The sequence below is a fragment of the Mobula birostris genome, chromosome 5 (assembly GCF_030028105.1).
Source record: "Mobula birostris isolate sMobBir1 chromosome 5, sMobBir1.hap1, whole genome shotgun sequence".
Classification (NCBI taxonomy): Eukaryota; Metazoa; Chordata; class Chondrichthyes; order Myliobatiformes; family Myliobatidae; genus Mobula; species Mobula birostris.
The window spans coordinates 60,973,754-61,117,932 of record NC_092374.1 but is presented as its reverse complement, the minus strand read 5'-3'; the positions used below and the strand labels follow the sequence as shown (position 1 = coordinate 61,117,932).

Below are 144,179 nucleotides of genomic sequence, written 5' to 3'. Positions count from 1 at the left end.
CCCACCATTTCTGTCTCTGACTCGGATGTGTGGTTACCTCTGAAGTTACTCTGCAAAAAATAAACAATTAAGAATGGAGAGTAATTACCTCTGTGTGAGCATCCTGTGATTGAAGGAAACATGTCCTATACTTGTCCCTATACTTCCATAGCTCTTTGTTTAACGATTCCTGTAAGTTGCCCAGGCACGTTAATTCTCAAACTCTGTTACGACCGTTTGATTGTCCTTTCAGATGTCATGGCGACCCCCGTATTACAGCTCCAAGTTTCGCCACGTGTACGGGAAGCCGGCCAGTAAGGACAATTGCTATGATGGGGTTGCCATCACCAGGAGCGTCCAAGACAACTACTTCTGTTCTGTAAACCCAAAGTTCATCGCCGTTGTGACCGAGTGTGCAGGAGGTGGAGCTTTCTATGTCATTCCCATCAATCAGGTATGAACTGAAACCTTTTTGGCATGAGGTGTAAGGATGTGTTAATGACTGATTTATGACAGAGAGCATGCTGATTTGTTCACTGCTCACTCACTTTCTATTCCCTCTCCACCTACTCCCAACCCCGATCTGATCTTGATTCCCCTTACGTACATCGCTGCCTTTTGTATCCACCACTTTCACGGTGAGCACACTCCATATTCTGCCCACTCCTTGCTTGGACCTACCAACTACTCCTGAGTTCTCTTTCAAATTTTTCAGTGATAAGTTATTTATCGCCCCCAAATTCTGTCTCCTCCACATAATTTCTGTTCACATCAGCCCTGTTGTTACCGTAGAGACATATTTCACATCTTCTTTGACTTCTGCTTTGTGATCTCAATTGTTCGAAATGTAATGAAATGAATCATCATTTTGATGACAACTAATGCTGATGCAGGCTAACCTGGATCCTCGTTTCACAGTCTGAAGTTCATTGCAGCAGTAGATATTTTTGATTGGCAACCTAATGCCTTTTAGTACGCTGTAGAAGGTGACAGTATTCTCTGATTAAGGCTTGAATTGGGCTAATAACCTGTTAGTCACCTGCTTTGCTGGTGTCTGGCCACCTTTCATCATTCAGTGGGAGGCCAGAAGACGTTCTTACATCTGATTTCCAGTGACTGCTTCGTGCGTGTCCCAGTCCTCCCAGGCACAAAATTAATATTTGATTGGATTCCAATCCCAACCCAGCCCTGGCCCAAGGAGGTAATTTTTTATTTACTGATACCTAATTCATCCCTGACACAGATAGTCAGGCCCCTGTGGCTGTGCTCTGTCTCTGAGCAGCAAAATTGGTAACCATGGTATTAGCTGAGGTGAAGCCTGATGTGTGTCTTCAGAAGAAGGCAGAGGAGGGATACATTTATAGGATAAGTGATGGGGTTCCAGTAAAGTATATAATGAAGGACTATTTATACAGAATGGCCTATTTTCTGTGTAAGTTCTAGATTCAGATTTTCTGCATCAATCAGTGTGGTTTGGTATAATATGCAGCAAAAGAGAGTTAATGTTTGCTTAATACTATCGAAGTATTTATTTCAATGTGTATGGAGAGTGGACAATGCTGTCAAGGCCAGCCTTGGTTGCCCTCCTCTCAATTTCCCCTTGAACTGAGTGGCTTGCTAGTCCCTTTCAGAAACTAGTTGTGAGTTAACCAATTGTAATGAGTTGGGACTTGCATACAGCCAGTGAGTTAACACCAGTGTCTAAAGATCCTTAATGACTAGATGCACTTTTATAATACTCTGATAGTTTCACAAGTAGCAGATTACATTTGTGCTACAGAAATGCCAGGCATCAGCATCTGTGTTGGGTGGAGGGAGTCTAATCATCCATTCTTCGTGTTTTCACATTAATATTGCTGGGTTCCACACCACCAACAGCTTGGCTTTCATTAAAGACCCTCACCATTTGGACGTGCCCTCTTCCATTACTACCATCAGGGATGAGGTGCCGGAGTTTAAGGACCTACACTTAACATTTTAGGAACAGCTTCTTGATTTATGAATGGTCCATGAACACTGCCTCACTATTCCCCTTTTGCTCAATCTATCTGTCATAAATTATAGTAATTTGAAGTTTTGCACTATACTACTGCCTCAATGCAACAAATTTCACGACAAACTGAATGTCAGTGATAATAAGCCCGATTCCAATTCTGATCTCTTGTTTTGAGAGCTATGACTCCACCCACTAGGTTGTTTTTCCATGGCCCATCAGCTTCAGTTTTACTAGGGCTCCTTGAAGCCATACTCAGCTGCTGCCTCAGTGTCCCAGACAGTCACTCTCACCTCACCTTGTTATTTAACTCTTTGGACCTTTGTTTGCCCAAATCTGTGGTGAGGTTGGGAGTTGAGTGGCGCTGCCAAAACCAAAACTGTGTATCAGTGAACAGGTTAGTGAAAAGTAAGGGGAGCTCAATGGTGTTGTTGAGAGGACACTGGCTGGCTGGTAATTAGCTAAACTGGAATGTTCCTGCTTTTTAAGAACAAGACATTCCTAGCTAAATTTTCACATTGTCCAGTAAATTGCCAATATCTTGGCTAAGGACTCAGTTAGTTTTGGAATGCAGGTCTTTGGGCCCATAATCATGATGTTGTCCAGTCCTGTAGCTTTTGCTGTGTCCAGTTCTCTCAGCCATTTCTTGATATCATTTGGACGGGGACTGGCTTCTCTAATGGTGGGATCTGAAGAGGAAACTGAGGTGAACCATGCATTCAGCAAATTGGCTGGGAATTGGTTTGCTGTTGTTGAGTGTGACGTTGTTCTTGGAGCTGCTTCCTGTTCAATTGTTCACCATCATTGACATGAGTGGACTGAGATCTGTTGCTTGTGCGATTGCTTTGCTCTATCTGCTGCAAACTTTTCAAGTAACATGCTTTAGCCTGAGGTTGCTGCTTCTCATCTCATCATAGACTGGTACTTCATCACCTTGAAGTACATCTGGGGGTGCTGCTGGCAGATCCACCATGTGGCTTGTGACTCAAGTCGAAACCAAACCTATGCAGATTTGCCAGAGTGATTAGGGCATTCCGTGCTGTGAGTGGACATGATGTTCACTCCTGGGTTAGCAATGTTTTTGTAGACTGTACCCCAATATGGAATTTCCAATCTTGCCTTGTATCCTTAGAACTTCACCTACAGTACTGATTCCCCAGTTCCCTGTCATCTCACCCCAACTTAGAACCTCAACACCTGCCATCTCTTCTATCCGAATCTCTGGAGATACTAGATGCCACATTGTCTTTGTGTGCTGCAGGAGTGGAAGATTAATGTTGGTTCAGCAGTGCTGTAGAAATTTGTAGTATTGCGAGGGTGCTCAGTGATCAGCTTTTAAACTAAAACCTACAGGTTAGATACAAGTAGGGATCTCACAGCGCATTTTCAAAGAAAAAGGGTGTTCTCCCCAGTGTATTGTCCATGTGCTACCCTGGCATAAACAAATGATGAAGTCGTTACCTCATTACTGTTTATAGAAGCTAATGAGCTGCATTTCCCATCTTCCCACAGTGAGTTCACTGAAAGGCGTATATTATTGGCTATGAAATGATTTGAAATCAGAAAGGTGCTCTTTTTTTGTTAGTCTGGAGCTTGTTTACACTGTAGCTTGGCCTATTTTTTCCCCTCAGGTCTCTGTGGAGCTCCACACCCTAATGTAAATGCTAAAATAGATTTAAGTTGTCCATCATAAACACGATTGTCAATACAAATTTGGCATCTGCAGAAATAGATCTTAGTCATAATCTGCATTAAAGGGTGCTTAATGAGCCTGTGATAGATCCTGCAAAAGCATTCTAAACTATCGTGAGTAAGCGTTGTGGTCAAGTCAGTGCAAACTGACACTACTGTTGTTCTGACCTTTCTTTTGTTGGATCCTGGTGATCTTGTAATCCCAATGTTCTTTGGAAGTCAAGAATGAGCATAAAACTTGTTGGATACGGGAGTTTATTAAATGTTGCAAGAACAAAGATCAAGACAAAGAGCAAAGAAAGTGTGTTGTCTTAGACTAAAAACTAGCTCAGACTAGATGTACTAGTGAAAGCTATAACCTATAAAATAGCCAGATTCAGTGATGTGACACCTATTGCAAAGAAATTTCTAGAAAAATACAGAATCTAGTATACTACAATTACTCCAAATTCACATGTATGTCAGTAATTATATAAAAATGCAAGCAAGGATAGGAAAAAATCTGTGAGAAAAATAACAATTTGACAGTCTAATTGAAAACTTTTAACACATAACCTCTACTGTTGGCTGGCCATTTGGTGATCACATAAGGTGAACATGAGCAGATGAGTCTTTATTTCAACTCTGTACTTCACCATGAGTTTGTTGAGCAAGGGATGCTAACTTGAATGTCGTTCTGTTGATAGACAGGAAAGATCGATCCACATCAGCCGAAGGTCTGTGGTCACAAAGGGAATGTATTGGACATCAAATGGAATCCATTTGATGACTGCGTCATTGCTTCCAGTTCAGAAGATAGCACGGTGAGCTTTTGGGTTCTGTTATCTCCGTCCATTTCTGTCCAGCAGGGAAAAAAGGGGAGAACTTTGATGGCATCATTTTATGATTTAATTTGGTCTGGAAGGCTTTTTGACAACATTTCACATGAAAACTCCACTTCAGTAGGATTCTGCGGGATGGTTGGGTGTCCATGGGAAATGGTGTAGAGAAGAACAAGAATGATGTAAAATACAAACAAAATTAGCTGGAATAATATAAATAATTAAGTTACTTAATTTGTAACTTGATAGCGGTGATAATGTTGGTCTTAACAGTTAAAGTGCATTCATTGTCATAGAGAGATATAGCACTGAAGCTGATCCTTCAGCCCATTGAGTGTGTGCCAGCCCTCAGGCACCATTTAAAGTAACTTGGACTAATCCTATGTTAAAATTATTTTTATTCTTTTCTTACTTCCATCAACTCCACGAAGTTTCTACATCTCAGCTACACAATAAGGGCAAGTTACCTACTAAATGGTACATCTTTGGAACGTGGAGAAAATCAGGCACTCGGGTGGGAGGGAGAATATACAAACTCCACATAGGTCAGAATCAAAACCAGGATACTGTCCTGGGGATGAGGCAGCAGTGCCACCTGCTGTACCAGTGTGCCAGTTCATCACCTTGCATGTTTATTTCACTGAAGGAGCTATGTACATGGCAATTGTTGTGGGGTTGTCTAAAGGATGAGTGAGTGAGCTGAACCCAGGGTATAGTTCTGAGCTATTATTCTGACCAATTGTAATTTCCTTCGACAAATCTCTGATGAGTGATTGAGGGCAATTTTTTTGCCAGCCAGTCTTTTCCTGATGCAGTCTTATAATTTTGTTTTGTTTTGATGGACAGATTAAGATCTGGGAAATTCCTAAACACGGCATCACCAAAAACATAACTACTTCAAAGCAAGACCTCCTGTCGCACTCACGAAGAGTAGGAATCATAGAATGGCACCCAACAGCCAGAGATATTTTGTTCAGTGCTGGATACGATTACCGGGTAAGGAAGGAGCATTCAGAGAGACCTTTGTAGCTCTCTAAAGTGCAATGTGCTTGTAAAGTTAGAAGTGGATAACTAATCAATTTTTCCAATTTACACTTTGTTTCCAGGTAGCTCATTGAGTTACACAGTAGCAGTCCTGTTTCAGGGGTAGGTCATTTTTTTGCCCTTGAATTCTGTCTCTCGCAGAGCTGAGGCTGGGAGTTGGACACTGGAAAAGGCAAAATCAGAACTAATGACCCCTGCCAAATGTTGCTACACACCTTCACAGTGCCCTTCTCGATGGGCAGCCCCTCTACCAGGCAGATGGTGCTACCATGCTCTGCTGAGTACATAACCAGTGTCTGTCAAAGAGATGGTACTGCTATGCCTGGCTGAATGGCCAGTTCATGGTCTGAGCTAGGGATGGCTTTAGACTTATAGTTCAATTTAGAAGTGGTCTGAAATTCAGCCAGTGGGTGGGGATTATTACAGGTGTTTAACAAAGACAACTAGAGCATGGTCTGAATGCCAGAGGTTAGTTGTGCCTTCACTTATGAATGTTTAATTTTTCATTCTTTCAAGAAAATATTCTTCTACACACTATCTTGAATTGGATGCACATGCAGTGGCAATCCGAGCAGGAATGGTTTATATATCTGTGTTTGGTCTGACTGAGATTTTACTCTTTTTTGCTTTGAAATTCAGCTCAGTCTGTCCTTGAATATTTACAAATAGCAACTCCCTTCACTTTGCCTCTCTGTATGCTTGTGTATACATCTCGTTCTGTTTGCCTGATTGTGTGAGTGTGTTTGCATTTGCAAATGTGTTTGTATTTGAATGTCTTTCTCTTTCTTTCTCTGTGGGTTGTGTGTGTCTGTAAGAGGGAGAGGGAGAGGGAGAAGGAGAGACAAAAAAGGTGGTGGTGGGGGAGGGCCCGTCTTCCTGCCGTTATCTACCCTCCTCTACAGTGAGTGGTGCCTGGCTCTATGCAGACATCCAACCTCTCCCGGAAGTACCGGGAGTCTCCCGCATATTAATAGTGGCTCCCTGATGCCTGCAAATTATATATAATGTCCCGGAGAGCAAGCGTGAGAGAATGCGCGAGAGAGTGAGTGCAAGAGCAAGAAAGCAAGCGCGAGACAGCGAGGGCGAGTGACAGCGACCACGAGAGAGAGAGAGAGAGCGAGAAAGCAAGCGCAAGAGTGCAAGTGCGAGTGAGAGTGACCATGAGAGAGAGCGCGAGAGTGAGAGCGAGAAAGCAAGCATGCGCGCGAGAGAGAGCGACCATGAGCGAGAGAGCGCGCGCGCGAGAGAGAAAGAGAGAGAGAGCGAGAGCAAGAGCAAGAGCGAGAGAGTTCCAAAAAAAGTCAGAGTGGCAGAATGTCCCAAAAAAAGAAAATATAAAATGTACATCACCCCAGACTACACTAAAGTGTTCCCCTGCCTAATAGGGGTCAAAAATAATGAGTGTTGCTCGCTGCACTGTTTGCAACAGTGACTTTTCTATTGCCCATTGATGGGTTAAGACTGTACAAGACACGTTGAGGTGAGTTTAACAGGTGTCATTCGTTCATTAGCATAGCTAACGTTATTTAAGCTAGCTGGCTAGCTGCTAAGGAGCCACTCTATTACAGACATCCCACCTCTCCTGGAAGTTCTGGGAGTCGCCCACAAATTGATGGTGCTACCTCCCTGAAATGAGTTTTTGCAGGGTGGGATGTCTGCTCTATGTCCCGGTCTCTCCCTTGACTATCTCAACCTCTCTCAGCAATGATCATTATTTGCATTACTGTAATTTGTTCTTCTGCTGGCCCATATTTAGCCTCTGTTTTCTACATAGTAAAGAAAGTAGTAACCAGGTTTTCTGATCTGATTGCCTTAATTTCTCAGGATCTAAGGGGTAAATGCAAATGAGTGTCTAAAGGGCTGTATTTTTCTGTGCCTAATTTAACTTATCAGAGGGACTGAGCAAAACCATTCAGCCATCAGATGAAATTATGACTTATTTTTGATCTATCCATGTACCTTTATTTTAAACATATTCCTTAATCTCATTAGTATAGGTCTTCTATATATCAGATTTAATGTTCACACTTGGCTTTGCATGAGCCTCTGTTTGTGGAGAGGAGTTGCAAATTTTTACTATACGTACCGTAGTGTAGAAGTGTTCCCTAACTTTACTTCTGGAAGGTTTGGCTTTTGATTATACTCTGTTCAATAGTTCTAGACTTCCTAAACAGCCAAACTAGTTTATTTCTGTCTGTTTTATCAACGTTCAAGCTGCAAAATACTGCAGATACTGGAAATATGAAACAAATCAGAGAGTGCCAGAAAAACTCAGCAGGTCAGATAGCATCTGAGGAGAAAGAAAGTTGGAGTTAAAGTTTGAGGTCAGTGACTTTCAATCAGAACTGGAAATATTGATAAAGCAGACATGTTTTAAGTTGCAGAGAATGGGGAAGGAATGAGAGGAATGTTTGTGATAGATGAAGACTAAGAAAAGATGAATGGCGCAAAAGTGAATTTAATTTCTGGAGTTCCAGTATCTTTCTGCTGACTCCAGGGTGGGCTCCCTGGTAGTCAATGCGAAGTTAGTCATGGTCAGTTAAATCCTTGCTCACCTAACTCTACTTTGTCTCCTTTTCTGCAGATTATGATCTGGAACTTGAATTCAGGAGAGTCACTAATTAGAAACCCTGTGAAAATTCTGGATTGCCACAGAGATGTTATTCTCTCCATGTCCTTCAACACCAGTGGCAGCCAATTTGTGACTTCTTGCAGGGATAAGAAGATTCGAGTGATTGACAGTCACACAGGAAAGGTTTTACAGGTAGAATTGAAAGATTGCTCTTATTGCAACAGATAAAGGGAGCTCGTGTTTTCCGTGATTTCTAGATCATGGAGAAATGGAGAAATTTGTATTTGTACAGTGCCTTGAATTATGTTACCTCTGAACTTTATTATTCTAACACATTCTTGTCCAGCTTCCTGTCTTCTACCTCTAAGAGGTGTAAGTTAACTAGAGAGTAAATGATAGAGCCATGGGGGCCCTGGGGAGTCTTATCTAACAGAGAGACCTCGGGCGACAGGTGAATCAACACAGGTAGGTAGGCAGAGTGGTGAAGAAGGCACTTGACACACGTCACCATCGGTCAGGGTTGCATCGTCAGAGCTGTGCACTGTATTCTAAGTGTGGTCTCACTAACAACTGTACAAACTGTTGGTATGATCACACTTGGAGTATTGTGTACAGTTCTGATCAGCCGGTGATAAGAAGGATATCATTAAACTGGAGGTGATGCAGAGAAGATTCATGAGAATGCGACTGGAACTAGAGGCTGGATAGGCTGGGACTTTTTTTACCTAAAGCTTTCAAGGCTGATCTTATTGAGGTAGATAAAATCATGAGGGGCAAAAATAAGGTGGGTGGTAAAGTCCTTTATCCAGGGTAGGGGAGCCTAATATGATGACAGGTACTTAATGTGAGAGGGGAAGGATTTAAAGAGGCAACGTAGAAAGTGCTGGAGAAACTCAGTGGGTTGGGCAGCTTCTGTGGACAGAGATGGACAGTGGACATTTTAAGTCAAGACCCTTGAATCGTGACAGTCTATTTCCCTCTGTAGATGCTACCTGTCCTGGTGAGTTATACAAGCAGACATTTGGGAGACTGGCGGGATGAATGGGAATGGATCTGTGGATTGCATGGGTGGGAGCAGGGCGTACCCTCATTCCTTCTTTCCCCACTTCACCCCTCCTCTGAGCTACAACTACAACACTTAGGGACTGGGTGGAATTGAGCCAAGCTAGTGAGGCTGGGAGTGCTAATCGGACTCACTCATTCACTCACTGAGTCAGCGAAGCCAGCTGATGCCACTCTTCCTGTGCCTGCTGGCTCTCCCGTCACCACTGTTTCTGTGATCATACTCGTTCATTTCCGACTTACGAACACTTGTCAGGAATGGAACTGTGTTGTGATCTGGGGGACAGCCTTTAAAATGCAGGATAGCTTTGGAGGTTTTACACAGTGGTGTGTTCTGTAGGTGCTGATGGTCACTTCCACCCAACCTCCTGCCCACCCACTTCTTCCTTTGGTTACAAGCCTTCTTCTGATCATTTTCAGGAAACGGGTTGCATATCCCACAGAGCTATCAAGGTTTTGTATCTGGGCAACTTAAAAATGATACTGTCAGCGGGCTATTCCAAGTGGAACAACCGACAAGTCGTTCTCTGGGATCAGGTAAGCAGACGTGTGGGATGTCTGATGGGGTCAGGGCCTGGTGCCGGGGTCTGGGAGGTGGGATGAGGCCCAGCAGTGGTACATTCTGTGGATCAAGAGAGCAGCCTGGTGCTGTGGGGTTAGGTTAAGTTGGGGGGGGGCGGTGGTGGTGGAGATCTAATGTTCTTCTCTCTGCCTTAGTGATGGATGATCAGCCTGAGGATGGGCTTGTTGATGTAGGGCGGGATCCCACATTCTCCACCATATCGACCAGCAGTCCTACTCTGCCATGTGGTTCCCCCGTCTGCCTTGCCTTCAGACTGGTCTGATTATTTATCAATCCACTGTCCTTCCTCTTCCCCATAAACCTCTACTTCCAACAGAACAAAAAATTGTTTTAGATTCATAGGTGCACAGAAACAAGATCTTCATCCCACCATATCCATGCCAGCCTTTCTTGATAATCCCATTTGCCCACATTAGGACTGTAATTCTCTGCCTGTTCAAGTGTTTGTTTAAAACCCTAAAGTTCAAAGTCTGAAGTAAACTTATTATCAAATTACGTATGTTACCATATACAACACTGAGACTTATTTTCTTGTGGGCGTACTCAGTAAATCCAGTAACCATAATAGAATCAATGGAAGGCCATGACCAACAGAGCAGACAACCAGTGTGCAAAAGACAACAAACGAAAGGAAAGAAATAATAAATCAATAAGCAGTAAATATTGAGAACATGAGATGAAAGGGACTTCATAGATTGTGGGAACAGTTCAGTGGTGGGGCAAGTGAAGTTGAGTGAAGTTATCTCCTCTGGTTCAATCGCCTGATGGCTGAGGGGTGGTAACTGTTTCAGAATCTGATAGGGTGAGTCCTGAGGCTCCTGTACCTTCTTCCTGATGGCAGCAGTGAGAGAGAGCATGGCCTGCTTGGTGAAGGTCCTTGATGATGGATTCTGCTTTCCTGTGACGGCAGTCCATGTAGATGTGCTTGCTGGAGGGGAGGACTGGGCCTTATCCACTACTTTTTTTTCAAGGAGTTGGTGTTTCCACACCGGGCTGTGATGCAAACAGTCAATATACTCTCCACAACACATCTATAGAAGTTTGTCAAAGTTTTAGACGTCACGCTGAATCGTCGCAGACTCCTGAGGAAGTAGAGGCACTGCTATACTTCCTTCGTAATTGCACTTACGTTCTGGGCCAAGGACGGGTCCTCCGAAATGATAACACCATGGAATTTAAAGTTGCTGACCCTCTCCACCTCTGATCCTCAATGAGGACTGGCTCATAGACATCCGGTTTCCTTTTCCTGAAGACAATCCAATAATCAGTTAACACACATCAAAGTTGTTGGTGAACGCAGCAGGCCAGGCAGCATCTCTAGGAAGAAGTACAGTCGACGTTTCAGGCCGAGATCTCTTACTAACTCTTCCTTCAGTTAGTCCTGACGAAGGGTCTCGGCCTGAAATGTCGACTGTACCTCTTCCTAGAGATGCTGCCTGGCCTGCTGTGTTCACCAGCAACTTTGATGTGTGTTGCTTGAATTTCCAGCATCTGCAGTATTCCTGTTGTTTGCCAATAATCAGTTTCTTGGTCCTGCTGACATTGAGTGAGAGGTTGTACTTGTATCTGACTCCACCACCTTCTCTGGAAATGTTGCAGATATCAACCATCCTCTGTGTGGATAAAAAAGCTTTCCCCTCAAAAACCACTTTAAAGCTTCCCTTTTCACCTTAAACCCAAGCCCTCTTTTTTCCTGATACCCCTACCATGGGAAAAAGATTCTTGACCGTCATGTTCTGAAAATGAATATCTTACCAATGGCAAAGTTTTCGTTTATAGTTCTTCCCTCCTTGTCCCCTGATCTGTATCAACAAAAAGAACAAGTGAAGTAAGACAAGGTCCTGTTACTGTATTGTGTACAAGTCTGTGTATGCACAGGTGCAGTGAGAAATGCAGCAGCAACACAGGCACAGAGAATCATATAATGACCATTCTCAAGAAAAGCAGATCAGAACAAAAACCTCCTACCTTCAACCTTCAGCCAACTGGTGGTGCGAGTTGATTCAAGAACCAGTTGGCTGAAGGTTGAAGGTAGAGAGACACTAGCATGCTCTCCTTATGCTTGCAGGTACGTGCTGGGTCTAGGCATGGTCGTGTGATATGTTAATGCACAGGAATTTAAAGCCGCTGACTCTCTCCATCACTGATCCCTCAATATCGACTGTTCACCTTCCTTTCTCCTCCTGAAGGCAGCAGTCAGCTCTTGGCTTTGCTGGAGTTGAGCGAGGTGTATATTCCGGAGTTGAGCGAGGGGTACTTGTTGTGGTAACCCTCTACCAACTGTCCCATCTCACTCCGAAAGCTGATTCATTCCCACTTGTGATTCCTACAACAGTAGTGTTGTCAGGGAATTTCAGGATAGCGTTGGAGCTGTGCTCAGCCACGTAATTATGTGTACAGAGAGCAAAGCGGGGGGCATGCAAGCACTCTGTGTTGATGCTCAGCGAGGGGGAGATGTTATAAGGATTAGCCTTACATGTTACCTGTACATCGAAACATACACTGAAATACGTTGTTGGCATTGATGGAGATAGCCTGCGTCTGGCGCCATTCTTCCAGCAGCAACATAGCATGTCTACAGCTTACTAACACTGTGCAGCTTTGGACAGTGGGAGGAAACCAGGGCACACAGAGGAAACACACGCAGTCATGTGGGGAATATACAGGCTCATTGTAGACAGCGGTGGGAATGGAACCCCAATCGTAGGTGCTGTAAAACGTTATGCAACTGTTACTCTTCCATATCACCCGATGTTGGTACCAATTCTCACTGACTGAGTTCTGCCAGTGAGGAAGTTGAGTATCCAGTTGCAGAGGGGGGCACAGAGGCTCAGGTGTTGAAGCTTGACAATGAATTTGACTGGCTGAATGTGAACTCTAAGCTGTAGTCGAATACGTATTCAAATCTAGTGCGTGCAAAGGCTAATTAAAGATTCCCCACCAAGCTGCATACTTTCCTGACTTGGAAGTAAATCACCTGCACAATGCACACAAAATGCCAGAGGAACTCAGCAGGTCAGGCAGCATCTATGGAAGAGAAGGAGCAGGCCGAGACTCTTCAACAGGACAATGCCACCTGACCTGCTGATTTCCTCCAGCTTTTTGTTTGGGTGTTGCTAAGGATTCCCAGCATCTGCAATCTCTCGTGTTTAAACTAAATCACCTGTTCTTTTTCATTACTAGCTTTAAATCCTTGAACTTCCCCTCCTAAAGCACTGTGGACTATAGTGGCTCACCATACCTACTCGAGGACAGGTATGGATGGGCAATAAATGCAGGCATTATTAATGACACCCAAATCCTGAAAATATATGAGAATAAAGTGTAGGTGAGCTGTCTTTACAAATCACAGTGAAGGTGCTCACAGTGTTGTTCAGTGGTGAATTATAGGATATTTGATTAGTGATGAAGGAGTACTAGTGGCTTTTGTGTGTGTATGTGTCTAGACAGACTCGTGACCATTTTGTCAGAGCTCAAGCCCACACAAGCAGTATGTGAAAGTCATAAAGAAATCCATTACAAGTTGCCGTAAGACCTGCATTCTGGAAATAAGAGTATTACAAAAATTAATCTTATCTCAAACATTCAAGTGCTGGCACTTTTTGTATTGTTAGTGTTTTTGGATTTTAGCTCTGAGAGTTCAGCAGATTATTTGTGCCTGTGACGGAGTATGAACAATATTGTTCGTAAATTTATTATCAGGATAAGGAAACTGTACCGAGGAATATAAATTCTGGGAACTGGCTTATTGCATTGCTGATTGCTTGAAATCCGATTGGCATTAATATCAAAATAGCTTTCGGCAATGGCTTTGTGTTCTGGATCTAATTGGGTTACTCTTCTAATTGGTTAGAGCCCAGGATTAAATTCAGTGATCTGGATTATATGCTGAACCCTTTCTTTGTCACTTTAATCCAATTTTCAGTTCAGAAAATGCATACAGAGCTGGACGTCTCTATGTTAAAGGGAAAAAATAAGTTCAACTTGAACTTGTGACATTAGAGGATTGGATGTTAGAGGGCAAGTTTTTGCCGTTAGGGTTTGGACTGATTTTTTCACTGATGGATTGTTACTGCCATTCGTTGTTGGATTACTGATTGTCAGTGTCTTTGATTGGTCAGTGGAGCACCAGTGCCACCTACAGATCATGGTCTGAAACCAGAACCATTTACTCCAAGCAACTGTTCTGTGTGCCAGTGAGTGCTTCCATGGGTGACCATCTATGCTCTTTTTCATAACTAAATCTTGATTAATAGCCCTAGAGAAACACATTGGCAGTGCTTAATCGTACAACACCTAATAATCTATCAGGAAAAGTCGTCGAGAGATAAATGATAAATATGGCTCAGAAAGCCAGGGAGAACTCCCTGATCACCTTTGTTAGTGCCATTTTGTATCCATATGATAGACCTTGGTGTAATATCCTCTTGGAAAATCTCCTTTTGCAGCTGGAGACATAAAACAGGACAGTACAGTGCAGGAACAGGCCCTTCAGCCCATCCTGTCTGTGTTGAATATGATGCCAAATTAAAGTACATCTCTCTGCCTGCACATGATCCTGACATTTCCTGCATATCCACGTGTCTGTCTAAAATCCACTTAACACCTCTGTTATATCAGCTTCCACCACTCCCCTCAACAGTCCATACCAGTACCCACCACACTCTATGAATGAAATAAAACTTGCTCCGCTCATTTCTTTTAAACTTTCCCCCTCTCACCTTAAATGCATGTCCTCTGGTATTTGTACCAGAACCCATGGATAAAAAAAACACAATTTTGATTGTGCAAGACTTCGGCTATACTGCATTGGGAGTGTTGGCTCCGAATTATGATCCCAAGTATCTGAAGTAGGACTTCATTACCAACCTTTCTAGAGCTGAGAGTATAACCCATGAAAATTTATGCAGTAAAATCATGGGAACCTTAGCTTGCACTCAGACCGTGGTTCCTGTGCTAATGTTCCGGAAGTCCCTGTCTGGCACCATCAGCACACAGGAAGTGGTCAAAGTGGAATGGCCACAGGAATTAGTTCAAACGACCAATGGATGGGCGTTAGAAATGCAACTTACGGATCCCCCAGGTTACAGACATCTGACATATGGTCACTCTGTACATATAACTGAGTTTTTGGAAGCCGGTAAGATAGACTTACTAGCCGCTGTGTGGCTGCAGGCCTCTTCTGCTGAGTGAGAACAGGGCATCTCTGTGTTCCTTCTCTCCACCCCACTGAGCCACAACTGAGAGAAGGCATATTGAGACTTTCTCATCTAGCTGCTTTTGAATACTGTTGGGGGGATGACCTACCAGGGAGAAGCTGCAGCAACTGGGTCTCCAGCACTGACTCTGGCTCTCTGGCTCAGAAGGCAAAGAGGGAGAAGAGTTGTCCAGGGGATTCCAAAATTAGAGGAGCAGACAGGAGATCCTATGAACATGAACGAGACACGCAGATGATATGTTGCCTCCCGGTGCCAGGGTCAAGGTTGTCTCTGATTGGGCCCACAGCATTCTAAAGGGGGAGGGAACAGCTGGAAATCAAGGTACATATTGGTACCAACAACTAAGGTAGGAAAAAGGATCAAGTCATGAAAAGAGAATATAGGGAGTTATAGAGGAAGCTGAAAAGCAGGACCTCAAGGATAGTAATCTCTGGATAGCTGCCAGTGAGGGTAAGAATAGGAAAGTACCATACCTTCCACATTCAGTATTCTCCTTACATAGGAAGAGACTAACACAGAATGATGGACCATTTAATTTTTAATAGTTCAGAAAGGTAGCACCCCACAGTGTATCAATACCTCTACAGCACTTGATGGACTTACAAGTACTGCCTGGACTTGTATCTTCCAGTCTCTGGGATGGACACTTGAACCCACAATAAATAACACTCCTGATGGGCCACAGCTGATGTGGAACCAATCAATCGGGTGCAATGCTTTGCATAATATCCAATGTGCTTCTTCAATACGTTGTGTATGAGAGCGAGGTACATGGTTGAGTGGTGTCGCAGCAACAACATTGGACTCAGTGCTAGTAAGATAAACAGAACTGATTGTGGATTCAGAAAGTGTAAGACGTGGGAACACAGTCCAGTCCTCACAGAGGGATCAGAAGTGGAAAACGTGAACAATTTCAAGTTCAGGTGCCCAACGTGTTGATGCAGCTACAAAGGAGGCACAGCAGTGACTATATTTCATTAGGAGTTTGAGGAGATTTGCTATGTTACCAACGACACTTGCAAATTTCTACAGATGTAACATGGAGAGCATTCTAACCGGCTGCAACACTGTCTGGTATGGGGGGGGGGGGCGCGGCAGCGTGGGAGTGGGGAGGGGCTACTGCACAGGATCGAAGTAAGCTGCAGGGAGTTGTAAACTTAGTCAGCTCCACCATGGGCACTAGCCTCTGTAATATCCAGGACATCTTCAAGAAGCCATGCCTCAAAAAGGCGGCACCCGTCATTAAGGATCCCCATCACCCAGGACGTTGTTACTATCAGGGAGGAGGTACAGGAGCCTGAAGCACACGCTCAGTGATTCAGGAACTGCTTCTTCCCCTCTGCCATCTGATTTCTGAATGGGCATTGAACCCATGAACACTACCTCACTGTCTTTTTTTGTACTTCTACTACGTTTGTGTATGTATGTATGTATGTATATATATATATATATATGTAAAATATGTGTGAGGAATGTGAAGGCTAGTAAATGTGACAATCCCTTTTCAGAATCTGCTTTAATGTCACTGGCATATGTCGTGAAATTTGTTGTCTTTGTGGCAGCAGTACAATGTAGACAACAAAGTTCACAACATGTGCCAGTGACATTAAAGCAGATTCCGATTCTGAAAAGGGATTGTCACATTCTTGTAATCGTTGCTGTAGTCCTTGATGCAGTGATGGGAGACTTGATTCACACAAATGGTCCAATCCATTAACAATCACCTGTTTTTCTGAATAATAATAGGACGACCTGTCTGTGCCTTTAAGGGAGGAGGATTTGGATGGGTCTTTGGGAGTGCTTTTTCCATTCTATGATCCAGACACGCACATGCTTTACTTGGCAGGAAAGGTAAGGCCATGACTTGCGTTTGTTGGTTACTTCGTGTTGGTGTCACAGGTACAGGGGAGATACAGAAAGCTCCAGTGATGATAGTTGCTGGGATCGAATTCCCCTTGATATCTTAAAAACATCGGTGACATCACCTCTATGATGATCTTAGTTTTGTAAAGGGCTCATGGAGTGTGGGGAGGGAGTTCAGGGTGGGGGGGGGGCAGTAAGGGAGTGGAGGCTTCATAAGATGTGGGAAAAAACCAGTGTTCCCAAGCAAAGAAGGTGATCATTTTGCTAGCTGTACTTCATGCAAACATGATATCTATCAGACTCTTGCAGTCAATTTGCTACGACATTCTCAACAAACCATTCTGCATAGTTGATTTTCCTATCATTTATTGAGAGAGAGGTAGCTACATGTATATATCAAGAGATTGCAGATGCAGGAGAACCAGTCCCAAGGAAGGGTCTTGGGCTTCAAGGATTAACTTGAACTTAATTTAAGGATTAACACTTTCTCTTTCCACAGACTCTGCTGGACATGTTGAGTGTTTTTAGCATTTTCTGTTTACAACTCAAGTCTGGTATTAGATGTGGGTAGATGTAGTAGCTGGGGCAAGGCAGGGTTTTATGTACAGGTCAGCCATCTTCATAATGGAACAGGTTTCATGGACTACGTGGTTTCCTATGTCTCTCCCTATTAATGCTATATTGATTCACCTTCTCCAGGGTGAAGCATCTACAATCTACTCTGAAAGCAGCTTTCCAGTTCTGCCACCTCTACTTCAAGTGCATGGAATACCACCAGCTGCCGGCCCCCTTCCAAGTTCTGCACTATCCTGATTGAAATGACATTGTCAATCATTCAGCATCACTCAACACCTAAAGAATGAATAAACCTTGCATTATCTCCTTCATCAGAATGAAAGGTCTTGGCCTGAAATGTTGACTGTTTATTCCCATTCATAGATGCTGCTTGACCTGCCGAGCTTCTCCAGCACATTGTGTGTCTCGCTTTAGATTTCCAGCATCTGTAGTACATCTTGTGTCTTGCATTACTTCCTGTGATCTAAATGATCCCCTTTTGTACTTCCAACAGAGACTATTTCCAGTTTACACTTTTTCTTGACATATTTTCTCCTAGAGCCATGGACCATGACAGCTCAGAAACAGGCCCTTCTGCCCATCTAGTCCAAGCTGGCCTGGCCTTCTGCCTGGTCCCATCAACCTCCAGTACATCCAGACCATACCCCACCATAACTCTCTCATCAATCATCTACCTTTCTAAACTTTTCTTAAATGTTACAATTGAACCACAATTATCTGATTTTATTGAGCCTTATGTCCAGTGCTGAATGGTCTACATCTGTTTCTGAGGAACTGAGAAATTGTTTGTTAAAGTTAACACCTCCCCCCTGCTGTCGAGTGAGAAATAAATTAAACACGGCAGCCCCCAGAATCAGTGTGTGGTTGCACTTCTCAAGTTCAGACTCATAATCCCAGAGATGGAAAGGTTCCCAGAATGACTTTGATGCTGCAGAATTATGTGGTTCCTCTCCTCTCCAAACAGCCTGTCCCCACAGTCCTCAACACTTGGAAGTTCCATCAAATAATTATAGGACTCTAGCGTGGAAAAGAATGATCAAACTTGATTGGGAGTTATAATGTAAACCACATGAGACTCTTGGTTGAACTGTATTTTGATCATTGAGATCTAATTGCCCTGACAAGGCTGTTTGGCCCATTGTATGTGCATGGTATCCTCCGTTGGGAAAAATCCCACATCCCTGAGACTATCGCATGAGAGTAATTCAAAGCCTAAACCTCCATCCATTGTAATTCCTTCTGAAAATGCATGGTACCTTTATACCTCTTCTAAGATTGGTTAGTTGTTGCTTTCCAGTATCTAAACTTGCATCATTTGTACCACTGTTGTTGTTCACAGGGTGAAGGTAATATACGATACTATGAACTAAGCTCTGAGAAGCCTTATCTTCACTTCTTGATGGATTTTCGCTCTTTACTTCCTCAGAAAGGAATGGGTATGTCTTATCTGGTTTAAGATCCACAGTGGGGTGAAATCTGCCTTTTGGTCACTGGCTGAGTGATGGCTGCCCGTATCCCTTTAGGTTGGTGTTAAGCAGAAGAGGGGAGGGAATTCCAGAGATTTAAATCCCAATCAGAAGAAGGCACAATTGTCAGTTACAGAGCTATTAAGTTTGCAAGCGCACACGGGATCAGAATTGAAAAAGAGAGTATTAGAACTCTGTAGGTCCTTTTGCAAATGATAATTGATGTTGGGACAATTCTTAACAAAATCTGGGTTGACTGATTTTTGTTAACCTCGGCTATTAATGCGAGTGTATTTAATTGGTAGGTGGTGTTAGAACATTGATTATACAAGATCTTTAATATTAAAGGGCAGATTAGGCTTGAGGGTATGTCTGTATCAGGATGCAGGGGGATGTTTTGGATATGCTGGTGCCAGTCAGTCCAGGAGAAAATTCTGGAGTTGATTAGCAATGGACATAAGTTTTAGGATCAGGTGATTTGAGGCTGAGCTAATGCTGTAGTGACACAGGCTGGATCTGTGTACCTTGGAGGGAAAATGCAAATTCACTGGTTGTTGGCTCGAAGAGAGAAATGGAGGCTAAAAGCTAGAATTGCATTAGATTAGTTTAGTTAACTGTTATATGCACCGTGGAGCAACAAGATTGCTTACTTGCATGAAACTCACAGAGTGAACAGTATGCATGGTAATAATGAAAACAATTACAAAGCAGCAGAATTTTGCAAAGATTGTAGTGCAGTCTGAAATCATGCAAAAGAACTGCAGAGTGAAAATAAGGGATTATTGAAGAGGGGTAGAGTTAAGAGTCCAACAGTCCACACCACTGGGAGAGGGACGTGAAGGAGGAGGTTGTTTCACGAGTATGATGGCAGTGGGGAAGAAAATGTGTTTAAGTCTGGAAAAGTCAATTAGTCTCCAGGTCTTAAACAAGTTTTGTTTTCTTTATTACAAGGTATCATGCCAAAGAGAGGCCTGGATGTCAGTGCCTGCGAAGTCTTCAGGTTCTACAAGTTAGTGACAGTCAAAGGCCTTATCGAGCCCGTCTCCATGATTGTCCCTCGGCGGGTAAGGGAATAAACATAAAGTGTAACACACGGGGTGGGCCATTCAGCCCAGCTGACTGACCTCTGCATTTATGATCCAAGCCTTCTTCATCTCAGACACAACTCAGAATGCTGGAAGAACTCAGCAGGTCAGGCAGCATCTAAAGAAAGGAATAAACTGTCAACGTTTTGGGACGAGCCTCTTCTTCAAGACTGGAAAGGAAGGAGGAAGATGCTAGAATAAGAAGGTTGGAGGAGGGGAAGGAGGCCAGCTGGAAAGTGATAGGGGTGGGTGGGAAAGATAAAGGGCTGGAGAAGGAGGAATCTGATTGGAGAGGAGAGGAAGAAAGGGAAGGAGGAGGGGACCCAGGGGGAGATGATAGGCCAGTGAGAGGAAGAGGCAAGAGGCCAGAGTGGGGAATTGAAGAGAAAAGGGGGAGGTAATAAAAATTATTTTACTGGAAGGAGAAATCAATGTTTATACCATCAAGTTGAGGCTACCTAGACAGAACATGAGGTGTTGTTCCTCCATCCTGAGAGTGGCCTCATCATGGCAAAAGAAGAGGCTATGGACCCATATATCAGAATGGGAATAGGAATATAAATGGTTGGGTGCTGGGAAATTCCACTTTTGGAAGATGGAGTGGAGATGGCTCGGCGGTATGATCCCCAAATTTACTCCGGGTCTCTCACCAATGTAGCAGAGGAAGCATTAGGTGAACTGGATACGATGGAGCCCAGCAAAATTGCAGGTGAAGTGTTGCATCACTTGAAAGGACGGTGTGGGGTCCTGAATGGAGGTAAGGGAAGAGATAAATGGGCAAGTGTAGCATATCTGTCGTTTGCAGCAATATGTGCCACGAGGGAGATTAGTGGGGAGTGAGCAATCCCTCTAGAAAGTGGGGATTTGGTGGGCGGGGGGGTAAAGATGTGCTTAGTGGTAGGATCCCATTGAAGATGGCAGAAGGTACAGAGAATGATGTGTTGGATGCGGAGGCTCACAGGGTTGTAGGTGAGGAGAACAGGAACTTTATCCCTTTTACGGCAGTGGAAAGATGGAGTGAGCGTGGATGCCTGGGAAATGGAGGAGATGTGGATGAAGGCAGCATCAATGGTGGAGCAAGGGAAACTCTGTTCTTTGAAGAAGGAGGACATCTCTTGATGTCCTGGAAAGGAAAGCCTCATCCTGGAAACAGATGTAGTGAAGACAAAGGGACTGAGAAAAGGGAATGGCATTTTTACAGGAATCAGGGTGGGAAGAGGTATGGTCAAGATAACCGTGGGAATTGGCAGGTTTATAAAAGATTCAGTAGACAGTTTGTCTCCAGAGGTGGACATAGAGGGATTGAGAAAGGGTAGGGAGGTGTTAGATATGGACCAAGTGAATTTAAAGGCAGGGTGGAAGTTGGAGGGAAAGTTGATGAAATTAACAAGCTCAGCATGGGTGCATGATACAGCAACAGTGCAGTTGTCAATGTAGCACAGAAAGAGTTGGGGAACATTACTGGGGAGGGCTTGGAACATGGACTTTTCTATGTAGCCGACAAAAAGGTAGGCATAGCTGGGGCCCATGCAGGTGCACGTGGCTATACCCTGAGTCTGGAGAAAGTGGGAGAAGCCGAAGGAGAAATTATTCAGGGTGAGGGCCAGTTCTACCAGACGGAGGCAAGTGAGAGTGTGGAACAAGCTGCCAATGCTAGTGGTGCATGTGAGCTTGATTTCAATGGTTAAGAGAAGTTTGGGTAGATAGATGGATGGTAGCGGTATGGAAGTATATGGTCCTAGTGCAGGTCAGTGAGAGTAGGCAGCTTCAAGGGCTCAGCATGGACCAGATAGGACAAAGGGCCTGTTTTGGTGCTGTATTTTCTATGACTCCATGAATCTGTGCCCCAACATTGTTTCCACTTCTTGACTCAATTCAGAAGAATCTTTGGTTCTACAGAAGTTTCCCCTCATGTTCACATTAAACTTTTCACCTTTCATCCTTAAATCATGACCTCTAGTTGTAGTTCTACCCAACCTCAGTGAAAAAAGTCTGCCTATGCCCCTCATAATTTTGAATACCCCTATCAAACCTCCCCTCAATCTTTTATGTTCCAAGATATAAAGTCCTAACCCATTCAATCTTTCCTTATAATTTAGGTCCTCCAGACCTGGTTGAATCCTTGTAAATTTTGTCTGTATTCTTTCAATCTTATTTACATCTTTCCTGTAGGTCGGTGACCAAAACTGCACACAATACTCAAAATTAGGCCTCACCAATGTCTTATACAACTTCAACATAACATCCCATCTCCTGTACTCAGTACTTGGATCTATGAAGGCCAATGTACCAAAAGCTTTCTGTACGACCCCATCAACCTGTGGCACCACTTTCAATGAATTGTAGACCTGTATTCCCTTTGTCTACTGTATTCCTCAGCGCCCTACCGTTCACTGTATAAGACCCACTCTGGTTGTTCCTACCAAAGTACAAGACATCGCACTTGTCTGCATTAAATTCCAGCTGCCATTTTTCAGCCCATCTTTCCAGCTGTTCCAGATTCCTTTAAGAAAATCATACTGATTCAGAACAATGTGATTGAGTTAACTTGTAAATTATTTGAGGAGATGGATCATTTTTATTTTCTAAAAGAGGTACATAAATGTATAACATATATAAATATGTGCAGTGTCCTAGTTGCATAAATTCTAGCAACTCTCCATACTTCAGTATTGCTGGGATATGAAGCAAGAAACGTGCAAGCACGCAGAAATTGGGTACAGTTTAGAAATTGTTGGGCAGGTAAAAGGTGATGATGATCACTGTGCTAATGGGATTACTCTGTGTCCAATGCATCTTGCAGTCAGATTCATACCAGGATGACATCTACCCGCTGACAGCAGGGGCACAGCCAGCAATGACTGCACAGGAGTGGCTAAACGGATTCAATAAAGGTCAGTCTTGATACTTGTTGTGCTTGTGTAAACTCCGCTCCTCTTTCACAACTTCTCTCTGCGATTTTCCACATTAGGTGTCAGTTTCCCCTACAACCATCTGTAGTGAACGCCCCGCTCCTGCCTCCCATTGGACTGGGCAAGGGGGAGATTAAAGCAGCTCCATCTGTACTGCTTCACCGTAACATACGAGCGATACCCGCCACACCCACCACCCGACCTCACCAACGTGGCTGCTGTGGTCCTTGGGCATACACCCTTCAAGTTGCTTCAGTCCTCGGCCTGATCCTTCCCCTCTTCCTCCCTCACAGTAATTTAACTCCCATGTTGCTCCCAGCAGTTTCCAGGAGGTTTTATTTGATACTAGAAATAAAACCACCTCCTGCCCTTTCCAGACCACCTCACCAAGGATGCAGGAGATAACTCTGATGCTCATCTTGAAAGCAGAAGCATCAGATCTTTTCAGGCCACCTGAGACAACAGCTGCCAGGGGCCTTGGCTTAACTCCTCATCTCAAAGACAGTGTCTCCAACAGTGGTATTGCCTCATATTGCATTGGAACATCAGCCCGAAATGTTATGTTCTCATGCCAGGAGTGGGAATTGAAACCCTAACTTTCCACTGGTCAAAGCTCAGAACAGAAAAGAATTTGCTTTAGCTGAAGCATTTGGCTGCTCACTTAACATTGTTTTAATCACATTTTTCACTCTCTTGGCTTCAGATCCAATACTCATATCCTTAAAGCCTGGTTCTAATAACCAGCCGTGCATTCTGGAGAATAAAAGCACTGAGCTGAGCAACATCCCTGATTTAATGAGAAGAGAACATGTGAACGCAACACCGCAAAAACAGGAGCAACGAAATACAGAGAAAGTCCAAGAGCAGAAAAAGAATTTTATATCAAATGGGTACGACCTGTCGCAATGTCCACCCCCAAAAACGGAAAATGAGGTAAACAATAACATTTGTTTCTGAACTTAACACCAAACTCATGATTCTTACACTTAACACAGCCATAGTCACGCACGAAAGCAACCTTCCTATTAACTCAGCCGGCATGAAACATTCTCAATCTCTTAATACATCTGTGTCAGGTCCAGAGTATCGACTCGGCTTCTCTCTGACCAAGTGACCCAGCAACATTTTCTCTCTATCTTCCAGCCCCCTACTTCTCCAACTGCAAACCACTCCTAAGGTCACCTGCCATCCATCTGAGGAGACAGCAAACCAGAATTTTTTTTTCATGCAATGACATTTGTCTTGTTTGGGCCATTATGCCTGAGAAGACTCTACTCTTTTCCTCAGCCCTCCAAATTTCCACTCATTGTTTATCCTATTTTTTTTTCAAGTTTCCATTGAATACACTCATGCAACTAGACTTGCGATAGTAAGAAAAAAATTCTCAGCTTACCAGTTTCTTTTACCAACTACCTTTAATGTGGCCTCTGGTTCTGACTCTGTTGCTATGCAAGATTTTTGCTATACTTAGTGTTTAAAAAATCTTTCAATCTGAATATGATATTGAATACCCCTTTAAACTTTTCTGCTTCAAATAAAGAACTCCATTTTCCCCAACTGAAGTCACTCAACCCAGGGGCACTTGCTTCCAACACTGTGCCATTCTTTCTGATATGTGGAGCCCAGAATATGACATTATGCCCAGGATTTAAAAGTTCTGGCCCTAATACGACTCTGTGAACCCAACCTCACTTGTCTGTTTGTAATTGACAACATTCAGTCCGTTTTGATGCTGTTAGCTGCAGACAAGCTGTCCGGTAAACTTACACTTAGCGGCTTTCAGTCCACAGCCTTGCCAGTTATGGTGCATCAAGTATGGGATGGCACAGTAGCGTAGTGGTTAGCAGAATGCTTTACAGTACAAATGACCCAGATTCAATTCCTGCCACCGCTTGTAAGGAGCTTGCACATTCTCCCCGTGACGGCATGGGTTTCCTCCAGGTGCTCTGGTTTCCTCCCACAGTCCAAAGACGTACTGGTGGATAGGTTAATTGGTCATGATAAATTGTCCCATGATTAGGCTGGGATTAAATGGGGGGATTGCTGGGCAGCACGGCTCGAAGGGCCTGAGGGGCCAACTCTGCACTGTATTGCAAATAAATAAAAAGATTAAAAAAGTACTTTACAATATACCAAAGGTTTTTGTTTCCACCACCCTTTTGTGTAATGTTTCAGAATTCAACAACTCCCATCTCTGCTTCCTTAGTTAATGATGAGACAAAATCTCTCTTCAGTCTCCTTCATTCCAAGGAAAACCGTCCCTGTCACAGCAATGTTTCTCCATAAATAAAAATTACCTCATATCCTCATAAATGTTCCCTTTCTCATGCCCTTACCCCATGGAGACATAGTACTCAAGCTGTGGCCTGACTGGTTTTAGTGTGAGCCCCTGCTCTTGCATGCTGTGCTTCAACTAATAAACACAAATATCCTACATTCATTAAAACTTTATTAATCTGTTCTGCTGCTTTCAAGGATGTGCACTCCCACAGATCTCACTACCCTATTTTCCTGCTGTCTTCACTTGTTACCTAACTCAGATACGTGACATTTAATATGTAAAACAACTGTTCACCACCTCTGGCTGATTTTTGTCCTGTGGTTATTTCACATCCACATAGCCTCTTAAGCCCAAACTTTTTGTTTCATAACTAATTGTGATCCTAGGTAGGTTCAAGCAGTCTGGGCATTTTTGTAGGTAACATCTCAAATAGTTGATTTAATAAAAAAAAAGTTAATTCTGTTCTTTCTCTCCAATCAGCTTCTGCAGATGTTTTACCGGCAGCAGGAGGAGGTTCGGAGACTACGGGAGCAGCTGGCACAAAAGGAAATCCGAATTAAACAGCTGGAACTGGAGATAAAAAATGTTCGATTCAGTTCCATTAGTTACTGATGAAGCAACAAGGAGGGGTGGGGAAGAAACTATGGCAAAACAACTCGCCCTTAAAATGGGCTCCTCAAGGGACAGCAGTCTACTTGAATATAGTTATATTTTTTATTGAGGGAAAAAAGATGTTTAATTTGTAAAACTTAACTTACTGTACAGGATGTACACTTTTTTTTGTTTCTTATTTATCTTTTATATGATAGTGTAAATTGATTTTTTAACCCTGCTACTGGCTTTAATATGATCTGCAGTTCAGAGCTTTACAATCACATTGAATCTCAATTACTCTGGTGGCTACTGTAGTTTTTATGGTGCAAAAATATAAATACATCTTTTAATGCTTAAAATCCAGTGGCTAATTTACACACGTTAACCAGGGCTCTTACAACGGTGGTAAGGAATGAGCTAAATGTTATACCCAAAAGTTTGAATTGGGTGAAGCAAATTATCTGCAAGGATATTGGCTGGTCTTTTTAAAAAATATCTTATGTGTGTTATGATATTTCTTCTTTATTAAATTAATAGTTATGGTGATCTGGAAGATTAACTCATCAGCTTTTAGCCTAAAATATTGTGCACATCTGATTGGTTTTCTTCAATAGTTTCAGCAACTTCTGTTCACCACTACCTGCTTGGATCACAAGGGTTCTGCAGCATCAGATTTCCAGAACCTGCCCTTTTGCACTATGCGTAGGCTGCACTGTTGACTTGGGCAGGTGCCTCGTTGAAACGGGTAGCCTTCATTTCAAGAAAAGGCTTTGAAAACAATGAGAATTGTCTTAGTTACCTCAGCCTTCCTTTGAGTTCAAGACTACTTTTGTTTTAATGGAAGAAATTTTTTTAAGAAAACAGAAAGGAAAACATTTTTAAAACAATTATGATTCTTAAAAGATTTTAGGGAAAAAAAACTACTAATCATTCCTTTGATCAGTCAGATATTAAAGATGGAAAGAGACACTATACTGGCTCTTGCAATATAGAACAGCTGACACCCACAGCTAATTTTATTCAGCCCAAAAAATGTTCAGTGTGACATATCGTACAAGCCACATGCAAATAGGTTTTCCCTTTGTCCCATTGCATTGCAAGATAATGTAACGCAGTTTATTCATGATACTGCCAATGTGAATTTGGGAATAACACCAGACAATGGACCAGTGTCCTGTTGCAGTTCCATCTTCACAGCCATACTGTTGTTTTCAATATATTAAAAGCTGAAACTGGTAGAAATACTCAAGATCGCTTTGGAGAGAGAAAACAAGTTAGACTTTTTAAGTGGTTTCTGAGCAAATGCCATTGACATAAGTAGTTTCTCTCTCTGTGGAACTACATACCTGCCGGCCATTTCTTTTCTCAATTCGTTCCTTTATTCTTTCCAGAATACATGCATGAATGCATTTTATATAGAACTGTACTGTGGATTTTATATTCCCATTATTCACATTAATAGGATTTGATAGAGATATTCTTTTACTCTGAACATCTTTTCATAGCAAACTGATTCTACACTGGATATGATTGATCTTAACATACTGGGAGAAATTGTTTATGTTCTCTCTTATCTCCCCACTGATTTTGTCTTGCTGTAAGTTTGAGATTTTCAGGTTTGATGAATGATTAAAAGATTTTTAAAAAATTCGCCTACATTGGCTTACCAAGTAGTTTTTGAGATTCATGGATCTAAATGGTACTGGTAGAGTTTTTTCCATACAGCATATTTTGATGATTCATGAATGGTCTAACTTTGCTGATCTGTTCGTACCTTCGGGTAAAGAGATTAGGCAGCACGTGATTGTCATCTCATTTGTCACTTATGATTGTGATTAATTTAGGATTTGCAAGACTGTAATGACTTTTAATGACCTCAGAACATCCCAAAGTGCTTTCTAGCCAATGGAATACTGTTTTGACATGTAACCACTTGCAGTGTGTAAAAATATACAGTAAGCAATTTGCCCTTAATGAGCTCCCACTAGCAGATATAAAAGCAAATTGATTCAAAACCACTTCATGTTTAAATGCCTTAATATTATCCATTGCCACAAAAGTGGCCTCTGATTTATGCTTTTGCAATATTTTGTGATCAAAGTAAGTTCAGAATAATACAGGACTTCTAAATGACTATCAATGACGTCTGTCTACTAGTTCATTCCTGGGGAATGTTCATTTCAAACAGTTTGAAAGGATACCAACTTCATGATAAAGAGCTGATCGGTGTTTTTTTTGGTTTAGTCGTGCACAGGCAAATGTGCAGAACTGGAATGTGTGGTTATCGGGTGTGAAATCACTTCACAGAGTACCTTTCTGGGTCAGGTCCTGTGCCTTCACTTTTTAAATGAGAGGCTGCCACAAAGCCAGGGTTTAGCAATGGAAAGTGCAGCACAAGTGAAGCCATTTGGCCAGATCAGTCTCTGCAAGTGTTTTTGCTCCACTGGGGCATTTACCCTTGTGTTTTAAGAGCTTCCCTTAAAGACATCATGTGCTATTTTCCTCAGTCAGGTTGGCAGCACCTCTTTCAATGCACCAAGCTGGTTGCCTGCCATTGATTTGTAACACACTGTTAGCCCTCAAGATTGCTGATATAAACATTGGCTCACTGTTCCTGCAATGGCAAAATTTTATGTATACGCAACGTGCTGTTATCGTCATTAATGGCTTTGTATTTTCCTGCCGTTCTAATCAAAATCCCACTACTGCTGCTCATGGCAATTAACTGGAAGCAATGTAGCCAATGACTATCTGTCCAGCGAAGGGCAAAGGCACAGAAACCTTTCAGCAGTCCCCCCACAGGGGTTTCCTAGTTAATGAAAAGTACTTGATTGAAAAGGAGGCTTTCTATGTAACAACTTGAACTGACACATTCTGTATTGAACTGTAATCTGTCAGGAATTTAATAAAAGTTTCCTGTTTAAAACGTGCAGTGTAATGCCATTTAAATGAATTTTTTTTTGCTATTTATGCATTGTTCAGACATATGAGAAGCATCAGGCATTTTTATGACCAAATTGATAGCAAGTGAAGTATAGTAATATTGTTAAATGTAATTGCCAAATCACAGATCTCTTTTTTTCTCTAAAAGAGATCAAGATAACGTGGGTAATAATTGTTTTCATTAGTAATTATACTTCCTGATCAGAACTTACTATATAAAACTCTAAAGAGCAGAGATGGTTCAGGGCAGATTGAACGGGTAATGAAAAATGAATGAAGTTTTGCACTCAGGGGATTTTGGTAATCTGATGATGTGAATCTGAGTTAATTGACAAAAACAGCAGAGGAATGTCCATAAGGTAGAGCAGCAGAACTACACCTTTTGACCTATCAAGTCTGCTCGACCATGGCTAATACATTTTCCTTCTCAGCCCCACTCTCTCGCCTTCTCTCTGCCCTGACTAATCAAGAATCTATCAACGTCTGCCTCAAATACAGTTCAATGGTACTGTGCTCAATTCTGGTCGCCTCACTACAGGAAGGATGTGGAAACCATAGAAAGGGTGCAAGGAGATTGCCTGGATTGGGGAGCATGAGAATAGGTTGAGTGAACTCGGCCTTTTCTCCATGGAGTGGCGGAGGATGAGAGGTGTAAAAGATCATGAGAGGTATTGATCTTGTGGATAGTCAGGCTTTTTCCCAGGGCTGAAATGGCTAGCCCGAGAGGGCATAGTTTTAAGGTGTTTGGAAGTAGGTACAGAGTAGATGTCAGGGGTAAGTTCTTTACGCAGAGAGCGGTGAGTGCGTGGAATGGGCTGCTGGCGGTGGTAGTGGAGGTGGAAACGATAGGATCTTTTAAGAGACTCCTGGAAGGATACATAGAGCTTAGAAAAATCGAGGGCTTTGGGTAAGCCTACGTAGTTCTAAGCTGAGGACATGTTCAGCACAGCTTTGTGGGCCGAAGGGCCTGTATTGTGCTGTGGGTTTTCTATGTTTTTAGTTCCATTCAATACCAGTGAATGTATGCAGTATACAACCTGAGATTCCTGTTCTTCGTAGACATCCAGAAAAACAGAAGAGAACCTCAAAGAATGAGTGACAGTAAAAATTTTAGAACCCCAAAGCCCCTCCCAAGCACATCAGCAAAGCAATGACACTCTCCCTCCCCCACTTCCTTCAGCACCCTCAACCCACCAAACAACCAATAACAAAGCCCCCAAGAAAGACCATGATCTGCAGTACAACAAAAACTAATTGTTCAGACCAACAATTTCACATACCACAGGCTCCCTCTCTCTCTCTCCCTAATAAAGGGGCAGAGAAGTGTCACCCTTTTACAGCGAGAGGGGAGACATAAACAACACATCTCGCTGATTTACAGTCCCGAGTCACTTTTTTCCCCCCACAAATTCTCTGACTCGAGAACTGGCAGCTAACTCTCTGCCCTACCAATGAGAGAAAGAGAGACAGCATGCGATTTGCAAGGTACAGAGCCTCCGACAGCTGATCTGCTATGCCTGATGTTCTGTTTTCTTCCGCGACGCTTCAGTCAGCGGTACCGGCTTAAGGCCGATTTATACTTCTGCGTACGGGCTACGCCGTAGGGAGCATGTGTTGGTGTGTCTGCGTCACTCTGCAATTCACCGCCAAAACGCTAGTTGGCGGTGGGGTTTCTATGCCACTGTGTTGAGTTTCTTCGTGAGAGATATGGACGAGGAAATGCATTTCAAATATTTTCAGATGTTGGCAGGTAGATTTGACAATTTGATTCATGGTCTCCAACCATTTATTTCACATCGGTGTACGCACAGTATGCCTACAGACATGGCGGAGAAGAAGCAACCAGAAATGCATAGGAAATGCGATGCTATCAAGCGGACCAATCACAATTGTTGCAGTCTGCGTCGCTAAGACGCATGAGTTAATTTTTTGGGGAGGTGCGCGTCACCCTACTGCCTAGGGTACGTGGTACCTGCGGTGTAGATTTGACGCAGAAGTATAAACCAGGCTTTAGAATCAGCACATCCCCAGGGCTGCAAAGCCTCGGAACTCCGAAGACACACACGCCTTCTGGGCCGTGTCCTTGGGGTATGAAAAAATGATCGCAAAGAACCAAAGTTCAAGTGTAGCTCTAGGCCAGGGTCTTCAACAGAACCCCATCCACCTTGAAAAGGAAAAGGAAAGAGGTTAAAGGTAGAAATGAAGCTGATTCCGCAGATGATCTCAAAGAAGTCGCTGCCAAGCTCCGTCGTAGCTCTGCCCAATACACCCAATGCCTTGGCCTCTGCACCCACCTGCGGCAATGAATTCCACAGAGTTATCAATCTCTGGTGAAAGAAATTCCTCCTCATCAGCGTTCTAAAAGAACATATCTCTATTCGGAGGCTGCGTCCTCTGGCCTTAGACTCTCCCACCATAGGAAACATTCTCTTCGCATCCACTCTATCAAGGCCTTTCAACATCTGATAGGTTTCACTGAGGTCACCCCTCATTCTTTTGAATTCCAGTGAGTACAGTCCCAGAGCCAGCAAACGCTCCTCATACGACAAGTATTTCAATCCTGGAATAATCTTCGTGAACCTCCTTTGAATCCTCTCCAATGCCAGAACATCCTTCCTAAAGTAAGGGACCAAAAACTGCTCACGATACTACAAGTGAGGCCTCATCAGTGCTTTATAAAGCATCAATGTTACATTCTTACTTTTATATCCTAGTCCCCTTGAAATGAATGCCAACATTACATCTGCCTTCCTCACTACCGATTCAACCTGAAAATTAACCTTTAAGAAATCTTGTACGAGGACTCCCAAATCCCTTTGCACCTCAGATTTTGTATTTTCTCTCCATTTAGAAAAATAGTTTACCCTTTTATTTCTTCTACCAAAGTGCATGACCATATACTGTATTCCATCTGCCACTTCTTTGCCCATTCTCCTAATCTGTTATATGTCCTTCTGTAGCCTCTCTACTTCCTCAAAACCATCTGCCCCTCCACCTATCTCCATATCATCTGCAAACTTGGCAACAAAGCCATCAATTCCATAAACCAAGTCTTTGACATATAACACAGACCCCTGTGGAAACACCACTAGTCACTGGCAGCCAACCAGAAAAGGCTCCCTTTATTCCCAATCTTTGCCTCATGTCAATCAGCCAATACTTTATCCATGCTAGTATCCTTACTCTAATACCATGGGCTCTTGGCTTGTTAAGCAGCCTTATGTGTGGCACCTTGTCAAGGGCCTTCTGACAATCCAAGTACACAATGTCCACCAATTCTCCTTTGTCTATCCTACTTGTTAATTCCTCAAGGAATTCCAACAGATTTTTCAGGCAAGATTTTCCCTTAAGAAAACTATGCTGACTATGGCCTGTTTTATCAAGTGTCTCCAAGTACCCCAAAACCACATTCTTAACAATTCACTACAACATCTTCCCAACTACTAAGGTCAGACTAAATGGCCTATAATTTCCTTTCTTCTGCCTCTCTCCATTCTTGGAGTGACATTTGCAATTTTCCATTCCTCTGGAACCATGCCAGAATCAACTGGTTCTTGAAAGATCATTACTAATGCCTCCACAATCTCTTCAGCTACCTCTACCAGAACAGAGGTGTACATCATCTAGTCTAGGTGACTTATCTACCTTCAGACCTTTCAGTTTTCCAAGAACCTTCTCCTAGTAATGGCAACTTCACAGATTTCTGCCCCTTGACATTCTTGAACTTTCAGCATACTCCTATTGTCTTCCACAGTGAAGACTGATGCAAAATACTTAGTTCATCCATCATTTCCTTGTCCCCCATTACTACCTCTCCACTATCATTTTCCAGCAGTCTGATATCTACTCTCACCTCTCTTCTTATACTTTATGTATCAGAAGAAACTTTTGGTATCCTCTTTAATACTATTGGCCAGCTTACCTTCATATTTCATTTTTTCCTTCTTTATGAGCTTCCTAGTTTTCTTTCTTAAAAGCTTCCCAATCCTCTAACTTCCCACTATTTTTTGCTCTATTATATGCCCTCCTTTGGCTTTTATGTTGACTTTGACCTCTTGTCGGCCATGGTTGTGTCATCCTGCCTTTAGAATATTTCTTCCTCTTTGGGATGTATATATCCTACGTCTTCCAGATTGCTCCCAGAAATTCCAGCCATTGCAGGTCTGCTGTCATCCCTGCTAGTGTTCCCTTCCAATTAACTTTGGCTAGCTTCTTTCTCATGTCTCTGTAATTCCTTTTACTGCACTGTATTACTGATACATCTGACTTTAGCTTCTTTTTCTCAAATTGCAGGGTGAATTCTATCATATGAACTCTGTCCCCTGAGGGTTCCTTTACCTTAAGCTCCCTAATCAATTCCAGTTCATAGTACAACACTCAATCCAGAATAGCTGATCCCCTAGTGGGCTCAAGCATGAGCTACTTTAAAAAGCCATCTCATAGGCATTCTAAAAAATCCCTCTCTTGGGATCCAGCACCAACCTGATTTTCCCAATCTGTCTGCATATTGAAACCCTCCATGATTATCGTGACATTGCCCTTATGGCATGCATTCACTGTTTCCCATTGTAATTTGTACATCTTTACTACTGTTTGGAGTTCCGTACATAACTCCCATCAGAGTTTTTTTACCCTTGCATTTCCTTAGCTCTACCCACAATGATTCAACCCTATGCCACTTTTTTGAAATGATTTGATTTTATTTTTACCAACAGAGCAACGCCACCCCCTCTGTCTACCTGTCTGTCCTTTCCATACAATGTATATACTTGGACGTTAAGCTCCCAGCTATAATCTTCTTTCAGCCACGATTCAGTGATGTACACAACATCATACATGCCAATCTGTAACTGTGCTACAAGTTCATTTACCTTAATCCATATACTATGTGCATTCAAATCTAACACCTTCAGTCCTGTACTCACTCTTTTTGATTTTGTCTGCCTCTTACATTGCAACTCACCCAGCTGACTGCAATTTTGCTCCCCTCATCAGCCTCTCCTTGCTAGAAGCCTTACTACACACTGCCTCTGTTTGTAAATCAACTGCCTCATCTTCAGCAGAATCACACAGGTTTCCTTCCCCCTGCCAAATGGGGTGAATTTCTTTATTCAGTCAGTCATGTTGATCTGGAGAGTACTGCCCGAGAGGTTGAAAAGGAACTTTCAGCAGAGAATAGAAACATAAAGCATTGACACATTCAAAGGTCATGCAGCATCTATGGAAAGAGAAAAAGGTTCAGCTTGAATATCTTTTGTCTAGAGTCAGTAAGAGAAAGCAAGCGGTTCTAATTTGAAGAGAAGGCGGGGGTGAGGGATAGAAAAGACGAAGGTAATAATACTGATGGGGCAAGGCTGTGACTCTGTTTATATTTCAGAAATGTGGAATCTGCAGTAGTTTTTGATTGTCCATTTCATTAAGGAATTGGACCAATGATTGAAAGAGTAGCACGGTAGTGTAGTGGTTAGCACAGGGCCTGTTCTGTGATGTATCTCAATAAGCAAACAAATAAATGAGTAAAATGAATATTTGCAGGATTTTGTGTGAAGATTGAAGATTGAGGCAAGCAAGCACCCCCCCCCCCACCATCACAATTACATTTTATAGGAGCATCATTGAGAGCGCCCTGACAATTTGCATCCCCATTGCATCCCCAAGTTGTCTACAAGAAGGGTCAGAGCCGTCTCTATTTCCTGAGGAGACTGAGGTCCTTTAACATCTGCCGGATGATGCTGAGGATGTTCTACGAGTCTGTGGTGGCCAGTGTGATCATGTTTGCTGTTGTGTGCTGGGGCAGCAGACACCAACAGAATCAACAAACTCATTTGTAAGGCCAGTGATGTTATGGGGATGGAACTGGACTCTCTCACGGTGGTGTCTGAAAAGAGGATGCTGTCTAAGTTGCATGCCATCCTGGTCAATGCCTCCCATCCACTATATAATGTACTAGTTGGGCACAGGAGTACATTCAGCCAGAGACTCATTCCTCCGAGATGCAGCACTGAGCGTCATAGGAAGTCATTCCTGCCTGTGGCCATCAAACTTTACAACTCCTCCCTTGGAGGGTCAGACACCCTGAGCCAATAGGCTATTCCTGGACTTATTTCCACCTGGCATAATTTACATATTATTATTAATTATTTATCATTTTATATTGCTATATTTATACTCTATTCTTGGTTGGTGCAACTGTAACGAAACCCAATTTCCCTTGGGATCAATAAAGTATGACTATGACTATGAATGGGAGCAGTCAAGCATCGGACCAGAAGTCCCTACAAAGGACTGTGAGAACTGCTGAGAGGATCATAGGGTTCTCTCTACTATCCATCAGGTACATTTATCAGGAGCGCTGTGTATGCAGGGCCCCATCTATTATTAAGGATCCCACCGATCCATCCAGCATCCTCATTGTCTTTCTACCATCAGAAGAAACAAGAATAGTCAGGATAAGAAACATTTTCTTCCCCCAGGTCATTCAGCTTCCCTGCTGCATTGTCCTTGAAGTGTCAGTGGTTAATCTGTTCCAGTACAATATTTAATATTAATGCACTTTAGTTTGTTATTCATGTGTGATTCATCTGTAGATTTTATCCTTACCTTCATAAGTTATAGTGTGTTATGTGTACTTCAGTGCTTTACACCCTGGTGAAACACAAAATAATCTGCAGACGCTGGGGTCAAAGCAACACTCACAATACGCTGGAGGAACTCAGCAGGTCGGGCAGCATCCGTGGAAAAGATCAGTCGATGTTTCGGGCCGGAACCCTTTGTCGGGACTGTAGAGCGAAGGGGCAGAGGCCCTATAAAGAAGGTGGGAGGAGGATGGTAGGTTCCAGGTGAAAAACCAGTAAGGGGAAAGATATACCATGAGGGAGGTGATAGGCAGCTGCGGGAGGGGACAGAGTGACATAGGGATAGGGGAAGGGAGGGGGAAGGAATTACCGGAAGTTGGAGAATTCTATGTTCATACCAAGGGGCTGGAGACTACCTAGACGGTATATGAGGTGTTGCTCCTCCAATCTGAGTTTAGCCTCATCATGGCAGTAGAGGAGGCCATGTATGGACATATCTGAATGGGAGTGGGAAGCGGAGTTGAAGTGGGTGGCTACTGGGAGATCCTGTCTGTTTTGGCGGACGGAGCGGAGGTGCTCGACGAAGCGGTCCCCCAATCTGTGTCGGGTTTCACCGATGTAGGGGAGGCCGCACCGGGAGCACCGGATGTAATAGGTGACCCCAACAGACTCACAAGTGAAGTGTTGCCTCACTTGGAAGTACTGTTTGGGGCCCTGAATGGTTGCAAGAGAGGAGGTGTAGGGACAGGTGTAGCACTTGCGCTTACAGGGATAAGTGCCAGGTGGGAGATCCGTGGGGAGGGACGTGTGGACCAGTGAGTCGCGGAGGGACCGACCCCTGCGGAAAGTGGAGAGGGGTGGAGAGGGAAAGATGTGCTTAGTGGTGTGGTCCTGTTGAAGGTGGCGGAAGTTGTGGAGGATAATGTGCTGGATCCGGAGGCTGGTGGAGTGGTAGGTGAGGACAAGGGGAACTCTGTCCCTGTTGTGGTGGTGGGAGGATGGGGTGAGGGTCGAAGTGCAGGAAATGGAGGAGATGCGGGTGAGGGCATCATTGATGACAGCAGAAGGGAAACCACGATCCTTAAAGAAAGAGGACATTTGAGATGTCCTGGAACGGAAAACCTCATCCTCGGAGCAGATGCGGTGGAGACGGAGGAACTGGGAATAGGGAATGGCACTTCTGCACGTGACGGGGTGGGAGGAGGTATAGTTGAGGTAGTTATGAGAGTCAGTGGGCTTGTAGAAGATGTCAGTGGACAGTCTGTCTCCAGAGATGGAGACCGAGAGATCGAGAAAGGGGAGAGAAGTATCCGAGATGGACCAAGTGAATTTGAGGGCTGGGTGGAAGTTAGAAGTAAAGTCGATGAAATTGATGAGCTCAGCATGGGTACAGGAAGCAGCACCAATGTAGTCGTCAATGTACCGAAGGAAAAGTTGGGGAGCAGTACCAGAATAGGTTTGGAGCACAGACTGTTCCACATAACCAACGAAGAGGCAGGCATAGCTAGGGCCCATGCGAGTGCCCATAGCTACACCCTTGGTCTGAAGCAAGTGGGAAGAGCCAAAAGAGAAGTTATTGAGTGTGAGAACCAATTCCGCCAACCGGAGGAGGGTAGTGGTGGTGGGGAACTGGTGAGGTCTATCATCCAGAAAGTAGCGGAGGGCTTTGAGTCCTTCTTGATGGGGAATGGAGGTGCATAAGGATTGGACATCCATAGTAAAAATGAAGCGGTCGGGACCGGGGAACTGGAAGTTATTGAAGCGGTGGAGGGCATGGGATGTATCCCAGATGTAGGTGGGGAGGGACTGAACTATGGGTGACAAAATGGAGTCCAGGTAGGCAGATACAAGTTCGGTGGGACAGGAGCAGGCAGAAGCTATGGGTCTACTGGGACAGTCAGGCTTGTGGATCTTGGGGAGGAGGTAAAACCGAGCGGCACGGGGCGTGGGGAATTATGAGTTTAGTGGCTGAGGATGGAAGGTCTCTGAAGTTGATAAGGGCGGTGATGTGCGGGAGACAATGGTTTGATGTTTTTTGGTGGGGTCCTGTTCCAGGGGTAAGTAAGAGGAGGTGTCAGAGAGCTGCTGTTTGGCCTCAGTGAGGTGGAGGTCCGTCCGCCAGACTACTACAGCACCACTTTTGTCTGAGGGTTTGATGGTGAGGTTGGGATTATTGCGGAGAGAGTGGAGGGCAGTGCGTTCAGAGGGAATGAGGTCAGAACAGGAGAGAGGAGTGGTGAAGTTGAGATGGTTGATGTCTCAGCGACAGTTGGAGACGAAAAGGTCGAGTGCAGGTAGAAGGCCCGGGTGGCGTGTCCAGGAGGAGGAGGAGGGTTGAAGATGGGAGAAGGGGTCCTCAGTAGGAGGAGGGGAATCCTTGCCAAAGAAGTAGGCTCGGAGACATAATCAGCGGAAGAAGAGTTCAGCATCATGGCGGGCACGGAACTCACTGAGGTGTGGACAGAGGGGGACAAAAGTGAGGCCCTTGCTAAGACAGAACGTTCTGCCTCAGAAAGGGGAAGGTCAGAGGGGATGGTGAAGACACGGCAAGGGTTGGGTCTGGGGTCGGAGGAGGGTGAAGGGTGGGAGGTCTCAGGAGCGAGGGGTGGGGTTGGGATATTCCGGGAGAGTGGGGTTAGGGGAGGATGAGGGATCAGAGGAATGGAGGGGCAATGAGGGGTAGAGGGAAGGTTGGGAGTCGCGGGGAGGAAAGGGGGTAGTGGGGGAATAAGACGGGCGGTAGGACCCAGCGGCAGTAAGAGCGGTCCCAGTCTGGAGAACAAAAGTGAGGCCCTTGCTAAGGACAGAATGTTCTGCCTCAGAATGGGGAGAGGGGAACCCTGGTGAAACGTTGTCTCATTTCTATACACATTATATGGTTATATCTGTTATATACGCATATATAGTTAACTGACAATAAACTTGACTTCACTTGACTTGAAAAGTAGTTATAAGTGATAGCATGAATTGGAGAGCTCTTTCAAAGGGCGCATAACTATAAAGAGATGAATGGCCTTTTCCACTGCTGTTTGGTGGGAAACCCTCTAGCATAATTTTTCACCTGACTTTGGAACTGGTGTGCAGCAGTTCTGGAAATCTCAATGTTAATGTTAACAGATGTAAAAAAATCCAATTGCGTCATTGATGTCAGTGATTAGAACCAGTGCCAATCATTGTTCAACGAGCAGATGGATTTTTATGTATTTCCAATAATTTCATGAACACTATAGCTAGATTTGCTCTCTTACTTGTATCTAAAATTGTGAACCGCTTTGGTGAACAGTAAGCCTTGACAGGGTTTTCCAGTCAATTGGAACATAGACTTGAAATGTCCACCATACCTTTGCCTCGACAGATGCTGCTTGACCTGGTGAACTTTATCAGCAGTTTACTTACTGCGTAGTTACGTCACACCCAATGACATGCAACTGGTTTATTGTTACCACGGATTCCCTCCAGTCTTGTAACTGTCTTGTAACAAAATATCTTGAGCAACTTCTCTCACTCAGTTTGAGTTCAACTCAATTGAGTTTCTCTGTTGTTTTCTTAACCACTATAAATGTCATCAGTGTCCTGTAAAAGTTCAGTTGCTGGTTAGAGCTGAAGGTTAATTAAAGGCAACTTGTGACAAAACTTAACAGAACAGTAACCATTTAACGCTTCAAGTGGCTGGATATACCTCTTGTCCCACCACACCCAGTTTTCTGACAACAAGATCCCTATGTCCAGCCCCATCCTGGGGTTAGCTGCACTTAATGTTTAACACATTAACCTTTGCGTATTCTAATTATATTTCACTACTATGTATTATTAGCCAGCCAGTGGTGTAGTGACATCCAGATCAGACTTCGAGGCCTGGGGGTTCAAATCTGGGGGTCGGCCCTTTCATGCTGTGTTAAGGGTTGAGTTAGCAACTTGGTCTCATAAAAAACTGAAAAATACAAAAGAAACGCTAGAGTTGCCACCTGATGTGTCACAAGGCATGGAAAGGAAAAACTATTACAGTATACAGAATATTAAATACAACATAGATCTATATTGTCATATCATCTGAGAAGTTGTTAATAAAAGTCATTTATTTCTTCCTGATGATATTTTCTTGCATCACACAAAGCTGGAAGAACTCAACAAGTCAAGCAGCATCTATGGAGGGAAATAAACAGTGAAATTTCAGGTTGAGACTCTTCATCAGTACTGAAAGAAAGAAGGGGAGGTAGTTAGTATAAAAAGGTGGGGAAGGGGTGGAGCCAGAGCTGACAAGTGATAGGTGGATCCAGGTGAGGACATAGGATGATGGGGGCGGGGGGGGGAGAATCGGAAAGATGTCAGAAGCTGAATGGTGATAGGTGGAAATGACAAAGCACTGAAGGTGATGGAATTTGATAGGATAGGAAGATGGAGCCTGGAACATGGGGGTAGGGAGGGGAATTGGTGAGCAGATGGAGAGATGGAGAGGGTAGGTGACGGGAAAGTGATAGAGGGTGATAGGGCTAGATGGATCAGGAGGCAAGAGAAAAAGGAAAATGGAACAGAGGAAGAACAGAAACTGGAAGGTTTGTAAATTAGATGTTTTCACTGCCAGGTTGGATCAGCCCAGGAGGAATATGAGGTGCTGTTCCTCTCCTTCCGTAGATGCAGCTTGATCCACAGAATTCCCTCAGTGCTCAGTGAGTTGCTCCATATTCCAGCATCTACAATCTCTTGTCTCTCCACCTTGCATTTTGCAATCTGGTTTCAGGAGGAGTAATATATGGTAATTTGGTAATTACTTTCCTGAAGGAAAAGAAGAAAAACTCAGTTGCAATGCTGTTAAACTTCATCACAAGTTGCCTTTAATTCACCTCAGTTCTCACTAATGTCTGAATTAGAATTCCTGATGCAGGATTCCACACAAAACATGAAAGAATGCCTTTCAGCCAACGATGCTGCATGATACTCTCAGTTCCTCCAGCAGATTCATTGCTGCTACATGAGGAACTCAACGGATTCCTATCACTGCATATACAGAGCCTCTCTCAAAAAGTACTTCTTGGCAAAAAACAAAAAGTTACTGTTACATGATGTTTGATGTTTCCGATGGGTTGTGAACAGTTGAAGTGTACTGCGTCATTGAGTACAGGTGAGGTACATCAGGCAGGTGATGCATGTCGGGTACATCAGGCAGGTGATGCAGTTGAGGTATATCAGATAGGGGATGCAGGTGAGGTACATCAGGCAGGGAATGCAGGTGAGGTACATCAGGCAGGTGATATAGGTGAGGTATATCAGGCAAGTGATGAAGATCAGGTACATCAGGCAGGTGATATAGGTGAGGTACATCAGGCAGGTGATGCAGGTGAGGTATATCAAGCAGGTGATACAGGTCGGGTACATCAGGCAGGTGATGCAGGTGAGGTACATCAGGCAGGTGATACAGGTTGGGTACATCAGGCAGGTGATACAGGTGAGGTATATCAGGTAGGTGATGCAGGTTGGGTACATCAGGCAGGTGATACAGGTTGGGTACATCAGGCAGGTGATACAGGTGAGGTACATCAGGTAGGTGATACAGGTTGGGTACATCAGGCAGGTGATACAGGTGAGGTATATCAGGTAGGTGATGCAGGTTGGGTACATCAGACAGGTGATACAGGTCGGGTACATCAGGCAGGTGATGCAGGTCGGGTGAATCTGGCAGGTGATACAGGTGAGGTACATCAGGCAGGTGATGCAGGTCGGGTACATCAGGCAGGTGATACAGGTGAGGTACATTAGGCAGATGATGCAAGTGAGGTACATCAGGCAGGCGATACAGGTCGGGTACATCAAGCAGGTAATACAGGTCGGGTACATCAGGCAGGTGATGCAGGTCGGGTACATCAGTCAGGTGATGCAAGTGAGGTACATCAGGTAGATGATACAGGTGAGGTACATCAGGCAGGTGATACAGGTGAGGTACATCAGGTAGATGATACAGGTCGGGTACATCAGGCAGGGGATACAAGTTGGGTATATCAAGCAGACAATACAGGTGAGGTACATCAGGCGGGTGATGCGGGTCGGGTATATCAGGCAGGTGATGCAGTTCGGGTACGTCAGGCAGGTGGTGCAGGTTGGGTACAGCAGGTAGATGATGCAGGTGTTGTATATCAGGCAGGTGATACAGGGGAGGTACATCAGTCAGACGATGCAGGTGAGGTACATCAGGTAGGTGATGCAGGTGAGGTACATCAGGCAGGTGATACAGGTGAGGTACATCAGGCAGGTGATGCAGGTCGGGTACATCAGGCAGGTGATACAGGTGAGGTACATCAGGCAGGTGATACAGGTGAGGTACATCAGGCAGGTGATACAGGTGAGGTACATCAGGCAGGTGATGCAGGTTGGGTACATCAGGCAGGTGATACAGGTTGAGTCGGTGGTGAGGAAGGCAAATGCCATGTTAACATTCCTTTTAAGAGGTCTAGAATATAAGAGCAACAATGTGATACTGAGGCTTTATAAGGCACTGGTGAGGCCTTACCTGGAGTATTGTGAACAGTTTTGGGCCCCTCATCTTAGAAAAGATGTACTGGCATTGGAGAGGGTCCAGAGAAGATTCACAAGGATGATTCCAGAAATGAAAGGGTTATTATGCGAGGAGCGTTTGATGGTCTGGGCCTGTACTCACTGGAATTCAGAAGGATGAGGGGGGATCTCATTGAAACCTTTCGAATGTTGAAAGGCCTAGACAGAGTAGAAGTGTAAAGGATGTTTCCCATGGTGGGAGAGTCTAGGACAAGAGAGTACAGCCTCAGGATAGAGGGTTGCCCTTTCAAAACAGAGATGTAGAGAAATTTCTTTAGCCATAGGGTGGTGAATTTTTGGAGTTTGTTACCACATGCAGCTGTGGAGGCCAGGTCACTGGGTGTACTTAAGGCTGAGAATGATAGGTTCTTGATAGGACATGGCATCAAAGATTACGGGGAGAAGGCTGGGAACTGGGGTTGAGGAGGTGAGGAAAAAAAGGATCAGCCATGTTTGAATGGTGGAGCAGACTCAATGGGCCAGATGGCCTAATTCTGCTCCTATATCTTATGGTCTTATGCAGGGAGAAATCCTACAGGAACCAGCAGTGAGAGACTGAGAAGTTAATAAAGAGGGAGAAAACTGGCAGATGATAGCAAAACAATCAACGAGGGGTTTCATGAATATAGAAAAAGCAAGAGGTAGCTGATGTAAATGTGGGACCTCTAGAGAGAGAGAGAGATTGGGGAATTAACATGGACATGGTAGATAACGTAAATCAGTACTTTGCATCAGACTTCTGTTGGATGACAAGGATGTCGGATGAACTGAACCCAATGGTAGAAATGACTGCAGTGATAGTGGAAATATTGGTTGAACTTTATTTTTAAATCTCTGAGTTCTGGGAAGAAACCAATGGATTGTAAAACTGTGTGTGTCTAAGGTAAGAGGGAGATAAAAAGCAGGAAGCTACAGGCCTGTTAGTTTAACATCTGTTGTTGTCAAGATGCTGAAGTATTATCAAAGAAGAAGTGCCCATTTATTTAGAGAGGCCTGATGTCATCAAGCCAAGTCAATATGTTTTTTTGAAAGGTAAATCATATTTGACAAATTTGCCAGAGTCCTTCAGGGATGTAATAAAAACAGTACACAAATTTGGATTTTCAGAAGGCACTTGATAAGGTTGGTGCACATGGCATTAGGGGGAGCACACTGGTGTGGACTGAAGATTGTTTATCACACAGAAGACAGAGAGTTGAAGTTACCAAGACTCCTTTATTTCAGACTGAAAGGGTATAACTAGTGGGAGTGCCCTAAGGATCAATGCTCGTCCTATAATTATCTATGATTAAACCAGAGGAGGAGGAGGAAGTAAAGTCCATAGTACACAGGCTTGCCAATAAGTTTGGTGATAAGCATGGTTTGGTGATATTAGGACTTTGTGACGCTCATATAAATAGACTGTGTGAGTGGAAAAAAAACTTGGCAAATGTCATTAGACGTGGGGGAATTGTGAGGCTATCCATTTCACTAATGGGAGTATAAAAGTGAAATATTATCTAAATAGAGAATGAACAAAATACTGAACTATAAGACCATAAGACATTAGAGCAGATTTACACCATTTGGCCAAGGTAATCTGCTCTGCCATTTCATCATTGCTGAACCAATTTTCCTCTCAGTCTCTCCCCTTAACCCTTCATACCCTGACCAATCAAGAATCTGTCAACCTCTGCCTTAAATATACATAAACACTTGGCTTCCACAAAGAATTCCACAGATTCACCACTGTCTGGCTAAAGAAATTCCTCCTCATCCCCGTTGTTAAAGGATGCCCCTCTATTCTGAGGTATCTGGGTGTTCTTATGCTCAAAGCTCAAAAATTTAGCAGGCAGGTGCAGCAAGTAGTTTGGAAGGCAAATGCCATATTGATGTTTATTGCAAGAGGGTTAACATTTAGAAATAAGAAAGTACTGATAAAGCCAAGCCTGGAGGATTATGTACAACTTTAATCCCTTTGCTAAGGAATGGACATAAAGGTAGTCCAAAAGTCCAAAAGATATTCACTAGGCTAATTACTGGGATGATAGTGTTGTCTTATCATTCAGTGACTAAAGAAAATATAGTTTGAAGTTGAGAAAAAAAGAGGAGTGATTTCATTAAAACATCATGAAAGGACAGGATGGGGTAAATACTAAAATGTTTTCACTTGGGAGAATATTGAATGCAACCCACAGTTATAAGACTAGGGGCGGTGAGTTAAATCTGAGATGCATAGGAACAACTTCTTGCAGTGGGTATTAGGTCTCAGTAATTCTCTACCTGAAGGGTTACGGAGACTATGCCATCAGTGCGATTTAAGAAGTAGTGGGCAAATGTACGAAAGATGTATGAAAGACTGGGGAAGTGAAACTGGCAGAAAAAGTGAGTTGATCTCATCTGCCCAGTCCGCCGGAGCTAACTTTGCATGTCCCTATCTCAGCAGAGTATGAGGCTGCCGGCTACCCTCACTTGGTTTAGCCTGCCTGTTGAAGAGATGTACTGGGGTCTGGCTGCCATCACATGGAAACAGCTACTTGCAGCTATAGGTGAGAATTGAGCATCCAGTGGGAGCCAAAGGTGAATGAGCTGCCCCAGAATGGACGCTACAAGCTCCTTCAGTGGTTCTGCCCCTCACTGGACACCCCACATACCCCAAACTATTTACATTAATCCTGTATTAATGCAATTAATTCTCTCATCACTTCATCCAGATTCCCCCACCTGAGGACAGGTTATGGTGGCTAGTTCATCAACCAACTTGCCTGTCTTTGAGATGAAGAAGGAAACCAAAGCACATGTGGATACGATCACAGGGCGAATGTCTGAGTTCCCCACCGTTAGTTACAAGGTCAGGATCTGGTGTTCTGATGCAGTAACTGTGCCAGCTGTGTCACTCTTCCCCCTCTTGTTATGTCACTATTCGCGCTGCCTCCAATTCCATCCTTGCTGACATAAGACCAAACTTCATAGGTACAAACTACAGCTTTTGTTGAAAAGTCAAGAAGAATCAAAAAGGGCATCATCTTGAAATTCCCACTTTGTCCATATTGTGATGGATAGTTCCAAAATCTGCCCAGACCCATGCAAGGCTGATCCAAGTTATTTTATCAGTCACTCTTCCTGTTCTTTCATTGTTTGCAGCCTTCTAATTCCATACATCTCATTGCATCATACTGCAAACTCCTCTTCACTAATTGTCCCACACCTCACTGAGCTGTAGGCACCCACGTTGTCAATGTTGCCCCTCAGACAAATTCCATCTATGTCTCAGCCTGCCCAGTCTCTCACTGGTCACCTGCGCTCAGGATGATATACAGTAACCAATTAACCACCAACCATCTTCTGGATTGCCAGCACAAGCTGGATTACCCAAGCAGGAAACTCCTCCAGTCATGCAAACACTACAGTCACTGAAGCTACAAGGAAGCGGGAGACAAAAGAGAGTGCAGCGGCTGGATTCTGAAGCAACGATCAATCTGCTGGAGGATCTGTGGAGGGAGATGGGTAGTCAATGTTTCTCCACGGATGCTGCTTGACCCGTTGAGTTTTTTCCATCAGATTGATTCTTGCAAGGAAGCACCTCTATTCTCAGCACTACACTACTTTGCTAGTGCTCAGAATACATCTATCTGTCCCGTTTCCCCACTTCCCTCCGTGGAACATATTTTCTCTTTCAGATGCCCATTAATTTCCCCCAGCTCTTCTGCAACCCATTCCTGTGAAACCTCCGCTACCACACACTACCATCAATTGCATCATCACAAAACAGGAATACTATGCTTGATTCTTTCCCTCCAACCTGAACAACATCAGTGACTTCAAGGTCTGGGGACCCTTCGCAGCCTGGGCTTCTGATTACGAGATGTTCAGAAGATCTGGTGACACTACTATTACCAACATCAGTTCCAAACAACCCAAGTGGACCCTGGATTCCATCGCCATCAATGCCGGTTCCTACGACTCCGGACACTGTCAGACTGCAAAATTCATGGCCCCTAGTTCCAGCTCCAGTCTGAATCTTGATTGTCAGCACCTCCTAGCTGAGACCTTACTTGCTGCTGCTAGATGCCCAGTCCCCCCTTCCCCAACCACCACTCTGCAACCCCATGTCTCTCAGGCTGTACCATCAGCTCTTGGGTTCTCAGAGACTCCGTCTTCCTCTTGCCCCACCTCCTCTGAACATCCCAACCTTCCTTTCAACTTTGATACCACCAGCTCTAATCCTAGTCGTGTCTTCATCATTCCCTCCAGCCTTCCTTCTCTGAGACAGTACTACATGTGAGTAAGGGCCTCACATTTGTCCCCCTTTGCCTGCACCCCAGTGAGTTCCACACCCGCCACGACTCAGAGCTTCTCTTCCACTGCCTCTGTCTCCGAGCCCACTTTGGCAGGGATTCCACTCGCCGCGCTGATGGCCCCTTCTCCCAACCTCAACCCTTTTTCTCTTCATGGACCCCTGCTCTGGTTCTTTACCTGCTCTGGATCTCTCATCTCGACTTGCAGATGAGTTATCAACCATTTTGACATGAGCATTCCTCTCTCCTCCTCGAAACTTCCCCCCTCTGAATGCACTGCCCCCCACTCTCTCGGCACCAATTCCAACCTTACTATCAAACCTACAGACAAAGTGGGTGCTGTTGTACAGAGACACACTGACCTCTACCTTGCTGAGGCCAGGCAACAACTCGCAGACACCTCCTCATACCTACCTCTCAAAGAGGACTTCCACTCCAGACTATCAGAAAACTGTCGCCAACACCATCACTGATTTCATCCACTCTGGAGAACTCCCAGTCACTGCCACCACTTCCCTTATCCTGCACTGCTTGCTTCTGCCTCCTACCCAAGATCCACACATCTGACTGCCTAGCTAAGCCCACTGTCTCCGCCTGCTCCTGTCCCACTGAACTCATTTTCTCCTATCTCGATTCCATTCTATTCCCCCTTGGTTCCAACCAACATCCCCTCCTACCAACATTCACAACTCTTCTCATCTCTCGATCTCTTCAGTAACTTTCAATTCTCTGGCCCTGACCACCTCATTTTCACTGTGGATCTTCTTCCCCTTACCCCACCTTTTTATTTTGGTATCTTCTCAGTCTTGAAGAAGGGTCTCGGCCTGAAATGTCAACTGACCATTCATTTCCATAGATGCTGCCTGACCTGCCAAGTTTCTCCAGCATTTTGTGTGTGTTGCTTTGGATCTCTACAATATGACACAATTTCTATCTCTCCCAAACACACCCTCCTCCAAAACTCACCCAATCATGGACTCCAGTCCAAATCTTCCATTATTCCACTCACCCAACCACTCTATTTAACCCTGACTCCAGTCCTCCTTATAAACTCCCTTCCTGACACTGAACATTATTAAATGCTCTATCTACCCCTCTCACTCAACCACTCTCCCTTCTTGCCAACCCAGCCCAGAGCCCAGGTCCCCCAGCCTATGAGTTGTTTGGCCCTCTCTGCCTCTGCACCCGCCATTTTCCTATGTGCAGTGTCAGCACTGGCTCTGATCCCAGGTAGAACATTTCATCACATGGTTTTAATCATAGTCATAGTCATAGTCATACTTTATTGATCCCGGGGAAAACTGGTTTTTGTTACAGTTGCATCATAAATAATTAAATAGTGATATGTAAACTATGCCAGGAAATATGCTGGGATTATCTTTTAAAAGTTTCCTGCCAAACAACATTGTAAAAATGTATCTTTGTTGGCAGAAATGAAACCCATAAAAGAAGATATGAATGCACCTGTGTCAATTTGGTTCAAACTTTGTGTTTGTCACTCTATAATGAAAATGAACTGCAGATGAAGATGGCTCCCTGAAGTGGAGGACAATGATAAGTGGTGTGTCTCAGAAGTCACCGGTAATGAATCTGAGAGACCTCGTGCACTGTTCATTGAAGATCACATCACAGGATAGAGAGGGTGATGAAGAACAGGCATTTAACATGCTGACATTCATCAGCCGATGCATTGAGCATAGGAGTTAGGACATTATACTGCAGTTCTATAAGTTGTTAGTGAGGCTGTGCTTGGAGTACTGTGTACAGTTTTGGTCTCCAGTTATAGCAAAGACAACGCTAAAGCGGAAAGAGTGAAGAAAAAAATGATGAAGATGTTGCCAGGTTGAGAGAGCCAGAGTTACAGGGGCAAGTTGGCAAGTCTATGTCTTTATTCTTTGAAACATGGAGAAATGAGTGTTTGAGGCAGGTACAATAGTATCATTAAGAAGTACTTGAACAGGTAGATGGAGGGTTTGAGCCAATTGAAAGAAATCTTGACTATCTGTTGGACAACATAGTTGGCATAGGTTGATTGGACCAAAGGGCCTGTACTTGTGCCGTGTTGCTCTGTGACTCTATGACATGGCCTGGTTAATAAGTTAATAAGTTGGTTGAGTCTGGGGAAGCATAATGAACAGATCACAGAAAAAGCAGGATTTCCCGGTGGCCAGCCATTTCAATTCTACCTCCCATTGCCATTCCGACATGTCAGTCCATGGTCTCTTCCACTGTCACAATGAGGCAACACCTTATATTTCATCTGGGTAGCCTCTAACCTGAATCCATGAATATCGATTTCTCCTAGTAATCAAATTCCCCACCCCCTTATACCCCACTCTTTCTTACATCTTCCGACCTATCATCTCCCCCCGGATCCACTCCTCCTTCCCCTTCTCCTTTGGTCCACTCTCCTCTCCTATCAGACTCCTTCTTCTCCAGCCCTTGAACTTCACTGATCATCTTCTAGCCAGCTTCCTTGCCCTCACTCTCACCTTTTTATTTTGGTACCTTTCCCCTTCCTTCTCAGTCTTGAAGAAGGGTCTCAGCCCGAAATGCCAACTGTCTACTCATTTCCGTAGATACTGCCTGACCTGCCGAGTTCCTCCAGCATTTTGTGTGTGTTGCTTTGGATCTCTAGAAGATGTTGCAATTTCTATCTCTCCCAAACACACTCTCCTCCAAAACTCACCCAATCATGGACTCCAGTCCAAATCTTCTATTATTCCACTCACTCAACCACTCTATTTAACCCTGACTCCAGTCCTCCTTATAAACTCCCTTCCTGACACTGAACATTATTAAATGCCCTATCTATCCCTCTCACTCGGCCATTCTCCCCTCTTGTCAACCCAATTCAGAGCCCAGTCCCTCAACCTATGAGTTGCTTGGCATCCTCTCCCTCTGCACCCCCTACTTTCCTATGTGCCAGTGTCAGCACTAGATCTGATCCCAGGTGCAACATATCACCACATGGTTTTATGCTGTGTTTATCCTTTAAGTTTCCTGCCAAGAATCATTGCAAGAATGGGTAATAAATACCTTTGTTGGTAGAAATTAATCCCGTAAATGATAAAAATGCATGTGTGTCAGTTTGGTTCAAACCTTGTGTTAGTCAATCTATATCGAAAGTGAACTGGAGATAAAGTTGAAACCAATGACAATATACCACAACTCTTTCTCTAATCTCTGCTTTCTTCAACATCAGATTTTTGTGTTTTCCCTTTCACTTCTGTGCTTTCCCATTAAATCCTGTGTCTTCTGGCTTTCTTGGCTTGGTTCATTACCAAAACGGCTGCACTTCAGTTGATCAACATGAACTTGTGAAAGTCATACGGAAGAATTTTGCAGGAATATATCCACAAGTGTTATTTCTGTGCAATTCCATAAGGCTGTTTATAATGTCCACCTCAAAAGGCTGCCAAGTTGAAACTTTGTGGAACTGAAGTTTTTATTTCAGAAGGGTTACAAGAACAGGCCAGGGGACTACAGACAGGTCAGACTGACATCAATAGTTGGGAAGTTAGAACTTAGAACATAGAACATAGAAACTTACAGCACATTGCAGACCATTCGGCCCACAATGTTGTGCCAACCATGTAACCTACTCTAGAGACTGCTTAGAATTTCCCTAGGGCATAGCCCTCTATTTTCCTAAGTTCCATGTATCTATCTAAGAGGCTGTTATAAGACCCTATTGTATCCGCTTCCACCATTGCTGCCGGCAATGCATTCCACGCACCCACCACTCTCTGTTTGAAAAACTTACCCCTGACATCTCCTCAGTGCCTATTTCCAAGCATCTTAAAACTACGCCCCCTTGTGTTAGCCATTTCAACTCTGGGAAAAAGCCTCTGGCTATCCACACGATCAAAGCCCCTCATCATCTTATACACCTGTGTCAGGTCACCTTTCATCCTCTGTTGCTCCAATGAGAAAAGGCCAAGTACACTCAACCTATTCCCATAAGGTATGTCCTCGAATCCAGGCAACATCCTTGTAAATCTCCTCTGCACTCTCTCTATAGTGTTCACATCCTTCCTGTAGTGCGGTGACCAGAACTGAACACAGTACTCCAACTAGGGACTGACCAAGGTCTTACATAGCTGTAACATTACCTCACGGCTCTTGAACTCAATCCCATGGTTGATGAATACCAACACACCATACGCCTTCTTAACAGCGCTGTCAACCTGCGCAGCAGCTTTGAGTGTCTTATCAACACTGACTCTAAGATCTCGCAGATCCTCCACACTGCCAGGAGTCTTACCATTTATATTATATTCTGTTTTCAAATTGGACCTACCAAAATGAACCATTTCACATTTATCTCGGTTGAAGCCCATCTGCCACTTCTCAGTCCAGTTCTGCATCTTATTGATTTCCTGCTGTAGCCTCTGACAACCCTCCAGACTATCCACAAACACCACCAACCTTTGTGTCATCAGCAAACTTACTAACACACTCTTCTACTTCTTCATCCAGGTCATTTATAAAAATCACAAAGAGAAGGGGTCCTAGAACAGATCTCTGCAGAACACGACTGGTCACCGACCTTCATGCAGAATACGAACCATCTACAACCACCCTTTGCCAATCTTTGCAAAGTTAATGGTGGAAATTCTGGAAGATATAATCTACAGATATTTGCAGGGACAAAGTTTGCTTTGGAGGAGACAGCATGACTTTATGCATAGAAGATCATGTTTGATGGATTATTTAAGGTTCTTATTTTGAAGGGGTAAACAGAAGGGTAGATGAGGGTTGACCATAAGATATTGGAACAGAATTTGGCCATTCAGCCCATTGAATCTGCTCCAGTAGGGCAGAGTATATTGGGTATTTGGATTTTGGAAGACTTTTGTCAAGGTCCCGCATGGCAAGCTGATCTGGAAGGTGAAGTTCCTTGGAATCTAGGAAGAGCTAATTAGGTGATTCAACATTTTCTCAGTGGTGGTCGAAGATGGTTTCCCACAATGGAGGACAATGATAAGTGGTGTGCCTCTGGAGTCAGTTATTGGGATCCGTGTTATTATGTTAGTGGTTTTGGATGCAATTGATTGCACGAGGCTCAAATAGTGAGTTTTCAGATGGAATGAAATTAGAAGGTGTTGTTGAGAATGAAGAAGATTATCATAGATGATGGGGGGTCTTTATCAGTCAACAAGTTGAGCCGAAAAGTGGTAAATGAATTGCAATACAGGTAAGTGTGACGTGATGCATTTGGGAAAGCCAACCCAGCATAGAACATTTACTATGAATGGTAGGACACGACAGAGCGTCATGAAACGGAGCCACCGAGGAATACAAGTGCACCGTTCATTGCAAATAGGGTTGCCAACTTTCTCACTCCCAAATAAGGGACAAAAGTAGCAGTCAAATCCTGACGAAGGGTCCCGGCCCGAAACATCGACTGTGCCTCTTCCTATAGATGCTACCTGGCCTGCTGCGTTCACCAGCATTTTTTGTGTGTGTTGATGGGACACTTGTGTTTACCCCGAGAAAGACTACCATAACCATGAAGCCTTGCGTGGGCACCTGTGTGCGCATACATGACGTGTGCATGCGTGTACGTGCCGATTTTTTTCTACAAATCGGTTTTGGCTTAATCTTTCCGATTCTGTTAAGTGAAACTACACTGTACATACATTATTTCTACTTTATATAGGCTGTGTATTTATCATATCATTCCTGCTTTTACTATATGTTAGTGTTATTTGATATGATTTGGAAGGTTATTTTTTGGGTCTGGGAACGCTCAAAAATTTTTCCCATATCAATTAATGGTAATTGCTTCTTCACTTTACGCCATTTCGGCTTACGAACCGTTTCATAGGAACGCTCTACCTTAGTGGGGGAAATACGGGATAAGGAAGGTTCCATATGGGACAAACCAATTTATCCCAATATACAGGGTGTCCCAGCTAATACAGGACAGTTGGCAACCCTAATTGAAAACCACATCACAGGGTAGAGAGGGTGATTAAGAACAGGCATTTAACACTCTGGCATTCATCAGTCAATGCACTTGGCATAGGAATTAGGACATTATATTGCAGTTTTAATAAGTTGCTAATGAGGCCATGCCTGGAGTACTGTGTACTAGTTACACGAAAGACATTGCTAAATTGGAAAGTGTGAGGAAAAAAATTATGAAGATGCTGCCAGATCAAAAGAGCCAGAGTTACAGGGGCAAGTTGGCAAGTTCTCTATTCTTTGGAACATGGGGGAAAGAGTGGTGACTTCGAGAAATGTTTAAAATTATGAGAGACACAGGCAAGATGGATGATAACAGCCTTGTCCCCGGTGTAGGGAAGTGTAAAACTAGGAGGCATAAATTTAGGGGATGGTTTAAAAGCAACCTGAGGGGCAACATTTTCATGCAGAATGCAGAGAGTCCATGGAACGAGCTGTCAGAGGAAGTGGTTGAGGCAGGTACAATAGTATCATTTAAGAAGCACTTGAACAGGTATGTGGAGGGGATGAGCTTGGAGGGATGTGGGCCAAATGCAAGAAATTTTGACTATCTGCTGGACAACATAGTTGGTTTGGGTTGATTGGACCGAAGTATGTGTATTTGTGCTGTGTTACTCCATGATATGGCCTAGTTAATAAGTTAATAAGTTGGTTGAGTTTGGGGAAGGATAATGAACAGATTTCCAGAAAAAGCAGGATTTTCCGGTGGCCACCCATATTAATTCTACTTCCCATTCCCATTCCAACATATCTGTCCATGGCATCCTCTACGGTCGCGATGACATCACTCCCAGGTTGGAGAAGCAAGATCTTGTATTCCGTCTGGATAGCCTCCAACCTGATGGCATGAACATCGATTTCTCGATTTTCCAGTAATTGTCCCCCCTTCACCATTCTTCCATTCCTATTTCCATCTCTCTCATCTTATCTCCTTAACTGCCCATCACCTCCCTCTGGTGCTGCTTCCCCTTCCCTTTCTTCCATGGTCTTCTACCCTCTCCTAACAGAGACCTCCCATCTCCAGCCCTTTGTATCTTTCAGCAATCAACTTCTCAGCTCTTCACTTCACCCCTCCCCCTCTCCCAGTTTCATCTATCACCTACAACCTTGTACTTCTTCCTCCTCTCTGCCCACCTTCTTGCTCTAACTTCACAACTTTTTGTCCAGTCCAAATGAAGGGTCTTAGCCCAAAATGTTGCCTGTTTATTCTTCTCCATACTCACAACACGCTGGAGGAACTCAGCAGGTCAGGCAGCATCCATGGAAAAGATCGGTCGACATTTCGGGCCGGAACCCTTTGTCAGGACTGTAGGGGGAAGGGGCAGAGGCCCTATAAAGAAGGTGGGGGGAGGGTGGGAAGGAGAAGGCTGGTAGGTTCCAGGTGAAAAACCAGTAAGGGGAAAGATAAAGGGGTGGGGAAGGGAGGCAGGGAGGTGATAGGCAGGAAAAGTGAAGAAAGAATAGGAGAAAACATAGTAGAAGGAGGCGGAACCAAGAGGGAGGAGGTGGGCAGCTGGGGGAGGGGGCAGAGTGACATAGGGATAGGGGAAGGGAGGGGAAGGGAGGGGGAGGGAATTACCGGAAGTTGGAGAATTCTATGTTCATACCAAGGGACTGGAGACTACCTAGACGGTATATGAGGTGCTGCTCCTCCAATCTGAGTTTAGCCTCATCATGGCAGTAGAGGGGGCCATGTATGGACATATCTGAATGGGAGTGGGAAGCAGAGTTGAAGTGGGTGACTACTGGGAGATCCTGTCTATTTTGGTGGACAGAGCAGAGGTGCTCGACGAAGCAGTCCCCCAATCTGGGCCGGGTTTCACCGATGTAGAGGAGGCCGCACCGGGAGCACCGGATGCAATAGATGACCTCAACAGACTCACAAGTGAAGTGTTGCCTCACTTGGAAGTACTGTTTGGGGCCCTGAATGGTGGCAAGAGAGGAGGTGTAGGGACAGGTGTAGCACTTGTGCTTACAGGGTTAAGAGCCAGTTGGGAGATCAGTGGGGAGGGACGTGTGGACCAGTGAGTCACGGAGGGACCGATCCCTGCGGAAGGCGGAGAGGGGTGGAGAGGGGAAGATGTGCTTAGTGGTGGGGTCCTGTTGAAGGTGGCGGAGTTGTGGAGGATAATGTGCTGGATCCGGAGGTTGGTCGGGTGGTAGGTAAGGACAAGGGGAACTCTGTCCCTGTTGTGGTTGTGGGAGGATGGGGTGAGAGCCGAAGTGCTGGAAATGGAGGAGATGCGGGTGAGGGCATCATTGATGACAGCAGAAGGGAAACCACGATCCTTAAAGAAAGAGGACATTTGAGATGTCCTGGAACTGAAAACCTCATCCTCGGAGCAGATGCGGTGGAGATGGAGGAACTGGGAATAGGGAATGGCATTTTTGCATGTGGTGGTTGGGAAGAGGTATAGTTGAGGGAGTTATGAGAGTCAGTGGGCTTGTAGAAGATGTCAGTGGACAGTCTGTCTCCAGAGATGGAGACCGAGAGATTGAGAAAGGGGAGAGAAGTGTCAGAGATGGAACAAGTGAATTTGAGGGCTGGGTGGAAGTTTGAAGTAAAGTGGATGAAATTGACGAGCTCAGCGTGGGTGCAGGAAGCAGCACCAATGTAGTCGTCAATGTACCGGAGGAAAAGTTGGGGAGCAGTACCAGAATAGGTTTGGAGCACAGACTGTTCCACATAACCAACAAAGAGGCAGGCATAGCTGGGGCCCATGCGAGTTCCCATAGCTACACCCTTGGTCTGAAGAAAGTGGGAAGAGCCAAAAGAGAAGTTACTGAGTGTGAGAACCAGTTCCGCCAACCGGAGGAGGGTAGTGGTGGTGGGGAGCTGGTGAGGTCTATTATCCAGAAAGTAGCGGAGGGCTTTGAGGCCTTCTTCATGGGGAATGGAGGTGTATAGGGATTGGACATCCATAGTGAAAATGAAGCTGTTGGGACTGGGGAACTGGAAGTTATTGAAGAGATGGAGGGCATGGGATGTATCCTGGATGTAGGTGGGGAGAGACTGAACTATGGGTGACAAAATGGAGTCCAGGTAGGCAGATACAAGTTCGGTGGGACAGGAGCGGGCAGAAACTACGGGTCTGCCGGGACAGTCAGGCTTGTGGATCTTGGGGAGGAGGTAAAACCGAGCGGTACGGGGTGTGGGAATTATGAGTTTAGTGGCTGAGGATGGAAGGTCTCCAGAGTTGATAAGGGCGGTGATGGTACGGGAGACAATGGTTTGATGTTTTTTGGTGGGGTCCTGTTCCAGGGATAAATAAGAGGAGGTGTCAGAGAGCCGCCGTTTGGCCTCAGTGAGGTAGAGGTCCGTCTGCCAGACTACTACAGCACCACCTTTGTCAGCACCCTCCCCCAGCTACCTCTTGGTTCCGCCTCCTTCTACTACCCATTGTGTTTTCCCCTATTCTTTCTTCACCTTTCCTGCCTATCACCTCCCTGCCTCCCTTTCCCCACCCCTTTATCTTTCCCCTTACTGGTTCTTCACCTGGAACCTACCAGCCTTCTCCTTCCCACCCTCCCCCCAACTTCTTTATAGGGCCCCTGCCCCTTACCCCTACAGTCCTGACGAAGGGTTCTGGCCCGAAACGTCAACCGATCTTTTCCACGGATGCTGCCTGACCTGCTGAGTTCCTCCAGCGTGTTGTGAGTGTTGCTTTGACCCCAGCATCTGCAGATTATTTTGTGTTTTTTATTCTTCTCCATAGATGCTGCCTGACCTGCTGAGTTCCTCCATCATTTTGAGAGTGGTGTCAGGCTCTTATTACTGATGCCCATAATGATCTGTGACGGGTCCACAGTTAGTTCCTATCTTGATTCAGATGATGTGATTGAGCCTGAAGTTAGTTTGATTCAAGTTAAGGTTGCACATTTGCTCTTGGATGATGCGAGCATTTAGTTTTGTACTTCACTGCAATACTGACACAACAGACATATTTCAATAGCATTTCAAGCTCTTAAATTTCTGTAACAACAGTTTTTATTTGACATAAAAGACAGAGCATTTTAATGATCAATGAAAATAGCATGCTTGCTTAAACAATACAGATATGCCACTTTGCAAAGTTTTTAATAGGTACATGCCAGTGTATAAACCAGTTGTGTCTTGATTGACAACATGAATTTGCAATGGAAACAAACAAAGACGTAGCTTTAAAAACATAAACCTTTTCCCTCTATATTCCACATTTGTGCTTGAATCCAAGTTCTTCTCATGTTTCCTTTCCTACCATTAGATAGTTACACAGCTGCCCACATTCTTCATTGCAGTGTTACAACCTGGCATGTGGCTTAGTACAAAGGGAGACCTCAATATCTTAACGTGAAAAGAGCAAGGCAATGTAAGTACTATTCTGTTTTTATGTAATTGAAGGGTAAATTTGTTTATGGGGTTTCAAATTCATTTAAATAATTTGCTTTTGGTTTGCATAGCTTGGAACCAAATCACATTGTTCAAATTTGTTGCCGTCAATTGAGCTGAATGTTTGATCCATATTTGCACTATCATGTCACACCTTAGTTATCTGCTTCAGCTCCTGCCTCAGTACATCCATAGACTTATTGCCATTAGTATGACTGTTCAAACACTGTACAATTCAGTCACCATAACTTTGATTCTGGAAAATTCAAGTCATTCAAAAATTCTGTTGCTTGCATTGCAGTTCATGCCAATTACTTACAGGCTTAAGCTAGACCCCAGTTCCTGCCCTTACCCTACTATATCTCTGTCATTTACTTCAGCAGTATAAAATAATTTATTTTATTAGATAATTAATGGCTTATTTGTTCTAGCCACAGCATTTCCAAACTAATTCAATCCACCTTTGTTGCCCATGCCTTCAACTAGCAAGACTCAAAGTTCTGATACTCTCTCTCTAAACCTATCTCCTTGACCAAGTCTTCCGCCATGTTATAACTTTTGCAGTTCAGTATCATTGCTTTTGGATGGGTTAAGAGAGTTGTTATAATTGGATGCTATTGTTGTTATTGCTGTTGGACTACATGCTCCTCCACCCCCAGTACACCCACTTCCTCAAACCAATCAGGAAATCTTCAACAGTTACACAAGTTTTCATTCACTGAGACACCAGCTGTAGAATTGCAGAATGCATTTAAACCTTTATACACAATTACACATGATTTGACTGTCTGATTCCAAGCACTTTGCCTTAAGAGGAATATTAAAGTTTTGACCAGGATACAGGGCAGATCAAGCGGGATGGTCCCAGGGATGAGAGACTTTGGTTACCCAGGGAGCCTGGAGAAATGGAGTTGTACATTTCTCGGCAGAGGAGGTTAATTGGGGGATTACCAGAAGAGTTAGAAACCAAAGGATGTAGCTGGCAATTGTGAATGCAGCCCAGTCCATCATGCAAACCAGCCTCCCCTCGACTGACTCTGTCTATACTTCTTGCTGTCTTGGAAAAGCAGGACCCCTCCTATACCCCAGTCATTCTCATTCTCTCATCCACCCCCCCCCCTCCTCCACTGGGCAGAAGATACAAACGCTTGAGAACATGTACCACCAGGCTTAAGGACAGTTTCCATCCTACTGTTAGCCCCACTTATATGCTAAAGATGATCTGCCTATCTACCTAGTCATGGCAAATCAAGAGCTAGATGGCATAGGTTTAAGATAATGGGGGAAAGATTTAATAGGAATTTCAGGGGCAACTTTTTCATTCATGTAGAATGAACTGCCAGAGGAAATGGTTGAGGCAGGTACATTAACAATATTTAAAGTGTATTCGGATAGGTACATTGATGGGGGAAGTTTAGAGCAGGGGTTTCCAACCTTTTTTGATAACATGGATGCCAATGATTAACCGAGGGGTTCGTGGACTCCCGGTTGGGAACCCCTGGTTTAGAGGGATACGAGCCAAATGTGGGCAAATGGACATCCTGGGTAGCATGGACAAAATATTTCCCCTCAGGTCGCTAATAAATCTCTCCACTCTTGTCTTAAATCCCTTTGTCTACCCCTGCACTTTCTCTGTAACCACAATACTACCTTCTGCATCCTGATTGTTTTCCCTTTTGCACAATCTCGATACATGGAATGATCTGAAGGATGGCAAGCAAAAACCTTCACTCTGTCTCAATACATGTATCAATATGAAACAATTAACAACGGTTCAGTTTGAGTGCTCTATTCCTGTATGACTCTATAATCCAACTGAAAGTGGGAGCAGATTCCAAGGGCTTTATTGTTTCCATCTACTCCTATTTCTCACATTCTTAATTATTTAAAAAGAAAAAGAAACTATTTTCACTCTCTGTGCTCTATCACACTCCCTGTCTCTGCAAATGCTTGTGTTACATCTTTCAGTCCTACGTCAGCTTTCCTTTCCTAAGGCAGTCCTCAGGAAGTGTGACTGAGCTCAGCATCCTGGAATTAGATAATACCAAGATCACAATCCTAGGATTTGGGAAGACTGAGCTCACAGTCCTGAATTAGGAAATGCCAGACCTGTCCTGCTCCCAGTTTCCAAGGGATGATGTGAACCCCTGTCAGTGAGGTTCACATCAATGGGAAAGCCAATGGAAGGAGCAAAATAATCCAAAAAAGCCAAGGGGAAATGTTACAGCTGAAACTCTGCAGAGCGCCAAACCTAAGGTGCAAATGTGAATTAGTCTGGCTGAAAGAAATTGTCATTTAAAGCCTTAGATATTTTTTTTAAATGTCAGCTCAGTAAGCAAGCAAGTGTGTATAGCAGGACAAAGATGCCTCTTATATATCAGAGGCTCCCTGTGATTGGACAGATTATCTATCAATGCCTGTGTTCTGTGATTCTTAAACTAGGCTCTGGAAAAAGGAAACACTTGCTTGCCAGCCACATAGACCTCCGACATGTTCCGGTCGTCTCCTGTAACAACACAAATATCAAAGGAATGAAGCACATTTTCATTCTGGAATGGTTAACTGTAAAAGGAAATGGTCTTTCTATACTAAGCAAAATGCTGTTGACTCTTCAGTCTGCTTCCACTGCAATGGTCTGCAATGCAATGATGTTCTCACATGAAAAAACCTTCTAGTTTCTTGAAGTAAATACAGGATTTGGGAATGCTGAGCTTGTGATTCTGGATTAAGGAAAATTGAGCTCATGGATTTCATTCCTCCTTAAACCTGAGCTGATCCACACTTTGCTACCCGTATCCTAACTTTAGAATCAGATTTATTGTCACTGACATATGACGTGAAATTCATTGCTTTGTTGCAGCAGTACAATGCAAAAACATAAAAATCTATAAATTACAGAAAATAAATAAACAGTGCATATAAAAAGGAATAATGAGGTAGTGCTATTGGGTTCATGAACCATCCAGAAATATAATGGTGGAGGAGAAGAAGCTGGTCCTAAGTCACCGTGGGTGTCTTTGGGATCCTGTACCTCCACCCTGACATTAGTAACAATAACCATGACCAGGATAATGAGGCTTCTTAATGATGGATGCCACCTTCCTGAGGCACTCCGTCTTGAAGATGAACTCAGTGATGAGAAGCCTTGTACCATGGTGGAGCCAGCTGAGGCCTCAAGCCTCTGCAGCTTCTTGCGATCCTGTGTTTTGGCGTCTCCATATCAGGCTGTGATGCAGCACTCAGAGTGCTCTCCTTTGTACATGTACAATCGGTCTCCATGCTACAGGACTGCTTTGACGACGTCAACTGGAATGTCTTTCATAATGAGGACGTCTTGGAGTTCACGGATGGGGTCATGAGCTTCATCTGGAAGTGCATCGAGGATGTTGTCCCCCAGAGGTCAGTCAGGAACGTGTCTGAATGACTGACGTCCTGTCACACTCACCTCAATAATAAGCAAATGTTTTGAGAGGCTGGTCAAGGACTTCATCTGCAGCATGCTACCACCCACACTGGACCCCCTACAATTTGCCTACCAACACAACTGATCGACAGATGCCGCAATAGCCACAGCTCTGCACACCATCCTTACACATCTGGAGAAGGACAATGCTTATTTGAGAATGCTGTTCTTCGACTACAGTTCAGCATTCAACACCATAATTCCCTCCAGGCTTGACAAGAAGCTCAAAGACCTCAGCTTTCACCCTACCTTGTGCAGCTGGAACCTGGACTTCCTGTCAGATCGCCAGCAGGTGGTAAGAGTGGGCTCCCTCACCTCTGCCCCTCTGACCCTCAACACAGGAACCCCTCAGAGCTGTGTACTAAGCCCCCTCCTTTACTGTCTGTATACCCATGACTGTGCTGCCACCCACAGCTCCAATCTGCTAATTAAATTTACTGATGATACTACATCGATTGGCCTAATCTCAAATAATTATGAGGCAGCTTACAGAGAAAAAGTCATCATCTTGATACAGTGGTAATAAGAAAACAACCTCTCCCTCAATGTTGCAAAAACAAAGGAGCTGGCTGTGGAATACAGGAGGAATGGAGAAAGGTTAACCCCTATTGACAGCAGTGGATCCGGAGTTGAGAGGGTGAACAGCTTTAAGTTCCTCGGCATACACATCACTAAGGATCTCACATGGTCTGTATATATTGGCTGTGTGGTGATAGAAGCACAACAGCACCTCTTTCACCTCAGACGGTAGTTGGTATGGGCCTCCAGATCCTAAGAACTTTCTACAGGGGCACAATTGGGAGCATCCTGACTGGCTGTATCACTGCCTGGTATGGGAACTGTACCTCCCCCAATCGCAGGACTCTGCAGAGAGTGGTGCGGACAGCCCAGCACATCTGTGGATGTGAACTTCCCACTAGTCAGGATATTTAGAGTGACAGGTGTGTAAAAAGGGCATGAAGGATCATTGGGGACCTGAGTCACCCCAACCACAAACTGTTCCAGCTGCAATCACCCAGGAAGCGGTACCGCAGCATAAAAGCCAGGACCAACAGGCTCCGGAACAGCTTCTTCCACCAGGCCATCAGACTGATTAACTCATGCTGATACAATTGTATTTCTATGTTATATTGACTGTCCTGTTGTACATACTATTTATTACAAATTACTATAAATTGCACATTTAGATGGAGACGTAACGTAAAGATTTTCACTCCTCATGAATGTGCAGGATGTAAGTAATAAAGTCAATTCAGTACAGAATTTTGCAGGAGTCTGGTGATGTTCTAATTCTCCTGAAACACTTACTGAGTAGAGCTGCTGGCGTGCCGTCATCATGATTGCGTCAATGAGTTGGTCCCCGATAGATCTTCTGAGATGGTGACTCCCAGGAACTTGAAGTTGCCCACCCTTTCCACTGCTGATCCCTCAGTAAGAGGCCCTCAGCTGCACCAAGCCCTTTTCACATATCAGCTCCTGTTGACCGACCCTGGCTCCCGGTCTGGTAACAGCTGATTTATAAAAATCCTTCATGGTCTTAGTGTCCTGATAATCCCTGCAGCCTTCTCTGGTTCTGTGATCAGACAGCACGGCAGCACAGTTAGTATAGCTACTGCCTCACGGCTCCACTGTCCCTGGCTCAAAGCTGAACTCAGCTAGTGTCTGTCTGGAGTCTGCGCTTCCTCCCTTGAGTCAGGAGTTCCTTCTGGGAGCTCCAGCTTCTTTCCCTGTCCTAAAGGCATGCAGTTAATTGATGACTGTAAATTGTCCCTAGTATCTAGTTTGAATCCAAGAGGAAGATACTGACACGATGAAGGGAGCCCTGAACACTACCAGAGATGGAGGACCTCCATTGCTGCCCTAAACACCAGTGGCGTAATGGGCAGTAAAATGTATAGTTTGAATTGGGGGTGGGGAGTTGATGGGAATGTGGAAAGTATAAAATGGGATTAGTGTAAGTGGGTGCTTGGTGGTCAGCACCAACTTGATGGGCCGAACAACTTCATTCCATGCTGTAAGAACAGAGATTTCTTCAGCGAGACAGTAGTGAATCTGTGGAATTCGTTGTTACAGAGGGATCGATATGCCCAGTCATTGATGCATTTAGGTATTGATACATTCTTGATTAGTGTGTGTGTGTGTGTGTGTGTGTGTGTGTGTGTGTGTGTGTGGGGGGGGGGGCGGTTAAGGGTTACAGAGAGAACGCAGGAGAATGGGGTTGAAAAAGAGCAGTCAAGATTGAATGATGGAGAAGATTAGATGAGGCTGAATGACCTAATTTTGCTTCTATATTTTATGGTCTTAGGTGCCTATGATTCAAAACTCTGTGATCTTTGTAGACTTGTATGTATGCTTTAGTTAATGGAGATGGGGGTCAAGCTGCTCTGTAATTCTGTCACTACACCTCTCTTTAAGTACCTTAATCCATCAGACCATTGTCTCCTGCACCATCACCAACCCCGTCAATTCTGGAAATCTCCCATCCAATGCCACCGGACTTGTAGTTCCCTTACCCTGCACTGCTCATTTCAACCTCCTACCCAAGATCCACAAACCTGATTGTCCAGGTACACCCATTGTTTCTGCTTACTCTTGCCCCACTGAGCCTGCGTCCGCAAAGCTCAATTCCATTTTACCCCCTTGGTTCTGTCCTTTCCCACCTACATCTGCAACACTTCACATGCTCTCGATCTCAACAATTTTCAATTCCCTGGACATGACTGCCCCTTTTTCACCATGGATGTCCAGTCCCTATGCACTTCTATCCCCCATCCAGTAGACCTTAAAGCTCTCTACTTCTTTCCCAACAACAGACCTAACCATCTCCACCACCACCCTCCTCTGACCGATGGAACTGTCCTCACCCTCAACAATTTTTCTTTTGGCTCCTCCCACTTTCTACAAACTCAGGGTGTAGCCATGGGCTTCTGGATGGGCCCTAGCTCTGCCTGCCGTTTTATCAACTACGTGGGACAGTCCATGTTCCAAGCCTTCCCTGGCAATACACCCCAGTTCTTTCTACATTGATGATACATTGATTACTGCATTGGTGCTGATTCATGCACCCATGTTGAGCTCATCTATTAAATCAACTTCCATCCTACCCTTAAATTCACTTGGTCCATTTCTAACATCTCTCTCCCCTTTCTTGTTCTCTTTGGAGACAAATTGTCCATCGATACCTTTTATAAACCTATTGATTCCATGGTTACTTTGACTGTACCTCTTCCCAACATGTAAAAATAGCACGTCCTTTTCTCAATTCTTTTGCCTCGACTACACCTGTTCCTAGGATGAGGCTTTCCTTTCCAGAACATCAGATATGTCTCATTCAACAAGCGGGGTTCCCTTCCTCTGCCATTGATGCTGCCCTTACCCACGTTTCCTCCACTTCCCAGACATATACACTTACCCTCACCTTCCTGCCACCTTAACAGGGATACAGTTCTCTTGTCCTCACTTACATTACCATCCCATGAGCCTCCACATCCAACACATCATTCACAGCATCCTCCACCATCTGGTATTAAACATTTCAACCCTAGGAAACAGATACTCTCTGTCCACTCAATCTATGCATCTCATAGTCTTGTAAGCCTATCCCCTCAGCCTCCAGAGCTCCAGCGAAAACAACCCAAATTTATCCAACCTCTTGTGATAGCACATGCCTGCTAAACTAGGCAGCATCCCAGTCAACCTCTTCTGCACTCTCTCCAAAGCCTCAACATACTTCCTATGGTGGGGCAACCAGAACTGTAGGTATTACTCCAGATGTGGCCGAACCAGAGTTTTATAAAGTTGCAACATAATATCCTGACTTTTGAACTCAATGCCTTGACTAATAAAAGCAAGCAACCAGAAAGACATCCCAAGCTATTTGACCAGTGCAGAACAGCCAATCATGGAAGTACAGAAATTTACAGTATTTAGTCTATGAGCAGCTGATAACGTCATTCAGATCAATCTGTCTGCAGCTTTCAATCCATGACTCTGTCTCTGAACCAACATATGACCTGTGGAACTAGAGGAGCCAACACACTTGACCAATGTTATACAACCATCAAGAACGCTTGGCTGGCTGTACAACTACTTCTGGCTTATAGGCAGAGACTGAAGACGGCAGTACCAGTGGTGAGGACCAAGAAAATGTGGTCAAGGGAGGTGGAGGAGTGCTTGGAGGATTGTTTTGAGTCCGTGGACTGGACAATATTCAGGGATTCATCTTCGAATCTGAATGAATATGCCACAGTTGTCACCAACTTCATCAAGACTTCATGAAGACCTGTGTAGATAAATCTGTCTTTGAGAACATATCAAACATACCTAAACCAAAAAGCTGTGGATGAGCCAGGAGATTCATAATCTGGTGACGACTAGATCTGCAGTATTCAAGACCAGTGATCCAGAACTATACAAGTCCAGGTGCGACCTACAGAAGGCTATTTTAGCAGTGTGAAATAAATATTCATTTAATTGCCCTATTTGGTTCTTTTTCACATTTATAATAATTTTTATGTATTTACATCGTACTGCTACCGCAAAACACCAAATTTGACACCATTGATTTATCAGTGATAATAAATCTGATTCTGCTAAATCTGAAATTAAATTTGTCTTGACTAATCTTTCCTGTTTTGTTCCCTGGCAATGTCCTTGTTAATTATTTCTATACCATCTTCAGTGCTGTCACAAAGCTTCTGAAGTTAAAAAATAAAATTTGACATCAAGCTGTAAGGAAATATTAGGAAATTAGCTACAAGCTAAGGAAAGAATGAGGTTTTAAACAGTATTTTAAAAAAGGCAAACTTTGACTTGCTAAGCTCCTCCAGCATGTAGTGTGTGTTGTTTAAAAGTGAGTCAACTAATGCTTATAGTTTAATGAAATTGAAGTGGCATTTGTAATTAAATTGTTTCACAACTCACCTAAGAATAGAAACTTCTGAAAGATATCCTGTAAAATCAGCAAAGAGAAATTCAGTGACATGTGAAAACACAAACGCTGAAATGCTTTCCAACTTTGCTTAGGAATGGGTTCACAGAATCCTTACCATCAGGGTGTCCTCAGGAGATATTTCAAACGGAGAGCTTGGGATGCCAGTGTTGATCAGAATAGCATCAAAGTCCTTTCCCACCTCAAAGTTTCCCGTCAGCTTATCGAGGCCCAAAGCTGTAAAAAGCAAAATTATCCTCCATAAAGAACGTGTATAATTTATAAAAGGGAACACAGTTACATGAAGGGCCGGAGCCTCGGTAGCATAGCAGTTAGTGCGACACTATAACAGCTCAAAGTTCAAATCCGGTGTCCTCTGTAAGGTGTCTGTACGGCATCCCTGTGGAATGCGTAGTTTTTTCCCGGGTGCTCTGGTTTGTCCCTCAGTTCAAAGATATACCATGTAGGTTAATTGGTCATTGTAAATTGTCCCATGGTTAGGTTAGGGCTAAATCAACTTGTCATATGTATGGAAATATTGAATAAAGGACTCCCGAGTTTCCTCAAATTTGATCAAGGAATTAACTGTGCTACTCCTCATTTTTTTTCTAGGTTTAAACAAGCTATAGTTTGAGAAAACCATTGAAATGTAGTAGGGGGATCAAAATCTTTCCATTTAAATAAAATGGATCTTCTGGCCATCAGCGTAACAAATGCTATCAAACGGCAGGCTGAAGATGATAAATAATTAGAATCAATCATTGGTAATCTAAAAATTGCAGTAATAGGATGGAGTTGTAAATCAATATATAAAACTGCTGAAACAATACCAAAGATATCTTTCCAGTATTTTTTCAAAAGAGGGCAGGACCAAAACATATGGGTTAAAGAAGCAACCTCAGAATTACATCTGTCACACATAGGGTTTATATGGGAATAAAAATGGGCTAATTTATCTTTTGACATATATATAACTTAAGTTGATTTTCTTTTTGAATCCTTTTTCCTAATATCTAATTGTTTATGGAAGGAGCAACGGAGTCAAGGACAGAATAATTAATTATAATTGACAAATTATGGCAGCCCAGTTTTTTTTTTCTGTTTTGTTTTCTGCTTAGCTTAGGGGTTTTTTCTTTTTGTTTTTTTTTTCTTGAACAATTCTTTTGAACTTTTTTTTCGGTTTCAATTATCGAGAGATCGGGAGGACCTGTCTGGATATGATATTTGAAACTTACGTTTGTATATATGATTGCTATTATTGTAATCCTGTTCTCTTGGTATTGTTATTATTGATATGTTCATTTAACTGATTAGAATGCAATAAAACGATTTGAAAAGGAAGGTTAAGGCTAAATCGGGGTTGTTGGGGATTGCCGGGATGGCAGAGCTCGAAGGGCCGGAAGAACCTACTCTGCGCTGTCTCACTAAATGAAAAATTAAACGAATAGACAGGATTGTTACCTTGAAGCGGAATGCTTAATAGATACTAGAGAGGTTGTTTAACCTCTTGCTTCTCTGATACCCACCAGCTTTAAGCAGGTTCTATTATACCAGTGCCCAAGGAGAATATGGCAACCTGACTCAATTACAATGATCCAGTTGCACTTACATTCATTGTGATGAAGTGCTTGGAGATGCTGGTGATGAAACTTATCAACTCTTGCCTCAGAAGTGACTTGGATCCTCTCCAATTTGCCTACCATTACAACAGGTCAACAGCAGCTGCCATTTCACTGGCTTTTCACTCAACCTGAAACACCTAGCCTTTGAAGATGCATATATCAGGATGCTCCTCACTGATTGCAGCTCTGCATTCAACACTATCAACCCCTCAAAACTAATCAGTAAATCCAAACCCAGGGCTCCACACATCCTTGTACAGCTGAGTCCTCGATGTCTTCTCTCGCAGTTCAGATCGGCAACATGTCCTCCACAATCTCCATCAGCGCAGGTGCACCACAAAGCTGTGAGATTAGCCCCCTGCTCTATTTGCATTAAGCTTATGACTGTGAGACTAAGTATAGCTGCAACGCTATATTTAAGTTTTCTGATAACACTGCTGTTAGGCTGAATCATCAGGGGATCAGAGGTGGTGAGGTTCAGCAACTTTAAATTCCTCGTTGTTATCATTTCAGAGGACCTGCCCTGGTTCCAGCATGCAACTCCCATTACAAAGAAGGTGTAGCAGCAACTCCATTTTCTTAGAAGTTTGCAAAGATTCGGCATGTTATCTAAAACTCTGAAAAGCTTCTATAGAGGTGCGGTGAAAGGTATACTGACTGGTTGCATCATGCTCTGGTATGGAAACACCAATGCTCTCAAATGGAAAAGCCTACCAAAAGTAATGGATGCAACCCAGCCCATTTTGGTTAAAACCCTCCCCACCATTGAGCACATCTCCAAGAAGCATTGTCACAAGAAAGCAGCATCCGTCATCAAGGTGGGAGGAGAAGATGGCAGCGCGCGCAGCTCTCTGGTGAAATGATATCGTATTGGTAAGTAGGATGCCGTGCACAATTCTGATTTCATGGAGACAGACGTGAGAAGGCACAGAGGAACATATGGAGAAATTCCTGAAATGCCCGGTTCGCTGCCACTGCTACTGTGCGATTGAGAATCTCTGGAGGGAAGGCCTCAAAATTTCCGGCTTTGCCTGCTGCTGGCGACCAAGGCTGGGGTCGAAGTGTTCGGCAGAGATGGTGCTCGGTACTCGGTGTCGGAGGGCTGGTTGGAGCTCGAAGTTTTCGGACGACTCAGAGTTGGACCATGGTCGGGCATGGCAGGGAAAGTTTTCTTCCTTCTCCCGTCTGCGCGAGATGTGGGACTTTCGAGAGACTTTGAACTTTTTTACTGTGCTCATGGCCTGTTCTCCATCAAGTTATGGTATTGTTGCATTGTTGTAACTATATGTTATAATTATGTGGTTTTTGTTAGTTTTTTCAGTCTTGGTCTGTCCTGTGTTTCTGTGATATCACACCGGAGGAATATTGTATCATTTCTTAATGCACGCATTACTAAGTGACAATAAAAGAGGACTGCGTGTCCTCATAATCTAATCTAATCTAAGTACCCCCACCATCCGGGTCATGCTTTCTTCTCACTACTGCCATTGAGGAAGTGGTGCAGGAGCTTCAGGACTTACACCATCAGGTTCAGGAAAAAAAACTGATTTCCCCTCAAACATCAGGCTCTTGAACCAGAGGGGAAACTTTACGAAACTTCACTCACCCTAACACTGAACTGGTTCCACAACCTATGGACTAACTTTTAAGGACTCTACAACTCATGTTCCTGATATTGAGTGCTTACTCATTTACCATCATCATGGGCACTAGCTTCCCCAGCATCCATTAAATCTCAGAGGCAATGCGTCAGCATCTGTCATTGAGGACTCCCATCATCAGACAATGAACTCATGTCCACTACTCCACTACAGTGGCTTCTGGTTATTTGGCTATTGGTTAATCGAGACAGCTGTTAATTTAGAACAACACTTAGAAACAAAAACTAATCAAGAAAATCGCAGTGATTCCCTTTGTTTATTTAGGATACTATGCTGCTTAACTGAGACAGGAAGCTATTGCAGAACAGGTTTGAACCAGCTTCAGTTGTGTGCACTTGCATGGCAGTTAGACACTACACAGCACTTCAAGTGAACAGTTTTTAAATAGCATCAGTTGCATGTGTTTTTGTTCAAAAAGCAGTGTTTCTTGTCACTGACAGATGGTGAGAAATAAGGAGAAAGACAATTCAGAACTGTTTTACTCACTACGGTTTTAAGCAATCGGGCTTGGAGCTGCCAGAAACAGCTGTGAGTGAAAATGAAATGATTTCACTACTTCAACAATTTAGGCACTACGAAGAATTTGAAGGTATCGACAAACACCCTGAATGTTCCAACAAAAAATGAAGATTCGGAAGACGCAACCATCGAAAGCATTGTACGAAGGCAGTCTATTATCTGCACTGGGTGTCTGCTCTGATTTTGTTCATTTACAGTCAATCAAAAGAAAACAGCAGAGCACACTGGATGAATTCCTCCGCTGATAACTATTAGGAACCAATAAACAATTTTATAGAACTAGTGTTCGAATTTGTTCTGTCCTTCATTTAAGTACATAATTTGTTATTAGTTAAATGGTGGTTTGTCTTTTTTATACCTTTTGCACTATTTACATGAAACCGGCTAGTTGGGAGGCCACTTAATTGGGCCAAAATTTGTCCCAATTAGAGAAATCCACTGTATCTTTTTTTTTGCTCTCATTTTCTAATACTTATTTAATTTTTAAAAATATGTGTATTTCTTATTGTAGTTTATGGTTTGTATTTATTATTATGATTGCAATGTACTGTTGCCTCAAACAAAACAAAAATCATGCCATAAGCCAGTGATATTAAATCTGATTCTGATTCAGATCTTTCTGTTTTTGGATTTGCACAGTCTGTTGTCTTTTGCACACTGGTTGTCTGTCCGTCTTTGTTGTGAGTGGTTTTTCATCGATTCCATTGTGTTTCTTTGCGTTTACTGTGAATGCCCACAAGAAAATGAATCTCAGGATTGTATATGGTGAAATACAGTATATGTAATTTGAAAATAAATCTACTTTTACATTTGAAGGATAAAGTAAATAAGAAAAAGAACATTCACCCAGAGAATGGTGGTTTCTGGAAATCATTGTCTGAAAGGACGGTGCGGGCTAAGCCTCCCCCCAGCATTGATAAAGTAACTGGATCATCACAGTATCATGGAAATTTAGAGCAGAGGAGGAAGTCATTCAATCAATCATATGTACTTCAGCCCAAAAACCTATTTAGGTATTCAAGCTGGAGGTCTGTAATTAGTGGAGTTCTTCTCTGCTGGGACCCCTGCTGCTTGTGATGTATATACATGACCTGGATAAAGATGTAGATGGGTGGGCTAGTAAATTTGCAGATGATACCAGAATTGGCGGAGTTGTAGATAGTGTAGAGGACTGACAAAGAATGCAGCACAAGTTGCAGATATGGGCTGAGAAATGGCTGATGGAGCTTAACTGAGAGAAACGTGAGGTGTTGCACCTCGGTAGGGCAAAGGCAAGGAGAGAGTACAATGTAAAGGGCAAGGTCCGTAACAGAGTTGCTGAGCAGAGAGAACTGGGATCCAAGTTGTAGCTGCTGAAAGTGGCTACACAGGGTGATAGGGCAGTTAAGAAGGCTTATGGGACGCTTGCTTTTATTAGTCGAGGCACTGAGTTCCAAAGTTAGAAGGGTATGTTGCGACTATATAAAACTCTGGTTACGCCACATCTGGAGTATTGCATGCAGCTCTGGTCTCCCCATTATAGGAAGGTTTTTGGGACTTTGAAGAGAGTGCAGAAGAGGTTCTTCAGGATGCTGCCTGGTTTAAAGGGCATGTGCTGTTACAAAAGGCTGGATAAATTTGGCGTAGGTAGGAAGGTTTGGTTGTTTTTGATTTGCTTTTTAGCTGGTTCAGCACAACACTGTGGGCCAAATGGCCTGTTCCCTAGCTGTACTGTTCTATGTTCTACGTTAATCCTACTCCCAGCTCTTAATCCAGAGTCCTGTAGATTATGGTTCATCACACAGCCGTCCAGCTACTCTTTCAGTCTCATTTCGATTTCTGCCTCCACTAACTCTCAGCACTGATAAAACGACGTGAAGCAGTACTTGAAGACCCACTACCTCCAAGGCTGTGGACTGGGTGGCCACCCTGGGGAAAATGGATGAAAGGACTTTTTTCTCTCACTGTTTCCCTGATGGGATGACATGGGATGACAGTAAGCATGGGAATGCAGCTTTCAGATGGAATTCCTAAAGGGCTTAGTTCTTGCTGTGGAGGAAAATGCAATATAGCAGGAGGAGGCAGCAGTTACATGCAAGAACACAAAGGATGCTGAGGTACTGCAAGGTCTTGGAGTACATGATGCGTACTACACTTGCAGGGCTGGTTTTGCTCAGTCATGTTGACCAGCCACATCCTCCACCACCAGAGTTTGTTTAGCCCCAGTGGTCAAAATCAATGAATGGTAAACATTGGTTATCAAAGGAACACAGTGTTTCATCACTCTTCACCTTCTGTATAAATCAATACTTTCCCAGAAAGCAGAAGGCTGATTGTTGAACCAATAAATGGCTATAAAATAATGAAAGGCTTTGAGAATTATAACATCTAGAAACCCATAAGACCATAAGACACAGGAGCAGAATTAGGCCATTCAGCCCATTGAGTCTACACTGCCATTCCTTCATGGCTGATCCTGGATCCCACTCAACCCCATACACCTGCCTTCTCACCATATCCCTTGATGCCTTGACCAATCAGGAAATAGCCAACTTTCACCTTCAATATACTCACAGACTTGCCCTCTTTACCACAAACTCAACCTGTAAATTAACCTTCCAGGGGTCTTGCACGAGGACTCCTAAGTCCCTCTGCACCTCTGATGTTTGTACATTTCCCAACACTGTATTCCATCTGCCACTTTTTTGCCCATTCTTCTAATTTGTCGAAGTTCTGCTACAATCACATTGTTTCCTCAGTACTGCCTACCCACCCACCCTCAAAGCTATCAGTTCCATTATCCAAATCACTGACAGTGTGAAAAGTAGCAGTCTCAATACTGACCCTTGAAGAACACCACTAGTTACAGGTAGCCTATTAGAAAAGGCCCCTTTTATTCCCACTTGCTGCCATCTGCCTGTCAGTCATTCCTCTATCCATGCCAATATCTTTCCTGTAATGCCATAGGATTTTATCTTGTGTATGGCACCTTATCAAATGCCTCTGAAAACCCAAGTAAGTGGCATCCACTGCCTCTCCTTTGTCCACCCTGCTTGCCACTTCCTCGAAGAACTCTAACAAATGTGTAGGGCAAGATTTCCCTTGACAGAAACCATGCTGACTTTGACTTATTTTATCATTAGTCGCCAAGTAGCCCGAAAACTCATCCTTACTAATAGACTCCAACACTTTCCCAACCATTGAGGTTAGGCTAACTGGCCTATAATTTTCTTTCTTTTGCCTCCCTCCCTTCTTAAAGAGTGGAGTGAAATTTGCAAACTTCCAGTCTTCTGGGACCATGCCAGAATCAAGTGATTCTTGAAAGATCATGACCAATGCATCTATTATCTCTTCAGCAACCTCTCTCAGGACGCAGGGATGTAGTCCATCTGGTCCAGATGACTTATACACCCTAAGACTTTGAGTTTGACTAGCGCTTTTTCCTTTGTGATAGCAATGGCACTCACTCCTTCTCCCTGACACTCATGGACCTCTGACACACTGCTACTGTCTTCCACAGTGAATACAATGCAAAGTACCACTAAGTTCATCTACTCTTTCTTTGTCCCCCCATTACTACCTCACCAGCATCATTTTCCAATGGTCCAATATCAACTCTCACCTCCGTTCTACTCTTTATTTAACTAAAAAAACGTTTGGTATCTTTCTTTATATTATTGGCTCGTTTGTCCTCATACTTCATCTTTTCCCTTCTTATAGCTTTTTAGTTGCCTTTTGTTGGATTTTAAAAGCTTCCCAATCCTCTAACTTCCTGCTCACTTTTGCTACCTCATATGCCTTTTCCTTGGCTTTTATGCAGTCCTTAACTTCCCTTGTCAGCCACGGTTGACTACGCCTGCCATTTGAGAACTTCTTCTGTGGGACAAATCTATCCTGTGCCTTGTGAACTATTCCCAGAAATTTCAGAAATCTCTGCTGTGCCGTCATCCCCACCAGTATCCTCCTCCAGTCCACCTGGGCAAGCTCCTCTCTCATGCCTCTGTAATTTGCTTTATTCCATTGAGATACTGATTCATGTGACTTAAGCTTCTCCCTTTCAAATTGCAGTATGGATTCAAAGGTTACAAGCAGAAGGAATTCAACAAATTCTCTCTCTCGCAATCCGACACCAACCTGATTTTCCAATCCCCTATGTCACCTCTTTATAAAGACATAATTCCATCTCTTACTAACAGAACAACACCACCTATGCCTTCCTGCCTGTCCTTTCGATACAAAGTATATACTTTGATGTTAAGCTCCCAACTATAGCCTTCTTTCAGCCACGACTCAGTGATGCCCACAACGTCACACCAACCAATCTCTAATTGCACCACGGGTTTGTCCACCTTATTCAAAATGCTACGCGTATTTAAATACAGCACCTTCATTCCTGCATTCTTTGCCTTTTTGAATTTTGACTCTGTGGTACAATTTAACTCTTTGCTCTGTCTGCATTTGTACCCAATCATTGGCTTATCCTTCTTACATTCACGTTACACCCATCATAGAACATAGAACATAGAATAGTACAGCACGTTACAGGCCCATCGGCCCACAATGTTGTGCCGACCCTCAAACTGTGCCTCCCATATAACCCCCCCACCTTAAATTCCTCCATATACCTGTCTAGTAGTCTCTTAAACTTCACTAGTGTATCTGCCTCCACCACTGACTCAGACAGTGCATTCCACGCACCAACCACTCTCTGAGTAAAAAACCCTCCTCTAATATCCCCCTTGAACTTCCCACCCCTTACCTTAAAGCCATATCCTCTTGTACTGAGCAGTGGTGCCCTGGGGAAGAGGCGCTGGCTATCCACTCTATCTATTCCTCTTATTATCTTGTACACCTCTATCATGTCTCCTCTCATCCTCCTTCTCTCCAAAGAGTAAAGCCCTAGCTCCCTTAATCTCTGATCATAATGCATACTCTCTAAACCAGGCAGCATCCTGGTAAATCTCCTCTGTACCCTTTCCAATACTTCCACATCCTTACTATAGTGAGGCGACCAGAACTGGACACAGTACTTCAAGTGTGGCCTAACCAGAGTTTTATAGAGCTGCATCATTACATTGCAACTCTTAAACTCTATCCCTCGACTTATGAAAGCAAACACCCCATAAGCCTTCTTAACTACCCTACCTACCTGTGAGGCAACTTACAAGGATCTGTGGACATGTATCCCAGATCCCTCTGCTCCTCCACACTACCAAGTATCCTGCCATTTACTTTGTACTCTGCCTTGGAGTTTGTCCTTCCAAAGTGTACCACCTCACACTTCTCAAGGTTGAACTCCATCTGCCACTTCTCAGCCCACTTCTGCATCTTATCAATGTCTCTCTGCAATCTTCGACAATCCTCTGCACTATCAACCTTTGTGTCGTCTGCAAACTTGCCAACCCACCCCTCTACCCCCACATCCAGGTCTTTAATAAAAATCACGAAAAGTAGAGGTCCCAGAACAGATCCTTATGGGACACCACTAGTCACAATCCTCCAATCTCTCCACCACAACCCTCTGCCTTCTGCAGGCAAGCCAATTCTGAACCTACCTAGCCAAACTTCCCTGGATCCCATGCCTTCTGACTTTCTGAGTAAGCCTACTGTGTGGAACCTTGTCAAATGCCTTACTAAAATCCATATAGATCACATCCATTGCACTACGCTCATCTATATGCCTGATCACCTCCTCAAAGAACTCTATCAGGCTTGTTAGACACGATCTGCACTTCACAAAGCCATGCTGACTGTCCCTGATCAGACCATGATTCTCTAAATGTCCATAGATCCTATCTCTAAGAATCTTTTCCAACAGTTTTCCCACCACAGACGTAAGGCTCACTAGTCTATAATTACCCAGACTATCCCTACTACCTTTTTTGAACAAGGGGACAACATTTGCCTCCCTCCAATCCTCCAGTACCATTACCATGGACAATGAGGACATAAAGATCCTAGCCAGAGGTTCAGCAATCTCTTCCCTCACCTCGTGGAGCAGCCTGGGGAATATTCCATCAGGCCCCGGGGACTTATCTGTCCTAATGTATTTTAACAACTCCAACACCTCCTCTCCCTTAATATCAACATGCTCCAGAACATCAACCTCATTCATATTGTCCTCACCATCATCAAGTTCCCTCTCATTGGTGAATACCGAAGAGAAGTATGTCTTGGGGTTTTCCTTTACCCTACTCGCCAAGGCCTTCTCATGCCCCCTTCTTGCTCTTCTCAGCCCCTTCTTAAGCTCCTTTCTTGATTCCCTATATTCCTCAATAGACCCATCTGATCCTTGCTTCCTAAACCTCATATATGCTGCCTTCTTCCACCTGACTAGATTTTCCACCTCACTTATCACCCATGGTTCCTTCACCCTACCATTCTTTATCTTCCTCATCAGGACAAATTTATCCCTAACATCCTGCAAGAGATCTCTAAACATCGACCACATGTCCATAGTACATTTCCCTGCAAAAACATCATCCCAATTCACACCTGCAAGTTCTAGCCTTATAGCCTCATAATTTGCCCTTCCCCAATTAAAAATTTTCCTGTCCTCTCTGATTCTATCCTTTTCCATGATAATGCTAAAGGCCAGGGAGCGGTGGTCACTGTCCCCCAGATGCTCACCCACTGAGAGATCTGTGACCTGACCCAGTTCATTACCTAGTACTAGATCTAGTATGGCATTCCCCGTAGTCAGCCTGTCCACATACTGTGACAGGAATCCATCCTGGACACACTTAACAAACTCTGCCCCATCTAAACCCTTGGAACTAATCAGGTGCCAATCAATATTAGGGAAGTTAAAGTCACCCATGATAACAACCCTGTTATTTTTGCACCTTTCCAAAATCTGCCTCCCAATCTGCTCCTCTGTATCTCTGCTGCTACCAGGGGGCCCAACCCTGCTCTCATGACTATACCCCTTCCCCACACAAAACCACCACAGTGGGCTTCACAGCTGAACAGGTGAGAAGACAGCTGAAACGTCTCAACACAAGCAAGGCTGCAGGACCGGATGGTTTCAGTACCAGAGTGCTCAAAGCCTGTGCCCCTCAGCTATGTGGAGTACTTTGCCATGTATTCAACCTGAGCCTGAGGCTCCAGAGGGTTCCTGTACTGTGGAAGACGTCCTGCCTCGTCCCTGTGCTGAAGACGCCACGCCCCAGCGGTCTCAATGACTACAGACCGGTGGCATTGACCTCCCATATCATGAAGACCCTGGAGAGACTTGTTCTGGAGCTGCTCCGGCCTATGGTCAGGCCACACTTGGATCCCCTCCAGTTCACCTACCAGCTCGACTAGGAGTTGAGGATGCCATCGTCTTCCTGCTGAACCGTGTCTACGCCCACCTGGACAAGCCAGCGAGCACTGTGAGGGTCATGTTTTTTGACTTCTCCAGTGCATTCAACACCATCCGCCCTGCTTTGCTGGGGGAGAAGCTGACAGCGATGCAGGTGGATGCTTCCCTGGTATCATGGATTCTTGATTACCTGACTGGCAGACCACAGTACGTGTGCTTGCAACACTGTGTCCGACAGAATGATCAGCAGCACTGGGGCTCCACAGGGGACTGTCTTGTCTCCCTTTCTCTTCACCATTTACACCTCGGACTTCAACTACTGCACAGAGTCTTGTCATCTTCAGAAGTTTTCGGATGACTCTGCCATAGTTGGATGCATCAGCAAGGGAGATGAGGCTGAGTACAGGGCTACAGTAGGAAACTTTGTCACATGGTGTGAGCAGAATTATCTGCAGCTTAATGTGAAAAAGACTAAGGAGCTGGTGGTAGACCTGAGGAGAGCTAAGGTACCAGTGACCTCTGTTTCCATCCAGGGGGTCAGTGTGGACATGGTGGAGGATTACAAATACCTGGGGATACGAATTGACAATAAACTGGACTGGTCAAAGAACACTGAGGCTGTCTACAAGAAGGGTCAGAGCCGTCTCTATTTCCTGAGGAGACTGAGGTCCTTTAACATCTGCCGGACGACGCTGAGGATGTTTTACGAGTCTGTGGTGGCCAGTGCAATCATGTTTGCTGTTGTGTGCTGGGGCAGCAGGCTGAGGGTGGCAGACACCAACAGAATCAACAAACTCATTTGTAAGGCCAGTGATGTTGTGGGGATGGAACTGGACTCTCTCACGGTGGTGTCTGAAAAGAGGATGCTGTCTAAGTTGCATGCCATCTTGGTCAATGTCTCCCATCCACTACATAATGTACTGGGTGGGCACAGGAGTACATTCAGCCAGAGACTCATTCCACTGAGATGCAGCACAGAGCGTCATAGGAAGTCATTCCTGCTTGTGACCATCAAACTTTACAACTCCTCCCTTGGAGGGTCAGACACCCTGAGCCAATAGGCTGGTCTTGGATTTATTTCATAATTTACTGGCATAATTTACATATTACTATTTAACTATGGTTTTATTACTATTTATTATTTATGGAGCAACTGTAACGAAAACCAATTTCCCCCGGGATTAATAAAGTATGACTATGACTATGACTATAGAATACCCCCAATAGAGTAACTGCTCCCTTCCTGTTCCTGACTTCCACCCATACTGACTCAAAAGAGGATCCTGCTACATTACCCACCCTGTCTTTAGCTGTAGTAGTATTCCTGACCAGTAATGCCACCCCTCCTCCCCTTCCCACTCCCTCTATCCCTTTTAAAGCACTACTTTAAATCATCTACTTGTAAGCCTACTGACTCATCGTCAGCTTTATCATACTGCTTCCTAACCCACTGACATGTTAATTTAAACCACTTCCAACAGCTCTAGTAAACCTGCTGCAAGATTATTGATCCCCATTGGATTCAAGTGCAACCTGTACCTTTTGTACAGGTCCCACCTGCCCCTGAAGAGGGCCCAATTATCCAGAAATCCCAAGATTACTACTCTTGAGGTCCTGCTTCTCAGCTTCCTTCCTAACTCTCTGTATTCTGTTTTCAGGACCTCCTCCATTTTTCTACCTACGTCGTTGATACCAATATGTACCATGACTTCTGGCTGCTCACCCTCCCTTTTCAGGATATTGTGGACACATTCAGAAACATTGTGGACTCTGACACCTGGGAGGCAAACTACAATCCATGTTTCCTTTTCACGTCCACAGAATTGCCTGTCTGTCCCCCTGACTATTGAGACCCCTATCACTGCTGCCATCCTCTTCAGTTCCCTACCCGTCTGAGCCATAGGGCCAGACTCTGTGGCAGAGGCACGGCAGCTGTTACTTCCCCCAGGTAGGTCGTTTCCCTCGCCCCACCCCAGTACTCAAAATGGAGTACTCATTATTGGGGGGGGGGGGGGGGGAGTCCACAGGAGTGCTATCCACTATCTGATGTTCTCCCTTCCATCTCCTGACAGTCACCCATTTATCTATTTCTTCTAGCCTTGGGGTGACTACCTCCCTGTAGCTCCTGTCTATCACTGCTTCACTTTCCCTAACAAGCTGAAGGTCATTGAACGGTCCCTAAGGAGCTTCTTCTCGATGCACTGAGTGCAGATGTGGCCAACAGGGAGGCTGAAAGTCTCCAGAACAGAAAACTAGCTCTGTAAACATACTCCCTATTCTCTCAAGATTTAAATAAGAAATAAGGAATGAATTTACCTACTTACCTGGCCTCCGCCTGTTCTCGCCAAAGCCACGTTAAGCCAAAGCCTTACTACTCTGCCTCAGTCTACTCCGACAACGACTGCTCCCATGATGACTGATCCGCTAGGCGGTACCTCTTTTTTCTAGAGACTGGGTTTTTAAGGCTCTTCACCGGACACCCTTTCTTCCGTCTCTCACCCTCCTCCTCTTTTTGGACGCTCCGCACTGGTTCTCTGCCTGTTCTGGTTCTTTTCATCTTGAATTTCCAATGAGACATTAACTAGTTCGACTTCAGCAGTCCCCGCTCCTCCTCAAACTTTATCCCCACTGAATGCACTGCCTTCTACTCACTCCGCACCAATAACATCCTTAACTTCAAATCCACAGACACTGTGTGTGCTGTTGTACTGTGGCAAGCTGGCCTCTACCTTGCTGAGGCCAGGCGGCAACTCTCAGACATCTCATACCCACCCGTTGAAGTGGACCCCACTTTGGACCATCAGGAAACTGGCTCTGACACCATCACCAACCTCATCATCTCTGGAGAACTCCCATCCATTGCCACCAAATTCATAGTTCCCATACCCCACACCGTTCACTTCTTCCTCCCACCCAAGATTCACAAACCTGACTGCCTAGATAGGCCCATTGTCTCTGCCTGCTCCGGCCGTACTGAACTTGTGTCTGCATACTTCGACTTCACTCTGTCCCCCTTGGTCCAGTCCCTTCCACTTACATCCGCAACACTTCTCATTCTCTTAATCTCCTCACTAATTTTCAATTCCCTGGCCCTGACCGCTTCTTTCTCAATAAAAGAACCAACCAGTTCCCCTCTACCACCACCGTCTTTCATCTGGCAGAACTGGTCTTTACCCTCAACAACTTTTCTTTCAGCATCTCCACTTTTTCCAGACCTGAGGTCTAGCAAGAGGCACCCACGTGAGCCACAGCTGAGCATGCCTATTAATTAGATCAGTCCATGTTCCAAGCCTTCACAGGTAAAGCTCCCCTCAGCTACAGTGACAATTGCCTTGGTGCTGCTTCATGCACCCACACTGAGCTCGTCAATTTCATCCACTTTGCCTTCAACTGCCACCCTGCCCTAAGGTTCACTTGGTCCATTTCTGACACCTCTCTCCTCTTTCTTGATCCCTCTGTCTCCATCTCTGGAGACAAACTGCCGACTAACATCTTTTATAAACCTACAGGTTTCCACATGATCTTGACTATAGCTCATCCCACCCTGTCTCCTGTAAAAATGCTATTCCGTAAGATCATAAGACATAGGAGCAGAATTGGCCCATTTGGCCCATCGAGTCTGCTCCGCCATTCAATCATGGTTGATCCTTTCTCCTCCTCCTAAGCCTCACTCTCCAGCCTTCTCCCCGTAACCTTTGATGTCATATCCAATCAAGAACCTATCAAGCTCTGTCTTAAATACACCTAACAACTTGGCCTCCACAGCTGCCTGTGGTAATAAATTCCACAAATTCACCACTCCCTGGCTAAAGAAATTTCTCCGCATCTCATTGTTGAATGGATACCTCACTATCCTGAGGCTGTGCCCTTTGTCCCAGACACCCCCATCAAGAGAAACATCCTTTCCATATCTACTCTGTCTAGGCCTTTCAACATTCAAAAGTTTTCAATGAGATTCCCCCCTCATCCTTCTAAATTCCAGCAAGTACAGACCTAGATTTATCAAACGTTCCTCATCTGATAACCCTTTCATTCCTGGAATCATCTTTGTGAACCTTCTCTGAACCCTCTGCAATGCCAGCACATCTTTTCTTAGATGAGGAGCCCAACACTGCTCACAATACTCAAGGTGAGGCCTCACCAGTGCCTTAAAAAGCCTCAGCAACATCTAGAAACTCAGGTCTCATCTCATCAACTCATCTCAGGTCTCTGTAAGAAATCCTCAGATAGCTGCAGTTCATTCAGAACACTGCTGCTAGAGTCCTCACTAAGACCAAGAAAGTAGAACTTATCACCCCAGTTCTCAGATCACTACACTGGCTTCCTGTCCATCAGAGGATTGACTTCAAAATATTACTTCTGGTTTATAAAGCACTGAATGGTCTAGGGCCAAAATACATCTCCGATCTCTCGTTGCATTGTGAACCTTCCTGAGCTCTCAGGTCATCTATGCTTTCTGTCCCCAGGGTCAAAACTAAACATGGTGAAGCAGCTTTGAGTTACTATGCTCCACATAACCTTCCAGAGGATCTGAAGTCTGCCACAACTTTAAGCTCTTTTAAATCAAGACTTATATCTTGTTCTATGTAAAGTGCTTTGCACTGCCTTGTGTTTGAAATGTGCTATATAAGTAAACTGCCTTGACCTACATGCTGATTTAAGAAACCTCCTGGATGCACCTATTAAATTCTGCACCATCTAAACTTATTGCATCAAGTCTACATTGGAGAACTTCAAGTCACCCATAGCAACGATCTTTTTTTTGCTCTTTTCCCTAATCTGCTTGTAACTCTGTTCCTTAATGTCCCAGTAGTTATTGGGGGTCAGTCGTATAATCCCATCAATGTGATTGCACCTTTCTTATGTTTGAGTTCTAACCATAAAGACTCAGTGGATGAGCCCTCCATTGTGTCCCTTCAGAGTGCAGCTCCCGATTAATAGCACAACTCCCCCTCTTCCTATGTTTTTTTAAATCTTCTTCTTTATCTTTTCTAAAGCACTGAAACTGGCGCATTAAGCATCCAGTCCTGTCCCATGCTCTGCCAAGTGTCCTTGTTGTTCTATGTACTCACCCATGTTATAAGTTCATCAACTTTACATTTAGTACTCATGGCATTAAAATGCTTCAACTCATCCTTCCCATTGCATCCATTACTTGCCCTTCCTTTCTTACAGACTTAATCATTACGACATCCATCTTTCTCTCAATCCCCCCACTTTCTGAACCAGTGCTTTGGTTCCCATCCCCCTGGTTTACCCAAACTAGATTAAACCATCTCGAGCAGCACCAGTGCACCTCCCTATTATATCTGAAGGAGAAGGTTAAAACAATGGGCCACAACTCTTAGGATAGTTCTTCTGAAATCCAATGGAGAATCAAGAAGAAATTACCACACCAAGAATATGGAATTTATTTAAGAGGAAGCTGGATACAGGAGGAAGAAAGGAATGGAAGCATGGGTCTTGGTGTTTTGCAATTTGGAAGTTCTTTGGAAGTCAGGAATGTGTCATAAAACTTGTCTTAATTGTTACACAAAGAATGAACAAAGAAAGAAGAGCTGAGAGAACAAAGAAGTCATGGTTATCTTCTACAAAAACTAGCTCAGATTAAAAACAACGTGTCAGTGATAAGAATTAGCCTGTAAATTAGCCAGATTCAAGCGATGCAATACCTGTTGCAGAAAAACTAAGAAGCTGCAAGTAAAATGCAGAAGCAGCAAGACCACGATCACTGGAAAATTCACTAAACAGTTACATGCTTATAGGTGATTCTATAAAAATACAAGCAAGCAGAGGAAAGTTAAACTACAAGAGAAATAGCCATTCTACACCCTGATCTACACCGTGGTGAGATGAAGAGGGCTGGAAGGAGATATGTGGAACATAATAGCTGCATGTCAGTTGCATAAGAACTAACATGCCACTGTTGGACCAAGTGACCAATTTCTGTAATGCAAAGATGTGGAATCGATAATGGGTAGAGCTGCGTAACACTAAGGGCAGAAGACGCTGGTGGGAGTTGTGTACAGGCCACCTAACAGTAGTAGTGAGGTCGGAGATGGTATTAAACAGGAAATTAGAAATGTGTGCAATAAAGGAACAGCAGTTATAATGGGTGACTTCAATCTACATGTAGATTGGGTGAACCAAATTGGTAAAGGTGCTGAGGAAGAGGATTTCTTGGAATGTATGCGGGATGGTTTTTTGAACCAACATGTCGAGGAACCAACTAGAGAGCAGGCTATTCTGGACTGGGTTTTGAGCAATGAGGAAGGGTTAATTAGCAATCTTGTCGTGAGAGGCCCCTTGGGTAAGAGTGACCATAATATGGTGGAATTCTTCATTAAGATGGAGAGTGACATAGTTAATTCAGAAACAAAGGTTCTGAACTTAAAGAGGGGTAACTTTGAAGGTATGAGATGTGAATTAGCTAAGATAGACTGGCAAATGACACTTAAAGGATTGACGGTGGATATGCAATGGCAAGCATTTAAAGGTTGCATGGATGAACTACAACAATTGTTCATCCCAGTTTGGCAAAAGAATAAATCAAGGAAGGTAGTGCACCCGTGGCTAACAAGAGAAATTAGGGATAGTATCAATTCCAAAGAAGAAGCATACAAATTAGCCAGAGAAAGTGGCTCACCTGAGGACTGGGAGAAATTCAGAGTTCAGCAGAGGAGGACAAAGGGCTTAATTAGGAAGGGGAAAAAAGATTATGAGAGAAAACTGGCAGGGAACATAAAAACGGACTGTAAAAACTTTTATAGATATGTAAAAAGGAAAAGACTGGTAAAGACAAATGTAGGTCCCCTGCAGACAGAAACAGGTGAATTGATTATGGGGAGCAAGGACATGGCAGACCGATTGAATAATTACTTTGGTTCTGTCTTCACTAAGGAAGACATAAATAATTTTCCAGAAATAGTAGGGGACAGAGGGTCCAGTGAAATGGAGGAACTGAGGGAAATACATGTTAGTAGGGAAGTGGTGTTAGGTAAATTGAAGGGATTGAAGGCAGATAAATCCCCAGGGCCAGATGGTCTGCATCCTAGAGTGCTTAAGGAAGTAGCCCAAGAAATAGTGGATGCATTAGTGATAATTTTTCAAAACTCGTTAGATTCTGGACTAGTTCCTGAGGATTGGAGGGTGGCTAACGTAACTCCACTTTTTAAAAAAGGAGGGAGAGAGAAACCGGGGAATTATAGACCGGTTAGCCTAACGCCGGTGGTGGGGAAACTGCTGGAGTCAGTTATCAAGGATGTGATAACAGCACATTTGGAAAGCGGTGAAATGATCGGACAAAGTCAGCATGGATTTGTGAAAGGAAAATCATGTCTGACGAATCTCATAGAATTTTTTGAGGATGTAACTAGTAGAGTGGATGGGGGAGAACCAGTGGATGTGGTATATTTGGATTTTCAAAAGGCTTTTGACAAGGTCCCACACAGGAGATTAGTGTGCAAACTTAAAGCACATGGTATTGGGGGTAAGGTATTGGTGTGGGTGGAGAATTGGTTAGCAGACAGGAAGCAAAGAGTGGGAATAAACGGGACCTTTTCAGAATGGCAGGCGGTGACTAGTGGGGTACCGCAAGGCTCAGTGCTGGGACCCCAGTTGTTTACAATATATATTAATGACTTGGATAAGGGAATTAAATGCAGCATCTCCAAGTTTGCGGATGACACGAAGCTGGGTGGCAGTGTTAGCTGTGAGGAGGATGCTAAGAGGATGCAAGGTGACTTGGATAGGTTGGGTGAGTGGGCAAATTCATGGCTGATGCAATTTAATGTGGATAAATGTGAAGTTATCCACTTTGGTGGCAAAAATAGGAAAACAGATTATTATCTGAATGGTGGCCGATTAGGAAAAGGCGAGGTGCAACGAGACCTGGGTGTCATTATACACCAGTCATTGAAAGTGGGCATGCAGGTACAGCAGGCGGTGAAAAAGGTGAATGGTATGCTGGCATTCATAGCGAGAGGATTCGAGTACAGCAGCAGGGAGGTACTACTGCAGTTGTACAAGGCCTTGGTGAGACCACACCTGGAGTATTGTGTGCAGTTTTGGTCCCCTAATCTGAGGAAAGACAACCTTGCCATAGAGGGAGTACAAAGAAAGTTCACCAGATTGATTCCTGGGATGGTAGGACTTTCATATGAAGAAAGACTGGATGAACTGGGCTTGTACTCGTTGGAATTTAGAAGATTGAGGGAGGATCTGATTGAAACGTATAAAATCCTAAAGGGATTGGACAGGCTAGATGCAGGAAGATTATTCCCGATGTTGGGGAAGTCCAGAACGAGGGGCCACAGTTTGAGGATAGAGGGGAAGCCTTTTAGGACCGAGATTAGGAAAAACTTCTTCACACAGAGAGTGGTGAATCTGTGGAATTCTCTGCCACAGGAAACAGTTGAGGCCAGTTCATTGGCTATATTTAAGAGGGAGTTAGATATGGCCCTTGTGGCTACGGGGGTCAGGGGGTATGGAGGGAAGGCTGGTACAGGGTTCTGAGCTGGATGATCAGCCATGATCATAATAAATGGCGGTGCAGGGCCGAATGGCCTACTCCTGCACCTATTTTCTATGTTTCTATGTTTCTAAATCTCATTATAATTTTAGTCAAATTACAAAATGGGGATTGTACACAGTTTCTCACCTTTACTGCCACCAAGCGTTGCAAGTTTGAATGCTTCCCTATACGAAAGCTCCTCATAATCTGGAGAGGTTAAACTCAGAATCTTGGACGTATCAATGGCTCTCCGTACAGCATCAAGTATTGAAGGCGAGTAACCACCTGAAACATCTAAAACAGAGTTTCGTATCATTTCAGCATTGCACATCAGAAAAGTAGCTGAAAGGTGAATAGTTGTCAAGGAGATACCTTTGAACTGCAGACTAAGAAGATCAGGTAAGAACAAAGTGGTTCTGCTGATTTTCTCCTTGTGAACGAGCCAACACCATAAACCACAAGAGACATTACAGAGGGTAGAGATGATATATGGAATTGTATTACCTGTTGCTGGTGTAGGTTCCAACCAGGACTCTCCTGAGTGAGCCCATCTCTGTCCTTTGGTGGTCCACTGCACTTACCTGCTCCATCACTGCTGATAGAAGCTTGTGCTTCTGATGGTGGGGGATATTAGATTATGTGCACCTGACCTTCAGCAGTGCACAAGGGCTGAGTCATCTTTAGGACCTTCCCTGCTGATACCCATGAAATTCTCACCTTAGTGTCTTCAGCTCATTTCCCTACATGCTTATGATCTTTTGCTAGCATTACACACAGAAAGTTTGGAAATATGTATTCCAATAGTCATGGTCTAGTACATTAGTTTCTAATTTAGAGCCATAGAGTCACAGAAAATGACAGCATAGAAACAAGTCCTTTGGCCCATCTCATCCATGCCAAACCATTTAAACTGCCTAGTCCTATCAACCTGCGCCCAGACCAAGGCCCTCCATTCCCATTCTATCCATGTATCTATTCAAACTTCTCTTTAATACTGAACTCAAAATTGCATCCATCACTTATGCTGACAGCTTGTCCACACTCACACCACCTTCTAAGTGAAAACATTTCCTCTCATGCTTTGCTTAAACTTTTCACCTTTCACCCTTAACCCCATGACCTCTAGTTATACTCTCAAACAACCTCAGTGAAAAAAGCCTGCTTGCAATTACCCTATCTATCCCCCTCATAATCTTCTACGTTCTAGGGAATAAAGTTCAAACCTATTCAATCTTTCCTTATAAGTCAGGTCCTCCAGATCTGGCAACATCCTTGTAAATTTTCTCTGTACTTTTTCAAATTTATTTATATCTTTCCTATAGGTAGATGACCAAAACTGCACACAATACTCCAAATTAGGCCTCACTAACCACTTATAAAACTTCAACATAACATCCCAACTCCTGTACTCTATATTTTGATTTATGAAGGCCAATGTGCCAAAAGTTTTCTTTACAATCCTATCTACCTCTGACACCACTTTCAATGAATTATGAACCTGTATTATCAGACCCCTTTGTTCTACCGCACTCCTCGGTGCCCTACTGCTCACTGTGTAAGACCTACCCTGGTTTGTCCTCCCAAAGTGCAACACCTCACACTTGTCTGCATTAAATTCTATCTGCCATTTTTCAGCCCATTTTCCCAGCATGTCCAGATCACGCTGCAAGTTTTGTTAGTCTTCCTCACTGTCCAAATCACCCCTAATCTTGGTGTCATCCGCAAATTTGCTGATCCAGTTTAGCACGTTATCATCCAGATCATTGATATAGATGCCAAACAACAAACGACCCAGCATCAATTCCTGAGGCACTCCACAAGCCCAGGTCTCCAGTCAGAGAGGCAACCATCTACTACCACTCTCTGGCTTCTCCCACGAAGCCTATGTCCAATCCAATTTACTACCTCATCTAGAATACCAAGTGACTTAACCTTCTTGACCAACCTCCCATGTGGGTCCTTGTCAAATGCCTTGCTGAAGTCAACGTAGACAACTTCCACTGCTTTGTCTTCAGCAACATTACTGTAACTTCCTTGCAAATCTCTATAAGATTGGTTAGATACAACCTACCATGCACAAAGTCATGCTGACCATCTCTAATCAGTACCCGCCTATCCATATACTCGGGTATCTGGTCTCTTGGAATACTTTCCTATAACTTTCCCATTATTGATGCTTGGCTCACTGGCTTATCATTTCCTGGTTTATTCTTCGAGCCTTTCTTAAACAGTGGAACAACATTAGCCATCCTTCAATCCTCTGGAAACTCACTTGTTGCTAAGGGTGATTTAAATATCTCTGCTAGGACCCATGCAATTTCTTCACTTGCCTCCACAGGTTCCAAAGGAACACCTTGCTATGCCCCAAGGATTTATTCACCCTAATTTGCCTCAGGACAGTAAATAACTCCTCCTCTAATCTGTATCAGTTCCATGAGCTCACTTCTATAGACTCTGTATCTGTCTCCTGAGTAAATACAGATGTGAAAAATCAGTTTAAGATCTCCCCCATCTCTTTTGTCTCCACGCATAGATTAGCATTCTGATCTTCCAGAGGACCAATTTTGTCCCTTCCAAACCTTTTGCTCTTAACATATCCCTTAGGATTCTCCTTCACCTTGTCTGCTAGGGCAACCTCATGCTTCTTTTAGCCCTCCCGGTTTCTTTCTTAAATGTCCTCTAGCATTTCTTATACTCCATAGCATCTCATTTGTTCCTACTTGTTAGGCACCTCATTTTATTTTTTAACCAGGGCCTGAATATCTCTTGAAAACCACAGTTCCCTAAACCTGTTATCCTTTTAGAATAAATGTCAAAATGAATGTGCCTTTTATTCTGATGGGCACATACAAGCTTTGTACTTCCAAAATTTCACTTTTGAAGGCCTCCCACTTACCAAGTACACCTTTGCCAGAAAACAGCCTGTCCCAATCCACACTTGCCACATCCTTTCCGATACCATCAAAATTGGCCTTTCTCTAATTTAGAATCTCAACCCGAGGACCAGACCTATCCTTTTCCATAGTTACCTTGACACTAATAGTATTATAATCATTGGATAGAAAGTGTCCTCCTACACAAACTACTGTCTCCTGCCCTGTCTCATTTCCTAACAGGAAATCAAGTATTGCACATTTGTTCATTGGGGCTTCTATGTACTGCTTAAGAAACTTCCACAAACACATTTGACAAACTTTATTCCATCTAGTCCTTTTACAGTATGGGACTTCCAGTCAGTATGTAGAAAGTTAAAATGACCTACTGTCACAACTTTTTGTTTCTTGCAACAATCTGCAATCTATCTACAAATTTGTTCCTCTAAAGCCGGCGACTGTTGGGTGGTCTATAATATAGCCCCATTAATGTGGTCATACCTTTCTTATTCCTTAGTTTCACCCATAAAGCCTCACTAGAAGAGCTCTACATGTACAATCTAAGGACTACCATGACATTTTCACTGACTAGTAGTGCCACCCTTCCTTTTTTGATCTCTCCCGCTCTGTCACGTCTAAAACACCGGAATCCCAGAATACTGAGTTGCAAGTCTCACAACTGGCTACAAAATCATAATTCCAAGTGTTGATCCATGCCTTGAGCTCATCTCCCTTTCCTGGGGACCCAAGTCACCCCAACCACAAATTGTTCCAGCTGCTACTATCCGGGAAATGGTACCGCAGCATTAAAAGCCAGGACCAACAGGGTCCAGCATGGCTTCTTCCACCAGGCCATCAGACTGCTTAACTCATGCTGGCACAACTGAATTCCTATGTTATATTGACTGTCCTGTTGTACATTTATTATAAATTACTATAAATTGCACATTGCTCATTTAGACACCACCACGTTGAATGGAGACATAACAAAGAGAGTTTTACTCCTCATGTATATGAAGAATGTAAGTAATAAAGTCAATTCAATTCAATACTTCTTGCGTTCTTCCATTACTTGGAGGACTCTAGGTTCCAATCTCCTGACAGGGACATGGGCCATAATATTCTGGCTGGCATTTGCCTGGTCATCAGGGAGCTCTGCATTGATAGATGTATTGTCAAAGATTTACGGGACATGGACGTGGCCTCCTTAGTCCACCACGTCTGTGCCATCATCTGGAACCTATCTTTACCAATCCCTTGTGGCCCATAGCATTCTATGCCATGGTACTCCAAACGCAGATGAGATGTTAAGACTGAGGCCCTACCTGCTCTGTCAGGTGGATGTAAATATTCCATGGCACTCTTTCAAGGAAGAGCAGGGTAGTTGTCATGTTTAGAGTCATCAAGGGGTGCAACACAGAAACAGGCCATTTGCTTGTTGACCATGCCAACTATTTACATCTATCCCACATTTAGCTCATCTTTTACTCCACTCAGGTTCCAATTAATCATGCCTGGATTCTGCCACTCATATACACAATTGAGACAATTTACAGTGGACCATCGACCTACCAAACCACACATCTTTGGGTTGTGGAGTGAACCCGTGGGAGAACATGCAAACTCTGCACAGGCAGCATGCTAGTGCAGGATTAAACCTGGGTTTCTTGCACTGTCAGGCAGTGACTCTATAAACTGCACCTCTTCTCTCCGATGTCCTGAGCTATCACTTAATTTAACTCAGATTTAGATTCGGATCACATTGAAATTCCTTACTCAGGTGAACCTTACAGAGTAAACAGTATACATGACAATGATGCATACTGCAATCAGTGCGAAACAACAGAATGGCACAAGTTAGCAGATAGTCCCACACCCATGAATCTTCTCTGCTTCTCTCTAGCTTTTGTCTCATTTGATTAAATAAGCATTTGCTTATTTTTCAACATTGATGTCTGGTTCCAGATTCTTCCACAAGAGGGAAATTCCTCTCTTCATCCTCATTGTAAAGATCCTCAGTTTCGAGCAAGTCTGCTCTCACTCCTCTGAACAGCATGGTGAAGGTACTCCACCAGACTGGTGGGTAGGGAATTATAGGATTTAATCCCAGCAACTAGGAACCCGCAATATGATGCATCCACGTTCTGTTCAGAAAGCTCCAAAGCGGTTTGTAGTCAATGAAACAATTTTGAAGCATTATTGACTGTTGAATTAAAGAGACAAGAAGACAAAGAAGACAAAAGGTGCACACCTGGTCCAGAGACAAAAAAAATGGTTTACCTACCTGTTCCTAGCCCCACATTTACTTTGTGATTCAAAGCCCTTCGTACATCCATTAAACCGCTGCACATGCTGGAGGGTGAAAGAGAGAAATCATGCCCCAGTATGTCTGTTATTCACACAGATTCTAACAACAAGCACGTACAACTAACAATTGCCCATCAGCACTAACAGGCTCCACTGGATATTGCTAACACTGGAATCATGGAGTTGTGGTGTGCCAAGTTTTTCATAATAACATTGCTCACTTCTCTGGTAAATCTTCCATTAATGTCCGTATCTCTGCTCCATAGCTCTCTCAGCTCCCCCAGCCTCTGGAACCAAGGTTCCACCCATGACACAGGTTTTACCGTGCAGTCTGAAGGCTAAACCAAGTTAGTCACCAGTAAGCCTAATGGGGAATTTGGGAGAAAGTGCAATACCGCAGAGTGGAAGGTTCGTTACCGCGGAATGCGGGAGGTCTGTCACCGCAGAGTGCGGGAGGTTCGTCACCGCAGAGTGGAAGGTTTGTTACCGCAGAGAGCAGAAGGTTCGTTACCGTAGAGAGTGGAAGGTTTGTTACCAAGAATGGAAGGTTCCATATAACCATATAACCATATAACCGTATAACAATTACAGCACAGAAACAAGCCATCTCGGCCCTTCTAGACCGTGCCGAACTCTTACTCTCACCTAGTCCCACCGACCTGCACTCACCCCATAACCCTCCATTCCTTTCCTGTCCATATTGTTGTCCAATTTAACTTTAAACGAAACATCGAACCTGCCTCAACCACTTCTGGTGGAAGCTCGTTCCACACAGCTACCACTCTCTGAGTAAAGAAGTTCCCCCTCATGTTATCCCTAAACTTTTGCCCTTTAACTCTCAACTCATGTCCTCTTGTTTGAATCTCCCCCACTCTCAATGGAAAAAGCCTATCCACATCAACTCTATCTATCCCCCTCATAATTTTAAACACCTCTATCAAGTCCCCCCTTAAGCTTCTACGTTCCAAAGAATAAAGACCTTTCTCTGTAACTTAGGTGATGAAACCCAGGTAATATTCAAGTAAATCTTCTCATACTCCTCTATTTTGTTGACATCTTTCCTATAATTCGGTGACTAAAACTGTACACAGTACTCCAAATTTGGCCTTACCAATGCCTTGTACAATTTCAACATTACATCCCAACTCCTATACTCAGTGCTCTGATTTATAAAGGCCAGCATACCAAAAGCTTTCTTCACCACCCTATCCACATGAGATTCCACCTTCAGGGAACTATGCACCATTATTCCTAGATCCCTCTGTTCTGCTGCATTCTTCAATGCCCTACCATTTACCATGTATGTGCTATTTTGATTAGTCCTACCAAAATGTAACACCTCACATTTATCAGCATTCAACTCCATCTGCCATCTTTCAGCCCACTCTTCTAACCAGCCTAAATCCCTCTGCAAGCTTTGAAAACCTACTTCATTATCTGCAACTCCACCTATCTTAGTATCATCTGCATACTTACTCATCCAATTTACCACCCTATCATCCAGATTATTAATATATATGACAAACATATAAAACAACATTGGACCCACTACAGATCCCTGAGGCACACCACTAGTCACCGGCCTCCAATCTGACAAACAGTTACCCACCACCACTCTCTGGTGTCTCCCATCCAGCCACTGCTGAATCCATTTTACTACTTCAATATTAATACCTAACGATTGAACTTTCCTAACCAAACTTCCGTGTGGAACCTTGTCAAAGGCCTTACTGAAGTCCATATAGACAACATCCACTGCTTTACCCTCGTCAACTTTCCTAGTAACCTCTTCAAAAAATTCAATAAGATTTGTCAAACATGACCTTCCACGCACAAATCCATGTTGACTGTTCCTAATCAGACCCTGTCTATCTGGATAATTATATATACCATCTCTAAGAATATTTTCCATCAATTTACCCACCACTGACATCAAACTCACAGGCCGATAATTGCTAGGTAGACTCTTAGAACCCTTTTTAAACAATGGAACAACATGAGCAATACGCCAATCCTCCGGCACCATCCCCGTTTCTAATGACATTTGAAATATTTCTGTCAGAGCTGCTACTATTTCTACACTAACTTCCCGGTTCATTACCGCAGAGTGCGGAAGGTTCATTACCGACAGCGCAGAATGTTCGTTACCGAGAGTGGAAGGTTCGTTACCAAGAGTGGAAGGTTCGTTACCGCAGACCGTGGAAGGTTCGTTACCGCAGACTGTGGAAGGATCGTTACTGAGAGTGGAAGGTTCGTTACCGCAGACTGTGGAAGTTTCGTTACCAAGAGTGCAGAACGTTCGTTACTGAGAGTGGAAGGTTCGTTACTGAGAGTGGAAGGTTCATTACCGCAGACTGTGGAAGGTTCGTTACCGAGAGTGGAAGGTTCATTACTGCAGACTGTGGAAGGTTCGTTACTGAGAGTGGAAGGATCGTTACCGAGAGTGGAAGGTTCGTTACCACAGACTGTGGAAGGATCGTTACCGAGAGTGGAAGGTTCGTTACTGCAGACTGTGGGAGTTTCGTTACCAAGAGTGCAGAACGTTTGTTACTGAGAGTGGAAGGCTTGTATTGCAGAGTGCGGAATGTTCGTTACCGAGAGTGGAAAGTGCGTTACCACAGACTGTGGAAGGTTCATTACTGAGAGTGCAGAATGTTCGTTACCGAGGGGGGAAGGCTTGTATTGCAGAGTGCGGAATGCTCATTACTGAGAGTGGAAGGCTCGTTACTGTAGAGAGTGGAAGGTTCGTTACTGAAAGTGGAAGGTTCGTTACCGAGAGTGCAGAACATTCATTACCGAGAGTGAAAGGATCGTTACCGCAGAGTGTGGAACATTTGTTACTGACAGTGCGGAATGCTCGTTACCGAGGGTGGAAGGCTTGTATTGCAGAGTGCGGAATGTTTGTTACTGAGAGTGAAAGGATCGTTACCGCAGAGTGTGGAACGTTCATTACCGAGAGTGCAGAATGTTCGTTAGTGAGAGTGGAAGGTTCATTACTGCAGACTGTGGAAGGTTCGTTACCGAGGGTGCAAAACGTTCGTTACCAAGAGTGGAAGGTTCGTTACCGAGAGTGCAGAACATTTGTTACCGAGAGTGGAAGATTCGTTACCGCAGAGTGTGGAATGTTCGTTACCGAGAGTGTGGATGGTTCGTTTCCAGGAGTGTGGAACGTTCGTTCCCACAGAGAGTGAAACGTTCGTTACTGCAGAGTGTGGAACGTTCGTTACCGCAGAGTGGAAGGTTCGTTTCCAAGAGTGCAGAACGTTCCTTCCCGCAGGGAGTGGAAGGTTCGTTACCGCAGAGTGGAAGGTCTGTTACCGAGAGTGCGGAAGGTTCTTTACTGCAGAGTACAGAATGTTTGTTACCCAGAGTGGAAGGTTTGCCCCCAGTGAATGGCTGAGTTTAAAGGCAGAGACAGATCTATGCAGAAGTGAGATATGTATGAAAGATCAAGGAATAAATGACATGGTTATAATTTGAACTAAAGAGGGGGATGGAGAGACTTATGAAAACATCAGTATAAACAAGCTGTGCTGAATGGCCTCCCTCAATGCTGTACCATGCAATACATTAAAATATATACCTTTAGAAGAGAGACAAAATGTTTTGGAATCTTCAGGGACCTAGCTGAGAATCCATTGGGGGATCAATCAACATCTAGACTTGGGAATCAGGTTAGCAAATAACCATCAGGGCAGGGAGCAAGGGGCCTAGCAAGAGCATCTGCCAGAGCTATTGTCCAGACAGGAAACAAAGTTCCTGAGATTAACCAGAACCTGACAATCCTCATCCAGTCCAGGCACTTTCAATACCACCACACTCCTAGAAATATTGCACATCCCATGCACAGCTCAATGACCGTAGAATCTGATTTCCTTTTAAAGATTCACACAACACAGAAATAGGCCATCCATGCTGACCATGAATCCTAAATCAACACTGATCCCTTTCTATTCACCTTGTGTTCCCACTAACCTGCACCATGCCTTACCACTCATCTACACACTTAGGGTAACTCACTGTGGCCAATTAATCTACCAGCTCACACATCTTTGGGATGTGGAAGGTAATTAGAGTACTAAGAAGACTGCCATTGAGTGACTGGGAGAATGTGCGGATGCCATACAGACAAAACCCAAAGTCAGGATTGAACCCAGGCTGCTGGAACTGTGAGGCAGTAGGTCTACCAGAGTGCCACAGGGCTGCCCCATTACGAATGTTGATTGCTTGATAAAGTTTAACTGCACTGTCTGAAATAGTGCCGTGGGAAGGCAGGAGGCGCCTCAGCTTGATGCTTCATTGAAACGAAGGCACCTAAGTCAAAGCAGCACTCCCTTAGTGTGGCATGGGATCACTGGTCTGGACTTCTGTGTTCAAGTTCCTGGCGTGCAACCTTAAAGCCAAATCTCGACAGAATATTAAACCAAGAGTTCTTGTTGTACTCATTTTTTTTTCGGATACTCACGATATGTTAGAATTGGGACAGTGTGCAATGCCAGCTCCTTTCCTCTGGAAGAGTTCAAGCTCCTCATCGGAGAGGTAGACTCCATGAGCCATGATAGTCTGGAAAGACATTGTAGTTGATGATGAGCTCTTGATGAGAGGCTCCTTTAAAACTCTTACACAGACGGTGGGAAAAATCCAGAAAAATAGGCAGAGACTCAAAGGGGGAGTGTACGATAAGAATGCAAGTAGATGTAGGAGTAGGCCATTTGACCCCTTGTTCCTGCTAAACTTTTCAATTAGGTCAAATATATTCCAGATCACTGTCTTCAATATACTCATTAAAAAAAGCCTCTACAGCTCACGGCAAGAGAATTTCAAAAACTTCCTCTTTCTGACGAAATTTCTTCACATCTCTGTCCTAATAGAGAACAGGTAAGGAATTTTTCCTCTATTCACACCACTAGTTCCATAATATTAGACAGCCATCCTACTCGAAATCACAGCCCTCTGCGTGAGCTATAAAAAGGAGGCAAAATCTGGGGGAAGACTGTTTGTGAAATCTATTGGTGACCCTGGTTGAGTGACAAGTATCAGTCTTAGGATATCATGAAAAAATTCCCCACTTCTTTGCAAAATAACATTGTGGATCAATACACACACCCGAGGAAGGGCTTTTAGGGAATTAGGGAAGAAGGGTACCTCCAACAATCTAACACTCTCTCAGTACTGCAGCTGGACAACGATTCTGGATAGGTGCATGAATCTGCTACCTTCTGAAATTGCAACATGAACATCATGCTCTGTGTGCAACTGATATATAATTAGCAACAATGCCCAGGAACACTCCAACTAGCAGCCCTGCTTCCAGCTTCTTATCTTGGGAAACTTGGGCTGGAAACAAGGACCACAGATATATGTTGAAAGTGGATGGCAGTGGAAGGTTGGGAGGTTAGATTCTTTAATCTGCAAGAAGTACTTACCTTATCATTCAGAAGGCCGTGGACATCATAAACTTCGGAATAATTCTTGCAGTTTGGAAATAGTTTGTTCACAGCATTAATCTCAGGCTGAGTCTCACTGATATGACTCTGTTTATGAAAGAAAACACGTTTCAGGCAACTACAAGTCTATGGAGAGTAGAATAAAGGAAACCAATCAAGAGCAGGTTGGAAGGTTATGTTTATAGGTAGCAAAGAGTAAGGATGAAGGTTTCAGCAACAGATGAGGTGAGGCTAGAATCACGTAATGTCTCAAAGGTAAAGAGCTCTTGACTTTATTTCTAATAGGTTGAACCATGCTGGCTGTGACTGGCAGTTCTGATCAGAGCCTTCGGGATCCAGTCAATTAACCCACAGTAAATGCTGGACTTTGATACATGTGCAAGAGACATGGAACTATTGGACCAACCTTTGGATTCACGGAGCAAATCCGTCAGCTGAATTCCCACCCCGTCTCCAGATGGACCCTAGTGGCAGAACCCAGACTCACTGAGTCTTCGTGGGAATTCTAGGGTATGGATTGAAGAGGTTATGGAGAACTTAATTAAACTTTTAAAAATATTTAGCTGTTTTTTAAACGTCTGTAACTATTTCTAAATGCTTAAAACAAGAACGGCAATTGTAATAGTTTTTGTGTGTCAAAATGTCAGACATATAAAAATTGTAAAAGGCAACAACAGAAGGCCAAAGCTGCTCTGTCAGCTCCGCCCATTAGGGGCACTTTGAGGCAAAGCCTTTGCACTACAGTGGTACCAGCCAGCTCAAGGGGTGTGCTGCAGGGTTCCAGAGTATGAAGGACCAGACAGATTGGTGCATCATTTCTGGCAGTGTTTGCACAGAAACTTTTATTAATAATGTCATATCTTTGACTGCCAAGGACAATCATACCATGGAAAGACCACGATCATCCACGTCATACGACATGGCACATAATGAATAAGCGAATACCTTTGAAGTAACATAATAAAACAGGTCCTCTCAATCTGGCCCAGGTAACCACAGGAAACAGTGGACCATGATGCAGGGCAGAGAGAACAAACTGATCCCATCTTTGTTGTCTTCATATGACAGAGCAGCAGAACAAAATCTGAAGAGCATGCCAAGTTTATCTGGAAAAATTATTTGTATTTTAAGACATAATAATCAGCAAATATGAAATTGGTATTAATAGAAATTGCTGCTGAATATTGTATCTTGACTAATATAAAGTCACAGAGTCAAGGATAAAGTAAATGAAGAGGGACAGCAACAAAGACCAAAGACTGAAGGGCTGATGACCAGATGGTACAGGCTTAAAGATGGCCAGAAGCACCAGAATTAGCAGAAGAAAATGCAATGAGTGGTTAAAATTGGAAAAGCAGCCTGTTAGTGTGGACAGAAGCAATAGTGCACAACTGTACAAGTACTAGCAGAGAACATTGGCAGGAATAGGGTTCGGGGTGCATTATATGCTGTACCTGAATGTTCAAGTTATTGGCATTTGCAAATGTCCCTATTTGTTTCAATAACTCAGAAGAGCAAGACAGCGCAAATCGAGGGGTCACAATAGGTCTCACCAGAGGATACTAAAACAGAAAATAAATCAGTAAATACCACTAGTTACACACTACCATCAAACTATAAAGTCTAAAATTATTGCTGTCTTTGAATTAACATAAAAATAGAAAATGCCGGATATAATCAAGAGGGCAGGCAACATTTGTGACAAGAGAAAAACACAGACTGATATGGAACTGTGGTAGCTTTTAGTCAAGTGCAGAGGCAAGAAACTTGGCAAAGTTCTGTGCTTGGATCAAAGACAGGAGAGAGTGAATGACAGCAGTGATGGTTGAGCAAGATAACAGAGAGTAGTAACTGAAGGGAGTTACCAGTCTCTTCACAGAATCAGTCCCTTTGACCCATTAAGTCTGCACTGACCATCAAGTACACATTGACACCAATCCCATTTTACTGTGCCCAAGTTCACATCATCTCCCACACCCCCCAGCCCCCACCCCCACCCCTAGATTCTATCGCTCACCAAGACTTTAGGGGCAATTTACTTTGTCCAATTTACCTAACATCCCACATCATTGAGATGTGAGAGGAAACTGGAGCTCCTGGGAAAGCTCACTTGGTGATAGGGAGAACGTGAAAACTCATCATAGGCAGCACCTGAGGTCAGGTGCAAACCAGGGTTTCTGAAGCTGTGAGTAAGCTAGTCACATCACTGTGCTGCGCCAGTCTGAACTCCAAATAACCAATAGAAAGAAAGGGTGCAGTTCCTTGATCTCACATTGAAGAGCATGGAATCAAGAACAGAGAGGTGATAGGTCAGATAATTAAAGAGACAGGCAGCCCAGAGCTGTGGTCATGCTTGTACAAATAGCTGAAGTAATCAGTAAAGCCCTTGCCCACTCAGAGTTGGTACCCCTTTCAGTGTACTAGAGAAGCTTCACAAGCATTAAATATATTACAGTGAGCTAAATTAATTTGAATACTAGACCCACACAGAAAGGAGTTGCCTGCTGTGGTCAATGTTCACCTTTGGCCTTTGGTACCCAGGAAGCACCAATCAGTCATTGGTAGGCCCCAGGTGATGAGGCCTCAGCCATTGTACCACCCCCTCTTTTGACCAGAGGATAGACTGGTGGGAGTGTATGTCATCTCCTCTTAAAGGTAGGAATGTAGAGTCATCATCTCTACAAGAGGATATTCAGACTGATCAAAAACAGTTATATTTGATGTAAGTAGTTAGCAAAACTTAAAAAAGAATTATTACTTTTGCCAAATCGGGGTCAGGAATTATCAGTCAAATGAAGAGGACTCTGCACCTGTGGCCAGTGGAATCCAGAAGGAGAGCAGTGGGCAGATCCACTGGAATCTGTCCCAACATTACAATGGTTTGGTTATAATCAAGAGGGCAGGCAACATCTGTGGCGCGAGAAAAACAGGACTTACAGTAATTGGAAATGTTCCCAGAGAAACAGAAAGGATCGTGAGGAAGGCTTTTGGCATACTAGTCTTTATCAGTCAGGTATCGAATTGGGGATATTATGCTGCAATTGCACAAGATGCTGCTGAGCCCATATTTTGAACATTGTGTTCAGTTTTGACCATCCTCTGAAGGGAAAATAACCTTAAACTGGAAACAGCATAGAAAACATTTACAAGATGTTGTTGGAGCTCAGGGTACAGAGTTACAGAGAGAGGCTGGGCCGTTTGGAACTTCAGTCACTGGAGCATAGGAGACTGAAGGGTGACCTTGTAGAGGTATATAAGTTCATGAGGGGCATGCTGTAGATAGGGTGAATGCACAGAGTTGTTTTCCCAGGGTTAGGGAATAAAGAACCAGACAGCCGAGATTTAAGGTGAGAGGGAAGAGATCTAGTGGGGACCCAAGGGGCAATTTTTTCACCCAGAGGGTGGTCCATAAAGGAAATGAGCTGCCAGAGGAAGTGGTTAGGGTGAATACATTAAAAAGACAGTTGGCCAGGTACATGATCAAGAAAAAATCTGCAGATGCTGGAAATCCAAGTAACACACAGAAAATGTTCCTCATCTTTTTTTTCTCCAGTCCTGCTGAAGGGTCTTGGCCCAAAACGTTGACTGTACACCTTTCCATAGATGCTGCCTGGCCTGGTGAGTTTCTCCAGCATCTTGTGTGTGTTGCTTAGGCAGGTACTTGGATAGGAAATCTTTAGAGGAAAATGGGCCAAACGTAGGCAAACGGAACTAGAAAGTGGGCATCATGTTTGCATAGATCATTTGGGCCAAAGGGCCCATTTTCTTGCTGTACAACCCTATGTTCCCTCCTGAACCACCATTATAGTCCCAACTCTGAGTGAAGACATTTCTTTGCATCTTAATCTTAATAAATAGCCAACCCCTCCATAAAATCTGATGAAAACTCAATAACGTGAAACTGTTCCTGTTCCTTTCTCCAAAGTGGGTATCAGAGTCCCTTTCTACTTTATTGTTTCTATTATACAATCCAGCACCTACAGCACGAGTTATTCTGGAAATTAAAATTATTACAGGATTTCCTATAATACAGATGCTTTATAAATGCAAATGTAAATATTTTAAAGGTTGCAAATACTCAGATGATCACGTAGTGACTGTGAAAGAAGAACCAGTTAATTGCTGAAGTTAAGCACAGCTAATGCAGAGGCATAATAAGGCACTGGTTGGACTACATTTGGGATATTGTGAGCAGTTTTAGGCTCTGTATCTCAAAAGAGATGTGCTGGACTTGGAGAGGGTGCAAAGGAGGTTCACCAGAATGATCGAGGAAATGAAAGGCTTAATGTATGAGGATAACTTCATGGCTCTGGAACTGTACTTGGAGTTCAGAAAGATCAGGGGGAATCTGCTCAAAATCTTCTGAATGCCAAAAGGCCTGAATTAAATGGGCATGAAGAGGATGTTTCCATTTGTAAGAGAGTCTGGGATCTGAGGACACAGCCTCAGAATAAAGGGAGTATCTCTTTAGAAATAAGGTGACGAGGAATTTCTTCAGCCAGAGGATAGTGAATCTGTGGAATTCATTGCCACTCAGGGCTGTGGAGGCCACGTCATTATGTATATTTCAGGCAAAGATTGATAGGTTCTTGATTGGTAAGGGGAATATGGCCTAATTCTGCTCCTATATCTTGTGGCCTTCAGGTCCGGGACATTTCATTTGAACTTGGAAAGAGAGAACCATAGCTAGCAGAATCATAGATGTAGATATACATAGAGAGCAGAGGAGTTTCAGCAGGCTCTTTTTATATTCATTCAAGGAGTGTGTGCCCTCCCAAATTGTCCTCATTAAGATGGTAGGAGTGAGCTGCTTCCTTCAACTGCTACAGTCCTTGAGATCTGTGTACACCCACAAGACTACTTGGGAGAGAGATCCAGGATTTTCATGTAGTGACGGGAAAGAAATGGAGATATATTTCCAAGTCAGGATGGTGTGAGGAATAGTACGGGGAGAAACATAGGGGCTTTCTCAGATGGAATCCAAATCTGAGACAAGGTTGAGCCAGGATATTCAAGGTGCCAGTTAAAGTTTGGATGAAGCTTCCTTGTGTGCACAGTGTGTTGCTACTGGTAAGGCTGAAGGTCATGTCTTTGAGGCCAGATAGTACAAAAAGAAACAAAAGGAAGGGTGAACCAAAGAAAGGCGAGTCTACCTTACCTTCCGTTTGGCCAACTCAGCAACAAATCTGTGAGGAATAATAAAAATTCAATGCCTGCATCACACATTGCTTTGACTTACATAACATAAACTGTACATTGAGTATTCTTCTACACCCTCCCCGCTGGACAGATCAAGGATAGAAATCTCTAGCCTTCATCTTCCATTCCCCTGGGTTTGACAGTCAATAAGTAATCCTGTATATTTTCCACCAGCTTCAATGAGGTTCCACCTCCAGATACACCTTCCCCTCTGCTCCATTTCACAATTTCAATGTCAACGTTCCCATAATGACTCCCTTTCCCACTCTCCTATCACCATGAACTACATTCTATCTCTTAATATTTTCCTATACTGATGTGAGAGTTGCAGCATCTTCTCTTTTACTTCATCTCCTCCACTCGTCCAGAGCTTCAAGCTCCCCTCAGGGATGCAACTAATCCAATTGGGCTTCAGAGTTCATGACCTTTCTGTTGCCTGTCACTTCAATTTCCTATCCCACTCCCACTTAGATCTAGCTGTCTGTGCCCTCATGAATGGTTGTAGTAAGGCCCAAGGTAAGCTTAAGAGACAACAATTCACCTTCTACCTGCACACCTTTGCAGCCATTGGGCTTAATGGTGAGCTCAACAAATTCAGATAGTTAGCTTTCTCTGCTTGTAAGATTATCCATCTGCAAAGTTATGTCAGTTTTCCTCTCTCCACAGATGCTGCTGGACATCTTCAACATTCTCCTTTTGGTTTTGAGTCTCAGCCACTGCTCTCTCTAAGCTGCACTGTAACTGAAATGCTCCCATGCACATAGCCTTTGTTGCCATGCAGCTGGAATTTTCTTCTATATAATGTTAATATAATTTTGAAACTATGCTGATATAATTTTAAGATCTATGTTAATATTAATTATGTGCTATTTAATATAATCTATAAAAGTTCTGAACAATAATTGTACCACATTTACTTTGAAACGTTTTAGAGCTTCAATGTATTTACATTGTCAGTGCTTCGTTATAACACTGTTACAAACTGTAACAGTAAACACAGAATGGAAGTTGGTAGCTCATTGCTAATAAACCGCCAACCTGCTGAACACCAACACCATCTAGTCAAAACGTGTTACTTTTGTCATTGTGCCTCTCAGTTGTTTCAACTGCCTGACATAGTTTGCTTGTGTTGTGAGTTGTGGTTTGTGATTGTTTGATGTGTATATTGCCAAAAAAAAACATTAAAGTGCTGTTCAGTTTTCAGGCCATGTAAAAAGTTCCTGCACAGAGCAATGGTTGGTCTGCACAGCTGTAAAAAAAGATTAGAGGGAATGTTGGCCTCAGCAACTGCTCTAACCCGTATTTCACAGCTTTAACATGTCCCTTTGTTTTCTCACTCTAAGTTATTTCATTCATCTATCAATCAGAAAGCTCTGCAAAACAGAGGAATCACCTCATCAGCCCCAGCATCACCCTATAAAAGTCTAGCACTCTGCTACCAAATGATTCAGAAATCCTGATGGTTCAGAATTTCCTTAGAAAAGTTGCTTCATTCCCTTCACCCTCACTGGAAACCCATTTCCTGCACTCCATAATAATACCAAGTAACATCAAAATTGTACTGTATAGCCTACATTATAATAAGGGACTACTTTATGCTTTGGTAACACGTCATTGCATAGGCGCGTATTGAGCATGTGCTATTAGGCTCATATTGATCTGTATGTGTGTGCTGAGCTTGGATTCTGCCAGAAGAGATCCATGAAACTTAGCTCCTGTCTCCAGCATTTTTATTAATAACATTGTTGTGTAAACAGGCCACACACACAACAAATTGGCGATGAGAATTATGAACCTACATCTTATCGGAACACCGCGTTTTAGTTGATAATGACACTTGGAGAAGAGAGGGAAGGGAGATGAAAAGGAACGACACACGCATCTATATGGAGTGAGCTCATTGCGCTAGCAAAAGGGACACGAGTCAAAAAGAAAACAAGGGGAAAACTAGGCTAAAGTAACATAACAAAGGTGGCGATGATTGGAACCATTACAGCATTTGACAGTGGCATTGAAGACTGGGCAACTTACATTGAAAAAGTGGAGTTATATTGTGATGCTAACAGTGCATCGGTCTTGCCGAAGAGTCTTGGCCTGAAATATCGACTGTACTTTTTTCCCATAGATGCTGCCTGGCCTGCGGAGTTCCTCCAGCATTTTGTGTATGGTCCCAGTTCAATTGTAGTTTAATCAGAAAAACATATATTCTGCTTCTGAGCTACTATTTAACACAAACACGACTATAAAATTAGAGCGCCACAGTAGCATAGCAATTAGCACAAAGCTATTACAACTCAAGGCATTGGAGTTCAGAGTCCAATTACAGCATCCTCTGTAAGGAGTCTTTGTACATCCTCCCTGTGGAATGTGTGGGTTTCCCCTGGGTCTTCCAGTTTCCTTCCACAGTCCAAAGACATGCTGATTTAGTTAATCAGTCATAGAAAGATAAAAATCTACAGCACATTACAGGCCTTTCCGCCAACAATGTTGTGCCAACCATGTAACCTAGGGGTCCCCAACCTTTTTTGCACTGTGGACTGGTTTAATATTGACAATATTCTTGCGAACGGGCTGACCCCGGGGGGGCGGGGTAGTGCTGTCAACGGACAGGAGTAGCAGTCAAATATGTTGCGTTTACCCCTAGAAAGACTACAATGACCATGAAGCCTTGCGCGAGCACCAGTGCGCATGCGTGACTTGCGCATGCGTGTACGTACCGATTTTTTTCTACAAATTGTTTTTTGGCGATTCTGTTCGGGGGGTGGGGTGTTAATCACGACCGGAATATAGGTGATAAGTGGCTAATACACTCAATTTTGTTTCTAAAAGGGTTTATCTAACAAATATAATATTAAACACACAGCGCATATTTTCCTCGCATGAATATAGTGATAAGTCAATTATCAGGGGAGGACAGGGGAGCTTGAAGTAAGTAGTAGAGGCAGGTTCGATATTATAATTTAAAGAAAAATTGGATAGGTATATGGACAGGAAAGGAATGGAGGGTTATGGGCTGAGTGCAGTTTGGTGGGACTAGGTGAGAGTAGCGTTCGGCATGGACTAGAAGGGCAGAGATGGCCTGTTTCCATGCCGTAATTGTTATATGGTTATATGAGTCACTTATAAATTAATAGCATCATAACATTTTAAGTAACATTTGGATATAAAACACACAGCGCATATTTTCCCTATATAAACATATAAAATCATTGAAACACACCAATATCGCTGAACCAGTGGGAGCCCTGGGCTTGTTCTGCAACAAGACGGTCCCATCGAAGGGTGATGGGAGACAGCGATACTCAAAGGGGGTTCCTTATGTCCAGTCTATTCCGCAATTTAGTTTTCGTTGCATTTATTGCAGAGATATGATGTTGGAAATGGAAGCAACGTTTTCAGTGCTTTCGTGGCTACCTCAGGATATTTAGCCTTGACTTTGATCCAGAATGCCGGCAGAGATATTATGTGAAACATACTTTTCAGCCCGCCATCATTTGCAAGCTGGAGGAGTTGATCTCCTTCCCGCGCTGACATGGATGATGCGCGGGTAATGACCTCGCGTGCGTTCAAGCTCAACAGTGGGCGTGACAGGGAATGAGGAAAGGTGCAGCTGACTCCTATCGCCAAATCATGTCGTTTCCTCGCGGCCCGGTAGCACATGCTTTGTGGCCCGGTGGTTGGGGACCGCTGATGTAACCTACTCTAGAAACTGCCTAGAGTTCCCCTACCGCACAGCCTTCTATTTTCCTAAACTCCATCTACCTATCTAAGAGTCTCTTAAAAGACCCTATTGTATCCGCCTCTACCATCTTTGCTGGCAGTGTATTTCACGCACCCACCTCTGTCGATGTCAAAAAACTTACCTCTGACGTCCCCCTTATACCTGCTTCCAAGCACCTTAAAGCTATGCCCCCTCGTGTTAGCCATTTCAGCCCTGGGGAAAAGCCTCTGGCTATCCACATGATCAATGCCTCCCATCATTGTAAATTGTCTTGTGATCAGGTTAGGGTTAAATTAGGGATTTTGGGGGATGGGCTGTGCGAATTGAAGGGCTTGAGGGGCCTATTCCATGCTGTATCTCTAAATAAACAAAAATAAAAATAAATAAAAGCCTCACAGACTACCCCCTATGCAGAGATACCAAATGACAGAACCAAGCTGCTGTGATCAACAGAAGTCATCCACTCAGATTGAAATAATGTAATGAACAGACTGAATAAACTTGCCAAATTCACATTTGGGCTGAACATGTTTTACCAGTACTGTGTGACCGAATTCCATTATTTTTAATCCAGGTACTCTTATCATTTACCAAGAAAAAAGCAACCTCTGAAAGTTTGCCTAACTCTTATCAGATACCAACAGAAATGTACTGGATTTTAATAATCATTAAACTATTGTAATGCACGCAAAATGCTGGAGGGATTTCTAGCATCTGCAGATTTTCTCTTGTTTACCTAGAAACATAGAAAATAGGTGCAGGAGTAGGCCATTCGGCCCTTCGAGCCTGCACCGCCATTCAGTATGATCATGGCTGATCATCCAACTCAGAACCCTGTACCAGCCTTCCCTCCATACCCCCTGATCCCTTTAGCCACAAGGGCCATATCTAACTCCCTCTTAAATATAGCCAATGAACTGGCCTCAACTGTTTCCTGTGGCAGAGAGTTCCACAGATTCACCACTCTCTGTGTGAAGAAGTTTTTCCTAATCTCGGTCCTAAAAGGCTTCCCCTTCATCCTCAAACTGTGACCCCTTGTTCTGGACTTCCCCAACATCGGGAACAATCTTCCCGCATCTAGCCTGTCCAATCCCTTTAGGATTTTATACATTTTAATCAGACCCCCCCTCAATCTTCTAAATTCCAATGAGTATAAGCCTAGTGCATCCAGTCTTTCATCATATGAAAGTCCTGCCATCCCAGGAATCAATCTGGTGAACCTTCTTTGTACTCCCTCTATGGCAAGGTTGTCTTTCCTCAGATTAGGGGACCAAAACTGCACACAATACTCCAGGTGTGGTCTCACCAAGGCCTTGTACAACTGCAGTAGTACCTCCCTGCTCCTGTACTCGAATCCTTTTGCTATAAACGCCAGCATACCATTTGCCTTTTTCACCGCCTGTTGTACCAGCATGCCCACTTTCAATGACTGGTGTATAATGACATCCAGGTCTCGTTGCACCTCCCCTTTTCCTAATCAGCCACCATTCAGATAATAATCTGTTTTCCTGTTTTTGCCACCAAAGTGGTTAACTTCACATTTATCCACATTAAATTGCATCTGCCATGAATTTGCCCACTCACCTAACCTATCCAAGTCACCCGGCATCCTCTTAGCATCCTCCTCACAGCTAACACTGCCGCCCAGCTTCGTGTCATCCGCAAACTTGGAGATGCTGCATTTAATTCCCTCATCCAAGTCATTAATATATATTGTAAACAACTGGGGTCCCAGCACTGAGCCTTGTGGTACCCCACTAGCCACTGCCTGCCATTCTGAAAAGGTCCCGTTTATTCCCACTCTTTGCTTCTTGTCTGCCAACCAATTCCCTATCCACATCAATACCTTACCCCCAATACCGTGTGCTTTAAGTTTGCACACTAATCTCCTGTGTGGGACCTTGTCAAAAGCCTTTTGAAAATCCAAATATACCACATCCACTGGTTCTCCCCTATCCACTCTACTAGTTACATCCTCAAAAAATTCTATGAGATTTGTCAGACATGATTTTCCTCTCACAAATCCATGCTGACTTTGTCCGATGATATCACTGCTTTTTTGTTTGTGATCATTAGACTATAACTCATTGAGTATAGCTACATGACTATTAAAATGTCAAGTGGTAATTGATCTGAAACAGAGAAGGAAGCTCCTTCAAAGCCTTAAGGCTTAATGTCAAGATGCCCTCAGAGCTCTCGTGGAACTGTGCGCTTCAGTTCATCTAGTGCCAGGCATAGTGCATGTTACTCCACTCCCATCACTATCAGCACTCTGAAAAACATTGCTCCTCTCCTCTCCTCTGTGAACTGGCCAGACTCCTTGATAGTTTTATACTACCAGTGCATCGGGACATTCTATCAGCAGTTCAGGACTTTCAACCTTTCCAAACTTTTGACTTGTTTCTTACTCAGCTGTATATGGAATGGACAGCTGGAGGAACTGCATCATCTCTGACTTAGCTGAGTATGTCCAGCATTTTCTATTTGTAACATTGCCAAGTATCTTTTACCCGGCTATCTGCACCTTTCTGTGAAGCACTGAATCGGTGCAGGTAAATGATTATATCTACACCATCTACAGTACATTGCCCAAAGAACAGAGAGGGAATTGCCCAGTTATTCCACTTCCAAATGAATCTGAGTGAAGAAGCTAGCCTCAGGGGAACATTGCATACATGTTTTAGGGACATGACCTTGGCTTAATGAGCAGGTTCCAGGATGGTGTTCGAACATGCAAATTCCACTAACAGAGCTGCTAAACAAGCCAACTTGTTTCAGTTTATGATGGTTCAGTGGGCAGAATGCCGACTGTTCTTGACTCAGCTCTAGGAGGGCTATTCGTCCATGCCCCACACCAGAGACTGTATTTCGGTAGCATTCAAACAGAGTCCAAGTCAAGGCAATGCTGTAGGAGGTACCACCTTTCAGCAGAGACATTAAATCCAGGACTCATCTGCTCTCTCATTGATGTGAAGAACCTGATGGATTTACTTTGAAGATATAGAGATATCCACCCTTCAGCCCACTAAATCCATGCTAACCATCAAGCACTCAATCATACTAAACCCTTATTTTTAAATTCTCCCGACATTTCCCTTCAACTCTCAACAGATTCTATAAGTCTTCTACAAGTTTGGGGAAATTCAGAGTGGCTAATTAAACTACCACCCCGCAAGTCTTTGTGATGAGGGAGGAAACTGGAGCACCCCGAGGAAACCTACATGGTCCGAGGGGAAAGGTGCAAACTCGTCATAGGCAGCACAGGAGGTCAGGACTGAACCCAGGTCACTGGCCCTGTGAGGCAGCGCCTCTAATAGCTGAGCCAGTGTGCCGTCCAGGAGAGCTCCCCTAGTGACGATGGGATGAATTACATTTAACAATAAAACCCAAATCAACCATTCCTTGAAGCAAACAAACATGAGGTAAATATCAAGCAATATTAAAAGTTCTTTTGCAGTTTGTGATATTTCAGTTATTACCATGACCATTTATTTGTACATTCTTCAGTCTTATTAATATTCTGAACTCTGTATTATATTTATAATATTAATTCAAAATTTGCTTTCTACATCCTGTCCTGTCTGTGGGAGTTCCTCAATACGATTGGCTCTGCCACCTACTTAATGGAATCACAGAGAAGCGTCAGCTGGTTCCTTTGATCTGATGCCTGATTTTGGAAAAAGGAATGCCTGTGTCACAAAGACCATCAAATCTTACAGGAGAGGGCCTCGCTCCACCATTTACTGGGAATTCTAAGCCCATCATTTTTTTATAATTATAGGAGAATTCTATATGCACTTACATTACTTTCTCCTATCTTCCAGTTTCATATATCCCATTTACTGATTGGTGCATATTTGCAATGAAGCAGGAAATAATGAGTCCACTTTGATGATTCTGTGCAAAGTGTAACAATATCTTCAAACCCTGTGCAACAGCCAAACAATAGCTACCCAATTTAAACTTTTGAATAGTTATGCTCTACAAACCTGCCAAGAACTTTCCTGGTGAAGACCATGCTCGCCCACATCATATGACATGGTACATAATGGAGAAGACTCTACAAACCAACATTCTCAAAACCTATAGTGTGTTAGCAACCGAGAGGCCATATAACAACCACTGCTTCTATATAGCACCAGTAACGTAGCAAAGCAGCACAAGATAATTCACAGACGGATTATCGGACAACAATTAGGTTGGTCCATTTGGCATGTTGAAGACAAATTCTTCCCTATTATTCAAACTTAAAGTCCTAGAGCTGTACAGCAAAGGAATGGCCCTTCGGACCCAAATGCCGATACCAAACTTTAATGTCCATTTACACTAATCCCAGAAAGTATTTATCCTTCTATGCTTTGCTGACTTAAGAGTCTGTCTAACACCGCTACACTTCTTACACGTAGTATTCTGTTTGTTCATGGGAGGTGAATTTTACTGCTAGGCTGGTGTTCATTGTCCATTCAAAATTAACCCCAAACAAATATTTCAGAATCATTTACAAATCAGTCAGATTATTGTGAGAACATAAAGGAAAGCAGATGCTGGAAAGTTGAAAATAAACATCAGGAAGATCTCAGCGGGCCAAGCAGCCTCTGTGGAGGCAAAGCAATAGTTGATGCTGCAGGTTACGATCCTGCATCGGGCCAGGCATGTCACAGTCAAAAGAGCACTGCGAGAGTGCAGTCACACTTGTAACAGATTCACCAGCATTGCTCGCATGCTTGTACAAGTAGGTAACGATCATGACTTGCACTGACTGGACTTGCAATCCTTCCAAACGAGTGCTTCAGGTGCAATAAGGAAACACATTATCAAACTGAAATATTTCACCAACTACAGAATTCAAGAGGGTGGAGGTGGATATTTTGGGGGGAAAGGGAGGGAGGGAAGGGAGGCAGGGGTGAAGTCAGGACACAGACAAAGAGCAGAGAAAATCTGGACACTGTCACAAAAAGCTGAAGCAACTGGTGGGCACGAGGATGATGGGGAGCTAGGTGGAGGCAAAGGTAGGATCGGGAAGTGGGGGATCTTGAAACAGTCTTCCACATTGATAGCTTTAGGCAAGAGTATTAAGTACTTAACTAATTAAAGTGTATGGAGTTAAAGTCCAGATCAACATCCATCTGATCAAACAGTGGATTAGATGAGGAGAGGCTAAGTTAGCTGTCCCTGTTCCGTGATGCTTTGGCTGCTGTTGTTTTTATTTCAAAACTCACAAGGTACTTGAAAGTGAAGGGTGCAGGAACACTGTGTGGAAAGTGTACATTAATTACAGATTCTGTCCGGTTTTGGGGCTACTCCACCAGCAGTAATGGTACTTGTTATGTTACGTAACTCCAACACATTAAACTAATGCAAAGGAAAACGAGAGAGCCAAGAGATGAGAGTCTTAAGTTTTGTTCTTTGCTTTAAGCGAGGCACATGCATATCAGGTGGTGGCATCACGATGTATGCAGTTCACTTATTTTTGTATATAACCCGTAATGAATTATTTAAACAACAAGAATGCTTAATCAAACAATATGTTTACAATATTACTCAAATATTAAAGGTGCCGCTGCTGACTGTAACATCAAACAGCGAGTTGCTGGTCTCCCCTCTTGCTGTAGCATGAGTGATATCTTTCTCTCCCTTGTCAGTGGGAGAGAGCCTGTGGCATGTCGAACTGTCAGGTGAACAGTGGATTTTGATGGACTGCAGACCATGGGCTCTTTGAGGACTTTGCTATTGCTCGCTTGCCGGGTGGTGGGGGAGGAGGCAGAGGCTTTGCTGAAGCAGGCGGGAGAGAGTTGATGCTTCACTGCTGCTTGGGCATGGGAGGGAGGGGGGCTTTGGGGTTCTAACATTTTCCTGTCATTCATTATTTAGGGTATTTCTTTTGTTTGTGTGGATGTCTGCAGACAGTATGAATTTCAGGTTGTATATTCTCTGATATTAAAAATGGAAGTATTGAACCACTGATGTTACTGAAATATTACATATGCAACAGTACTAAGCAGAGGTTTAAGTTCGAGATGATTGTACAAGCACAGTAAAACTCTAAAACTTGTCAATCAGAGATAAATCTAATTCTAGCAGTACAAGGGCTGATGTTGATAATTGGCAACTGTTATAATGCAGGAAATATTATTGCCATCTGTAACAGTAATATTGCCAACAGCAATATCTCTGAAACAAAAATGTGTCACAGACAACGCTGTTGATTTTTAATGCAAGATAAATATTAGGCAGGACACAAAGCAAAATCTGTGTGACCAACATATCCTTTGATCCCTTAATATTCAAAAATCAATCCTGAATAAACACTGTGATCAAGCACTGACAGCCGCCTTTGGTAGAAAATTCCAAAAACTCATTAGACTCCACGTGAAGAAGTTCCTTCTCTTCTCTGTCCTGAATGGCTGGGCTCCTTATTGTGAGACAGTAACTGCTGACTCCTGACTCATCAGCCAGAGAACACATTATCCTTGTGCCTACCCTGTCAGACCCAACAAGAATTCCAAACTTGAGAAAGTGTAGACCCAGCCTGCTCACTCTTTCATTAGACAAAGTACCTACTATCTTAGAAATCAACCTGGTGAATATTCTCTGCCCTCCCTCTGTAAGTACATCCTACTTTACACAGGGAGTCCAGACCTGTACACAACTTTCCAGGTGTACTCTTACTCATGGTCTTTTCAATTGGAGCATGGCGCCAAACCCTCTTGCAGACCTTCAGTTCCTGGAAATGTATCAGTTTTTAAAACATACTTAGACTTATAGACAGGAGTACTGCAAACTTCTGGGACATTCGTGGACTCAAGGCCTTAAGCCACAGTGTCACCTGTCAGCAGTCGCCATGAGAGAGGCATTGAAGTCGGTTCACCCCACCGGGGCAGTGAGGTGCGGGGTCCAGGCTGGAGTCGGTGCTGCCCCCAGTGTTCACTTGGCTGAGGACAGGCTGTATCGTGGTCGACTGCATCAATGACTCAGGGTCTGTTCTATTTATTTTGCGTGACTGTATTTTACTGATATCTTACATGTGCTTGCTAACTTGTATGTGCTATGTGTGCTTTGTGTTGTGCGTGACTGTTGGTACTGTGTTTTGTACCTTGGCCCTGGTGTAAAGCTGTCTCACCTGGCTATATTCATGGGCTTTCAGTTTGAGCTTTGACTGCCATGGCCCACTCACTCTTGTTTTGGGTCAAGTGAGTCAATCATTGGTATTCATTTCCAGTTCTCTGGCTGCTGTCCCCATCATCATTTGTTTTTGCCTTCCTCTTGCTTTCTTCCCTTCAATCTTTCCCATAATTACCGTGCATTCTAACTTCTCTTTCCTAATCACATGTCCAATGAAGTTACGTTGCCTTTTCATGATCTCGCACATTATTTCTTTTTTTGTGTTTGCTCTGTTCATGACATTATCGTTAGATATTCATTTCGTCCATGATATTCTTTGCATTCTCCTCAAAAACCATATCTCTGCTGCTACAATTCGTTTCCTCATGTCCAACATTCTGAGCCATATAACATAACTGGATGAACTTAACATTTTAGTACTCTGAGGCGGGTTGTCATGCCTAGTTTAGTATTGGTCAGTATCCTCTTCATTCTTGTAAAGTATCTTTTGCCATCCCTATTCTTCTTTTGATGTCCAAGTTGCAGCTGCCATCTGATGTCACCCAGCTTCCTAAGTAGCAAAAGTTCTGTACTTGTTTTATGTCTTCCTGTCATGGTCCGGTCTGTAAAGTCCGTATTCCAATTCACAGTCCAGTCCATCGACCCTTCCTCCAGGTTTTCCTGTCTACCCTGTTTCTGTTCTTGTTGAGCTCTAATTGAGCCAGCTGATGCTCGTTGGGGCTGGCTGCATAAATACCTTCAGAGACCCAGGCGTGGCTGCTGGATTGTTCTTGTCCTTACTCCTTGTATCCCTTCCTCTGCCTTCAGTTTCCTCGCCTGAAGCCCTGCCCTGCCCTGCCTTGTCTTGCCAGTAACTCTCGCCTCACCTGAAGTTCTGTCTTGCCTTGCATTGCCTGAAGCCTTGCCTTGTCTTGCTGTCTTGTCCTGGAGCCACCACGTACCTAACTCCCTTCCTGTCCCTTGCCTCCGTCGGGTAAGCCAGGCTGTCTTGCTGTTGCCTGGGGTTGGTTCTGTCCAGACCTGGCCCTTGCCTCCGTCGGGTGGAGAACCGCGCCCTGCCCAGGAGTAACCACGCCCTGCCCAGGAGGAGCCTCCAGCCTCCTGCCAAGCCTCACCTCAAGTCTCAAGCCTCAAGCCTGAAGACTCCAGCCTCCAGCCTCCTGCCTCCTGCCAAGCCTCACCTCAAATCTCTAGCCTCAAGCCTGAAGACCCCAGCCTCCTGCCTCCTGCCAAGCCTTGCCTCAAGTCTCTGGCCTCTAGCCTCAAGCCTGAAGACTCCAGCCTCCTGCCTCCTGCCAAACCTCACCTCTAGCCTCAATCCTCAAGCCTGAAGACTCTAGCCTCCTGCCTCCTGCCAAGCCTTGCCTCTAGCCTCAAGCCTGAAGACTCCAGCCTCATTCTGCCTGCCTGCCAAGCCTCGTCCTTGCCTAGTTCTGGGGTCCGAGCCAGAGGCAAGACCCAGGTATTGGGTCCTTGTCCAGTCTCTGGCTCGGAGTCCAAACCCGGGCTCCTAGCTCTCTTGTCCAGTCCTGTTCCTGGTTCCCGATTTTCTTGTCCATGTCCTTGCTCTCACTCTGTATCCTAGTCCTGTCCTTAGTGCTTCAGTGTCTGTGTCTTGCACTTGCGTCCGTTCCTAGCCACCTCCTAATGACACTTCCCCATTTATTCTCAGCCTGCAGATAGGATTCTCCTTCTTTTTGGATATCACAATACATTCTGTCTTTTTGCAATTGATAGATAGACACATTTTTGCACTTTCTTCAACAATTATATCAATTAAGTTTTGCAGTTCTTCCTGCGTACTTGCAATTAACACAATGTCTTCTGCATATCTGAAATTATTGATGTTTTCACCACCAACTTTGATTCCCAAGATGTCTCTTATTTTTTGTAATATTGTATTCACTGTACACATTAAATAACTCAGGGGAAAAAACACACCCTTGCCTAACGCCTCTCTTAATTTCCGTAAACTGACTCACTTCCCCATCGATTCTTACAGAGGCGGTTTGTTTCCAGTACAGATATCTGACTAGGCGGAGGTCTTTCGAAACTAGATCTGGAGTTTTCTGTAAAATTTCAAATAACTTATTGTGCTTCACTTTATCAAATGCTTTTGTGTAGTCGATAAAACAAACAAACAAATCCTTTTGCACTTGAATAACTCGTTCTGATAGTCTCCTTAACATCAATATTATGTTTCTTGTGCCTTTGTCTTTCACAAAACCACAATGTTCTTTGCCTGTTACAGCTTGTATCTTACTTTTAGCTCTCATCATCAAAATTCTTAGAAGTATCTTGGTGATATGACTCATTAAATTTACAGTCCTCTGTCTCAGGCACCCTAACTATATCTATATATGCCCTGGACTTTTGTACAAAACTGTATCTATAGACTGCTTCTCTATTCTATTTCCTCTTTCATTCTAAATACCTCAGTGATCCTTTGCTCTCATATGAGTTTTTTTCCCAATTCTCAGGCCTTTTATAGCAATATTATTAATCATCCACTTCAATTTAATATTATCTTTAAATTCTCTCATTAGCCGCAACTGGACTACTCATAGAACATAGAATATAGAATAGTACAGCACATTACAGACCCTTCGGCCCACAATGTTGTGCCGACCCTCAGACCCTGCCTCCCATATAACCCCCCACCTTAAATTCCTCCATATACCTGTCTATAGTCATTAAACTTCACTAGTGTATCCCCCTCCACCACTGACTCAGGCAGTGCATTCCACGCACCAACCACTCTCTGAGTAAAAAACCTTCCTCTAATATCCCCCTTGAACTTCCCACCCCTTACCTTAAAGCCATGTCCTCTTGTATTGAGCAGTAGTGCCGTAGGGAAGAGGTGCTGGCTATCCCCTCTATCTATTCCTCTTATTATCTTGTACACCTCTATTATGTCTCCTTTCATCCTCCTCCTCTCCAAAGAGTAAAGCCCTAGCTCCCTTAATCTCTGATCATAATGCATACTCTCTAAACCAGGCAGCATCCTGGTAAATCTCCTCTATACCCTTTCCAATGCTTCCACATCCTTCCTATATTGAGGTGACCAGAACTGGACACAGTACTCCAAGTGTGGCCTAACCAGAGTTCTATAGAGCTGCATCATTACCTCGCGACTCTTAAACTCTATCCCTCGACTTATGAAAGCTAACACCCCAGAATATTAAGTGTGTCCAGGATGGATACCTGTCACAGTATGTGGACAGGCCGACTAGGGGGAATGCCATACTAGATCTAGTACTAGGCAATGAACCGGGTCAGGTCACAGATCTCTCAGTGGGTGAGCATCTGGGGGACAGTGACCATCGCTCCCTGGCCTTTAGCATTATCATGGAAAAGGATAGAATCAGAGAGGCAAGAAAATTTTTAATTTGGTAAGGGCAAATTATGAGGCTATAAGGCTAGAACTTGTGGGTGTGAATTGGGATGATGTTTTTGCAGGGTAATGTACTATGGACATGTGGTCGATGTTTGGAGATCTCTTGCAGGATGTTAGGGATAAATTTGTCCCAGTGAGGAAGATAAAGAATGGTAGGGTGAAGAAACCATGGGTGACAAGTGAGGTGGAAAATCTAGTCAGATGGAAGAAGGCAGCATACATGAGGTTTAGGAAGCAAGGATCAGTTGGGTCTATTGAGGAAATAGGGAAGCAAGAAAGGAGCTTAAGAAGGGGCTGAGAAGAGCAAGAAGGGGGCATGAGAAGGCCTTGACGAGTAGGGTAAAGGAAAACCCCAAGGCATTCTTCAATTATGTGAAGAAATAAAGAATGACAGGAGTGAAGGTAGGACCGATTAGAGATAAAGGTAGGAAGATAAGAAAGTTTATGGGGTGTTAGCTTTCATAAGTCGAGGGATAGAGTTTAAGAGTCGTGATGTAATGATGCAGCTCTATAAAACTCTGGTTAGGCCACACTTGGAGTACTGTGTCCAGTTCTGGTCACCTCACTATAGGAAGGATGTGGAAGCATTGGAAAGGGTACAGAGGAGATTTACCAGGGTGCTACCTGGTTTAGAGAGTATGCGTTATGATCAGAGTTTAAGGGAGCTAGGGCTTTACTCTTTGGAGAGGAGGAGGATGAGAGGAGACATGATAGAGGTGTACAAGATAATAAGAGGAATAGATAGAGTGGATAGCCAGCGCCTCTTCCCTAGGGCACCACTGCTCAATACAAGGGGACATGGCTTTAAGGTAAGGAGTGGGAAGTTCAAGGGGGATATTAGAGGAAGGTTTTTTACTCAGAGAGTGGTTGGTGCATGGAATGCACTGCCTGAGTCAGTGGTGGAGGCAGATACACTAGTGAAGTTTAAGAGACTACTAAACAGGTATATGGAGGAATTTAAGGTGGGGGGTTATATGGGAGGCAGGGTCTGAGGGTCGGCACAACATTGTGGGCCGAAGGGCCTGTAATGCGCTGTACTATTCTATGTTCTATGTTCTACGTACCCCATAAGCTTTCTTAACTACCCTATCTACCTGTGAGGCAACTTTCAGGGATCTGTGGACATGTAACCCCAGATCCCTCTGCTCCTCCACACTACCAAGTATCCTGCCATTTACTTTGTACTCTGCCTTGGAGTTTGTCCTTCCAAAGTGTACAACCTCACACTTCTCCGGGTTGAAATCCATCTGCCACTTCTCAGCCCACTTCTGCATCCTATCAATGTCCCTCTGCAACCTTCAACAATCCCCTACACTATCTACGACACCACCAACCTTTGTGTCGTCTGCAAACTTGCCAACCCTCCCTTCTACCCCACATCCAGGTCGTTAATAAAACTCACGAAAAGTAGAGGTCCCAGAACAGATCCTTGTGGCACACCACTAGTCACAATCCTCCAGTCTAAATGTACTCCCTCCACCATGACCTTCTGCCTTCTGCAGGCAAGCCAATTCTGAATCCACATGGCCAAACTTCCCTGGATCCCATGCCTTCTGACTTTCTGAATAAGTCTACCATGTGGAACCTTGTCAAGTGCCTTACTAAAATCCATATAGATCACATCCACTGCACTACCCTCATCTATATGCCTGGTCACCTCCTCAAAGAACTCTATCAGGCTTGTTACACACGATCTGCCCTTCACAAAGCCATGCTGACTGTTCCTGATCAGACCATGATTCTCTAAATGCCCATAGATCCTATCTCTAAGAATCTTTTCCAACAGCTTTCCCACCACAGACATAAGGCTCATTGGTCTATAATTACCCGAACTATCCCTACTACCTTTTTTGAACAAGGGGACAACATTTGCCTCCCTCCAATCCTCCAGTACCATTCTCATGGACAACGAGGGCATAAAGATCCTAGCCAGAGGCTCAGCAATCTCCTCCCTCGCCTCATGGAGCAGCCTGGTGAATATTCCGTCAGCCCCGGGGATTTAACCGTCCTAATGTATTTTAACAACTCCAACACCTCCTCTTCCTTAATATCAACATGCTCCAGAACATCAACCTCACTCATATTGTCCTCACCATCATCAAGTTCCCTCTCATTGGTGAATACCGAAGAGAAGTATTCATTGAGGACCTTGCTCACTTCCACAGCCTCCAGGCACATCTTCCCACCTTTATCTCTAAACGGTCCTACCTTCACTCCTGTCATCCTTTTTTTCTTCACATAATTGAAGAATGCCTTGGGGTTTTCCTTTACCTTACTCGCCAAGGCCTTCTCATGCCCCCTTCTTGCTTTTCTCAGCCCCTTCTTAAGCTCCTTTCTTGCTTCCCTATATTCCTCAATAGACCCATCTGATCCTTGCTTCCTAAATCTCATGTATGCTGCCTTCTTCCACCTGACTAGATTTTTCACCTCACTTATCACCCATGGTTCCTCAACCCTACCATCCTTTATCTTCCTCACTGGGACAAATTTATCCCTAACATCCTGCAAGAGATCTCTAAACATTGACCACATATCCATAGTACATTTCCCTGCAAAAACATCATCCCAATTCACACCCGCAAGTTCTAGCCTTATAGCCTCATAATTTGCCCTTCCCCAATTAAAAATTTTCCTGTCCTCTCTGATTCTACCCTTTTCCATGATAATGCTAAAGGCCAGGGAGCGGTGGTCACTGTCCCCCAGATGCTCACCCACTGAGAGATCTGTGACCTGACCCGGTTCATTACCTAGTACTAGATCTAGTATGGCATTCCCCCTAGTCAGCCTGTCCACATACTGTGACAGGAATCCATCCTGGACACACTTAAACTCTGCCCCATCTAAACCCTTGGAAATAATCATGTGCCAATCAATATTAGGGAAGTTAAAGTCACCCATGATAACAACCCTGTTATTTTCACACCTTTCCAAAATCTGTCTCCCAATCTGATCCTCTGTATCTCTGCTGCTACCAGGGGGCCTATAGAATACCCCCAATAGAGTAACTGCTCCCTTCCTGTTCCTGACTTCCACCCATACTGACTCAAAAGAGGATCCTGCTACATTACCCACATTTTCTGTAGCTGTAATAGTATCCCTGACCAGTAATACCACACCTCCTCCCCCTTTACCCCCTCTCTATCCCTTTTAAAGCACTGAAATCCAGGAATATTGAGAATCTGTTCCTGCCCGGTGCCAGCCAAGTCTCTGTAATGGCCACTATATCATAATTCCATGTACGTGTCCAAGCTCTCAGTTCATCACCTTTGTTCCTGATGCATCTTGCATTGAGGTACACACACTTCAGCCCTTCTGCCTTACTACCTTTACACCGTTTATTCTGCTTCTCTTTCCTCAAGGCCTCCCTGTGTTAGATCTGGCTTTATTCCATGCACTTCTTTCACTGCTCTATCACTCCGGATCCCATCCCCTTCGCAAATTAGTTTAAACCCTCCCGAACCATGCTAATAAACCTACCTGCAAGGATATTGCTCCCCCTCAAGTTCAGGTGCAACCCATCCAATCTGTACAGGTCCCACCTTCCCCAGAAGAGATCCCAATGATCCAAAAATCTAAACCCTGCTCCATGCACCAACTCCTCAGCCACGCATTCAACTGCCATCTCCTCCAATTCTTACCATCACTGTCACGTAGCACTGGCAGCAATCCTGAGAACACCATCCTTGAGGTCCTGTTCTTCAGCCTTCTGCCTAGTTCCCAAAACTCACACTTCAGGACCTCATCCCTCTTCCTACCTATGTCGTTGGTACCAACATGTATCACAACTTCTGGCTGCTTTCCCTCTCGTACCAGGATGTCGTGCACCCGGTCAGAGACATCCCGGACCCTGGTACCCGGGAGGCAACAAATCATGCGGGTGTCCTTCTCACGTCCACAAAATCTCCTGTCTGCTCCCCTGACTATAGAGTCTCCAATGACAACAGCTCTCCTCTTCTCCGTCCCACCCTTCTGCACCACCGGGTCAGACTCAGTGCCGGAGGCCCTGCCACTGTGGCTCACCCCTGGTCAGTCATCCCCGCCAACAATATCCAGGACAGTAAACTTACTGCTCTTCCCAATAAAGCCAAGCTCTGAGAGGTTAGCAATTGAAACAAAATCAGAAGTCTAAAACAAAAACAGATTACAAAGAGTGAACATTTTGGTATAGTATTTCCAAATTTCTATCCTAGTGAACGCTCAGCTACATAATTAATAATGAAACTCTACTTCTGACCACAGCACTTAAAAACAATAAACCATATCAACAGCAGCAGCACTGCTTTACATTTCAGTCAATGCTCAAGCATCAACCTGTTGGTATGATACCCCGATTCCCATTCCTGTCCTGCTACGTCTGTCCACGGCCTCTTCTTGTGCCCAGGTAAGGCCACCCTCAGGATGCAGGAATAACACCTAATAATCCATCTGGGTAGCCTCCAGCGTGATGCCATGAATATAGATTTTCTCCTTTCAGTAAAAAAATTTGCCACCATCCCCTCTTGCTCTATTCCCCATTCTTACCTCTTTTCACCCACCTATCACTCCCCCCTCCCGTGTCCCCTCCTCCTTCCCTTTCCCCTGTGGTCCACTCTCCTCTCCTATTAGATTCCTTCCTCTCCAGCCGTTTACCTTCCCCTCCCACTTGGCTTCACCTAATCACCTTCTAGTTAGCTTCTTCAGCTCCCGCCATCTTATGATTCTGGCGTCTTCCTACTTCCTTCTCAGTCCTGAAGAAGGGTCTAGGCCCGAAACATCGACTGTTTATTCACTTCCATAGATGCTGCCTGACCTGCTGAGTTCCTCCAGCATTTTGTATGTAATGCTCAAGTTGTACCTTACTGAATGAAAAGAGAGATGTGGATTTAAGTGGTTCTTTTCAGCTGAGGAAGCACTTTTTTGCACCTGCCTGTAGGACACATGACAGCCAATCAGGACACACCGTACTCAATCAGCAAAATGTAAAATTGATGGTCCATTCACTCCTTTCTGGAGGTATCAGTTGAGGGATGAATTTTGACCAGGATACCTAGATTAACTTCACTGTACACTGGTGAGACCCGACGTAGATTAAGGACTGCTTTGTCGAGCTCCTCCACTCCATCCACGTTAGAAAGTATGTCCCAGTGGCCAACCATTTTAATTCCAATCCCCTTTCCCATGTCACGTATTGGTCCATGACCTCCTCTACTGTAATGATGAAACTGTTCTCAGGTTGGAAGAGTAACACCTCATATTCTGTTTGGGTGGCCTCCAACCTGGTGGCATGAACATTGATTTCTCCAACTTCTGGTAATTTCTCCCCTCCCCCTTCTCTCCATTTCCATTCCCTATTCCGGCTCCCCCTTACTCCTTTTCTTCTCACCTGCCCATCACCTCTCTCTGGTGCCTCTCCTCCTCCCCTTTCTCCTATGGTTCACTCCCCTCTTCAATAAGATCCCTTCTCCTTCAGTTCTTTACCTTTTCCATCCATCACCTCCTAGCTTCTCACTTCATCCTCCCTCCCCAATCCCCTTACCTTCCACTCACCTAGATTCACCTGTCACCTTCCAGCTTGTACTCCATCACCTCCCCCACCTTCTTATTCTGGCTTCTTCCCACTTCCTCCAGTCTCAGCCCAAAACAGCGAATTTATTCCTCTCCATGTACGCTGCCTGACTTGCTGAGTTCCTCCAGCATTTTGTGTGTGTTGCTATAAACTTTACAGCAAGGGATGATCTTCGGAATTTGGTTGCCAAGTGAATGGACAGGGAGTTGTTTGAAAGTTCCTCTGTTTGATAAACTGGACAGACTCAGAAGTAACACATTACCTTTCTGTTTCCTTTACTGATTCCTCTGTTGCTTCATTATACTCAGTATAAGCGAAGTTATTGTCCATGCATACTTTACCCACAAAAGCTCGCTGGCCAAATTTATCTGTATCACAAAATAGAAAGAAAAGAAGCACTAATTTCTCAAAGTTTGCTGATGGTGGAAATGTCTTCTTTGTTACTCTAGCATAGTGGAATCGTTCCTGATGAAGGCATCAGAGAGGACTCACCTATTCTTCTTCAAGATAGCTCTTAGGAGCTTTGTGTCTAACTCAAAGAACAGAAACAGCCTTAGTTGAACAATCATCTGAAAAGCTGCCCACCCAGTAATGCGGAAGTCCTTTGGTGCAGTGTCAGCTTCATGAACAATGGCTGCCAATAGACGTGGCTAATTTAGCAGCTCCCTGCTGTCCTGAAGGCAAGGATATTGAAGGTTCAGTTCTCCAAAAATGAGAGCACTCAGCAGAGCTGAGATACTATAATGTGGTACTGAAGGATTTTTGCACAGTTGGAAATACTGCTTTTACTGATGATACATAAACTGAGGCTCTTTTTGCTCTATGAAGTGGGCATAGATGTTCAATGGCAGGGTTCTCCCTCTATCCTCGTAAATACACAGTATATCCCTCAGGAACATCATGAAATAATATAATTTGTGGAAGCTTTCTCGGGGTAAATTAGCTGCTATTTTGACTACTTTTCAAAACTACCTCATTGATTGAAGCTGGCCATTTGGCCAATCTACCTTTGATGCTCGACTCAAGCTGCTCCCGTGCCTCCTCTTCAAAACCACCATCGTAGCCTTTTACAGCGGCCCTTATGTGCATCTATGCTATTCAGTGCAACCACTTCCTATGGTCTCAGATTCCACAGCCTAGCTGGGTCACTTCCTTAGCTCCTCCCTCTTCCAGAATTCTTTCTGTCAACCAGCTTCCCAATGCTCTCAGGCTTACTGCTCTAATTACTCACTCCACTGCTCTGCTCACCACTCACCCTTCCAGCTCTTGTTCTCTGTTCTGACCCCCTTTTCCTGATCCTTTCTCCATCTCTCCAAACTCCACCGCACCAACCAATAATGCCCTGGCATGGCCGTTTGTCAGTGTTGTCAGGCAAGTTTTAAACTGGAATGGCAAACGAATATGAGCCTGAGCAATGTAACTAGGGAGAGAGTAAAATGAGGACAGGAATGAAAGAAAACAAGGGCCACAGTACAAAAAAAAGAGTAATATGATTAAAACTAGCAAGAAGGCAATACTAAGGAGCTTTAAAAACATAAAAAAACTACAGTGCATCAGTATCAGGTCATAAAACATTTGTCATAAGGTAGATGAACTAACTGCACAAAGTGAAGGGAAATTATCTGATATTCATTAGGAGGACATGAATGTAATGGGTTAAAGCTGGATGCTTGATATTTACCTTTCAGGGAGGATACACAGGAAGGGGAAGATAGTGGGGCAGTGCTATTAGTAAGAGGCAAAATAAATATGGGTATGAAAGAATACCTAGGAGATGCTGTGTCACTTTGCACAGAGGTTAAAAAAAAAGACACTGGCAGGAATTGTGTACTGACCCTAAATGGTGTAGGAAAGGATGTAAGTCAATGGTGATACATGAAAAAGAGCTATTATGGGAGACTTCGACCTTCATGTAAATTGGGTTAATCAAGGTGAAATAGAGAGCTACAGAAACTAATTCAGCGTCTGCATTTGGGATAGTTTCTGAGAACAATATGCTATGGGCCAACCAGGAAAAAAGTTAAGATCTTCTCATGAGTAATGAGATAGGGTTTATAAATGACACAAGAGTAAAAGATTCCCTGGAAGTTAGTCATAAGATATTCAACTTTCAAATTCTGGTTGCGGTCAAGAGCATAGGCTTGGAAACAACTATGTTTAACCTAAACAAATGGAATTACAATGGAAAGGGAGTGTTGGTTAAAGAGGGCTCAGGGAAGACTATGGGCACATGATGACAGGGACTTGAAAGAAATAATTCAAAATCCTCAGTAAATCTCTCTCATTGGAGGAAGCGTAAGCTAACCATGTCTAACTGCAGAGGTTAAGAACAGTATTAAGTTGAAAGAGAAGTAGTCCTTAACCCTATGTCAGTCTACACTGGTGAAATGGTAGCAAAGAGAATCAGCAGCATTAAATTCCTGGGCACTTACATATCAGATGATCTATCTGGGGCCCAGCACGCAGATACAAATTACAAGGATGGTGTGCCATCATGATGGCTTAGATTCTCACCCAACATTCCAACAAATTGTTTATAGATGTACTGTAGAAAGTTTATAACTGTGAGTTGTATCCTGGTCTGGTATAGTAAATGGCACATCCTTCCCAGCATCAAAAATATCTGCCCAAAGCATTGCCTCAAGATGGCAACATCTATCATTAAACATCCTCACTATCTAGACCAGACCAATAGGCAGGAGGTACAGAAACTTGATATCCCACAACACCAGTTTCAAGAACAGCTACAGTACTTCCCTTCAACCATTCAGTACTTGAACCAGCCTGTGCAAACTCTCATCACAACTTCAGTACAACAATACTGTGATCACTTTGACTACTTTGCACTACAAAAGTCTTTAATTTCTGTTGTAATTGTGCTTTTCTTGCAAAAACTGTACATGCTTATGTATATTCAGTTTATGTTTTTCTTGTGAATGTTGTAAATGTGAAGCTTTGTGCCTGGGATTTTGCTGAAAGCAATTTTTTCATTGCAAGTGTGCATATACATTCAGTGACACTTCATCAGGTACCTCCTGCACCTAATAAAGTGGCCACTGAGTGTATGGCCGTGGTTTTCTGCTGCTCTAGCCCATCCACTTCACGGTTCAATGGCTTGTTCATTCAAAGATGCTCTTCTGCACACCACTGTTGTAATGCATGGTTATTTGAGTTACTGTCACCTTCCTATCAGCTTGATTCATTCTGGCCATTCTTAAGTAAAGTCAAGTCAAGTGAAGTTTACTGTCATTTAATGACATACATGTATATAACATTAATAACCATATAATGTATATAGAAACAAGACAAAGTCTCTTTGAACCAGGGCGTAAAGCACATAACACATGATAACTTATGAAGGTAAGGATAAAATCTACTGATGAATCACACATAAATAACAAACTAAAATGCATTAATATTAAATATTGTAGGGTACAGAACAGATTAACTGGTGACACTTTGAATACAATGCAGCCAGGAGTTCAGAAGCCTAATGGCCTGGGGAACTGTTTTTCATCTTGACTGTTCTTATTTTTGTGCATCATAGTCTGCTGCCCAACGGCAGAAAGTCAAAGTGGATGACCTCTCTCACTAACAAGACATTTTCACCAACCAAACTGCCACCCTCTGTTTTTTTTCGTGTTTTCCACACCATTCTCTGTAAACCCTAGACACTGTTGTGTGTGAACACCCCAGGAGGTCAGCAGTTTTTGAGATAATTAAACATCTCTGTGGAGTCTGCGGAACAAACTCAATGGGCCAAACAGCCTAATTCTGCTCCTATATCTTATGATCTTAAGGCTTCTGTCTGGCACCAACAATCATTCCACGGTCAAAGTCACTTAGATGACGTTCCCCCGCCCCCACCCCTATTCTGATATTTGGTCTGAACAACAACTGAAGCTCTCGGCTGTCTCTGCCTGCTTTTATGAATCGAATTGCTGCCACATGATTGGCTAATCAGATATTTGCATAAACATGCATAAACATATGCATAAACATAATAAAGTGGCCACTGAGTCTATATACTTGTGCATTTGACAATAAACTTGAATCTGACTTTGAAATCCTTTAAAGCTATTCAGGTGCAGACATTCACTAGATTGTGTAGTTGCTATCTATGAAATGAATAGATTTGGGATAAACCTCTTACCAATGATGTCACAAAGCTTTAAAGATGAATCAGTATGGATGGTTGCAAAGTAGCATGCAGTAGTTGTGCCATTTCTCAGTGTTCTTTTCTGTTGAATAATGAAGTTGTTATTAGTGGGAAGTTTGTTCTTACTCTTCTGCCCTTTCCAAGCTCTCTCTTGTCTGAGTAACAGAAAATCACTGACGGGCAAAGAACGTTACCTGCAAATTCTTTCTTCATCCATTGGACTAAATACAGCAAAACGTAGTGCTGAATTCACTGTGATGTGTCAATATAAATGCACTGAGCAAACCAGATGGAGCTGAATTTATAGTCATTTGTTTTTATACAGATTTTCGTGGGAAGGTTACAGTGCAGGAAGAAGACATTCAGCCCATCAAGTCTGTATCAACTTTGTGGAAGAGAAGTTCAGTTGCTCTCACTGTCCCATCCTCTCTTCATGAGCCTGTTTAATTTTCCTACGACCAATTTTGAATCACAGCATTGAATCTACTCACTAATACCTCCAGGAGCACTTTCCAGAGAGTAAAAACATTTTTCACTGTCAACCTTGGTGCTTCTACCAGTAAACTTTACCCCCTTCTGTTCTAGTTGTTGACCCCACTGCCATTTGGAATTGTCCACAAGTATGAAGCCCCTCATTTCTGGAACAGGCCATTTGGCCCTATCAGTCTGTATGGGGGTTTATCTTTCACACATATCCCTCTTTGTCTCACCACCTTCAGTAAACCCTTCCAGCTCTTTCTTCTTTGTGCGTTTATGCAGTTTCCCCTTAAATATATCCCTGTTATTTTCCTCAAATGTTCCAGTCCATTATAAACACTCAACACATCAAGAAATATCTCAAGAATTCATTATTGGATTTGTTCATGATTTAATATTAACAATGATCTCCCATAAATGGAGACATTGCTCCATTAACCTAATTACACCTTTCACTTTTCTGATGAAAGGAGCCCCAGCCCATTCAGTCTGATAGTTCTAACACTCAATTTCGCTATCACCTTGTGATCATTTTTGTTGCTCCTGCTATTCATTTATACTTGTTCTGTAACATGCAGCACAGTTTTCCAAGTGTGGTCAAAAACAAGTTTCAACACAAGTGAAACAGCCTCTCTGTGTTTTTAATTCCTTTCCTCTAAAAGTGAACCTCAGGTGCTGGCTTCTTCTTAGCTTTCTAATTATATTAATTACCTGTATCATTTCTTCTAGTGCTTTGTGAAATATGACCACTTTATTCTAAGGATTACATACTGCATATGTTGATTTGAAAACCAACCTCAGCAGACTGGCTAAAGTGATGGAGGTGGAAGCCTGCAGCTTTTTCCCACCATGCCTGGAGACTCTTGAAGCTTGGATGGACAGTACACAAAATCCTATGAAAATTTCTGGACACTTTAGAAGGTTTCAACTCTAAAAGGGATTAGCAGAGATAGACATCATGGTCAACCTGGATAAAATTGACTGGGACCTGTCCCATGAAGAATTACTCTTATGATATATTGATTCTAGAGGGCATGCAGTGTAATTTTTCCAGAATAATAAGAGCTGGTCTCCAAGAGTTAAATTGCATAGGCTAGAACTGTGCACCTTGAAATAATTAATCAATTTGATTTAAACTTCAGGATTTCAGAGGAACAGACAATGTCACTATCTTTTGTATTTCCAGTTCTGAAAAGTCTAGAAACATTTTTGTTTGGATACATTTCTGGTCATAGTATGTTAAAAATTTGCAAAAAGTCTGTGATGCCATGTCGATTATTCCTTTAAATTTGAGGCTTTTATTTAAAAATTGTCAATGGACATGGGGTGAACATAGGTGTGTGGAGTTAGGTTTGCATCTCATTGAGTGGGATAACAAGCCCAAAGCACTGAATGGCTGCCCGATTCCCATAAGTGTCTACTTTCACCAAGTGATGCAAGACAATACTTGAAATATGGTTTACGTACCACTACTTTGGTATAAATATCCTCTGCAAACTTCAGGTCTTTGAATTTGGTTTCAGTGGGGAAGGTGTACTTGATTAGCCATTGAAGGAGTGACAGATCCAGGCAACATCCCATATTGGGATATTGGGGGGCATGAATGTGGGTGTCAACCAGTCCCGGAATAAAGAATTCCTGCCTGAATGAAGAGAGAGCAGATAGTTAATGACATAGCTTACTTATTGGCATAAACCTTTTTTCATTGCAGTTGACCAGGAGGACAAAGGGAGAAGACATGGGTTGGTTAATGACCAACAGGAATGTTTTGGTTAAGCCCATAATCGGTTGGCAAATAACAACAAAGCAATGACCTATGAGTTATCTTAAAAAAAAAATAAGATTACAATGCTCGGAACTCTTGGATTGCTGCAGCCAAAATATTGGTAAAATTTTGTGAAATGTTATGATTACATAGAATTAGAGCACAGAAAAAGGCCATTTTGCCTTACTAGTCCTGTTAGTGTTTATCTTCCATGTGAGCTTTTCCCCCACTCATTTCCATTTCGCTGGTCACCATAACCTTCTATTTCTTTATCCACCTCTGAAATGCATCTCTTCTGTTTGGTACAGCCAAACTCTGTGGGGATGAGTTTCACACTCTTCCCATGAGTTCAATAAATGTGTTGCCCTGAATTCTATATCTATCTCTGATACTGATGGCCAACAGTTCTGTGCTAGGAGAGGTGCCCTGGTTTAACCTACATTCAGGGTCACGATGAGCTGCGGAACCCAGAGGGAGCCAATGAAAACAATGATGCAGGACAGGATGATACCACCCGTCCAGCACATGGGAACCCTAGGCTTTCATTTCCCCATTGACACTGCCACTTGTGCCAGCAACTAGTAAACAACAACTTGCCTTTGCAAAGCATCTTCAGGTGAGTGGAGAAAGATTCTTTCCACTCACAGGGCAACAAATTACCGGGAGGGGGGGGGTGTTGGTGTTGGAGGCAGGTACAACAGCAACAATTAAAAGACATTTGCAAGATTACATGGATCGGAAAGGTTTAGAGAGATATGGGAAGCTTTAGTGAAAAACAGAAAACAGAATGCACAGTGATTATATGGGCATACAATCAACAATGATTCAGACAACAACAAAATGATGGAGAAGTGGAGCCACAAACATGGTAATATTCAGGGTCTCATGTTGCAGGTGTACAATTACACCACTGGATTCTATAATTGGAAGGTCTCGTGCATTTTTCTAGATTTTCACTCTCTTTCCCCTGACATTGTGAACCACTTGGCCAGTGCGTGAGGACTTCATAACCTACAGTGTGCTCTAACCTTGGCTGAAGCACTCGGACCGTATCCCTCTTGAAATGCCACTTCGCTGACAGTTCTTCTTCTTTATCTGCAGTATCGATGAATATGATCTGCAACAGAAACAGGAAAAAATCTGATTCTGTTCTGCTGGTTCTGAAGACACTTAGTTTCCCTTCAAAAGAACATAGGTTTTCCAACCATCGAAAAGATCTGCACCTGGAGAGAAATAAAACTGTCAGTGGGTCAGGCAGCATCTGCGGAAAGGGAAACAGATTTACCATTTAAGGTTGAGGTCTGTCATTAGAAATGGGAGTAGTTAGAGATTAGAATAAGATGTCAAATGCTGGAATATGGAAAATAAAACAATCTGCTGGAGAAACTGTGTGAGTCATGCAGCACCTGGGGAGAGAAATGGACAGCTGAAGTTTTGGCTCAAGATCTAGACTGAAAAAAGGGGACTTGACCTGAAACACAGCTGGCCATTTCCCTCCACAGACTCAGCAAGTTCCTCCAGATGTTATTTACTGCTGGGAGTGTTTGAAGGTAAAAGATGCAGAGAAAGCAGGTGTTGGAGTAGGGATCGAAAGTAAAATGAGAATTAAAGGGAAAGTCTGTGTGTGAATGGAAGGCAGGAAGATGAGAAGGTGAAAGAGGGTGACAGTATGAGATGAACAGGGATGGTAACAGGGAATAAAGCTGTAAATGTAGAATAATTATCTGAAGTTATCAAAGCAGCATACAATGAATGCTGGAAATCTGAAATGAAAATGCCAGAGAAGTTGATTATCTGAAATGGTTACAGTCAGTATTCCATGGAAGGTTGCAATGCGCTGACTGAGAAGATAAGGTGCTACTTCTTGAGCTTTGTTGGATTTCAACATCGAGAGATCAGAGCAGGAATGAGAAGTGATTCATCTCAAGTTATATATGCATGTGAGCAGTGACTGGGGAGTTCAGGAAGATCCGTCCTAACAACTTTAGGTGCCCTGTACGGGCAGCAGTTACGAGAAGCTGTTTTTATCATCATGTTGGTCTGGGAGTGTAGGAATAGGAAATGTCTTTAACAAAAAGAAGGAAGGAAAATTCACATCTCCAACACTTTTAAAGCAGCCCAAAAGACTCTGTAACCACACAGGTATTATTAGAACGTCATAGCAAGTTTCCATCAATAGTAGTGTGACAACACCTTGGCTAGCAAGTAAAGTTTGAAACAAACTTCCCTACCCTTCCTCGCACCTGCTTGGGAGGTCAGATCCGGTTTTATCTCAATGACACTACTGAAATTTGTCACCATTTGAAGCAGATTTATCTTTTATTCCCAGGCAGTCTAATCCCTCATTTATTGCTCAGCTTCAAATGCTTTTGCTAAAGTGGCCATGAAGCAGCGTTTTAAGTAATTGCCATCCCCACAGTATGCATGTTTCAGGATTTATGTCCAGGAAAGGTAGGCCAGTAAAGTATCCACAAGTCTGGATATTGGGTAACTTGAAGGGAAGCACAGATGGCATACCTCCTACTCGTCTCTCTCGAGGTGGGAGACACTGTTCCCTCCAAATTGCATTGGTGTGCGGCTACACAGTAACTGAAATGCTCCCGCACACATAACCTTTGTTGTTACGCACCTGGCAATTTCTTTGATATAATATTAATATAATTTTGAAATTATGCTAATATGACTTTGAAATCTGTGTTATAAGTCCAGAAGATAAAGGAGCAGGATTTGGCCATTTGGCCCATCAAGTCTGCTCTGCCATTTCATCATGGCTGGTCCAATTTTCCTCTCAGCCCCAATCTCCTTCCTTCTCCCTGTATCCCTTCTTGCTCTGACCAATCAAGAATCTATCAACCTCTGCCTTAAATCTACATAAAGACATGATCTCCACAGCTGCCTGAGGAAAAGAATTCCACATACAGTATTCACCACTCTCTGGCTAAAGAAATTCCTCCTCATCAGCATTCTAAAAGGATGCTCCTCTATTGTGATGCTGTGTCCTCGGGTCTTAGACTCTCCCACAATAGAAAACATCCTCTGCACATCCACTCTATTAAGGCCTTTCACTATTCAATAGGTTTCAATGAGGTCAACCTCATTCTTCTGAGTTCTAGTTGAATACAGGCTCAGAGAGATCAGACGCTCTTGATATGACAAATCATTCAATCCTGGAATCACTTAAGTGAATGTCCTTTGAACCCTCTGCAGTTTCAGCACATTCCTTCTAAAATAAGGGTCCAAAACTGCTCATAGTATTCCAAGTGAGGTCTCACCAGTGTTTTATAAAGTCTCAACATTATATCCTTGCTTTCATATTGGGATACATGGGTGTTACTCTGGTTGGTAATTAGTGGTGAGTGGTGTGCCACAGCTGAGCCCGCAACTGTTCATGATATATACATTAGGAAGAGGTACAGTCGACGTTTCAGGCCGAGACCCTTCGTCAGGACTAACTGAAGGAAGTTAGTCCTGACGAAGGGTCTCGGCCTGAAACGTCGACTGCACCTCTTCCTAGAGATGCTGCCTGGCCTGCTGCGTTCACCAGCAACTTTTATGTGTGTTGCTTGAATTTCCAGCATCTGCAGAATTCCTGTTGTTTGCATGATATACATTAATATTCTGGAAGAGGGGGCCAAGTATAGTGTATCTAAGTTTGCTGATGACACTAAATTGAGTGGAAAAGCAAATTGTGCAGAGGATACATAGAGCCTACAGGGAGATAGAGATAGGTTAAGAGAGTGGGCAAGGGTCTGGTAGATGGAGTATAATGTCGGTAAATGTGACGTCATCCACTTTGGAAGGAAATTGGAAGATCAGATTATTATTTAAATGCTAAAAAATTGCAGCATGCTGCTGTGCAGAGGGACTTGGGAGCGCTTGTGCATGAATCACAAAAGGTTGGTTTGCAGGTGCAGCAGGCTATCAAGGCGGCAAATGGAATATTGACCTTCATTGCTAGAAGGATTGAATTTAAGAGCAGGGAGGTTATGCTGCAACTGTATAGGGTACTGTTGAGGCTGCACTTGGAGTACTGAATGCAGTTCTGGTCTCCTTACTTGAGGAAGGGTATATATATATATATAGTACTGGCTTTGGAGGTGGTACAGAGGAGGTTAGACTATGAGGAGAAATTGAGTCGCTCGGGGCTGTACTCATTGGAATTCAGAAGAATGAGAGGAGGTCTTATGGAAACATAAAATTATGAAAGAAATAGATAAGATAGAGGCAGGAAAGTTGCTTTCACTGGTAGTTGAAACTAGAAGTAGGGGACATAGTCTCAAGATTCAGGGGAGTAGATTTAGGATGGAGAGGAGGAGGAACTGCTTTTCCCAAAGAGCGATGAATCTGTGGAATTCTCTGCCCAATGAAGTAGTGGAGGCTACCTCAGTAAATAGATTTGAGACAAAGTTGGATAGATGTTTGCATAGTAGGGGTATTAAGGGTTATGGGGAAAAGGTAGGTGGGGGGATGACTCAGATCAGTCATGATTTTATTGAATGGCAGAGCAGGCTCCATGGGCCAGATGGCCTGCTTCTGCTCCTGCTTCTTATGTTCTTGTGTCTATCCTGCTTGTTATTTCTTCAAAGTATTCCAACAGATTTGTCAGGCAAGATTTTCTCTTGAGGAAACCATGCTGACTACGGCCTACTTTGTCACGTGTCTCCATGTACCCTGAGACTGCATCCTTAATAATTGACTTCAACATCTTCCCAACCATCGAGGTCAGACTAACTGGTCTATTGTTTTCTTTCTTCTGCCTTTCTCCCTTCTTGAAGAGTGAAGTGACATTTGCAACTTTCCAGTCTTCAAGACACATTCCAGAATCTAGTGATTCTTGAAAAATCATTATTAATGCCTCCATGATCCCTTCCACCACCTCGTTCAGAACCCTGGCATATATACCATCTGGTCCAGGTGACTTATCTACCTTCAGAGATTTCAGTTTCCTAAGAACCTTCTCTCTACTTATGGTAACTTCACACACTTCATGACTTCTGACACCTGGGAACTTCTACCATACTACTTCTGGTTTCCACAGTGAAGACTGATGCAAAATACTTACACATTTGTCATTTCCTTGTCCCCCATTACTACTACTCCAGCATAGTTTCCCAGCAGTCGATATGCACTCTTGTCTCTCTTTTACACCTTATGGATCTGAAGAAACATTTGGCATCCTCTGTAATGTTACTGGCCATCTTACTTTCACATTCCATCTTTAACTTCTTGACTTTTTTTAGTTGTCTTCTATTGGTTTTTAAAAGCTTCCCAATCCTCTACCTTCCCACTAATATTTGGTCTACTGTATGCCCTTTCTTTGACTTTTATGTTGGCTTTGACTTCTCATGGTTATGTCATCTTTCCTTTAGAACAGAGGTTCCCAACCACTGGGCTGCAGACCGGTACCGGGCCGCAAAGCAGGTGCTACCGGGCCGTGAGGGAACAATATGAGTCAGCTGCACCTTTCCTCATTCCCTGTCACGCACTGTTGAACTTGAACATAGGGTTGCCAACTATCCCGTATTAGCCAGGACATCCTGTATATTGGGCTAAATTGGTTTGTCCCAATGCGGGACCGCCCTTGTCCCATGTTTCCCCTGCTAAAGTAGAGCGTTCCTATGAAACCGTTCATGCTGAAATGGCGTAAAGCGAAGAAGCAATTACCATTAATATATATGGGAAAAATTTTTGAACGTTCCCAGACTCAAAAAATAACCTACCAAATCACACCAAATAACACATAAAACCTAAAATAACACTAACATATAGTAAAAGCAGGAATGATATGATAAATACACAGCCTATATAACATACAAGTAATGTATGTACGGTATAGTTGGGAAGATTAAGGCAAAACCGATTTGTGTAAAAAAAAATCGGCATGTACGCGCATGCGCACATCACATATGCGCACGTCACGCATGCGCACACAGGTGCCCGTGCAAGGCTTCATGGTCATGGTAGTCTTTCCTGGGGTAAACACAAGTGTCCCGGGATTTGACTGCTTCTTTTGTTCCTTATTTGGGAGTGAGAAACTTGGCAACCCAACTGTAAAAGACACGTTGAGGTGAGTTTAACCCTACTTAAACACCCCCCCCCCCCCCCAGGTTGGCCGGTCCGCAAGAATATTGTCAATATTAAATCGGTCCGCCATGCAAAAAAGGTTGGGGACCGCTGCTTTAGAATACATCTTTATCTTTGGGATGTATATACCCTGTGCCATCCGAATTGCTTCCAGAAACTCCAGCCATTGGTGCTCTGCTGTCATCCCTGCCAGTGTTCTTTTCCAATCAATTCTGGCCAACTCCTCTCTCATGACTCTGCAATTCCCTTTACTCTGCTGTAATACTGATACATCTGACGTTAGCTTCTCCTTCTCAAACTTGTGAGCGAATTCAATCATGTTATATTATATAATTGGTTCCTTAGAATTATTATAGCCTGGGGTGGTAATGGGAACAAGCTCCCACTGCCTATGAAATGCTCCCAATGGCGTGCACCTAAAATATCCTCTGACAACCAAATCCAGCTCCTGGCCTTCACGTGTGGCTTAGCTACTAAGCCTGGTGGAACTGTTTCTACTGACAGGAGAAGGGGAAAAGGTGAGTTACCTGCACCTTAAAACCAGTCGCTTTGGGCAGATGGTTGGCAGCTCATCTAGGAGAAGGAAAACTCTGATTTCAAACCTCGGCTATACTCACTCACAGGCAAGGCTTTGGGACTAAACCCCGAGGGAAAAAATGGAGCTAGAGTCCCTAAGGCAGTCCTATGTTGAGTTCAATGCAACTGGTAACTCCTGCAGTGCTGCTGGTACCAAACTGTATCGTGGTCTGCTGTTCCTTTGGGTTCATCAGATGTGTGGAGAGGAGAAAGCTTGGTACATGAGTAGCAGCTTGCTATCCATATGGTACTGCCCAGGCTTGTGTATCTAGACAGCTAGGATGCAATATCCATGGTCAACTCTGACTAATGGAGGCCTCAGACACAGAGTATTATATAATTATATAATATAATTGTGTAGTACCCTGTAATTAATTGCATTAATGAATATAATCCATAAAATTTCTAAATAATAAACATGCCACAACCTTTACCTTGAAACATTTTACAGCTTCAACATATTTACCTTGTCTGTGTTTCAAGTTACAACACTGTTAGAAATTGTAACAATAAACACAGAATGGAAGTTGGTAGCTCATTGTTAATGAACCTCCAGCCCTCTGAATGCCAATGCAATCTAAATATTCATAGTATGCATATTACAAAAAAAAATTTAGAGTGCCTCACAAAAATTTCCTGTTCAGAACAATGGTTGGTCTGTGCAGCTGTAAAAAAATTAGAACATTGCGGGCAGAGATCCTGGAAACTAATAATCTTGAAAAGTAAAGTTGAATTTTGTGCACAAGTCTCTGGAGTGAAACTTGAAACCGTTTTCTGGATCATATCTGCACACCTGAAGCAGATGCCAGAGCTGCATAATGATATTTAGATATTACTGCATGCCAGGTTAACGAATGAGAACTTTGGGGGGGGGGATAACTTCATGTTCAATAATCACAAGGTATACAAATGAAATTTGGAAATATAGCAGACTTTGTTTTTACCTGGACATTTCATTTAGATAACTTGGCTGTGGCTCATTTCCAAAAGTCTTGCCTCTGAATCAGTAACCGTGGGTTCACGTCCTACTCCCTCGTTATCCTTATCACGGGATTTGTGCTTAGGCGATTATGTGCGGGTATCCTCCCACCCGTTCATTTACAGCTCTGATGTTTTCCGCACTCACCCTCTCTGTCCCCACACCTCTCTCCAGCCCTTTCCTCTGATCTTCCACTCTCGCACCTTTCCTTTCTCCTCTTCCCTTTATTCCCCACTCTCCTTCCAACTCTTGTGTTGTGATCCCACCGCACACTTTCACCCCTTCCCATTCCCTTTCCCAAATTCTTCTTCCTTAACATTTCCTAACCGCCGACCAGAGTTAGAATACCTCTACACAATATTTATAAAGTCCCTTTTTATGGAAAATAGCCCTTGGCCACGATTTTCCAACGACTGTGACACAGGTGTTCGGTTATTGCCGAGGTGCAGAGCGAGAGACACCAGAGTGGATGAACAGTTCACTGGCTTTTAATAAGAACTGTGCAGAATTAAAGGAAGATCGATAACGCTAGAACGACGGGGGCGTTAACTAAAACTCTCAAACTGAAAGCTAACGCCAGCACTGCGGCAAGGAAGCAGTAATCTGACACTAATTCCGCTCCATTACAGCGCCGATATAAACGGTAGTCTTCTTTCACGGAACAAGATAAACAGGAAGAGTAGGCGTTACTGTGCTTTTGGTCATCTATAAGACTGGGACGAGAGTTACCGTAAATACGGTCACATTGAATTGCCTGGACGTGCATTCTTGCGAAGCGATTGCCGAGCCTTTTCCGCGGCCCGCCTGCGGGAGAGCGCAGAGTCCATGGTTGTAATGTTCGTTTTCTAGAAGGTGGTAATGCACCCGATTCCCAGTTCTAAACGAGGACTAGTCGAATTTACCTCTACAGGCTACATTGACACCAAATGAAATTGTAATAAAAAGAATTGCATTGAAAAGTATAATTGATTGATAATGCACGCATTCTTCTCCGAAAACGTGATTCCCCATCCATACGCACACGACTGGTTTCTGCCGATCTTTGGGCGCAGGGAATTCGTTACACTAATATATTGTCAAGTATTTCATTTATACTGAAAATCGAACTAAACCATTGATCCCTCTTGACCCAGCGATTTAAAAAACCAACCACAGTGGAAATGTGAATCGGTGTCCGTACCTTTCCCAACTCGTTGACTCCCACAATATAAGCGTCCAAACTCTCCACTGGAGACGTATCTGTGGAGTGGATGAAGGTCCCCCTGAAAACCTGGAGGCAGTCGCCGCGATCCTTAGGAGTTTGGGTGGCCATAGCTTTAACTGGAGGGGTGAGCTTTGTTGTCAGTACCGGGCAGCGAATTGATCCCACAGTTTCAAGAGGAGCAAATGATCAGCCACCCTCACCAGCTCCGAATCGAAGCAGTCTTTGCCCTGCTTTGCATTTATGAACGTAGGTCGAACGCGTTATTGTCTTTGCTAAAACTCTGACGGCGTAGTGACATCAGCGCGGGACTTCGGGGCGACAGGTTGTGAGTTCGAATCCAGCCGGCTCTCATCCGTGCTTGGGTTGTGTTCAGCTAACAATTCGACCTCGATGGGCTCCGCCAGGTTTCAGATGCCCAATCATATCAAAAAAATCGGTGCAAAAAGCTTGTTATGACTCCACCAGGATGCCACAGAAGTACAGCAAGTTAACATTTGCACTTCTCCTGCTACAACTATTAAGTGACAGGGAAGGAAGAACAAAGGGTGAAGACCGTGATAATGCAGGTTGTAAGTAGAAGCCATAGGGACAATACATCACATTTAATTTAAATTCTCTTAATTGTGTAGTTTTCAATTGCAATGGAGGACCAGCAGCATAGAGTGGCAGGCAAGAGCTTCTAGATGGTCTAGATTTCCCAGATGGTAGGTAATCAGCAGAACCAGGAGGTGGCAAGTAGTGGAGCTAGGGCTAAGGGGACGCAGGGAAGAAAGAGGAGTCTTCTGCTGAGGGGAAATTTTGAAAACAAAGGAGGAAACATGGAAAACAATAACCATAGTGGTCAGGGAAGATCAAAACACAGTCTTAGAATGGGAAAAAACAAAAATGAAAAGATTTTTTGATTGCATGCAACAATTTAAATTTTAATAAAGTACATGAATATGGAACAAAATTAAATAACTGGATAGGATCTAATAGGCAAGCTGTTTTAGTAAATCAGGGAATTAGGGATGCAGATAACAATGCAATAATCACGGGGCAGCGGTTTAATCTGATGTTGCGGTGTTCGTCAAGCTTTGCAATTAGCTTATAGACGTATCTTTTTTTAATTTCAAAATATACTTTATTCAAAAATAAAATTATATACAATAAACCATTCAATAATTTTCCATCCTTTACCTACGCTTCCTTTATAGTCAGTACATGTCCATACTTATGGCCACCCACGTGGCACTCCAGTTGTTTGCCTTACCACATCATTGTTGAGGGGTATACTCCCCACCACCCGACCCCTCCCACTCCCATGGGTGAAGAAACCTATACCGTGGTCTTTCCCCACCGGGCCCTTGCGGTTGCTGCACCAAGTTTCAGTGCGTCCCTCAGCACGTACTCCTGCAGCCGAGAATGTGCCAGTCGGCAGCATTCTCCCACGGACATCTCCATGTGCTGGTAGATCATCAAGTTTCGGGCCGACCAAAGAGCGTCTTCACCTTGACTGGAGATATCCTCAGTGCGCAGTTGTTAGTGTTTCTCTCTGGAAGAGCGCTCGTTTATATAACACCACCCCCGCCACCAGCTCGCCCGCTTTCGTCTTGATTCCCATCCCTTCAGTTCACCTTTGAATTCTATTGGGTCGGGGGTTTTTTTGGTCTTAGGGGTTCGTAGATAGCATCTATTTAGATACGTTTGCTTACGGAATTATTAGAGAACCCAGCCTCTGAAAATTCTCATGCTTGCTTTGTGTTTGCCTGCGCCAGAACCTCTGCGGTGCCCCGTTTAAAATGGTCCTCGTGTACCCGTAAACGTCCTGTCTGGCCGACGTAGTCCTTGTTGCATTCTCCACGGGTGATCCTGTACACCACATTGCTTTTGTCGGTTGTCTTTCCTTTCTGGTATCTTGATTCTTGAGATGAGCTGCCTTAGAGATGCTGTTGGTTTGATCTACTTATAGACGGGGAAAACCAGATTAGCGGCATTTATGTGGAGGACAAAATACATAGAAAGCATAAGGGATGGTGTTCACAATCAATCTCTTGACGGAACCCAGATAGTTTTGTGATTGGGAGTTGTACAATGAGAAAAGAGCCAATTAATAAGCTTAGATTATATCACAAGCCCTGCTGGTCTGTGCACCTGTATTTGTTAATTATTTTCTTATCTAGAGACTTTAAGCCCTTGTGCTTTCTGTTTATTTTGACTGGCATGGACTGTGATTATTTAAAGGGGACTGCTGATTTCCACTTGTCGCGGGGTCCTGTGATTCGTCACATAGTGTCAGTCAGTCAAGCCATTGACGGTCTGTTGAAATTCCTTGCCTACCACCCCATGAGCTTCTGCATCCAACACATCATCCTCCACAACATCTGCCATCTCCAAAGGGATCCTACCACCAAACATATATTTACCTCCTCACCTCTCTCCATTTTCTGCAGGGATTCACTCGTCCATTTGTCCCTCCCCACTAATATCCCTCCCAGCACTTATCCTTGCAAGGAGCCAAAGTGGTACACCTGCCCATTCACCTCCTCCCTCATCTCCTTTCAGGACCCCAAGCAGTCCTTCCAGGTGAGACAACGCTTCACCTGTGAACCTATTTGGGTCATCTATTGTGTCCAGTGCTCCTGACGTGGCCTTGTCTACATCGGTGAGACCTGTCGTAAATTGGGGGACCGCTTTTTGGAGCACCTCTGCGCTATCTGCCAAAAGTGGAACTTCCCAATGGCCAAACATCTTATTTCCAATTCCCATTCTCTTTCTGACATGTTGGTCCACGGCCTTCTCTTGTGCCAAGTTGAGGCCACCCTCTGGGGGAAGGAGCAGCACCTGGGTAGCCTCCAACCTGATGGCATGAATATCAATTCCTCCTTCCAGTTAAAAAAAACCTCCCTCCTCCTCATCCCCTCTTCTTCTATTCCCCACTCTGGCCTCTTACCTCTTCTCACCTGCCTATCACCTTCTCCTGGGTCCCTCCTCCTTTCCTTTCTCCTATGGCCCACTCTCATCTCCTGTTGGATTGCTTCCTCTCCAGCCCTTCATCTTTCCTCTCCAACTGGCTTCACCTATCACTTTCTATCTATCCTCCTTCCCCCCCCCCCCCCGCCGCCTTTTTTATTCTGGCATTTTCCCATTTCCTGAAGGGTCTCGGCCTGAAACGTTGATGTTTGTTCATTTCCATAGATGCTGCCTGACCTGCTGAGTTCCTCCAGCATTTTGCGCATGTTGCTTCCTATGAATAAACTTTTGTTTCTGTCTTTACATGGGAGCTTATCATTCCTCCACACCTGGGTTAGTCGTCTGTCAGCGCACACCATGACGGTAGTATCCCACCATAAGTGGACTCAGTGGAGGTTCAACAGAGGCTTGGACATCAGTCGGCTGGAGGTGAGGGTGCCTTCTATTCTCAGTGCTCGTCCTGAGTTTACATTCCAAGTTCCCCAAGGCTACCTTCTGAGTTTCTTGAGTCCATGTTCTGAGTCAAGGCTCTGAGCTTCTCTAGTCTATGTTCAAAGTTGTCATGGTTTCCTGGATCTGCCATGAGCCTCCAAGTTTCTGCGGACTATTCAATTTCCAAGTTATTTTCATAGTCCGTGAGTTATATGCTATGTTCCTGAGTTTGCCAGCCCTGTCTTGAGTTCCTGAAAACCGTCTTTTCATTTCGATCAGAAGTCTATCTATAACTGGATAGAAACAGTGCTTGCAAAAGTCATCTGAGGATGTGACAGGTCTGCGTTCAGTTTGGCCTCAACAGCAAAATCACGTAGGCGGCGGGGTGGCTGGGCCTGTCTCCTTTCATGTGGTCTGCTCTGTATACCGGCCTTGATGCACAGGTCCCTAGCTCTTGTCTGAATTTCACTCCATGATTCCTCACCCCGTTTTGCTGAGAGTGCATCGATAACAGACTGAGCCAAGTCCACAGCAGATGAAAGCTCCAAACTGGGAGATTGTAGCTGGTCTGACATGAACTTGGTGACTTGGAATAAATCCTCAAACAGAGTGAGAAGTAAAGCAAACTGCTCGTCAATCAGTCTATTTACAGCTCTGGCCTCCATTTTCCTCCGTGCATTTGGTTGACCCATAATATCCTGTATTGTAGCTAGAATGACAGGGGTGATTTCCTTATAGCCCACAAAGCTGTATACTGCCATGCCCAGCGTGTATCTGACAGTTTCTTCAACTCCACGGGCTGTGCAGTTGGTTCCAGTTCTCTCTGTTTCTTCGTGAAAAGATCGTGGGCAACAGAGTTTGAAAAGAAGTTGTAAAGCAGCTGCACAATTTCAAAAAACTCACCCGCTTGTGGTACATTGTTCACAACATCCACTAAGACAAGGTTAAGTCTGTGAGCATGGCAGTGTATATATAATGCCTGCGGGATCTCTTTCCTGAACCTCCCTTGGACCCCGTTATTGCACCCAGACATCACTGCTGCCCCATCATAACACTGACCTATACACGCATTCTTATCAATAACACACTGGGCGAGTGTCCGTTCAATGCTTTTAAGAAGCAGCTCTGTGTCCAACCCTTCTGCTGGAGTGAAGTGCAAGAATTCTTCAAGCACTGTTTCGTTATTCAAATACCGCACCGCCACTGATATTTGCTCCTTTTTACTCAAGTCTTTACTTTCATCCACCATGATGGCAAAATGTCCAGCCTGCTTGATTTCTGCACTTATTTGATGTCTGACCATATCTGCCATAATACCCATAACTTCATTTTGGATATCATGATGGGTGTTTTTTCCATTTCCAGGATTGTCCTCTTTTTTTTTTTTAGGTACAGTCTTATCAAACTTCCCAATTACACTGAGCAACTCAACAAAGTTTCCCCTATTGCCAGATCCATCATCCTCCCAGTGTTCTCGCTGGGCAATGCCTTGGCACGCATAATATTGTAGAGACTCAGCTACTGCTCTCATACACTCACGATTTTCTTGGACAATCTTTGCATGTACTTTATCAAGCATATTTCCGGATCTTGAACCGTCTTGTCTTCTCAATCTGAATTCAGCCCCACTGTCGTCCTCATCCCCACTTCTTTCTGCATGTCACTTTCAATTAAGACAGGCTCAGGCTGAGACACCACTGATTCCTTTGGATGAGGTCGTTTCCTGACTAAAAATCGATCCATTTTTCACGCCGGCCAAAATAACGCACGTGCCAGGCCCACGCTAGCTGTAAAAGCACAATGTGCGTGTGTGGCATCCGTTAGTCTCACGAGACCATGGATCTGTGCCTGGATGTATACTATCAATCTCTCGCGTGAGTGAGAGTGAGTGACATCACCACCTTAAGTGATCTTAGTTCAGCTTAACTGATCTGAGGACGGCAAGAGCAGGACATTGACAATGAACGAATAAGCAGAAGTGTAGAGTGGATGTGACCTTAGACTAGCACAGAGACAGAGCTTGTAACTTTATTGCTGCATGGGTGCTATGGTAATTAGGGGCGCTGTTTCACTAGATCAACTGGAGAAACAAGCTGTATTCAGAACTATACAGAGAAAGCAAAGCAGCTGCAATTTGTATGTCAATTTTCAGTTAATTTCTTGGTGGTGCTATGGTGGTGCTATTGTAATTTCTGCTGGTGCTACAGCACCAGCTAGTGCCACCTCAGCGCTGCCCTTGGCTTGTAAACATTTTCCAGGAACAGGACCTTCCCTAAACTGGGAGAAAGTCTACAATTTCCTGCACTTTCTGAAAGCAGCTATTTTAACATTGGATTGTCAAACATTGTCTTTATACAGTGAAGTGTTTTAAAAGTGTTTTCCCCACAGGCCTTCTGTCAAACAGTGCTTTTGGCTGACCTCACTGTTCGTATTCTTGCCCACAGGGGGGACTGGATTCGAGTGGGTCTCTGCTACCCAAAAGAATCTACCTTCCAGGTCATGGCTGACATCTACCAAAGGCAAAACTCAACAGCCCACAGTGTGGAGGATTTCCAAGAGGTTGCTTCTCTCGTACAACTGCAGAATAAACCGGAGGAGAGAAAATACTACTTTGACAATAGTACTGGGTATGTTACTCTTTCCTTTTGAGTATCCCCTGTAAAGTAACATTGACAATTGATCAGTTTTTCTCACTTGCTTTTCTTTGACTGCCTAACTCTATTTTCTTCAGCTTTACTGCCTGTGAGATGAAGACACTGTGCATCCTTGTTCACCATCGAAGTGACAAAGGTCAAGGTGCTGAGATACCCCTAGAGTTAAAATTGTATTACAGTCTATTTGATTGGGCTCCCATGAAGTACCTCAGCATGTTATGTGGCTGCAGTTCAAAACAGCAAAGTGGATCACAAAGACAACTGTTGACATGCAAGTTAGTTTTCCCTTGTGCCTTATCTTAACTTGTGTGCTTAATGTGCTGTGGTTTGCAATCTGAATGGTTGAACTGTATGGTAACGGCTGACGTCACCGGTGTCACAGCGATGGAACTACACCTGACCTGTGTCGTTGAATGAGGGCGGGGGAAGTCTGCTGCTTGTCGGACATTGGCCCGTCTTGATTCATCAAACAGGCTTGGCTGTGCTGGTCCTTGCAAAGGTTAAAAAGGTGACTGGTATTTGCCATCCTGTTCTAGATGGGAACTTGAAGAGGTTAGGGAGAAGGGATGAGATTGGCGGGTGTACTCCACCTTGCCTACTTTGAGGTCATCCTGTATTTCTCCTTGATCTATTTGGAAGCTATTGTCACCCACTCGCAGTAAGACACCTACAGTATATTAACTATTACAGGTTGACGCTTCTAATGTGGGTTGTTACAGAAGTGACTTGCATCGTAAACAGTGATTCTCCCTATCACTTGTTGGTCTGGATCCGCAAGTGAGTAGGTGCCTGATTTGTTATATTTGATGTCAACACTCCAACCTGTGATGTTTGGAGAGGTGATGTCATTCTGACTTACTTTCTGATTGCCTGAGCCAGTCCTGAGGCTCTCCAGGTCTTTCGGTCCACTTGGCTCATGCATTTGAAGGTTATATTCATGCAGGCTTGAAGTGATGGGAGTCAGCAGGGATCTGTGGAGAGATGGGGCTGGTGGTGGGTAGGAATACACAAGCACAGCATCCAGCTGTAAGGAAAAACTGCGCACAGCCACGAGGCAAGATACTGGGGAGAGACCCATGCAAGCCTGCTGACTGTGGTGCCTACTTAAGGTCAGGAATTTGGAAGGGTCCCTGCTGATTTTTGGACCAGGTGTGGAAAGGGTCTGGAACTAGTGGTGTAGGCATGTTCACCTCTCTATGTTGTGGTGCACTGACATTCTAGGCTACAGCAAGAACAATTGCATTGCAGCTACAGACCCAAGTTTTGGGAACATCTGTTATCCTGCAGCTTAAATTAAACCCAGAACTTTACCCCATCCTCAGGAGGTTCTGAAGCTCCTGACAGCTGAAGGATCACCTATAAGACTTGCTCCTTGCAGGAATGTACTCAAATAAGTGTCTGGCCATCTGTTGTTGGAAAGATTTCACTCTCCTCATGCCAACCTAATCAAAGGCTGATCTGAGGGGATGGAGCATTGTGTTTGGCTGTAGAGATTAGGAATTGTTGACTTTGTTGTGGTTTTCTCTGCTTGGGGGGGAGGGCAGGCCTGAGCTTCAATTTTGAAGAGCATTAGGTAGACCTCTTTATGGCTGACACAGATACTGGGAAGAAAAATTTGGCTTCAGAGATTCTCAAGTGTGTATTCGGGGAATGAATGATTCTTTGTCTTGGGTACTAGCTGCTTCTGTGTGGACCTGGACTATATTCCCTTAAGGTGAGAAGATTGAGGGCTAAATTAATTGTGATGTTTTAGATGATTAAATTGAGAGGATGGGGGAAAGAACAACAGTTTCATTTGGAGGGCAAGCCTAGAATAAGGGGTATAACTGTTAGGCATAAAACATGGAGGAACCATCACAAACTCATAGTCATAGTCATACTTTATTGATCCCGGGGGAAATTTGTTTTCGTTACAGTTGCACCATAAATAATAAATAGTAATAAAACCATAAATTTTAATAGTAATATGTAAATTATGCCAGGAAATAGATCCAGGACCAGCCTATTGGCTCAGGCTGTCTGACTTTACAAAGGAGGAGCTGTAAAGTTTGATGGCCACAGGCAGGAATGACTTCCTATGACGCTCTGTGTTGCATCTCGTGGAATGAGTCTCTGGCTGAATGTACTCCTGTGCCCAACCATGACATTATGTAGTGGATGGGAGACATTGTCCAAGATGGCATGCAACTTGGACAGCACCTTCTTTTCAGACACCACTGTCAGAGAGTCCAGTTCCATCCCCACAACATCACTGGCCTTATGAATGAGTTTGTTGATTCTGTTGGTGTCTGCTACTCTCAGCCTGCTGCCCCAGCACACAACAGCAAACATGATAGCACTGGCCACCACAGACTCGTAGAACATCCTCAGCATCCTCCCACAACCCCTGATGATCCTATGATTTCACATGAGAGAATCCTTCAGGAAGGTGAGCCCATGGAAAACATCCAGCCCAGACAGGGCTAAGACCTGGGCTGATCAGCTGGCTGGAGTGTTTAACCTCCCGCTTAGGCTCGCTTCAAGTAGGCTTCAATCATATCATTGCTTAAGAAGAACGCAGTAACCTGCCTCTATGACTACCATCCAGTAGCACTAGCATCCACTGTGAAGAAATGGTTTGAGAGGTCGGTGATGAAACACGTCAACTTCAACCTGAAAACTGATTTGGAACCACTCCAGTTTGCCTACTGGAGCAACAGGTCCATAGCAGAAGCCATTTCATTGGCTCTTCAATCAACCCTGGAACACTGGGCATCAGGATGCTCTTATTCGACCACAGTCCGGCATCCAATACCATCATTCCCTCAAAACTATTCAATAAGCTTTAAGACCTTGGCCTTAATACCTCCTTGTACAGGAGGTCTGGGAA

At 43.8% G+C, this 144,179-nt stretch overlaps 2 protein-coding genes across 4 annotated transcripts in view; one reads left to right on the top strand and one right to left on the bottom strand.

Annotated features, from left to right (window-relative positions):
- Positions 1-28,668, top strand: part of LOC140197731 (coronin-2A-like) — a 169,977-nt gene extending 141,309 nt beyond the window's left edge. For all 3 annotated transcript variants that reach the window (XM_072258117.1, XM_072258118.1, XM_072258119.1), the window contains 11 exons: positions 233-433; positions 4,351-4,467; positions 5,332-5,481; positions 8,114-8,293; positions 9,584-9,700; positions 16,712-16,816; positions 18,744-18,840; positions 19,822-19,934; positions 22,759-22,849; positions 23,571-23,800; positions 25,629-28,668. In XM_072258117.1, coding sequence (XP_072114218.1) covers positions 233-433; positions 4,351-4,467; positions 5,332-5,481; positions 8,114-8,293; positions 9,584-9,700; positions 16,712-16,816; positions 18,744-18,840; positions 19,822-19,934; positions 22,759-22,849; positions 23,571-23,800; positions 25,629-25,760 — 1,533 coding nt within the window. In that variant the 3' untranslated portion in view covers positions 25,761-28,668. The remainder of the gene's footprint in view (positions 1-232; positions 434-4,350; positions 4,468-5,331; positions 5,482-8,113; positions 8,294-9,583; positions 9,701-16,711; positions 16,817-18,743; positions 18,841-19,821; positions 19,935-22,758; positions 22,850-23,570; positions 23,801-25,628) is intronic.
- A 27,343-nt stretch (positions 28,669-56,011) lies between these two features.
- Positions 56,012-135,548, bottom strand: LOC140197730 (guanine deaminase-like). Its single transcript, XM_072258116.1, has 14 exons — positions 135,249-135,548; positions 127,458-127,546; positions 126,132-126,306; positions 124,182-124,269; positions 120,291-120,396; positions 100,203-100,230; positions 96,499-96,606; positions 95,024-95,131; positions 94,063-94,160; positions 89,575-89,642; positions 84,565-84,711; positions 64,937-65,055; positions 64,812-64,839; positions 56,012-58,931 (listed from the first exon to the last, which is right to left on the bottom strand). The coding sequence occupies exons 1-14, from the start codon at positions 135,378-135,380 to the stop codon at positions 58,864-58,866; spliced, it is 1,362 nt and encodes a 453-aa protein (XP_072114217.1). The 5' UTR covers positions 135,381-135,548; the 3' UTR covers positions 56,012-58,863.
- Between the last annotated feature and the right edge of the window lie 8,631 nt (positions 135,549-144,179).

Excerpts from the sequence above, each read along its gene's own strand:
- LOC140197730 (XM_072258116.1), bottom strand. The coding sequence starts at position 135,380 with ATGGCCACCCAAACTCCTAAGGATCGCGGCGACTGCCTCCAGGTTTTC. Across the intron at positions 84,712-89,574 it reads AAATGTGGGGCTAGGAACAG|ATGTTTCAGGTGGTTACTCG; the intron begins GTAGGTAAACCA and ends ACTCTGTTTTAG. Across the intron at positions 58,932-64,811 it reads TCAGAAGTTTCTATTCTTAG|GAGACGACCGGAACATGTCG; the intron begins GTGAGTTGTGAA and ends GTGTTGTTACAG.